The following is a 143,381-nucleotide window of genomic DNA, read 5'->3' on the forward strand; positions in this document are numbered from 1 at the left end:
GAGACCAGCCTAGGCAACATAGGGAGACCCTGTCTCTACAAAAAATTTAAAAATTTACCAGGTGTAGGCCGGGCACAGTGGCTCACGCCTGGAATCCCAGCACTTTGGGAGGCCAAGGTGGATGGATCACCTGAGGTCAGGAGTTCAAGACCAGCCTGACCAACACGGAGAAACCCCATCTCTATTAAAAATACAAAATTAGCTGGGCATGGTGGTGCATGCCTGTAATCCCCGCTACTCAGGAGGCTGAGGCAGGAGAATTGCTTTAACCCGGGAGACGAACGTTGCAGTGAGCCGAGATTGCGCCATTGCACTCCAGCCTGGGCAACAAGAGTGAAACTCTGTCTCAAAAAAAAAAAAAAAAAAAAAAAATTAGCCAGGTGTGGTGGCACCTGTAGTCCCAGCTACTCCGAGGCTGAGCAGGAAAGGATCACTCGAGGCTGGGGAGGTGAACGCTACAGTGAGCTATGATTGCAACACTGCACTCCAGCCTGGGCAACAAAGCAAGACCCTGTCTCCAATAAATAAATAAATAAATAAATAAATAAATAAATAATATATTGTGTTATTTCATTTCACTTCATTCTCAGAGGACTAATGATGTCCCTGAGAGTCCCCCATTTGCCAAAGGGCAAATTGTGACCTTGGAACCAGGGGACTGTCAGAACTCAGCCTCCAGGAGCCTCGTGGAGAATATAGATGAACATCCTTCCTCAGGTCTCGGGAGCAAAAAGAAGGAAATGCTGTAGATATGATGTGAACGCTTGTGTGTTGGGCAAGAGAGTGACGGTTTAAAAAAAAAATTTTAACTCCTTTGACATCCCTCGGAGCTGACTGTGTTGACACAGATGAGTGGGGAAAGTGAGAGTCCCGTGAGTCAGGACCACATTTCTGAATTTTTTTCTGGTTCCTTATTTCTCTGTGAAAGACCCAGTTCTCTAGTGCTGAGCCAGAGCATCCTGGAGCATCCAGATAGTATTTCTCCTCTCGGGCCACAGAAATAGGGTCTGTCTCCATGACAATGGTGTCTAGAAGTCCCCCCATGAGATTAAGTCTGACAGGAGCTGTCCACTTAGCAAATACCAGGTCTCCATCCAGACTGAATCAGCGTCATGAGCCGTGTGTCCTGCTCCCAGCTTGACCAATGACTTCCTTGGGTCTATAGGGAAACTTGTAAACTCGCTGGCATATCACCATTGCCCCCCACGTGCCACACAAGGAGGCCATAAAACATTTGTCTCCCCCCCATCACAACTAGGATATAGAATGTGCTAGCTGAGAGGACTTGGCCTCTTGGCCTTGCTGTCTTTAAAGGGCTCTGGGACACGTGGTCCCAGGGGTTTGTGTTTGGCTTGGCAGTGAGCATCAGCTGGGAGCAGCGTATCAGGTTAGCTGTTCTCTGGTCACTGTCAGCATGACCCACACGTGTGTCGCCCTGATGGGTGTTCCAGTCATTATGGGCCCTCCTTGCCTGACATTTGGATCAAAACTCCCCCATTGATCCCCTCTTCCTCCTCGTCCCCACCCATGCTTCAACCCTGAGGACCAGGGCCCTAACGTCCCTGGAGCAGGTGCCAGGACCTCCTTGACACAGCCCTTGGTCTCTGGAACCCTGACTATTAGGATGAGCCTTCCCAGCAGCAGATCCCCAGACACAGACATTGGAAAGGCCACTCCAAGACCGTCTCAGCCAGGGCCCTAACTACAAGCTCTGCTTCTGGAGACGTTTGCCAGGTGCCAAAAACATCTCTGGTGCTCCGTCCAGGAGCAGCCAATAGAGAGGGCAGCCCGGCCCCCTCCTCCTCTCCTCCAGTGGCATCCCAGCCTCCTGCCTCTCCCTCTCTCTTCCCTCCCCCCTCCTCCCTCTCACCTGGGCTGCCTGCCTCAGAAGTGAGGACCTGGGAGGGTGCAGGACGCCTGGTCTGCCCTGTGGGTCCTGGACGGAGTCCCCACCTCTGCAAAGATGACTTGGAGACAGGCCCTCCTGCTGTCTTGCTTCTCCGCCGTGGTGCTCCTGTCTAGTGAGTACGGGAGGGTCAAGGCAGAGGGTGTTAGTTACATGGTAAGGGAGACTTGCCAGGCACAGGTAAGGCTGCTCAGGAGATGCAGGTAAAAAGGGGTATGCTTATTGTTAAGCGGTGTGTGTGTGTGTGGGTGTATGTGTTTGTGTGTGTGTGTGTAGAACACAATGTAATACAGAAAAAAAAAAAAAGTAAAGAAAGAAACAAAATAGAAAGAAAACTCAAGCTAACTTGCTTGGTGGGTTCCTGGGGAGACTGGCTCTGCAGCTGGTATGTGAGACACCACGGGCCCCCTGCCAGGGCCTGACAGGACGCTTAGCCTGGAAAGCAGGATGGGGGCTCAGCTCAGGGTCCGGGCTCCCCTCTGATGCTGCAGCCTCACTCTGTGCCCTTTTCCTGCAGTGCTGAGAGAGGGAACCGGTGCATCTGTGGGCACCACACAGGCGGCAAAAGAAGAGGCGAGTGAAGGTGAGTGCAGGGGCCACCCACGGGGCAGGGCAGGTGCAGCCAGTGAAGCAGCAGCCAGGGCATCCCCATGCTGCTGGTAACAGGCCTCTCCTGGGTTTCAGATGCAAAACAGAAGATTTTCATGCAGGAATCAGATGCCTCGAATTTCCTCAAGAGGCGCGGCAAGCGGTCCCCCAAGTCCCGAGATGAGGTCAATGGTAAGGATGCTGGAGGGATCCCCCCCATCACCACCTCTGCTTGCACGTCCCGGCTCCTCCTCTCCCACAGTCAGCCAGGCGGTAGGATGCAACCAGACACCAAGGGCTCACCCCAGGTCCTTGGGTTTCAAAGGGACTGCAGCTCTGAATGAGAAATTACACCCTATTTCCTGACTGTAGGTCGTACATTGGATTGAATACTTTGTCAGGGTAAGGAGGCCCCACCTCTGCAAAGATACTTGGAGACAGGTCCTTTTGTCCCGCTTCTTGGCTATGTTAGATTACTACCTTAAATGCACCTAACAGGGATAAAATGCATTCTATTTCAGAAAGGTGTAGGGAGGGAAATCTATGTTCCGGTCTGGAGGAGCTCCACACATCAGTGTGGGCTTTGCGAGTACTGGCACAGCACACCTTCCGTGTAAAAGCAACAGCTTCACACAACGGGAAGGCACAGGACACTGGGTGCTGAGAAATGTGGGTTTGGGGACAGCTGTGCTGCTAAGTGGCCTTGGCTACTTCCTCCCTCTGGTCCTAATTTCCTTATTTACAAGCCTCTGAAAGAGCTGTGTTCAACCGGCAGAGTTTTTTTTAAGTTTTCATTTTCAGTGCACTGGGGTGAGCCTGTCTGCACAGCCTGCTGTAGGGCCTGTGGAGTCCCGGCTTCAGGGTCCTCATGCCTTTGACCTGTCAACCCCTGAGGGCATTTGAGTTTCTCCTCCTGAATCTGCTTCTTCCAAGACGCTGAGCTCAGACCCTACCGCCCAAGTCTCTGGCTTAAGTCTTTCCTCCTCGTGCCCGTGCGTGAATGAACTCTTTGTATTCAGGGCACTCAGCAAGGTGATTTGCTTGGTAAAAACAACAGGACTGTTTTCAAATGATGGGAAGAACAGAGATAGAAATGCTTGGAGATGAAATTTCTTAAAAAAAAAAAAAATTCTGATAAGCATAACAATGCTAGGAAAACCTCCAGGCCTCATACAACTTGATATTTAAAAGTTGGTCAATGTCAAGAAGCACTGAAAGGTTGGGAGGGAAGCTGGACTGTTCTTGATCAAAATTGAAAAAGCAATCTTCTGACAGACTTCCAGGAGAAATGCATGATTTTAGGCCAGGCAAATAGCTTCTGTCCTCTTTTTTTTTTTTTTTTTTCTGAGCTGGAGTCTCACTGTCACCCAGGCCGGAGTGCAATGGCAGGATCTTGGCTCATTGCAACCTCCACCTCCCAGGTTCGGGTAATACTCCTGCCTCAGCCTCCCATGTAGCTGGGATTACAGGCGCTTGCCACCATGCCTGGCTAATTTTGGTCTAGAACTCCTGACCTCAGGTGACCCACCTGCTTCGGCCTCCTAAAGTGCTGAGATTACAGGCATGAGCCACCGCGCACATCCTCTTCTGTCCCCTTAAGCCAACTCCAAACAATGAGTACACCATTTAACCTGAAGCTCCTCACCTGGGACAGAAGCTCGGTGTGTCTATTAGTCGTGGGAGGTGCAGGACAGCCTGGTGAACACCCAGATGTGTGAACGCATCTGTTGTCACCCGGTCAACTCCTGTGGATGGCAGGAGGGCAGTGCCCAGCGATCCCTCAGGTTGGATAAAGGGCAGGTGACAGACACTTCAATCAACTTGAGTTTGGAACCAGGAGACAGGCATCTGACGTCTCTACGCCTCTGGGATAAAGGGTGAAAAGAGAGTGTGATGAATGCATGTTCTTGAAAAGGAACGTACACAATGCACAGAATGATGCATAGTATAAAATTACTATCTTGTCCTGAGGATTAAATTGTTACTATTCATAACCTCAAAGCTCCAGTTTGTGGCACCTCTGAAAAGGCCATTTGGGAATATTATTTCCTGTCCTGAGTACACAGGGGACAGAGAATGTTTCTTTAGGAATTGGCAGTGACTTACTAAGTACCCGCTTCCTAAACCCTAAGCCCCCGCACCTCCCACCACGGCTTTCTGGCACTTGGAGCAACATCAGGACCCACAGTGGGTGGGAAGAGGGAAGCTGAGCTGGCAGTGGCGTGTGGGAGCCTGGTGTCCTAGCTCTCCCCCAACCTGCTGTGTGACCTCTGTTAGGTCATGCATGTCTCTGAGCCTGAATCTCCTCTGAGAAATGTGTGGATGCTGAGTGAGAGGTGGGGCATGGGTATGGATGGGATAACCAACCCCTCCTGACAGACTCAAGTTTCTTGCAACTAAGTAGGTAACGGCAGACATTTGGGAAGAAACATTCCAGACGTCTGGAATCTGCACTAAGCCCAGTTCACAGTTAACTTGATTTTTAATCTGAGTTAACTTAAATAATAAAAAAGTAACAGAAATAACTAGTATTTATATAATTCATTAACGTAAGCGTCTTACTTCCAAGAAGGATTTGAGATGGTTTCTGTTTGCTTATTTATTTATTTTGAGACAGAGTCTTGCTCTGTCGCCCAGGCTGGAGTGCAGTGGCACGATCTCAACCTCCACTTTCCCGGTTCAAGCAATTCTCCTGCCTCAGCCTCCCAAGTAGCTGGGATTATAGGCGCCCGCCACCACACCCGGCTAATTTTTGTATTTTTAGTAGAGACGGGGTTTCGCCATGTTGGCCAGGCTGGCCTTGAACTCCTGACCTCAAGCGATCCGCCTGCCTTGGCCTGTCAAAGTGCTGTGATTACAGGCATGAGCCACCGCGCCTGGCCTGAGATGGCTTCCAATATTATCATTTTGCAAAGACTTTTCGTTGCTTCTCCCAGCACCTCTGTAATGTGGGTTGGGGGATAGGGAACCATGACTTTCCCCTTTCTCTGCTTCCTTCATCATCCCCCAGCCTCCTCTTGCACATCAGAGTTGATGGGGCAAAAAACCAGTACCTCCGTCTCCCTCATTTGGTGTGAGGGGAATCCCACTGTGAGACTGTGAGGCGTGCTGAGGGACCGGTTCTTCTTGCCCTGGACGTGGCCTCCCTGGCTTCTTGGGTTTCTCCAGTTGAAGCTCGTGTTGGGGGAAATACCTTGAAAGGAGAGACCTTTACATCGTTTCCTCCAGACAACCGGGAATTTTTATTCCAACAGCTGTAATGCTTGGTAGAACTTGTCTTATATCTTTCTCCTTAGTGAACTATAGGTCTCTTAAGCAGAGGGAAGGATTTTATTTATTTATTTTTTGAGGCAGGGTCTCGCTCTGTTGCCTAGGGTGGAGTGCAGCAGCGCAATCATAGCTCACTGCGGCCTTGAACTCCTGGCCTCCAGCAACCCTCCTGCTTTAGCCTCCTGCTTTAGCCTCCCAAGTAGCTAAGCTCATAGGCGTGAGCCACCATACTTGGCTGGAGGGATGGAATCTTTGTTACTTGGCTTTTTAATTCCAGTGCTTAGCCTACATCCTGGCTGTGATAAGTGTTTGAAAATGTTGCATGGCTGTGAGATGAAGTTGGATTATTCCTTTACGGAATTCATTTCTCAGCATGGGATTTCTGGTTTCCTAGTGGCCTGGTATACTTGGATACACCACCAACTTTATCAGCAGAGCTAAACCATTTTACTCTTTGGGGCCTCTGTCTTCTCACCTGCAAATGAGGCAGCTGGATCCGGCAATCACCTTCAAATTTTAAAGTCTATGTCAGGAGTAAATAATTTCAGGGAAGTCTCCAACCACAATCTCCCACAAACCACTCACCCCTCAACCAGATGTGACTTCTCAGACGAGCTGTGTTTCCCTAAGTGTGTGCCCCTAAATGTCCTCATTCCTGGGGGGCAACTCTTGCTTCTTTTCCTTTCACAGCGGAAAACAGGCAGAAGCTTCGGGCCGACGAGCTGCGGAGAGAATATTACGAGGAACAAAGGAATGAATTTGAGAACTTTGTGGAGGAACAAAATGATGGTAAGAGCTCTTCAGTCAGTGTCTTCAGGGAGGTGGAGCTTTGGGGAGAAATCACATGGTTTGTTTTCTCTTCTTCTACCTAACTGTGTGTGTGTGCGTGTGTGTGTGTTTTTGAGACGGAGTCTTGTTCTGTTGCCCAGATTGGAATGCAGTGGTGCGATCTCAGCTCACTGCAACCTCCACCTCCCAAGTTCAAGCAATTCTCCTGCCTCAGCCTCCAGAGTAGCTGAGATTACAGACGCCCCCAGCTAATTTTTGTATATTTAGTAAAGACACGGTTTCTCCATGTTGGCCAGGCTGGTATTGAACTTTTCATTGGAGGAGGGAGGAAAGGGAAGGTCTACTTTCAATTCATATCCACGAGAGCCTTGAAAAAAAGGGAGGGCCAGGCGCAGTGGCTCGTGCCTGTTATCCCAGCACTTTGGGAGACCGAGGCGGGTGGATCACCTGAGGTCAGGAGTTCGAGACCAGCCTGGCCAACATGGCGAAACCCCATCTCTACTAAAAATACAAAAATTAGCTGGGCGTGGTGGCGCGCACCTGTAATCCCAGCTACTCCACAGACTGAGGCAGGAGAATCACTTGAAATCGGGGGCAGAGGTTGCAGTGAGCCAAGATTGCGCCACTTCACTCCAGCCTGGGCAACAAGAACGAAACTTCATCTCAAAAAAAAAAAAAAAAAAAAAAGAAGGGAGAAAAATGGCTACACAGAACTTGAGAAGGTGTGGAAGGGGACAGAATACCCTTATTCCCATTGGCCTGGGGACTGTGGGGATGGGGCAACTGTTTGCTGACTGCGTGGATATAAAACTCCTTTCCCTCCCTCCTCCTACTTGGGCATCACCGTGCCGGTCTGTGTTCTCCGTCTAAGCACGAGAACTTAGGCTTAAGTTCCTTGGTAGGATCATATTGGGCAGATTCCAAACTCACTCACAGGTGCCTTATATCCACGTCAATGTCCTGGCTCCAGGTCCTTCTCCATCCTGGAAAATCAAGACCTTCATTGACCTATTCAATGTACTCAGCCCCTTTACTTCCTGGCAGAGCAAACCAGGAAAACTGAACTCAGAAAACACCTTGCCTTCTACCCTCTCACCCCCACCCCCAGCATCAACATCTACAGCCCATCTTCAGCCTCCAACTCATCCAAAAACATCAGATCCCCTGAAAATTTCTGTATGGTTTTCTTGTGGCTTTATGCTTCTCCTATTTGTATCCTCTTCACTAAGCCTTGGTCTTTTGTTTACTAGCAAAAAATAAAGAGTAGGAAAGGCCCAGGGAGGCCAAGAGTTTTCGGGGGCTGAGGCGGGCGGATCACTAGGTCAGGAGTTTGAGACTACCCTGGCCAACATGGTGAAACCCCGTCTCTACTAAAAATACAAAAAAATTAGCCAGGCGTGGTGGTGCACACCTGTAGTCTGAGCTACTCGGGAGGCTGAGGCAGGCGAATTGCTTGAAACTTGGAGGCGGAGGTTGCAGTAAGCCGAGATCACACCACGGCACTCCAGCCTGGGCAACAGAGCCAGACTCTGTCTCAAAGAAAAAAGGGCCCAGAGAGACCAGTATCTTTGGCCAGGCAATCTGCACACTTCATTCCTGCCCTCAACCCCTCAGTAGACAGGGTTCCTCTCTGCTCTCAGAAAGTGCTGGCTGCACCAGGGCTCCGTGGAGGATGGTGCAGCTGGGGACACGGGTAGAGGATGCCCTGCCTTTGAGCCACAGCCTCCCACGGGGTGGAATTTAATTTTGCTGTCTATGAAGTACCCTCAAGGGTCACCCACACCAAACATCCTTAAGACCATTTAATGGGGATCAGACCAGTATACTAGAGAATATGTGTGTGTGTATTTCTTTTCCTTTTTTTTTTTTTTGGGGGGGGGGCACGGAGTCTTGTTCTGTCGCCCAGGCTGGAGTACAGTGGCATGATCTCAGCTCACCACAAACTTCACTTCCGAGTTCAAGAGATTCTCCTGTCTCAGCCTCCCGAGTAGCTGGGATTACAGGTGTGCACCATTACGCCCAGCTAATTTTTTGTATTTTGGGTAGAGACAGGGATTTACCATGTTGGCCAGGCTGGTCACGAACTCCTGACCTCAAGTAATCTGCCCATGTCAGTCTCCCAAAGTGCTGGGACTATAGGCGTGGGCCACTGCACCTAGCCCTGTTTATTTATTTATTTATTTATTTGTTTGTTTGGTCTTTCTCCAAATTTCACGATTGTGATACTCCTGAGGAAAATCACCTGGTACTTCCTGGGTGCACGTGAACTTGGCCGTGAGGCCCCAGTTTAGGTCGCCTTTGTTGGAGAGAGTCAGCTCTTTCAGTTCTCCTGGCCGTTGGCTCTGATGGACTGGGGAGGCAGCACCCTCGGAAGGCATCTCCTAGTGAAAAGGAAATCACCCCAGGTCAAGTGCTACAGGCTGTGCCCATTGCCCTGCAGGTGGCACCTGGCTGAGCCTTGCAAACAGGTGTTGGGCTTGGATCCTGGCAAATCAAACTTCCTTAGGAACGTACTGGGAAAACTTCAGGCTGTGACAGCTTGGAAGCACACGCTTCTGCTAGAGATGTGTTTATCTTGGTGGGCAGCTGGGGGAGAAGCATTTAAAAGTTGAGAATGTGGCCTTCAAAATTCCTTCAGTGTGATTTGGACTCATACTATTAAAATAGTATTCTATTTTGAGCAGTTTTAAATGTTTTAGGTCCAAAACTCTAGCATGGAGATGGAAAAACATTCACTGTTTTCCCTTTCGTGATGAATTCGGGATGCAGGGTTGGGCGCCTGCAGGTCCTCTTACAGGAGGGGGAGACAGGAGGCCCTAGGTCTTGCCCACACCGATGGAGAAAACACAGGCCTTTGGGGAATGCAGTTCCAGAAGCTGTTGTCCTGGAGCCCTTGCTCTGCCGGGCACTGTAAGGGGCCACCTAATCCTCACAATCTGCCTCTGAGACAGGTCTTATAATTTCCAGCTCATGGTTTCAAAAACTGAGGCTCAGGCTGGGCACCGTGGCTCACACCTGTAATCCCAGCACTTTGGGAGGCTAAAGTGGGAGCATCACTTGAAGCCAGGAGTTCAAGATCAGCTTGGGCAACTAAGCGAGGCCCTGTCTCCACAAAAGAAAAAAAAAAATTCAATTAAAAAACATAAGCTGGGCATGGCGGCATGTGCCTGTAGGCCCAGCTACTCTGGAGGCTGAGGCAGGAGGATGGCTTTAACCCAGGAGTTCGAGACCAGCCTGAGCAACATAGAGAGACACCATCTTACCAAAAATGAGAAAATTAGCTGGGCTGCTGGCATCTGCCTGTAGTCCCAGCTACTTGGGTGGTTGAGAGAGGATCGCTTGATCCTGGGGAGTTCAAGGTTAGAGTAACTATGATCATGCCATTGCACTCCAGCCTGGGCAACACAGCAAGACCCTGTCTCAAAAACAAACAAACAAACAAACAAACAAACAAAAAACTCACATCAAAAATAAAAAACTGAGGCTTAGAAAGGATACGTGAATACCCAAGGAGACGTAGGCAGTAGATAGCCCTAGCATTAGAACCCCAAGGCTTATTTGCCAGCAAAGCTCCTGTTCTTGTAAATCAAGGATGACCAAATGCACAGAGGTCTTGGAGAGCTTCTTTGATCCACGAATTGGCCCCTGGATGGAGTGAGTGAGAAAAATAAAGCAGACTAGCCCTCAGGGGGTCTCCCCAGAGCTCCATCAAGGCAGGGGTCACAAGGTGGAGCAGGCCTGGCCTCCTGAGGATGAGTTTTGGAAAAGGTGGAAATCATATCAATCTTGTTTCCTCTCCCTTGCCTTTGGCTCACAATGTTGCACAGGGTCTTGCTTGCCTGAAACCATCCCTGGGGCTCAAGGTGTCTGACTTCTAAGCCCTCCCCTGAGGCCCCTGACATACCTGTCAGTCAGGACCCTGGTTTCAGCTAGCTGTCTTATCTAACCAAGTTACCTACTCTTTTTTTTTCTTTTTCTTTTTGACGGAATCTCACTCTGTCGCCCAGGGTGGAGTGCAGTGGTGCGGTCTCAGCTCACTGCAACCTCCACCTCCCAGGTTCAAGTGATTCTCCTGACTCAGCCTCCTGGGTAGCTGGGATTACAGGCCACCACGCCCTGCTAATTTTTGTATTTTTAGTAGAGACGGGGTTTCACCATGTTGGCCAGGCTGATCTTGAACTCCCGACTTGAGGTGATCCGCCCGCCTTGGCCTCCCACAGTGCTGAGATTATAGGCGTGAGCCCCTGAGCCCGCTCCCGAGTCACCTAAGGGTTACTGATAGCAGTTGGATATTCGACATCTCCCCAAAGTACTTAACTTCATAAAAGGATGCCCACCAGGTACCACGTCTCAAGCCTGTAGTCCCAGGACTTTGGGAGGCCAAGGTGTTTAGCCCTGGCAACATAACGAGACCCTGTCTCTGTTAAAAATTAGCCGGGCATGGTGGTGCATGCGTATAGTCCCAGCAACTTGGGAGGCTGAGGCTGAAGAATCACTGGAACCCAGGAGGCTGCCGTGAGCTATGATTGCACCACTGCACCTCTGCTTGGGCAATAGAATGAGAACTTGTCTCAGAAACAAAAACAACAACAAAAGGGATGCTGAATCAACTTCCACGTCAAAACCGCACTCTCAGGGTTGGCAAAGAGTAGCTGGTCTACTGGGCTTGAGAAATGTCCAAAAGAGCTGAAGATGAACACACAAAGCTCTGGCCTGGGCCTGGCTCTGTGAGCTCCAGGCATCCCCTGGGCTATCAAGTACCTAATGGGATTTTCAGCACCAAGGGGAGCACCAGCTCTGTGCCCACATAGGAAGGAAACACTCCTGGCAGCTGTGGTGCCTCAACATGCCCTGGTCACTGGGCCCTGCACCCAACTGGGCCAAGGTGAGACTAGGCCTGAGCACGCGGCTCTCACGGGTGCTAAGGACCAAAGCAACGTTCTCATTCCTCATACCCTGACGCCACCAGGCGGTCCTGTTGGTCATTGCCACAGAGGATGCCAGTTTCACTTTCTATAGTACCAAAATCAGGTTCCTGGGCTTCTTGGCGAGGTCCACGTTTGAGGAAACAGAGGTGAGAAAGGCATCTTGGTTCTTTAATTCTTGACATCATCTTCTGTTAGGACTTCCCATCCTTCCAACATCTTTGACAAATGCATTTTAAAAATGGGGTAAAACACACATAACATAAAAACTTGCCATTTAAACTCTTTCTCTTTCTTTCTTTCCTTTCTTTCTTTCTTTCTTTCTTTCTTTCTTTCTTTCTTTCTTTCTTTTCTTTTCTTTTCTTTCTTTTCTTTCTTTCTTCTTTCTTTCCTTCCTTTCTTCTTTCTCTTTCTTTCTCTCTCTCTCTCTCTTTTCTTTCCTCTCTCTTTCTTTCCCTTCCTTCCTTCCTCCCTCTTTCTCTCCCTCCCTTCCTTCCTTTCTTTTTTAGATGGGTTTTGCTCTTCTGCCCACGTTGGACTGCAGTGGCGTGATCATAGCTCACTGCAGCCTCAACCTCCTGGGCTCAAGTGATCCTCTCACATTAGCCTTAGCCTCCCAAGTAGCTGGGACTATAGGCATGCGCCATCACACCTGGCTAATTTTTTTTAATTTTTTTGTAGAGACAATGTCTTGCTACACTGCTCAGGCTGGTCTCAAACTCCTGGCTTCAAGCGGTCCTACCAGCTTGGCCTCCCAAAGTGCTGGGATTACAGGTGTGAGCCACCACGCTGAGCATAAACTATTTTTAAGCATACGATTCAGCAGCATTTAGTACATTCACCGTGCAACAATCACTGCTATTTCCAAACCTTTGCATGGCCTCAAACAGAAACTCTGCATCCATTAAGCAATAACTTGCCATTCCTCCCTCCCGGCAGCCTCTGGTAACCTCTCTCTCTCTCTCTCTCTCTCTCTCTCTCTCTCTCTCTCTTTTTTTCCTGTTTCTGTAAATTTGCCCAATCTAGGCCAGGTGCAGTGGCTTATGCCTGTAATCCCAGCACTTTAGGAGGCCAACGCAGGTAGATCACTTGAGGTCAGGAGTTCGAGACCAGCCTGGCCATCAGGGTGAAACCCTGGCTCTACTAAAAATACAAAAATTAGCCGGGCATGGTGGCATGTGTCTGTAATCCCAGCTACTCAAGGTGGAGGCAGGAGAATCGCTTGGAACCTAGGAGGCAGAGGTTGCAGTGAGCCGAGATCCTGCCACTGCACTCCAGCCTGGGCGACAGAGCTAGAGTCAAAACAAAAACAAAAACAAAAACTTGCCCATTCTAGACATGTCATCTAAGTGGAATCACAATATTCATCTGTTTGCATCTGGGCTTATTTCACTTAACTGAATTTTTTTTTTTTTTTTTGAGACAGAGTCTCACTCTGTCACCCAGGCTGGAGTGCAGTGGCCAGATCTCGGCTCACTGCAAGCTCCGCCTCCCGGGTTCACGCCCTTCTTCTGCCTCAGCCTCCAGAGTAGCTGGGACTACAGGCACCCACCACCACCCCCGGCTAGTTTTTTGTATTTTTTTAGTAGAGACGGGGTTTCACCGTGTTAGCCAGGATGGTCTCGATCTCTTGACCTCGTGATCCGCCCGTCTCGGCCTGCCAAAGTGCTGGGATTACAGGCTTGAGCCACCGCGCCCGGCCAACAGAATATTTTTAAGGTTTGTCCATGTTGTAGCATGTGCCAGAACTTCATTCCTTTTTATGGTGAAATTTTACACACATTTTGTTTATTCATTTCTTTGTTGATGGACACGGGTTGTTTCGATCTCTTGGCTATTGCGAGTAGTGCTGCTGCGAACATTCACGTGCAAGCATCCGTTTGTGCCCCTGTTTTCAATTCTTTTGGGCATATTCTTTTTTCTTTCTTTTCTTTCTTTTCCTTCCTTCCTTCCTTCCTTCCTTCCTTCCTTCCTTCCTTCCTTCCTTCCTTCCTTCCTTCCTTCCTTCCTTCCTTCCTTCCTTCCTTCCTGCCTTCCTTCCTTCCTCCCTCCTTCCTTCCTTCCTTACTCCTTCACTTCCTTCCTTCCTTCCTTCTTCACTTCCCTCCTTCCTTCCTTCCTTCCTTCCATCCTTCCTTCCCTCTTCTCTTCCCTTCCCTTCCTTCTTTTTCTTTCTTTTTCTTTTTTTGAAACAGGATTTCACTCTGTCACCCAGGTTGGAGTGCAGTGGCATGATCTCAGCTCACTGCATCCTCCACCTCCCAGGTTCAAGTGATTCTCATACTTCAGCCTCCCGAGTAGCTGGGATTACAGGTGTGTGTCACCACACCTGGCTAATTTTTGTGTTTTTTAGTAGAGACGGGGTTTCACCATGTTGGCCAGGTTAGTCTCGAATTCCCGACCTCAGCTTATCCGCCGGCCTCGGCCTTGCAAAGTGCTGGGGTTACAGGCATGAGCCACCCCACCCAACCACTCCCAGCATTTTGGGAGGCTGAGGCAGGAGGGTTGCTTGAGACTAGGAGTTGGAGACCAGCCTGGACAACACAGTGAAATTCCATCTCTACAAAAAAATTAAAAAATTAGCCAGGCGTGGTGGCACAGGAGGCTGAAGTGGGAGGATCGCCTGAGCCCTGGGAGGTTGAGGCCGCGGTGAGTCATGATCATGCCACTGCACTCCAGCCTGGGTGACAGACTGAGACGCTGTCTCAAAACAAAACAAAACAAAACAAGAAAGAAAGAAAGAAAAAGAAAATTAATTCAGAACAGTGTGGAGGAAAAACCTCCAAGTCGACAATGATTTCCTTCATGTTTTCAAGGCATGTTTTGTAGTCCCTTATTTTTCTTACATGCCCTTCCAATAGTCCATTCCTGCTACTGTGCTGTTACTTTTTCATCCTGTGTCTTGGTTGTTATATCTTTGAAACAGGGTTGCATAAGCCTCTGCTCTCCTACACTGGCTGTGCAGGCAGAAGAGCCTGAGATGCCCAGCCCTGGTCTCCACCTGCCTGTGACCTTCGCCCATCTGGGCCTGACCTATATACGGGGCCTGCCAGCTCACATGCTCTGGATGCCCACCAGCCCTGGCCTTCTCTCACCAGGCTCACTAGCACTCTCAGTGCAGGTCACCACAGGGCAGGGGTTTGGCTAATGGCTGCTGGGCTCAGTGGCAGGTCAGAGTCCCCCTGTCCTAACAGGTGGCTTTGTCTTTCCGCCCCAGAGCAGGAAGAGAGGAGCCGGGAGGCTGTGGAGCAGTGGCGCCAGTGGCACTATGACAGCTTGTACCCATCCTATCTCTACAATCGCCACCACATCTGATCCCGTCGTGAAGCCAGCCAAGAAGATGAAGCTTGTAGCACACATTGGCATCCCCATGTTCCAGCAATCTTTCCCATGCAAACTGGCCCTTCAGAGGGTCTCGGCCTGGGGTCTGCAATGGCCAGCAGCCCTGGAAGACACATGCCTTTCCTTCCAGTGTATGAAAGTGCCCTGACTTTCACCTCTTTGCAGACCGTCTTCTGAGGTGAGCAACTGCCTGCAGGGCCTCCTAGCACCAAACCTACAGTGGCTTCCCCTGGCTTCGTTCCCAAGCAAAAGAATCACAGTCAAGAATTACATATTTGCTTATGGCTTACAAATAAAAACGCTGAATCAACCTTGTGTATTATCTTCTCAAATCTCCAGCCGAGGGGTGTCATGCTCTCTCCCCTGAGCGATGATGAGATTCTCGCTGAACTGGGTGTTTGAAAGCTTGAACTTGAGGAGCATTGCTCACTCTTCTCAGTATGTCTCGTATGCCACTCAATATGCTAGAGTTGACTCACCCAGTCCTCCATCAGTGTGATCGATTTCTGGACATGAAATGCTGGGTTATAATTTTTTTTTTTTTTGAGACAGGGTCTCACTCTGTCACCCAGGCTCCAGTGCAGTGGCAAGATCATGGCTCACTGCGGCCCCGACCTTCCAGGCTTAGGTGATCCTCCCACTTCATTCTCCCAAGTATCTGGGACTCCAGGCACGTACCACCATGCCCAGCTAGTTTTTGTATTTTCAGGAGAGACGGGGTCTTGCCATGTTGTCCAGGCTGATCTTAAACACTTGAGCTCAAGCAATTCACTCACCTCGGCCTTCCAAAGTGCTGGATTACAGGCGAGCCACTGCACCCAGCCGACTTCTACATACTTTAAACTGGCTAAATCGAATTTCTCTTTGAAGAGGTTCTGTGCTTCCTATTGCTGGGCATCTTTGCCGATCCTTTCTGAAAGCAAGTAAATTAAGACCAGAAAAGTCCTGGGTAGGGGACAGGGGTATTTGAAATATATACTATTCATGGTGTCTTTTCAGACAGCAAATCTCGCCTCCAGCTCCATTAAATGTAACCAAGTTAGACTTAACCAGGTGCCTAGTGCAGACCCTAGCTATGTGATCATGTACTTCTACCACCCATCCCAATGCCTTCAGGCTTGGCTAAACAGAAAGGCTGTTTAGGAACCCGCAGCTCTCCACAAACCTCCTTGAAAGTGTAGCTTTCAGTAAAGCAATGTTCTAGCAGTGGAAGAGACAGGTATAACAGAAAAACTTTAAGGCCAGGTGTGGTGGGTCATACCTGTAATCCCGGTGCTTTGGGAAGCTGAGGCAGGAGGATGGCTTGAGGCCAGGAGTTTGAGGGTGCAGTGAGCTATGACCAGGCCACTGCATTCCAGCTTGTCGGATAGTGAGACCTTATCTAAAAAAAAAAGAAAGAAAGAAAAAGAAAAAATGAAATTTGATAACAACATGTGTCCATCTCTAGATTAGTTAACAAGTGGATGGTGAGCCTGCCAACTGGGGTTGGCAGTTTGGCAGCAGTGCAAGCTTAACCATTGCTAGCTCAGATCCTGAGTCAGGTGTGCAGGCTGTTCAGCCAGCAATACCAGGGAGGTTGCACTGTATTGGTACATAACTGACCTTCTGGTTGGATGCCAAGTCGGGCCCTGTAGTAGGTAGCCTCTGCTTACAAGTTTATTTATTTTTTTTTTAATTAATGACTTAAAAAAAATACTCGGTGCACAACAGAAAAAAAGGCAAAGTGTTGCTCTGTCACTTCCATGGAGAAACAAGAGGGGCCCCAGTCTGGTTCATATTGGTCAGGATAACACACCCCAATGCTTTCTGGCAAGAGGGCAGTTCCCCTTTGCTGCATGGTAGTGATCAGATGGATGTCAACCGATAAACTGACTCACAGCCACACCATGCACCACCTGCCTGTCGTGTGTCCACAGGAAGGAATGCAGGGGTTTTCAGATGTCAAAAACCAAGAATGGCTTGCTTCAAAAAGCAAAACAGCCTGTCCTTGCCTTTTCCCTGGTCATGCTTAGCATGGTAGCTCTAGATACCGAACTCTGGCAGAAAGGAGCTGAATAAGAATTCCATCACCTTGTTCTACCCCCATCCTTAACAAGGGCTCCATTATACTTCAGAGTTTTCAAATTCGGTCCAGAATTCCTTCACCAAGTGCCAGCTGCGGTCACTTCCTTGGGCGGGAGAAGCGTAACAGTGGTAACACGACCTGGGATCTGGACAGCCACAGTTCACAGGAAATGAGGAACAGGGTGGTTTGCATTTCTGGAGACTGGCCTTGTCAAAAGTGTGGCCTTTGGGGCTTCTTTTGCTTGGGCTTCTCTGTTCTTTCATTACTTTCCCGTAGTTCTTAGTGGGTTCCAGGTAAGTGGTTGAAAACAAATTTGTCAAAGGATAAATCTGTCATTCATTTTTATTCACCAATTTTGCATATGTTGGAATTTCATTTTCCCGGTGCATGCTAAAGGTACAAGGAAAAAACAATGTTTTTGTGTGTTCCAGGAGAGATTTTACAATTTATTATAATGTGTCTTTGTTTATTTAGATTTTTTAGAAGGAGCTGGTAAGTTTTGTGAGCCACAGAATGATTAAAACTTTTTTTTAACTTATCATGTGGTTTTTATCAGTTACATTGAGTTGGGTTATTTTATTTCTAATTCATTTTCTGCCAATTATGTTCTAATTCTTTGGGAAGTTTTTCATAATTTAAAAGTTCAGGCTGGGCATGGTGAGTCACACCTGTAATCCCAGTACTTTGGGAGGCTAAGGTGGGAGTGTCGCTTGAGCCCAGGAGTTTGAGACCGGCCTGGGCAACGTAGTGAGATCTCATCTCTACAAAAAAAAATTAAAAATTAGTTGGGCATGGTGGCACATGCCTGTAGTTCCAGCTACTCGGGAGACTGAGGTGGGAGGATTGCTTGAGCCCAGTAGGTTGAGGGTATAGTGAGCTATATGACACCACTGCACTTCAGAATGGGCAAGAGAGTAAGACCCTGTCTCTAAAAAAATGTCTCTAGCCTTTAAGGGATTTCTCTAAAAACAAATTGGTTAAATATAAATGTTCTAGTCTACAATTGAGAATTCTGATATACTTTGTGATCTTGTAATGTTTAAAATTATAAATGTTTAAAAATGTTTTCTTCACTTTTCACATTATCTTGGCTTTTTAAAATTAAAAATAGTCTAACAGGTAATGCACACCCATGGTTGAACATTTTTAAAGAACAGAAAGGAATACAGTAGAAACGTAGTCCCTACTGGGTCTCCAGAAAGAAACCATTATCACCATTGTCTTGAGTTTTCTTCACATGATCCGTACACATCTATGTATATAAACTTTTTTCCATTTTTATTATTTATTTATTTATTTTTCTGCCAGGAACATTGTGCTGACCATTTTTATTTTTATTTATTTTTTATTATACTTTAAGTTCTAGGGTCCTTATTTTTGACCAGTGATGTTTTTGGGCAGGAGTACAAGCTCAGCCTGCTCCTAGCTCAGATCCTGAGTCAGCCCTGAAGGCTATTCAGCCAGTGACACCAGGGAGGTTGCACTGTATTCACACAAAACCAAAACTGTCCTGGTTGGATGCCATGCCTGGTTTAATGCCAGTTGGTTTCCCTATTTTTTTTTTTTTTTTTTGAGATGGAGTCTTGCTCTGTTGCCCAGGCTGGAGTGCAGTGGTGCAATCTCGGCTCACCGCAAGCTCCACCTCCCGGGTTCACACCATTCTCCTGCCTCAGCCTCCTGAGTAGCTGGGACTACAGACGTCCACCACCATGCCTGGCTAATTTTTTTGTATTTTTAGTAGAGATGAGGTTTCACCGTGTTAGCCAGGATGGTCTCCATCACCTGACCTTGTGATCCGCCTGCCTTGCCCTCCCAAAGTGCTGGGATTACACGCATGAGCCACCGCGCCTGGCCTGGTTTACCTATTAAACCAACTTTCTACCACGAATAAAAACCTGTATAGTTAATTTATAGTTAAGCAGTTTTTGTAAAGCTTTCCAAAAAAAAAAAAAAGGAAAAAAAAACCTTCCTACAGGAATGGCAATGGAAATGTTTGAAGGGGACATGTCTGAAAAGAACCCTGATTTCACACGCAAACAAAGGTGAACATTTTTCTAGATAATGTCTCATTAGTTTAGACACTAATAATACTTTCGAGTCTCAAATAACACACTAGTGAGTCTGGATCATTTAGTGTGTAAACCCCCAAGTTAAAGACTTGCAGAAATAAAAATGATAATCCCATCCCTCCGAGGCACTGAGGTCTGGAGTACTAGCTTATGATTTTATTAGCTCATGTTCTAAGTTGTAATTTTTCATGCACTCAGTACAGAATGGAAGGGCACTGAGGGACAAGATATTCTATATTTATATTTTGTATTGTATTCCTCTGTCCTTTAAACATTTTAAACCATGTGTATTCAAACTATTTTTAATTAGAAAAGTCAAGATAATATGGAAAGTGGCAAAACTTTTTTAAAAAGTGTTAATACATTGTAAGATCACAGAGTATATCAAAGTCATCAGTTGTAGACTAGAACATTCATATTTAACAAATTTCCTTATGGACAAATCCCTTAACTGCTAGAGACAGAACTTTTAAACTAAAGTGATTTACACAATTAGAATGGTATCCTGAAATCATTATTGGAAAAAATAGTACAGCATGTCCTTTAGAAAGTCACTGCAGATGTGGCCGGGGTGTGGTGGCTCACACCTGTAATCCCAACACTCTGGGAGGCCGAGGCAGGTGGATCACTTGAGGTCAGGAGTTCCAGACCAGTCTGGCTAACATGGTGAAACAGTCTCCCCTAAAAACACAAAAATTAGCCGGGAGTGTCGGTGGGTGTCTGTAATCCCAGCTACTCCGGAGGCTGAGGCAGGAGAATCACTTGAACCTGGGAGGCACAGGTTGCAGTGAGCCAAAATCACGCCACTGCACTCCAGCCTGGGTGACAGAGTAAGACTCCATCAAAAAGAAAAAGAAAAGAAAAAAATGAGTAATAAAATAAGACCTGAAAGTCGAAATGACTTCTCGATCCATGCGTTGCAGAATGGAGGCTGTGTTAGCAGGCATGAAAACATTAATCTCTTTGTACGTCTCTGTCAGAGCTCTTGGATGACCAGGTGTATTGTCAACAAGCTGTGATACTTTGAAAGGAATCTTTTTCTGAGCAAGAGGTCTCTACAGTGGGCTTAATGTATTCCATAAACCAGATGTGCTCCAATCTGGGCTTTACTTTTCCATTTATAGAGCACAGAGTAGATTTAGCATAAATCTTCTTACAGGTTCTAGGATTTGGGGAAGAGTAAATGAGTATTGACTTCGGGCCGGGCGCGGTGGCTCAAGCCTGTAATCCCAGCACTCTGGGAGGCCGAGACGGGCGGATCACGAGGTCAGGAGATCGAGACCATCCTGGTTAACATGGTGAAACCCATGGCCGGGCGCGGTGGCTCAAGCCTGTAATCCCAGCACTTTGGGAGGCCGAGACGGGCGGATCACGACGTCAGGAGATCGAGACCATCCTGGCTAACACGGTGAAACCCCGTCTCTACTAAAAATACAAAAAGAAATTAGCCGGGCGTGGTGGCGGGCGCCTGTAGTCCCAGCTACTCCGGAGGCTGAGGCAGGAGAATGGCGTGAACCCGGGAGGCGGAGCTTGCAGTGAGCCGAGATCGCGCCACTGCACTCCAGTCTGGGCGACAGAGCGAGACTCCGTCTCAAAAAAACAAAACAAAACAAAACAAACAAACAAACAAAAAAGACATGGTGAAACCCCGTCTCTACTAAAAAATACAAAAAAAAAAACAAAAAAAAAAACTAGCCGGGCGAGGTGGTGGGCGCCTATAGTCACAGCTAGTCGGGAGGCTGAGGCAGGAGAATGGCGTGAACCCGGGAGGCGGAGCTTGCAGTGAGCTGAGATCCGGCCACTGCACTCCAGCCTGGGTGACAGAGCGAGACTCCGTCTCAAAAAAAAAAAAAAAAAGAGTATTGACTTCAACTTGTAGTCACCAGTGGTCTTAGTCTCTAACAGGAGAGTCAGCCTGTCCTTTGAAAACAGGCATTGGCTTCTTTTTAGCTATCAAAGTCCTAGATGGCATCTTCTTCGAACAGAAGGCTGTTTTGTATACACTAAAAATCTGTTTAGTGGGCCGGGCGCGGTGGCTCACACCTGTAATCCGAGCACTGCGCGAGGCCGAGGCGGGCGGAACACCTGAGGTCAGGAGTTTGAGACCAGCCTGGCCAACATGGTGAAACTCTATCTCTACTAAAAACACAAAAGATTAGCTGGGCATGGTGGTGTGCACCTGTAGTCCCAGCCACTTGGGAGGCTGAGGCAGGAGAATCGCTTGAGCCTGGGAGGCAGGGGTTGCAGTGAGCTGAGATTGCACCACTCAGCATTCTAGCCTGGGTGACAGAACAAGACTCAGTCTCAAAAAAAAAAAGTTTACTTAGCCACCATGATCAATAATCTTAGATAGATCTTCTGAATAATTTGCTGCAGCTTCTATATTACACTTGCTGTTCACCTTGCACTTTTATATCATGGAGACAGCATCTTCATCAAATCTCATGAGCCAACCTCTGCTAGCTTCCAACTTTTCTTCTGCAGCTTCTTCACCTCTCTTAGCCTTCACAGAATTGAAGAAAGTTAGGGCCTTATCTTCCACTCAAATCACTAAAACTTTCTCCATATCATCAATAAGACTGTTTCACTTTCTGATCATTTGTGTGTTCACTAGAGTAGCACTTTTAATTTCCTTCAAGAACTCTTCCTTTGCATACACACCTTGGCTAACTGGTGCAAGAGGCGTGGCTTTAAGGCTATCTCAGCTTTCAACCTGCCTTCCTGACCAAGCCTAATCACTTTCAGATTTTGATTTAAAGTGAGAGATGCAAGACTCTTTCACTTGAACACCTAGAGGCCATTGTAGGGTTACTAATTGGACTAATTTCAATATTGTTGTATCTCAGGCAATAGGGAGACTTGAGGAGGGGAGAGAAATGGGGGAATGGTTGGTCGATGGAACAGTCAGCATACACATTTGTCGATTCAGTTTGCCACCTACATGTGCACAGTTCCTGGCACCCCAAAACAATTACAATAGTAACGTCAAAGATCATTGATCACAGATCACCATAACAGATATAATAATGATGAAAAAGTGTGAAACATTGTGAAAATTACTAATATGTGACAGCTACACAATGAGAGCACATGTTGCTGGGAAAATGGTGCCAATGGGCTTGCTTGATGCAGGTTAAAAATCGCAGTATCTGCACAGTCCAAGAAAAGGAGATATTCCTATTCCCAGAAGACAGAAAAACCTGTTAGTTTACCACAAAAGATATCAAATGGTCAATAGCACATGAAAAGATGCTTGATACTATTGGTCATTAGGGAAATGCAAATTAAAATCATGAGATTCTACTACACATCTATCTGTAGGAGATCAGTCAGAGTTGTGGCAGAAACTACAGGAAAAGAAACAGGCTTTCCAAAAGGGCAGAAGGCTCTGCAAAGCTTCAGGGGAGAATAGCTGAAGGCAACTGTTCTCTAACCCTGAGGCAGAGGGCAAGGAGTAGGTACAAGGGAGTGTAGGGGAATTTATCTTAAACAGGCTTGTTTACTTATGTTGACCACCTTTGATCAGGCACACAATGTTCCTTGAAAGTGAAACAGTAAATGTTAATTACCCGCAGACTGTGTTTGCTCCAGGCTTTCTGCATTATGTCTGCACTGAATAAAAGCAAACAGCTCCAGCTTCTCGCTGCTGCACTTTGGCCCCCAGAGCCTGGCAGCCCCCTAGCTGTTTTTATACTGCGTACCTGTGTCTCAGTACTCCTTTCATCCATCGCTCGGCCAGGGTCTGTGGGACAGACCCAGCATTTATCAGAATGACGAAAATGAAAAAGGTATTGGTGGGGAAGTTAGGTAAATGGAACTCTCGTATATTACTAGTTAGTGTGGAAAATGGTACAACCGTGTTGGAAAATAGTCTGGCAGTTTCTTACAAAGCTAAGATATACTTAACACATAACCTAGAAATTCCATTCCTAGATATTTAGCCAAGAGAAACAAAAACATATACTCAGAAAGACTTATACCTGAGTATTTATAGCAGCTTTATTCAGGACACCCCCAAACTGGAAATCCAACCCAAATACTAAGAGGTGAATAAATTCTGGGGCATATTCATACAATACAATAAACTATGGATCCATGCCACATGAATTGCAAATACTATGTCCAGTGAAAGAAGACAAAGTGTGTCCTGTATGACTCCGTGTATATGAAACTCTAGGAAAGACAAATCTACACGATAGTCATAGAAAATAGATGAGCGATTGGCTGGGGCTTGGGCTGGGAAGAGACAGAGACCTTTTGGAATGATGACAATGTCTTGTATCTTGTGGTGTGGCCATGCAGATGTACACATTTGTCTAAATGTAGCCAACTGCACGCCTAAGATATGTGCCTTTTACTGTATGAAATTTATACTTTGATACAGTCGATTTAAAAAATACCACTATACACGTCTGTAATCCCAGCTACTAGGGGGGATGAGGCAGGAGGACTGCTTGAACCTGGGAGGCAGAGGTTGCAGTGAACCAAGATTGTGCTACTGCACTCCAGCCTGGGTAACACAGCAAGACTCTGAAAAAAACAAAAAACAAAAAACAAAAACAAAACAAAACAAAAACCCACTATAGAAGTCTTGGTCAAGCAACGTTCCCACAGACTTGGTTCCAATTCTGTTTCAGATCTTATTTCCAAATCACTTAACCAACTTACAGGTGTGCACCACCATGCCCAGCTAATTTTTGTATGTTCAGTAGAGACGGGGTTTCACCACATTGGTCAGGCTGGTCTCCAATTCCTGACCTCAGGTGATCCACCTGCCTCGACCTCCTAAAATGCTGGATGACAGGCATGAGCCACCGTGCCCAGCCAGATTTCACCCATCGTTCTTGAGAGCTGTGATAGTTCCAGATCTCTAGCCATGGGATCAGAGAAATCTATTTTACACCTAATGGGTTGCTACTAGAGATATACTTATGCAAACAGATTTGTGCTCCAGATTTTCTAAAATGTCATTAGGTATAATTTCACCTGCTACAAACATCAAGCGTTACTTCTGTCTTTGTCAGCTTTTACACAGAAACTCAATCCATGCAATCTCTTCCTGTCAACTTTGTTACCCACCAGTCCCCTGAAGCTTTGAATGTTGAAGTTCCCTTTGGGGAAAATTCCACACCCATTATTCAGAAGTTCCTCATTTGCTATTCAGGATGGTTGGTATCTAAAATACTTCCGATTTCCTTTTGATGTTTGGAAAGGGAAAATTTATTTTTTGTTTGCCAGTTCAGATCACTGTGTACTTACCTGTTCCAGTGGCTTGTGATTACACATTTAATCCCTATGTTACCAATGACAGGTTAAGAAAAATAAAACACATGTTGGATTTGCATGAAAGCATTTCACAAAGGTTGATAAGGAAGATAGGATTAGACTGAGCACAGTGGCTCATGCCTATAATCCCAGCACTTTGGGAGACCGAGGCAGGTGGATGACTTGAGGCCAAGAGTTTAAGACCAGCCTGGGCAACATGGTGAAAACCCTTCTCTATTAAAAATACAAAGATTGGTCAGGCGCGGTGGCTCATACCTGTAATGCCAGCACTTTGGGAGACTGAGGCGGGCGGATCACTGAGGTCAGGAGTTCAAGACCAGCCTGACCAACATGGAGAAACCCCGTCTCTACTAAAAATACAAAGTTAGCTGGGGTGGTGGCGCATGCCTGTAATCCTAGCTACTAGGGAGGCTGAGGCAGGAGAATTGCTTGAACCCGGGAGGTGGAGGTGGAGGTCACGGTGAGCCAAGTTTGCACCACTGTACTCCAGCCTGGGCAAAAAGAGCAAAACTCCGTCTCAAAAAAGAAAAAAAAAAAAATTAGCCAGGCGTGGTGGCGCACGCCTGTGGTCCCATCTACTTGGGAGGCTGAAGTGGGAGGATTGCTTGAGCCCGTGAGGTGGAGGTTGCAGTGAGCCAAGATTGTGCCACTGCACTCCAGCCCGGGTGATAGAGCAAGACTCTGTCTCAAAAAAATAAGTAAAATAAAATAACAAGTTTCCCTACTCTACCCTACCAACCGCTTCTCATCCCCGAATATGTTAAGAAAGCACATGCACAGAGTACCTCAAAGCAAAGTCCCCCAAGATTGAGCAAAACTAAGAAGTGACAATTATGTTTTAAATTTATTTTAAAAGTTAAAATCAAATTGTAAAAAGGCATCCAGATACCGCTCACCCTCAGCCTTTACAAGCACATTATACAACTTATAAAACAACATACAAGTGAATACTGACTGCAATGATACCCTCTGTTCAAACAAGACCATAGTTTTTCCCAGAAGAACGGGATTGCTCAGACACCAACCTGGTGTTCAAGTTCTGTGTAGTTGTGACCTATTTCATACACGCCGCTGTTTTAAGTTAATGAGATAAATAAATCTACCCTAAATGAGTCATTAAAAACATCAGTTTCAAGTGCTTTCTGGTTCTTATTAATAAATACTTTATTCTTGGCCGGGCGCGGTGGCTCAAGCCTGTAATCCCAGCACTTTGGGAGGCCGAGACGGGCGGATCACTAGGTCAGGAGATCGAGACCATCCTGGCTAACACGGTGAAACCCCGTCTCTACTAAAAAATACAAAAAACTAGCCGGGCGAGGTGGCGGGCGCCTGTAGTCCCAGCTACTCGGGAGGCTGAGGCAGGAGAACGGGCGTGAACCCGGGAGGCGGAGCTTGCAGTAAGCTGAGATCCGGCCACTGCACTCCAGCCTGGGCGACAGAGCGGGACTCCGTCTCAAAAAAAAAAAAATAAAAATAAATAAATAAATACTTTATTCTTTTCTTTGTTAGAAAAAATTAAAAAGAAAAGCAACCTTCTATAAAGCAGAAGTATACTCCTAAAAGAACAGTTATTAGGACATACCCTTAGGAGGAATACGAGTTAGATACAGCACCTTCCACCCAATTAGAGCAAAGTTTTATGAAATCTAAGGCATGTAAATTTTATTTCTGGCTTTTGAAAACCTAAATCAACCATCTCCCACAACAACCTCCCAAAAGCGTTATGTCCCTAACATAATAACATCTTAGGGGAAACCTAAATTACTTTTAGCTAGAACTCAGGCTTCAATAAAATAATTCAACCAATTTACCCAATCTCTAGCTGGTATCAACATTCACTTAGGTCAAATGATATTTGGAAAAACAGGTTGCCCAGACCGAAGAATCTCCTGAATGAAACCTTTGCTGTGGTAATTTGCACAAGGTTTGACCTTTCATTCTTTTTTTTTTGAAACAGACGTGGGCAGATTGCTAGTGCTCAGGAGTTTGAGACCAGCCTGAGCAACATGGCAAAACTCCACCTCTACAAAAAATACAAAAATTAGCTGGGCTTAGTCACGCATGCCTGTACTCCTAGTTTTTGGGAGACTGAGGTGGGAGGATCACTTGAGCCCAGGGAAGCCGAGGCTGCAGTGAGCCGTGATCGCACTACCGCACTCCAGCCTGGGTGACAGAGCGAGACCCTGTCTTAAATAAAAAAATTAAAAAAAAAAAAATGAGATTTTACATATTTCTATCACAGGGCTCCACAATAACGCAAGAGCAGACAGCCTCCTTTCTCTCTCTGTATATAAATTGAAATGCAGAGCGGTTCAGTGACTTGATCAGTTTCAAGGAGTAAAACAGAGATAACAGAATGGAATGAAGAAATCTGGCTTTTAATATCTGTACATCAAGACTATAATAAAGGCAGTTATCACAATTATCTAGATGGGAAAAAGTTTTATTATTTGTAGAAATCCAGTGCTAAAAAATACATTTCAGGATCACTTAGTCCAATCTTCCTGATTTTACAGATGAGAAAACTGAAGCCCAGAAGTTAAGCAACTTACTTGGAGTAAGAGTTAAGCTAAATTAATTCTTTTGCCTCTGGGTGTTCGTATAAACACTAGAATTTTATTGTGACAAAGAAGTGAACACTCTATAATCAAAAGATACAGAAACATAGCTCTCTGTTTACCTTCCAGTTTTGGGGCATGAAGTAATGCAATCATCTACACTGAGCTTAGAAAAGACAATGATATCTTGGTTTTCCACTTAAATGTCAAAGTTAAATGTGGTGTCACACCAACCCAATGGCAGAAACTAAGTAGGCAAAGCTTACGGGCTTAACAAGCATTTGTTTTTGATGGCGTCAATCAGGAACCAATGGACGATACAGAGCCAATCCTTTGCTTTCCAGAGTCAGGAGGGCCAGGAAGGCTGTGGGAAAATGTCTGAAGTTCGGGTTATTTAAGGCTATTCAGAAATTTGGCATGTTCTTCTCCTCTTGGTAACAGAGTTTCTCCTCCTATCTTTGGACCAGTCTTTTCCTAGAAAAATGAAAATATTTTAATAGGAGATGGTTCAACATTATTAGCATGGGTCACTAAAAGGAGTCAAAAATTAGTAGGCAAATGGCATACCTTTAGCATTCCGTCCCGTTCCCATTTGTAGAGGCCACAGTTACTGAAACAGACAAGACGGATTGACTCAGCAGGGTGGTGTAGGCTCACACATGTAAAGACGACGATGCTCACTGCACCTGGGGAGATGGGCCCCCCCATTCAAGGAGAAGCTGTTCGAAGTGACATTTGTATTGTATGCCAAATCTGAGGTTATGCTCAAATGTGACTAAAACTAAACTTGCAATGACTTGGGAAGTAGTCTGTAGGTCCTTACAAAGCTAGAGCCTTCAGAGATGGAGTTTCAAATGATGGTACCACAGGGATCCATGTGCTGCAGGTAATGAACGCACCCTTGATTTTTACAACCGATGGTGGTTGAGATGAGACTCAGATTTATGGAGCTGGCCCTCTGGTGCAGGATAATCCATGTTGGGCCCCTTCCTCCTCTTTTTTTGAAGCAGAAAGGTTGAGCTAAGAAAGGAAAAGTCTTTCTAGTCTGGATCATCCTTCTCCCTTTCTCTTTATAACCCAAAAGCCTTTACTCACTTTCTTGTCTTTTTTTGGAGATGGGGTTTTGCCACGTTGCCCATGCTGGCCTCAAACTCCTGGGCACAAGTGATCTGCCTGTCTCAGCCTCCCAAAGTGCTGGGATTACAGGCGTGAGCCACCGTGCCCAGCCTCTTTACTTTCTTTTTATTCAAAGGGCCCAGGGACTGTTGTTTTGTTTTTATTGTTTTTAGAGACAGGGTTCACTCTGTGGCCCAGGCTGGAGTGCAGTAGTACGATCACAGCACACTGCAGCAGCCTTGATCTTCAGGGATCAAGTGATCCTCCTGCCTCAGCCTATTGAGTAGCTGGGACCAAAGGTGTGCACTACCATGCCCAGCTAATTTTTAAATTTCTGTAGAGATGGACAGTCTCACTATGTTGCCCAGGCTGGTCTTGAACTCCTGGGCTTAAGTGTTCCATCTGCCTCAGCCTCCCAAAGTGCTGGGATTACAGGCATGAGCCACCAAGTCCAGCCCTTCTTGCTCTTGTTTTTAACATGGTGGGTGACTTCCACCCTGAGAAGGGATGTGAACACTATGGTGAAAACTTATTTCCTACGAAGTTTACTCTGGGGAAAAGAGAGAAAGAGAGAAGACATATAATAAAGCCAAGGAAGTATGTCTGCCAGCTCCCTTGGATTTTAGAGGGTTGGGGTGGGGTGCGGATGCTCTGCCTGTCTCTCCTTCCCCTTATCTAGCTTAGAGTCTACTCGTATTAGTCTGTTCTCACGCTGCTAACAAAGACATACCCAAGACTGGGTAATTTATAAAGAAAAGAAGTTTAATGGACTCAGTTCCACGTGGCTGGGGAGGCCTCACAATCACGGTGGAAGATGAAGGACAAGCAAAGGCATGTCTTACATGGCAGCAGGCAAGACAGCGTGTGCAGGGGAACTCTCCTTTATAAAACCATCATCTCTCATGAGACTTATTTGTTATCATGAGAACAGCCCGGGAAAGACCTGCCCCATGATTCAATTACCTCCCACTGAGTCCCTCTCACAACTTGTGGGAATTATGGGAGCTACAATTCAAGATGAGATTTGGGGTGGGGACACAGCCAAACCGTATCACAATTCCTGCCCTGAAAGGTGGCATGCCAGTGGCCATAGCCCTTACAGCCTCCCAACCATCACCTTCCACCTCTAGAGACTGGTTCAGTATCAATGGAGAGAACTCTGGTAGCCTATCAGGAGATCAATGATAAAATTGTGAGAAAAAAAAAAAATCACTATTCTAGTCAGGAGTCAGCAAACTACAACCCCGGTCCAGCACATCGCTAGTTTTTATAAATAAAGTTTTATTTGAACACAGCCGTGCCCAGTTGCCCGTGTATTATCTATGGATGCTTTCAGGCTGCACCAGCAGAGCTGTGTGGCCCACAAAGCCTAATATAGTCACCACTGACATTTTATAGGCAATGTGTGCTGACTTCTGCTCTAGATAAAGAACTAGCCAAGCATGTGGCTCACACCTGTAATCCCAGCACTTTGGTCAGCTGAGCCCACCAGAGTCCAGGAGTTTGAAACCAGCCTGGACAACAGAGTGAGACACTGTCTCTATTAAAAAAAAGTAAATTAAAAAAATTAGCTGGGTGTGGTGGTGCACACCTGTAGTCCCAGCTACTCAGGAGTCAAAGGCAGGCGGATCGCTTGAGTCCATGAGTTCAAGGCTGCAATAGGCTATGATCATGGCACTGCACTCCAGCCTGCAGGACAGAGTGAGACCCTGTCTCAAAAAAAGAAGAAAAAAATTAAAAAAAAAAAAAAAAAAAGCAACTGACAAAAAGTCCAGAAAAAGCGTGGTTCTTACAATCACAGTGCCATCTGGAGGCTGAAAGGCATTGTGCCCTTCCATTTGTGCCCTGTACTTAATGAACAGAATTTTTTTGATTTTTCTAACGTTTTCCATAAGCTCTTACTATAATGACATTTTTAGTCATCTATTTTGGAAAGAAGTCAAGTATCAATATATAAATAACTACTTAAAAAATTATAATCTAGAGTGTGAAAAATTGGCAAGCCACCTCCTGGTAAAGTGACAAACTGGCCCGGGTTCCTGGCTCCCTCCCTAGGATCTCTGGATCGACCAGGGAGAACCTGAAGTGAGAGTGAAGTATGAACTCCAGGAAGTAAACAACAAATGAAAATAAGCAAGCACACAAAAAGGCAGTGATACCATCCCAGTGAGAGCTCTTGACAGGAATAGGAACCCACTGAGGTGAAAGCACTGAGGTGCCGAGGCAAGAGGACACGTGTGGGGAGGGCATAGGGTGCCCGCGGGTGAAATGTGACGGGTGTTGCCATGGGCACGGTCATCAGTTAGGAACAGCAGACGCGATGAACACAGACGCATCCTACAAACACAGAGCCGAGTGAGAAACGAAATCAAATGAGACATATAATTCTGTACCACGTACGCGAAATAAATATGGCTGCATAGCAAGCAGTACACGTTCACAAGAAAACTAACAAGAGGATCACAGCAACCATCTGAGAATGGTTGAGGATGGTGTGAAGGGATGGGATGGAGGGAGAAAGGGTAAGAAGAGAACATGAATGAGCCGGGGAGGGCACTGGATGAACCCGCGATGGCGGCGTGCTGCACCAGGGAGGGTTTCTTAACCCAGCTCCGGAGATGCCACCGTCATATTCTACGCGAATGATGTCCCTTGACTGTCAAACACGGCAGCTCTGCCTCTGTATCTGACGTTGTCCCAAAAAGTAAAAAGAGAAACAAAAGACCCTTACAACACACACAGTCAGCCCTCCACACCTGTGGGTTCAACCACCGCATCTGTGGGTCAAAAGTATTCGGAAAAACACTCATCCTCAGAGATACCATCTTACACCAGTCAGAATGGCTATTATTAAAAAGGCAAAAAATAACCAAATGCTGGCGTGGATGTGGTGAAAAGGGAGCGCTCACACTGGTGGGAATGCAAATTAGCACAACCTCGTACAGAAAACATATGAAGATTTCTCAAAGAACTAAAAATAAGACTACCATTCAATCCAGCAATCCACTACTGGGTATCTAACCAAAGAAAAAGAAATAGGTATACTGATTTCTGCTCACGTATGTTTATCGCAGCACTAGTCACAATAGCAAAGACATGGAATCAAACGAAATGCCCATCAAGAGATGACTGGATAAAGAAAATGTGGTACATATACGCCATGGAATACTGCTCAGCCATAACAAAGAATGAAGTCATGTTTTTTACAGCAACATGGATGCTGGAGCATGTTGGCAACATTTTTCACTTAAGATAATGGCAACATTATCCTAAGTGAAAAAACTCAGAAACAGAAAGTCAAATACTGCATGTACCCACTTACAAATGGGAGCTAACATGTGTATGCAAAGACACAGAAGGTGGAATAATAGACACTGAAGGGTGGGAGGGGGTGAGGGAGGAGAAATTACCTAACGGGTACAATGTACATTATTTCAGGTGATGGCTACACTAAAAGCCCCGACTTTACCACTACACAAACTATCCAGGTAACAAAATTGCACCTGTGCCCCTTAAATTTATACAAATTAAAAAACAAAACAAATATACATATATATGAAGCACAATAAAAAATAATAATAAAAAAATATAACAACTATTTGCAGCATTTACATTGTATTAGGTAATTTTTTTTTTTTTTGAGACAGAGTCTCGCTCTATTGCTCAGGCTGGAGTGCAGTGGAGGGATCTGTGCTCACTGCAAGCTCTGCCTCCCGGGTTCACGCCATTCTCCTGCCTCAGCCTCCAGAGTAGCTGCGACTACAGGTGCCTGCCACCGACCACAGGCGCCCACCACCAGGCCTGGCTAATTTTTTTTTTTGTATTTTTAGTAGAGATGGGGTTTCACCGTGTTAGCCAGGATAGTCTCAAGCTCCTGACCTCGTGAGTTGCCCACCTCAACCTCCCAAAGTGCTGGGATTACAGGCGTGAGCCACCGCACCTGGCTGTGTTAGGTATTATAAGTAATCTAGAGATGATTTAAAGTATATGGAAGGATATGTGCACATTATATGCAAATATGACACTATTTTATATCAGAGACTTGAGCATCCACAGATTTTCGTAGCCTGCGGGGAGAGTGCTGTCCTGGGACCAGTGCCCCTTGGATACTGAAGAACAGCAGCCCTCACAAGCTAAAGACATATAAAATGATCAAATAACTCTTTGGAGAGAGGAAAAAAATGTTATGTGCATCCTAGCCCCCAATAAACACATACATGTTGACCACCCCACCCTATGATTCTTCACTTATTTATTCAACAAACACTTCTGAGGACCCCCTATGGGCCAGGCACTACATTAGGTGTTGGGGACAGCAGTGAAAGGGCAGGGTCCCTTCCTTCCAGGGATTTCAGTTAACAACTTGAGTCCCAAGGGTAGCCTGGAGCTATAGGAAGGCATGGAATGATTATCCAATGTTCCAAGGGAACAGAATCACAGACTCTGGAAAAAGAGATGAAAATCTCCACGAGGGACAAAGAGCTCCAGGTGATTCTCATACCTGCAGTGCTTGTTCGGGAGTCTGTCCAAGGAGATGCTTCTGTTTCCACAGGGACACTTGAAAAACCTCTTCACGCTGTCATGCCAGTGGTATTTGTGCTGCTCATTGACGCAGGTCTCCAGCAGCTTGAAGTGGGTGTAGGCGCACTGCACAGAGCAACAAAAAACCCACACCGCCGGTGAAGAGCTTTTGAGGACAAATGCTCAGCTGCAGTCAGGGCAATCTGCTCCATGACCACCTGGTCTCTCATCACCACCTGGGCCCTTGCTAGGGGACTGGGCCACCTTCGCCTCTTGCTACAGGGACCCGTGTGATTACCTGACTCCCTCACACTGATACCACTGTTTCTCATGTTTGGCCCAATTTCTGGTCAGGCACAAAGTACACAATAACTTTCTGGTATTGTGTAACATGTTCCATGATGACAATAGCAAGGGCAGGAGAAGAAAAGTACTGTAAACCCCTAAATAGCTTCGGTCAGTCTGTGCTAGAGTCATTATGGCCCTTTGCTTAAATAGGATGCAGAGGCTTGGGATCTATTTAGAAAGACTAATCAGCAGCTCTTCCATTTTCTTCTATGATCTATAAAAAGGATATAGGCTTATTCTTACTCCCTATTTCATTAACAGCAAAGCCAAGACAGAGAGATTAAGGAATTCCCTTTTAATTTCGATCCTCAAAAGGACCGAAGAGAATGAGAAATGGTGAGTAAGCAGCAAAACATGTGCGGGAGAGAGCGATGTAACTTCTGGGAATTACACTGAGTTTGATCAATAACTCGAGACTTGGGCAAGCTCAGAAAGTGCAGAGCAGAGTGGTGAGCCCAAGGCTGGCATGACAATGGCCCCCTAAAGATATGCACAGCCTACTCCCCAAAACTGCCGAGTGTGTGCTGGTCCAGGGTGAAGGGGAAATCAAGGCTGCAGGTGAAATTCAGGTTGTTAATGGATAGAGAGATTGTCCTGGATGATCTGGGTGGGCCCAATGGAATCACAAGGACCCTTAAACGTGGAAGAGGTGCTCAGGGCTGGAATGTGAGAGCTCAATCCGCAGACGCTGGCTGTGTTGAGGAAGTGAGGACAGGCAAGGATGCAGCGACTCAGAAGCTGGGCAAGATGATTCTCCCTTACAGCAGCCCCGTCTGCAGGAAACCCGGCCCTGGCTACACCCTGATTTTATTTTATTTTATTTTATTTTATTTTATTTTATTTTATTTTATTTTATTTTATTTTATTTTTGAGACGGAGTCTCGCTGTGTCTCCCAGGCTGGAGTGCAGTGGCGTGATCTTGGCTCACTGCAAGCTCCGCCTCCCGGGTTCACGCCATTCTCCCGCCTCAGCCTCCCAAGTAGCTGAGACTACAGGCGCCCGCCACCACGCCCGGCTAGTTTTTTTTGTATTTTTAGTAGAGACGGCCTACACCCTGATTTTAGACCAGCAAGACCCACAGACTTCTGACCCACACAAGAGATAATAAATGTGCACTGTGAGGCCGGGCACGGTGGCTCATGCTTGTAATCCCAGCACTTTGGGAGGCCGAGGCAGGCAGATCATCTGAGGTCAGGAGTTCCAGACCAGCCTGTCCAACACTGTGAAACCCCATCTCTACTAAAAATACAAAAATTAGCCGGGCAGTGTGGTGTGTGCCCGTAATCCCAGCAACTCGGAAGGCTGAGACACGAGAATCGCTTGAATGAGAGGCAGAGGTTGCAGTGAGCCAAGATCGTGCCACTGCACTCCAAGCTGGGTGACAGAGTAAGACTGTCTCAAAATAAATAAATAAATAATAAAATAACAAAAAATGTGCACTGTGTTAGGCCACCTCATCTGTGATCATCTGTTACGGTGGCAACGGGAGACAACCTACCAGCTCCGCCGCAGGTCCACCGCTGCGTCGGAGTAAGAGCTGCCATCTGAGGTGAAATGCAATGGTGGGTGTGTGTTTCTTGTCTTCTCAAAACTATGTTTAAAAGAATCATCTTTACTTATGCTCCAAGATAGAAACTTTCTCAAGGAAGTCCTACTTTTGGTGGTAGCTGATTCGGAGCTGACCCTCAAATACACAGGAGAGCTAAACTGTTAAAAGGAGTAAGACAGAGAAAAGTGCACTTGGTAAGCTACGCCCCTCCCACGTCTTCTGCAGGTTTATTAAGTAGGCCGATGTGCCACAAAGGGATCGCGGGAACAAATGGTAATGGAAGGAACAGTGTTCACCAAGAGCTTTCTTCTTTCTTCTCTTTTTTCTTTTTGAGATAGAATCTCGCTCTGTTGCCCAGGCTAGGGTGCAGTGGTGTGATCACAGCTCACTGCAGCTTTGGATTCCTAGGCTCAAGTGATCTTCCTGCCTCAGCCTCCCAAATAGCTGGAGCCACAGGTGTGCACCACCACACCTGGCTAATTTATTTTTTGTTGAGATGGGGTCTCACAATGTTGCCCAGGTTGGTCTCAAACTCCTGGCCTCAAGTGATCCTCCTGCCTTGGCCTCCCAAAGTGCTGCGATTCCAGGCGTGAGCCATCGCACCCAACCCTTTCTTCCCATTTTTAATCAATGTTGAGGAATAGAGGACTTAGAATTTTCTAAGAGATTTATGATAAAAATTCTGCAAACACTGATGATGATATAATCCACACTCTGGCTTGAGACTCAACAGAGCAGGTTCAGCCAGGAGTAGGAAAGCAGTGGTGGATCATAACATGAGAGGCTAAGGGGTTCAACCATGGTCCCAAGGCCTGAGAATGCTGAGTGAGGATATGCCAGAACCTGAGAAAGAGTAGTCAGAACCACATGGACCCAGTGGTCCAGGGAAAGAGATGGGGGCTCTGGTCAAATGAGAGAAGAATCCCCTTTGCAGAGCACAGCAGTCAGGTCAGGCAGGAAGCCTGGTCCTGCGCCACCTGCACCCTTTGCTTTCCAGCCTAATTAACTGACACATCACGAGATAGGGCTCCAGATCACACAGGTTCTCCATGTGCTGCCGAGTCACAAAAGCACCATACAGGGCCCATGGGTTGCTGCAGCCCCCGCCTTCACCCACCGTCTTGCATGTCACGACACGGCATTTCACTTCTCTGATGTTTCTCATCTTTTCTTCCATTTGTTCTTTTTTCACCAGTGGCTCAAAGTAGCGCTCCTGCAGCTCAGCCTCGGCCTGGAATGACAGGGCATACGGAAGACCTGGCATTAAATCCAGTATGTGCTCAGGCAGCGCAGTAAGAGTAACTTCATGATTATTCAAATGACTCAGCTGATCATAATCAAAACAGAACAGAACCGAAGAGGCAGGCTAAGTGTGAGAGGGCTCTGGACAGTACCTCGATGAGCTGCAAAGCAAAAGATGACGATGCATAGAAATGACCTCATAACATGCAAAGGGACATGAAAGCATTTGGTGATTTTTATTTTTATTTTATTTTATTTTTGAGATGGAGTCTCGCTGTCACCTAGGCTAGAGTGCAGTGGTGCAACCTCTACCATACTGCAACCTCCACCTCCTGGGTTCAAGTGATTCTCTTGCACCAGCCTCCTGAGTAGCGGGGACTACAGGTGCCCGCCACGATGCCCAGCTAAATTTTTGGATTTTCAGTAGAGATGGGGTTTCGCCCTGTTGGCCAGGCTGGTTTCAAACTCCTGACCTCAGGTGATCCACCTGCCTTGGCCTGCCAAAGAGCTAGGATTACAGGCGTGAGCACCTGGCCCATTTGGTGATTTTTAAAGCACCAAATACAAATAAACACTCTAACGTGACAGTATTATTATGTCAAGTGTGTGCCCAAAGGCAGTTATTTCTACAGTTCTAATACAGACTCCACATACACAATGTACTCCAGGCCCCAAGTGGTGAGTTTCCTGGGTGCACGGAACATCAGCGAACAGCCCTGAGGGCAGAGATCCTTGTGGCAGAATGTGGGTGCAGTGATGGGGTTAGCGTTGCTCCACAGGCAGGAGGGCCCGGGGCCTCGGATGCCACAGAGGCGAGGAGCTCAACTCTGCAGGCTGCAGAGTCAGCTCTGGCATCTCTCCCGAGTTTCAAGTCCAGTGAAAAGATATGATGCAGAATTGTCTCGTTAGTTATGTGTTAACCGAAGGAAGAGCAGATCATTCGGAGTAGTGATACTGAATGGGGATATTTTGAAAATTGGTGGGAGTACTTTCTTTGTCATCGCAATGATTGCTACCTCTGCGGCGAGCAGGGACCAGGAGTGCTGCACTGTCTGCAATGCATGCAACAGTCACCGACACAACCAACGATTGCTTCTCCTCCTGCCTGGCTTCTGTGTGCTCTATGAGACATCTGTGTGGATGGGGAACCTGATTAAAACCCTAGAATGTAACAGCTTTCTACACAACCCTACAATATTTGTGCATGGTTTTAACCTCTGTCGACTACTCCAACAGTAAAACTAGACTCCTGTGTATACTGAGGGACAATGGTACTTTGGTTTCTCAGGATTATTTACTTACACACACACACACACACACACACACACACACACACACACCATCCAGCCTGGGCAACATAGATAAACCCTGTCTGTAAAAAAAAAAATTAATTAAAAAAAATTAGCCAGTTGGCCGGGCGTGGTGGCTCACGCCTGTAATCCCAACACTTTGGGAGGCCGAGGCGGGCAGATCACCAGGTCAAGAGATTGAGGCCATCCTGGCCAACATGGTGAAAACCCATCTCTATTAAAAATATAAAAATTAGCCAAGCGTGGTGGCGGGCGCCTGTAGTCCCAGCTACTCGGGAGGCTAAGGCGAGAGAATCGCCTGAGCCCGGAAGACTCAGTGAGCCGAAGATGTTGCAGTGAGCCGAGATCACGCCATTGCACTCCAGCCTGGCGACAGAGTGAGACACTGTCTCAAAAAAAAAAAAAAAAAAAAGCCAGTCATGGTGATGTACCTGTAGCCCCAGCTACTTGCGAGGCTAAGGCAGGAGCATCACTTGAGCCCAGGAGTTCGAGGCTGCAGTGAGCTCTGATCGCGCCACTGCACTCCAGCCTGGGGGACAGAACAAGACCTTGTCTCAAAAAAACAAAACCTCCCAACTCCCTGCCGAAAGTACATTATCTAGTCCTAGCTATTCAGGAGACCGAGGTATGAGAATTGCTTGAGCCCAGGAGTTCAAGACCAGATTGGAGAACATACAGAGACCCCTCCAACCCCTGAAGCAAAAATCCTACATTGTCAAAGAAATAGGTCCACGCTATTTACCAAGACACAAACCTATGTGAGTCTCCATTTCTGGCTCATTTATACTGGTAAGCCCAAGCCTCTGACGACTTTATTATTTCCCCTAAGCTAGTTCTGCCCCTGCATTTACGAATCCATAATGAAATCTGTATCTTTATCATAAAATTTTCATTTTTTCTTCTTTGCATTAGGATATTTATTGATTTTTCGAAATGACTAATATAGGTAATTCATATTATCTATGAATTTTATTTCAAGATAAGGAAGCAATACAAAATACTTGTTATTAAAAAGGGTCCTTGGGCATGACAGGGTTAACTATTGATTTAGAGTATTTGAAATGCCAATATAAAAATACTGGAATGGGAAAACTCTCTTTGCATATTGCAAGGCAGAAAATAGCAGCAGTGTAGAGCCATTTAAACATAATTTCACAGCCATAACCAAATGCAAACATTTTTATAATATTGATATCTATTTAAGTCATGTTAAATCAAATTATATTCTTCAGTAAAGAGACAAGGACAAAGCTAAAATCTATTAGAAATTCTCCTGTTCTTCAAACAAACTGATATATACCTACCTCTAGATTTATGTAAAAAACAAATTCTTGGCTGGGCACAGGCATGGTGGCTCACGCCTGTAATTCCAGCATTTTGGGAGGCCAAGGCAGGAGGATCGCTTGAGGTCAGGAGTTAGAGATCAGCCTGGCCAGCATGGTGAAACTCCGCCTCTACTAAAAATACAAAAATCTGCTTGGCGTGCTGGTGGATGCCTGTAATCCCAGCTACTCGGGAGGCTGAGGCAGGAGAATCGCTTGAACCTGGGAGGCAGAGGTTGCAGTGAGCCGAGATTGCACCACTGCACTCCAGCCTGGGCCACAGACTGAGACTCCATCTCAGAAAAACAAAACAAAACAAACAACAGATTCTTGGTCCTACAGCTAAGCACCTTGGCTTTGAAGGACATCGGACATCAACACGATCCTTGAGCTTTTGGGCTCTTACCTCTTTCAGGATGCCTGTGTGTTTTGATTTTGCTTTTAGGATTTTCTGAAATTCCTCAGATTCCAGGTAGGCAAGTTGTTCTCTCCTTTTTTTCCTGGCAGGCTCCAGTTCATCCTCAGCTAGGGCACGAGGAATAAACATCAGCAGTGACCAAGAAATTTCACAAAGCCAGTGTGCCTCATCGACTCCACCCCCTTCCACTCCCTCTTCCTCTGCCTACCAGCCCTTCAAACTTGATCTACCTCAGCTGGTCCCAGCAGGGAACAGCTCTCAGAGGTGTGCCAAGAAGCTAAGTAAGCCTAGAATGTGGGGTGGTGGCAGATTTGACCACTAAATTAGAATCTCTTTTTTACCTTCAAATAGGCAGCTGACTATGATAACAGATAACAACAACGTTAAATAATGTTGACAATTACCTTAAAATGATATTGCCAACTTCAGAGTTTTAAAGATACGGCAATTTAAACAAAGGAATTCTAGTCCTGTCAAAGCAAATCTTTATGCTAATATATATGTACAAAGATCCAATGAACAATCCTATTCCCAAGTATTCAAATTGTGCCCAATTTTATTCCAATTTAATGTGATTATAAAAAAATCAGTTCCAGCTCACGCACGTAATCCCAGCACTTTGGGAGGCCAAGGCGGGCGGATCACAAGGTCAAGAGATTGAGACCATCTTGGCCAACATGGTGAAACCCCATCAATACTAAAAATACAAAACATTAGCTGGGCATGGTGGCATGCGCTTATAGTCCCAGCTACTCGTGAGGCTGAGGCAGGAGGATCGCTTGAACCCAGGAGGCGGAGGCTGCAGTGAGCCGAGACTGCACCACTGCACTTCAGCCTGGCAACAGAGCAAGGTTCTGTCCCCCCACAAAAAAAAAATCAGTTCCACCTGTATAAATTCTATTTAGGTATTCTATACAGGAGGAAATGGAAGTAATTACTTGACACCTGAGTGCTGGTTTGGGTTTAGAACATATTTCCCTTAGAAACAGTTTCTCTTTCCCACTGTTAACTGTGAAACTGCAGCACCTTGAGAAGAAAACATGGTGTTTTTTTCTACACGTTCCTTCACCTCCAGGATGTCCTGAGGGTCCTTTTGCTTCTTCTTAATGTTGTTTGGGTTTGTTTTTGTAAGAATCTGGCCTTTTGCCCTTAATTTGGTGATAGCGGCTAACTAGAAAAAAAGAGACGAGAGAGAGGTAAAGATCTGAAAGATGACAGAGGCACTTATAGACCTGGACCCCTTTTTTGTTATTAACCAGTGAATTCTGGCTGTTCTCTGACAGAAATTGGCAGAACATATCTTAATTTTACTTAGTATTATTAACAGAATTACTAGAATATAATAGCATGGGAGACAGGTCTATATGTTGATGAATAAAGTCTTAGTTTATTTAAATATAACAAGTTTGACATCAGTGAGACTGCAGGTTTCCAGATCCATAAAGGAACCACATCACCATTTTGGAAGTTTTCGAATCAGAATTAAGAAGAATTCCATCCAGCTCTGCCATGGACTAGCTTGTAACCCAGTGAAAACTACTTAATTTTCATGTATAAAGTGGAAATGGGGCTTGGCATGGTGGCTTATTGTAAACCCAGCACTTTGGGAGGCTGAGGCAGGTGGATTTCTTGAGACCAGCCTGTGCAACATAGTGAGACTTCACCTCTACAAGAAATACAAAAATTAGGTGGGCATGGTAGTGCATGCCTGTAGTTCCAGATACTCAGGGGACTGAGGTGGGAGGATCACCTGAGCCTGGGGAGGTGGAGGTTTCAGTGAGCTGTGACTACACCACTGTACACCGGCCTGGGAAACACAGTGAGACCCTGTCTCAAAACAAACACACACAAAAAAGAGAAGGAAATGATGGTATAGCATTGACCTACCTTTGAAGGTCATAGCTGTATGGATGAAATAAGATAATATCTGCAAAGTATGAATCTTTACATAGTAAATACATTCCTGGCCAGGTGCAGTGGCTCATGCCTGTAATCCCAGCACTTTGGGAGACTGAGGCAGGTGGATCATTTGAGGTCAGGAGTTAAGCAGCCTGGCCAACATGGTGAAACTCTGTCTCTGCTAAAAATACAAAAATTAGTTGGGTGTGGTGTGGTGGTGGGTGCCTGTAATTCCAGCTATTCAGGAGGCTGAGGCAGGAGAATTGATTGAACCCAGGAGGTGGAGGCTGCAAGTAAGGCGAGACCGCACCACTGCACCCCAGCCTGGGTGACAGAGCAAGACTCCATCTCAAAAAAATAAATAAATAAATAAACAAATAAATAAACAAACATAGTAAATAAACGGCACATACATATCACAGGTACGGAGTAATATAGACATGTGCCACGGTTATTATAGGTATTACTGTTATTATAGGTAAGGTTTTGGCGTACAGCTAGCCTTTGCCCTTCATTTGGCTGCAGCTGCTAACTAGAGGGAAGAGAGAAGCTTGATCAGGGGACTCAGGAAACAGGCACTTGGGGCTCTGGGTGCCTTACCCCTACTTCAGCCACAGCAGCTCAGCTTTCACCTGTCACGGGACTGGACTTTTATGTAAGATTTGTTTTAAAGAAGGATTCCTGATGCCTGTAGTCCCAGCACTATGGGAAGCTGAGGTGGGATTGCTTGAGTCCAGGAGCGTAAGACCAGCCTGGGAAACAAAGGGAGGCCCCCATCTCTACAAAAAATACAAAAATTAGCCAAGGCTTGGTGGCATGTGCCTGCAGTCCCAGCTACTACTTGGGAGGCTGAGGCAGGTGGATCAATCAATTCTGGGAGGTTGAGGCTGCAGTGAACCATGATTGTTCCACTGCACTCCAGCCTGGGTGACAGGGGGAGACCGTGTCTCAAAAAAAATAAAATAAAATGGCCAGGCATGGTGGCTCACACCTATAATCCTACCACTTTGGGAGGTCAAGGCAAGCGGATCCTTTGAGGTCAGGAGTTCGAGACCAGCCTGGCCAACATGGTGAAACCATGTCTCTACTAAAAACACAAAAATTAGCCAGGTGTGGTCATAGGCGTCTGTAATACCAGCTACTCAGAAGGCTGAGGCAGGAGAATCACTTGAATCCAGGAGGTGGAGGTCAGTGAGCCGAAATCGTGCCACTGCACTCCAGCCTAGGCGATAGAATGAGACTCCATCCAATAAATAAATGGATAAATAAAACATAAAAAATGGATTCCTTAAACCACCATTTTACAGTCTCGCCTCAACAATTCCAAGAATTTTTTTCCTACTGTCAGTGCCTCTGGTTATAAAACACCATCTTCCTCTAGGTTACCTCTTGTAGCCTGACGAGAAAAAGTGTTGAGATAACAGATCTAACTTTCTTCTAATATTATATTGACACTACCATGTTTTCAAATTACACTGACTCTGATCATGATTAATAAACAGCTATTAGGTGTCCGTCTTCCTCTAGCTCTGCCCTACAGAATGCAAACTCAAGTGTTAAAGAGAAGAGATGCCAGTTACCTTTTTGGCTTCTGCTAAAGCATTCAGTTTTGGTCTTGGTGGTGGTGACTCATCATAAAAGAGGACATCATCTCCTTCCAAGATGCCTCGCCCCAGCTTGGGCGTCATTGTGGCCAGGGTTCCCTCCAGCCTGGGGAACTCGGATCCTGTCCGTGGAGGCTGAGCAGGGGGTTGTCTTGATGAGGATGGCACAGCTGGGCTCCTGACTTCACTTGAGCTCTGCAGAAATCTTTAAAGAACATACAGTCAAAATATGCAAACAGGGTTTATGAAAATAAAAACTCTAGAACTTAAGGTGGACTGGGAGGCGGCAGGCAGGCCACCAGCTGGGAGCTAGTTGTTAGCAAAATAATGTCCCCTTCTTGGCTGGTAATTCAAATTTGCACACAATAAGAACAATATTAGCTTTACTAACTCCGCCATTGAGTTTTCTTTGAATAAGCTGTAATTGTCCTAACACTTTAGAACTGATTAGTGTTTTTATCAATTGGTTGTCCAGTGGATGTCATCCGCAGTGCACATAGCTGAAGATGCGGTGTGAACTATATTCCCACCCCTACCGTCAGCTCTAGGGCCTGTAAGAACTCATTGCATCTCCTTGCATCTTCGTTTATGCTACTGGGAAGAGACAATACACGTGAGACATTTGGAAGTCATTAATGAAAAGCACTGTAACTTAGAGATTATTTTACAGCCCCCCTCTTTTTTTTTGAGACAGAGTCTCGCTCTGTTGCCCAGGCTGGAGTGCAGTGGCATGATCTCGGCTCACTGCAACCTCTGCCTCCCGAGTTCAAGTGATTCTCGTGCCTCAGCCTACCAAGTGTTGGGATTACAGGCATGAGCCATCACGCCTGGCAACAAATAGTTTTAAGAGCTATTTTACTTTTATTTTTGGAGACAGGGTCTTGCTCTATCATCCAGACTGGAGTGAACTGGCATGATTGCGGCTCGCTGCCCCTCTGCTTCCCCGGCTCAGGTGATCCTCCCACCTCAGCCTCCTGAGTATCTGGGACCACAGTGTGCACCACCCTACCCAGGTAATTTTTGTATTTTTTGTGGAGACAGGATTTCACCATGTTGCTCAGATTGGTCTTGAACTCCTGGGCTCAGGCAATCTGCCTGCCTCAGCCTCCCAAAGTGCTAGGATTATAGATATGAGCCACTGAGTCAGCCTGGTAAGAGATATTTAAAAACAAACAACAAACCTCAGAAATCATCCAGTCCAAACTTATCATCTGATCAATGAAGAAACTGAGGCCTAGGATCACATTACTCACAAGGGCCAGGCTCAAGATGAGAACCAGCCCGTCCCAGAGCAGTACTCTTCCCAACCCCACACACCCACTCTTGCAAGCTCCAGGCTGTGTTTGCAAACTGCCTATCAAATCCTGCGCAAAGATTAGGTTTCCTTGGCCAACAAAACTCTGAAAATTTTCATTATGCAATGCTTCAAACTGATGGGCACTCTCTATTTCCCACGAGGCCTCCAACTCTGTACAGATTTCTATGCCCACGTATATAATTTATGTCACCTATAGGCTCACAATGAATAGTTCTATAGATATGCCACCAGCACCTCCAACTAATCTGCCTGAGAACAAACCCAATCGCTTACTTTCCCAAAGAATTTCCTCTTGTCTTATCGTTGACTCCCTTTCGTGGATGTTGCCTTTCAGCAGCCCAGATTCGGGATGGCAAAAGGTTCAGCATCAGAGCACATGTGTGAGCCCAAAACTCGGCCCTAGCACAAACTAGCTCTCTGACCTCCAGGCACACTATTAGTCAAACAAGGCTGAGAAGCCCCCGGAGGCTCAGACGCTGTGTTTATGGAGTACGTATGAAGTGCCTGTGAACCGCAGCTCTCACCAGTATTCAGATGACCTGAGTTCAGGAATCATTCATTTGTCCACCTACCATACGCTTTTCCGCTTGATTTTTTTTATTATTGGCTGAAGCCAAGTAACACATTTCCACTTGCTTTTGCCTCTAAAATGACTCTCCATTTTTAGTGCTTCATTTCTATCATGTATCCAAAGAACTGTACTCTACTCACTGGCTCTGCCTGTCATAAAAAACGGAATTGTAGCAAAACCCAGAAATGGCAGCCAGGCAAATCACTTGCATCCAGGAGTTTGAGACCAGCCTGGGCAAAAGGGCAAAACTCAGTCTCTAGAAAAAAACACAAAAATTAGCCAGGCATAGTGGCACATGCCTGTAGCCCCAACTACTTGTGAGGCCAAGGCAGGAGGATCATTTGAGCCTGGGACATGGAGGTTGCAGTGAGCCGAGACTGCGGCATTGCACTTCAGCTGTGGTGACAGAGTGAAAACCTGTCTCAAAAAAAGAGAGAGAGAAAATGACAGCCAGCAGGTGAACCTACGCTCTCCCCCTTCACAAAAACCCTCTTTACATACATGTCACCCCTTTCCCTTCTCCATGGTGATAACGACTCTAACCTGTACCATTTGGTGTTGGGAGTCACCAGTGTAAGAAATAACACAGCCTTAAATGCTATTCAGGTTATGGGAAAACTATTTTACACTTTCAGAGTTAAAACGCAGCCAACCGAAACCTGAAGTCACATTCTAGAAATCGATGAGATGGATAACCCAAACAGGGAATGTTAAATCTGCTCCTCTTACCGCTTCTGTATTTCTTCTGATTTCCTTCTCCTCATCTCCAACATACGCTGCCTCTGTTGCTTCAAGAGTGCTGAGGCCGAGATGGACTGGATGGCAGGTTTCGGGATCCCCATGATCCCTGAAACAGAAGCCCACAGACTGAGGGGGTGCCCTGGGCGGCTGAGGGAACACAGGGACACACGTGCAGCCGCACAGCTGATGGTACCTGAAGTCATGGTTTTGGCTAAATGCTGTTTTAAGTTCCTGGCTCCACACGTCGGCAGGTCCATCAGTTCCTTGAACTCCTCAGAGCAAGACAGGCTCCTCTGGGGTATTCCTGTGCCAGGTCAACACCAGTTTTAGAGGATTCACATTCAGATAGTTTGAGGTCATATGACATACCACTTTCTAAACTCTGCACTCGTAATTTTAGTCATATGTAAACGAAGAAGACAGAATACCAAGAGGAAAGAAAAGAATCCTTAACCTCCATCATTGGACTCAGAGGATGGCAGGTATCCTCAGTATATTTTATTTCTAGTAATGATTAGAATACTAAGCCCTTAAATCTGGGGGTGATTCCACACCCTGTTTCTGGAATACGCACTAAGGATAAGGGTCCCTGACCACGGCTTATGACCATAAGCCCAGGGTGGGGGCTGCATTCTCTGATCAAGACTTGTTTTTATTTTTATTTTATTAAAAATTCTTTTGTTTTTATGACCAAGACCCATTTTAACAAAAGATAACCAATAAGTTTGGCCAGGAAGGTAATGCTGCTGATTCTAATGCCGGATGTAAAGAGGTGGACCCAGACACACCAAGAAATTGTAAAAAGCATACTAAGGTAAGACACAGCTAAAACCAATGTGCTATTTTTTTCCTTAAGGTCCTGCAAACCAGGCTTGATTGCTTTAGGTTAGACCACACAACTGACTGAGTACAGGTGATGAGTGGATTCTTCTTACTTAAGAGTATGAGCTGTATCCATTTTCAACCCGAAAGACTGCTTGCTCGCTTATTTATTTATTTATGTGCATGAATAAGTTCTTTGTGGTGATTTCTGAGATTTCGGTGCACCCATCATCGGAGCAGTGTACGTTGTACCCAATGTGTAGTCTTTTATCCCTAAGACTGCATCATTAAACTGGAGAAAGAAGTTTCTTATGGAAAAACAAAATTACCGAGTTTTTGCTGTGTTTCCTGGATGATCAGGTTTGTGCCCTTAACGACCAGGTTACTCAGAGTGGTTTGAATCTTCTTCTTAGGGGCCACAGCTGCTGCACTGAAATGACAAGTCACCCCAAAAGGAGAATCACTAAAGCCCTAACGCTCTGATGAGGTAAAGAAGGCATAGATATCATCGTTTATGACACACACTGTCAAAATTTCTCAAAACACCATCTAAGAAGACTTTCTTTTTTTTTTTTTCTTTTGAGATGGAGTCTCGCTCTGTCACCCAGGCTGGAGTGCAGTGGCTGGATCTCAGCTCACTGCAAGCTCCGCCTCCCGGGTTCACGCCATTCTCCTGCCTCAGCCTCCCGAGTAGCTGGGACTACAGGCGCCCGCCACCACACCTGGCTAATTTTTTGGTATTTTTTAGTAGAGACGGGGTTTCACCGTGTTAGCCAGGATGGTCTCGATCTCCTGACCTCGTGATCCGCCCGTCTCGGCCTCCCACAGTGCTGGGATTACAGGCGTGAGCCACCGCGCCCGGCCTAAGAAGGCTTTCTTAATGTCCTGGCCCAATAGCATAACTGGTTTATGCACTGTGTCACAGACAAAAAGCTAGAGGCCCTCTGCTTGAGGTCATTCTGGAAGGAAATTTGGCAAATTAAAAAAAACAAAAACAAAAACAAAAACAAAAAACAACCCAATGCTTTGATCTAGCAGTCTGGATATCTTTAAATAATTAAGGATTATGCAAAAATGTAGAATATGAACGACAGCTTTGTTTATAATGTGAAACACTGGAAACACCATTAGTGTTCCCCCATAGGGAACTGCTTAAATGAATTAAGGCAGAGTATGTAAAAGAATGCTATGTGGCCACTAAAAATACATAAGACAAGAAAAACATTAATTATTTTACACTGGAAAAAAAGTGGATACTAAGAATAGGGACAATATGATCTCATTTTATATTACTAAAAATTTATACATATGAAAAAACAAAACATAACACCTAGGAGTATATATACCAAGGAACTAACAGTTTGGGGTCTTTTTTGAGACAAGATCTCACTCTGTTGTCCAGCCTGGAGTGCAGTGGAGCAAGTCAATTTCATGACTCACTGCAGCCTCAACTTCCCCTGGCCCAAGCAATGCTCCCATCTCGGCCTCCCAAACAGCTGGGACTACAGGCGTGTGCCACCATGCCCAGCTAATTTTTTTGCATTTTGTGGAGATGGGGTTTTGTCATGTTGCTCAGGCTGGTCTCAAATTCCTGGGCTTAAGCAATCCTCCTGCCTTGGCCTCCCAGAGTGCTGGGATTATACATGTAAGCAACCGTGCCTGGCCTAGAACTAACCGTTTTTCAGGTGGTAGGATTATAGTTGGTTTCTATTTTCTCCATTGGTTGAATTGTATGTTCTTTTAAAAGACTAATATACATGTATTGCTTTTAGCAGATTGGAAAAATTCAGAAATCATTTTAAATCTCAAAAACATGCTTACTGTTAAAAAAGAAACAGGAAGTGAGTCCTCTGGCCCCATTCCTGTTGGATTGGGACCAAAAATCTATGTTTTATTCTTGGATCAACTGTAGCTGCCTCGTGCCAAGTCCTCAGATATACTTTATATAATGTGGTGACGAGGCCACTGATTACAAGCTTGTCCAAACCATAGCCCGCGGGCCACACGCAGCCCAGGATGGTTTTGAATGTGGGCCAACACAAATTCATAAACTTTCTTAAAACATTAAGAGACTTTTTTTTTTTTTTAGCTTATCAGCTATCATTAGTATATTTTATGTGTAGTCCAAGATAATTCTTCTTCTAAAGGGGCCCAGGGAACCCAAAAGATTGGACACCCTTGGATTACAGCATCAGGGACTCTAGTGACCCTGACTCCCCAGGCAAGGGGCCATGGATGCCTGCCCAGCATCGCCCCACTCCCCGTGTGGGGCTTCATAGTATATTCACTCACTGAATGAAATTTGGGTTCCACGAGGTCTGTAGCCTCACTCAAATAGTAGTAGGATAAATAATTAGAAGGGTGTTAACACTGTAATTAACACGTTTTTAATGGCCCTGACAAAGGTGCACTATTCACATTAGAAGACAAAGAGGGGCTGGGAGCAGTAGCTCATGTCTGTAATCCCACCACTTTGGGAGGCCAAGGCAGGCAGATCACCTGAGGTCAGGATTTCGAGACCAGCTTGGCCAACATGGTGAAACCCTGTCTGTACTAAAAATGCAAAAATTAGCTGGGCGTGGTGGCATGCGCCTGTAGTCCCAGTTACTCAGGAGGCTGAGGCAGAAGAATCACCTGAACCTGGGAGATGGAGGTTGCAGTGAGCTGAGACTGTGCCACTGCACTCCAGCCTGGGTGATAGAGTAAGATTCCACACCAAAAAAAAAAAAAAAAAAGTTGAAGAGAAGAGTGGGCTGTCTTAAAGTTCAACACAACATAAGTCAATCTGTCTGTCTCCTGAAAGTTTTTATCTCCACCTGGGAATAAAAGCAGTCTTTAACCAACTTGTTTCAGGCAATGAGTGATGAAAGATAAAACCTGTACAAGTATCCTATGACGGTTACAGGAAGGTACAACTAGTAGGTTTAGTCTTTGATAAGCAAAATCCTCTGCCCAAAAGAAGCCCCGAGAACATCTTACATTGAAGCTGCATATGAGGCAGAAGAAACTCCTCCGTAGTAAAAGCCATCTTGGCACAGTCGTTCTTTGAGGCTGGTGCCTCTGCGGGCAAACTTCTTTGGAATTCGTCCTCCAGAGAAGGTGGACTGCAAGTCAGCGCGCTTTGCACTGAGCTTCTTGTACTGAGCCTGGACATGGTACTGACAGTACTCGCAGTCACGCTGCAAAAGGCAGAGCAGTGGCATCAGGATGAGGGCGACAGGCCAGGAAACAGCAGTGAGCAGACACAGTTCCTTCTCCCCACTTCCCGGAACATGACGCAGGAAGAGTCCTCCCTGCCGACCTCCACGAACATTCCCAACGTGGAAGGGGTACTCAGTCCCCGAGGGGAAGAAGTTCTTCCCTTCGAGGCCCCTGAAAGCACTGTTCTGATGAAATTCCCCTTGCCCTCTTTCTACAAAGGAAATCAGCTTCTAGGATGAACCTCAAAAACAAGTTAGGTGAAAGAAGTCAGATACACAAGGTCCCATGTTGTAGAAGTCCTTTTACAGAAGAGGCAAATCCATAAGGACAGAAAGCAGATTAGACGTCACCAGGAGATGGAGGGAGTGGGGATGGCAGTGATGACTTTATGGTGCCAGTGTTTTCACAGGGTGATGGAATTCTGAAACCAGGGAGCTGGTGGTTACACAACTAAATACCATTGAATTATATACATTTTTAAAATGGTTAACTATTAATTTTGCCCCAGTAAAAAATAATTTAAAAACAAAATCAGCTCCCAGAGAGGTTTTTCTAGCTGTTTCTCTGGTTGATCCTTGGACAAGTGCTATCCTTTCAGTGACAGAAACAAAGAGAGATGGTGCAGCGTTGTTCTACCGAGTGAACAGTAGTTATGGTGTCAATGGATTTTTTTTTTTTTTTTTTTGAGACAGAGTCTCGCTCTGTCACCCAGACTGGAGTGCAGTGGCGTGATCTTGGCTCACTGCAACCTCTGCCTCCCGGGTTCAAGTGATTCTTGTGCCTCAGCCTCCCAAGTAGCTGGGATTACAGGCATGCACCACCACACCCAGCTAATTTTTGTATTTTTACTAGAGACGGGGTTTTACCATGTTGGCCAGGCTGGTCTTGAACTCCTGGCCTCAAGTGATCTGCCCACTTCGGCCACCCAAAGTGCCAGGATTACAGGCATGAGCCACCGCCCCTGTCCAGACAATGGATTTTTAAGAATCTAGTTCTCATGGGGAGATTCGTTAGGTACTTCACTCTGAAACCGCATTTTCCAATCGTCTCCCACCTTATTGTTTCCTGCCCACCAATTCATTTAATAGGAAGGAATAAGGGAATAAAAAAAGCTGAAACCAAAACCTGTCATTTAATCCTTTCAAAGAACTCTAAGAAGTACCTCTTCACATCTACTACAATGTCTATAACGAAAAAGAAATACAGTAACAGTTGCTGATGAGGACAGGGAGGAACTGGAAAGTTCATCCATTGCTGGTGGGAATGTAAAACCGTGGGGCCACTTGGGAAACCAGTCTGGCAGTTCCTCCAAAATCTAGACAGTTACCATACTGACCCAGCAATCCCACTCCCAGGTATATGCCCAAGGGAAAGGAAAACATACATCCACATAAAAACTTGTATGTGAGTGTGTTAGCAGCATTATTCATAATAGCTAAATGTGGCAACAACCCAAGTGTCTATCAACCAATGAAAGAATAAAACAACATGTGGTATATCCATACAATGGAATATTATTTACCCACAAAAAGGAATAAAGTGTTGATAAATGCTACGGCATAGATCAATTGTGAGAAAAATTATGCTAAGCAAAAGAAGCCAGACAGAAAAGGCCACATATTGTGATTCCATTATATGAAATGTCTAGAAGAGGCAAATCCATAGAGACAGTAAGGTTAGTGCTTACCAGGGGCTGGGAGAGAGGAGACTGGGAGTGATTGCTAGTGGGTACTGGGTTTCTTTCCGGGGCAATGAAAGGGTTCTGAATTTACACAGTGGTGATGGTTGCACAACTGTGTGAATGTATTAGAAATTACTGAATTGTTTATTTATATTCTTTTTTTGAGACAGAATCTCACTCTATCACCCAGGGCTGAAGTATAATGGTGCGATCTCGGCACACTGAAACCTCTGCCTCCTGGGTTCAAGTGATTCTCTTGCCTCAGCCTCCCAAGTAGCTGGGACTTCAGGCACCCATCACCAAGCCTGGCTAATTTTTGTATTTTTAGTAGAGGTGGGGTTTCACTATGTTGGCCAGGCTGGTCTCGAACTCCCGACCTCAGATGATCTGTCCACCTCTGCCTCCCAAAGTGCCGAGATTACAGGCCTGAGCCATCGCACCTGGCCTGAATTGCTTACTTTAAAAGGGTGAATTGTATGGTATGTGAATTATACCTAAATGAAGCTATTATTTTTTTTAAAAGCCCTAAGAAAAGGTATAATGGAGTTAAAATATAGGTTAAAATATAATTTTCATTGTATTTCATCATGTTTGCTCTGTGGAACTATAAGAATTGAAGGCAAACAAAAATTCTGTCTTAAACCTCTTGGTCAGATAAAAGATCACTTTCCTAAGAGGTTAAATCTCCCCACCCTTCCCCTGCTCTCACTTTTTTAAACTGGCAATTATTAACCACACATTAAATTTTTTCATTTTGACTCTTCCTTTAAGTGGGACACTCAATTCCAAACTGGTCATCACAGCTAAAGTACCTACAGTTTATTCCTAACTGTTCTTTTCTTTAGCAGAAACCATCCTAACAAGGCTGAAACCAACCAAATTCACAGTCTGCGTGCACGGCTCTCCGTTCTTCTTCTTGGCTTTACAGGTTCCCAAGTCAAGAGCTTCACCCATAATTAAGACCTTCTGAGGATGATCAATAGATAAACACACCTGTAAGAAAAAGGTGGGGCAGGAGTTAAAGACAGACAAAATTATGGCCTTTTATTAGCAGGAATAGAAAAAAGAATGGGTGGTGCTGATTTAAGAAGGTTACTGCCGGGCGCAGTGGCTCATGCCTACAATCCTAGCACTGTGGGAGGCCGAGGCGGGCGGATCGCTTGAGGCCAAGAGTTTGAGACTAGCCTAGGCAATGTGGCAAAACCCTGTCTCCACAAAAAAACACAAAAATTAGCCAGGCGTGGTGGTGCGTGCGTGTAGTCCCAGTTACTTGGGAGGCTGAAGTGGGAGGATCACTACAGCCTGGGAAGTTGAGGCTGCAGTGAGCTGTGATCGCACCATTGCACTCCAGCCTGGGTAACAGAGTGAGGCCCTGTCTCAAAAAGGAGAGAGGTTTTACTGGTTTAAAGGAATCTGAAGCCAGTGCTCTGTCAGTTTTAGAAACAAGGAGAGAGGTTTCACTGGTCTAAAGGAATCTGAAGCCAGTGCTCTATCACTGTTTTAGGAACAGAGGTGCAGAAGGCACCTTCAGTTCTCTTCCCATTTTCCATCCTTTCCTTCATCTTTGGGAATGGAATCCTGATTTTATCTGGGCTGGCCGAGTTCTCAGCCTTAGGTAATAGATCCTGTTTCCTGTTTTCCCAGCACTCCTTAGAGCTAGCATTAGTTATGTGATAAGTTCTAGATGCTCAGACGTAAACAGGAGTTGGTAGGGAAGCTTTTGCTTTCCTGATAAAATGAGTTAGGAGGCTGGTTCCCCCTTCCTCCTCACTTCTTGCCTTGAATGGAGATGACTGGAGGGAGACAAGTTCCTGAAAGGCCTCGCTGAACTCAGCTCTCTCCCTTCTTGTTTGCAATTCTCCTCGTGGAGAGACTGTACCAAGAGGGACTGTCCCAAATAGCTCGGTCTTTGTCCTCACCCCTCCTATGAGAAGATCTCCTACAACACTTGAGCTCAATAAGCCAAGTGGCCTCCAGGTTATAAAACTCGGATCAGGGTGCTTTCACAATCCCTTCACTGCAGGGTGAAGAGCGCCATGAGCAGACAGGACTCTGCCTGCCTGGAGTGCCTTTCCTAAGCTTTGGTGGACTGGCTCAACCTAGATCCTAGGCTTCTGTGGACTCTCGCTGCCTAAGGTGCTTCACTCAACTTGTATAAGTGTTTTGTCTCCTGGATGCATACTCCCGCAGGCGGGCTTGTGCAAAGCTGCGGGTAGCTTGGTTTGTGCTGAACCACTGGCAGCTGGGTTTGTACAAAGCTTCCAGCCAGACCTGGGAACCTACCAGATCTAGAAATAGTAGAAATTGGCAAGGTGTTTAGAGCTCTCCCACGGGATTGGTAAAGAGTGTACGGTGTTCCTCTCCAAGAAACTGGCACCCTTCCACGGTATGCCACTTCACAGTGATGGCTAGAGTTTCAAAGGCATCTTGTGACCAGGAGAGAAAGGCTGAGATTCACAGAGATGTCACTCTTAAATCGCTATAGTGTCTAAATCTGGATTTTTAAAAAATATATGTAAGAAAAAGAAGTCCCACTGTTTATTGTTGAAAAGAAACTGTACTTAAGTTTTTGTTATTTGCAGCCAAACACATTCCTAACCAATAGAGGAAGATTTGTTGCCATTCTCTGGTGAAAGCGAGGAATGAGATAACATTTTTCTCACTTCTCTTGAAAAGAATAATCTGACTACAATAGAGGAAAGCTCCGTGCTGGGTCAGAGTAGAGAACTGCCAGCTGCTATTCACACTGTGTCTAGATTTGCGATTTCCTAGAGAAGCAGTGGATAGTGCCAAAACTCTAGTATTTGAGAAGATGAAAATTCACTTTGATTTTAAACTGCAGCTATGGTTGTCATAGTCAATGAAGCAAAATTCCCTCAATTATAAAACACTGCTTTCTTGATGCCACCATAAAAATTTATATAAGGAATCATGCCAGGCACGGTGGCTCACACTTGTAATCCTAGCACTTTGGGAGGCTGAGGCAGGTGGATCACTTGAGTCCCGGGGTTCAAGACAAGCCTGGGCAACATAGTGACACCCTGTCCCTAAAAAAAACACAAAAATAGGCTGGGTGTGGTGGCTCATGGCTATAATCCCAGCACTTTGGGAGGCCAAGGTGGGTGGCTCATCTGAGGTCAGGAGTTTGAAACCAGCCTGGCCAACATGGTGAAACCTCGTCTCTACTAAAAATACAAAAAAAAATAGCTGGGCATGGTGGTGCATGCCTGTAATCCCAGCTACTTGGGAGGCTGAGGGAGAAGAATCACTTGAACCTGGGAGGCGGAGGTTGAAGTGAGCCAAGATCGTTCCATTGCACTCCAGCCTGGGCAACAAGAGTGAAACTCCATCACACACACACACACACACACACACACACGCAAACCCCACAAAAATTAGCAGAGCGTGGTGGTGCACACCTGTAGTTCCAGCTACTCAGGAGGCAGAGGTGGAAGTATCACTCGCACCCAGGAGATGGAGGTTGCAGTGAGTCAAGAATATATCACTGTACTCCAGCCTAGGCAACAGAGCAAGACTCACTCTCAAAAAAAAAAAAAAAAAAAAAGTATGAATCTAAGGAAATCTGAGTATAATAGTTAAAAAAAAAAACCTCCAAGAACTTTGTAACTAGTTTGAAAAGACAGAATAAAGGTAGTTGTTACAAACATTTTAGAATAGGTGGAAATTCAGAATACTGGTGGGTAATGAATAAATAAAACATGAAAAGCCAGATTCACAGAGACACAATCACATAAAAGCATGACTTATTTTCTGGAGGTAGACTAATACAAACTTTTTTCTTTTCTTTTTTTTTTGAGATGGGGACTTACTTTGTTACCTAGATTGGCATGCAGTGGCACAATCAGGGCTCACTAGAGCCTCAACATCCCACTGCAGCCTCCTGAATAGCTGGAACTACAGTTGTGCGCCCACTCACAGTGAATTTTTACATGTTTGTGGAGATGGGGGTCTCACTGTGTTGCCTAGGCTGGTTTTGAACTCCTGGGCTCAAGTGATCCTCCCGCTTTGGCCTCCCTAAGTGTTAGGATTACAGGTGTGAGCCACTGTGTGCAGCCTCAAACGTCTTTGATAAAACTCAGTTAACTTGTGAGGACAATCATCGCTCAAATCCCAGAAACAGGCTCTTACCTCCTCTGAACCATCCTTGGGCTTCATGGGGTTGGCATTGAGGATCCCTATGACAGTCCCCTGCTCCGTCTTCCAGAGCGCTTTGTGAACTTCTCCAAATAAGAACAAGGACACGCATTGTGTCAGGTCACGAAGATCATTCAGTTTCCAGATGCTGAAGGTTTTTCCCTGGAACAAAGAGTCATTTTAATTTTTTTTATAATTTTTGACTTGTAGGTTATGCTCATTTATCGTTCAAGAGTTTTACAATGGAAAACTATATGCATATAATCCATTAAATCCAAGTTTTGTTGTTACTCGAATATGTATCGTCAGCATGTGTGATAACTGTAAATTAACCCATTCTCTAGGCTTTTGCATTCTATTACCCTTCTCATGTTAGAGATGCAGCTGAAATAAAGCAAGCTGGTGGCAAACTTGTTAGCAGAGTCTCTAATTATCTTGGGTCTAAGCAGAGGGAGTGGGATAGTACTGCCTTTCTAATGATGCAGAGACACACGCGCACATCATTAAAAGGACAGTGGAAGGTATGACACTACCATTTAATAACTTACTGATATGAATCAATGTTAGGTAAATTGAGTAAATCTATTCTATATCATTGATTAATTATACGATGATTATTATTTTTAGAGACAGGGTCTTGCTCTGTCACCCAGGCTGGAAGGCAGTGGTGCAATCACATCCCGTTGCTCACTCCAACTCCTGGGCTCAGAGGGATCCTCCACCCTCAGCCTCCTCAGCAGCTGGGACTACAGGCATGTGCTACCAGCCCCAGCTAATTTTTTTTTTTTGTTTCTTTTCATAGAGATGAGGTCTCACCATGTTGCCCAGGCTTGTCATGAATTCCTGGGCTCAAGTAATCCTCCCACCCCATCCTCTCAAAGCATTGGGGTTACAGACGTGAGCCACCAAGCGTGGCCTAAGTCTGTTACTAATATAATAAAGAATTTTCCTCTCTAGGCTATTAAATCTTTGCTTAGCTTACCAGAAAAACAAAAGCATCATTTCACGAAAACTGGTTGACTTTAACCTTAACGTTTCGGAAGTATTACTAAGTATCTGAAGAAATACAGCTCAAAATGCTGACCGATTATAACGTGAAAAACCTCCACTTTTTTAGATGTTTTTAAAACCAGAATACTTTGAATAATCTTGACTTGCACTATCTCACAGAGGCATCTGGGCTGGGTATGGTTATGGGCTACAGTATGGAATCTCCTGCCCAGACTCTGAGCACTAGAATCCATCTTCCATGGATTTGTGCAATGCCTGTCTTGGAATAGTTCAGATAAATTCTCGTGTCTCAATAGCAAAGACTTGGAATCAACCCATATGTCCATCAGTGACAGACTGGATTAAGAAAATGCGGCACATATATACCATGGAATACTATGCAGCCATAAAAAAGGATGAGTTTGTGTCCTTTGTAGGGACATGGATGCAGCTGGACACCATCCTTCTCAGCAAACTATCGCAAAAACAGAAAATCAAACACCGCATGTTCTCACTCATAGGTGGGAACTGAACAATGAGACCAATTGGACTCGGGAAGGGGAACATCACACACTGGGGCCTATTGTGGGGAGAGGGGAGGGGGGATGGATTGCATTGGGAGTTATACCTGATGTAAATGATGAGTTGATGGGTGCAGCACATCAACATGGCACAAGTATATATATGTAACAAACCTGCATGTTATGCACATGTACCCTAGAACTTAAAGTATAATAATAAATAAATAAATAAATTCTTGTGTCTATTATTATCATGTAAATACAGCCACTTATGAAGTAACTAAGAATTTAATCAAAGGGAAACCAGACCTGTCCACATTTACCTTAATAGCAATAGGGCTAGTGTAGGACCGGGTAATCTTTAATTTTTTTAAATTTTTTTAAGTTCCAGGGTACATGTGCAGGATGTGCAGGTTTGTTACACAGGTAAACGTGTGTCATGGTGGTTTGCTGCACCTGTCAACCCACCACCGAGGTATGAAGCCCGGCGTGCATTAGCTCTTTTCCCTAATGCTCTCCCCTTCCCTGCCCTCCCCCAACAGGGGAGGACACATGGACTCCTTGTGTCCATGTGATCTCATTGTTCAGCTCCCACTTATAAATGAGAACATGCAATGTTCAGTTTTCTGTTCCTCCGTTAGTTTGCTGAGGATAATGGCTTAGGACCAGGTACTCTTAAAATTCAACTCGATGTCAGCTCTCACAAAAAACCAAAGATTGGCCAAGATCTAAATTAGAGAATAACATCATGATTGAGCATGAACAATCATAGTATTTTAGAGACAGGAGAGATTTTCAATCTAACCAAAGCCAATTCCTTCATTTTTATAGATAAGGAGATGGAAGCTGCTAAAGAAAGATTAATGGCCAACCTAAGGTAACGTCGCTAGTTAAGGGCACAGGCTTAGAAGCCAGGCTATCTGACTTGCCAGGTCACAGAATAACTTTCCCATTTATGACTCAGTCAAAAGTGATTTTGAAACTTGTTAGATCTTTGGTGATAACGATCAAATTAAATATATCATACAACACTGACACAGGCCAGCAATTTCAGCACTTCTGTGGTTGACGTCTTACATCTAAAGGGACCTCCAAAGAATCTGTGAACTCAGCCTCTCTAGTTACTTGTCCCTCTCCTCCATGGGAGAGATTACAGTGTCACAGGGACAACCACATGTGTCACCAAAAACAATGACAGGTGAAATGCAGTAAGAATGATTTGGACTACGGAAAGCCCAAGAAACCTGTACCACCAGGTCTTATTTAAATAGAGCATCCTTTGCATATACCCGCTGGATACCAACTCAATGATGTGTGGCGGTTCTGGAACTTACTATACTTATTTCTAAATGAAACACCAACAGGTTCCAGTTAACAAATTCAGGACATCAAGTTCCCACTGTTAGTTTGCAGTAAAACAGCTAAGAAATCAATACAATGGCTCACATTGTTTCCACTCTGTGGCGTAACCTTCTTTAATATAACCCCAAATGTCACCCAGTCTATTTCTTCCAGCTTCTCTCTGGCCATCTTTTCCTTGATCTGAGACAGTCTGATCAGTTTTCGGCCGGTCATTTTCTTGTTCATTTCTGTGGAGGATACTCGAGGTCGCCTGGGTTAAGAAACTAATGATTAGTAATTATGATTCTAATAAAAAAATTACCTGTCATCTTAGCAGGTGGTAAGGGAGTGTGATGGTCAGAAACCTCTACAGTACCTGTTCTTGGGAAGGTTAGTAATATAGTATGACCAAGGCATCCATTTTTTCAGCAAATAAATAAATATATATATATATATAGGCGCAATTTCGGCTGTGAAATTGCAGTGGTGCAATTTCAGCTCACTGCAGCCTCCACCTCCCGGGTTCAAGCGATTCTCCTGCCTTAGCCTCCTGAGTAGCTGGGACTACAGGCACCCGCCATCACACCTGGCTAATGTTTGTATTTTTAGTAGAGATGGGGTTTTGTCATGTTGGCCAGGCTGGTCTCAAACTCCTGGCCTCAAACGATCTGCTCGCCTTGGTCTCCCAAAGTGTGGGGATTACAGGTGTAAGCCACCACGCCTAGCCTCTAAGATAATTTTTAAAGCTAGGTTTGCCTTTCTTTGGATATAGATCTAGGGCTTATATAGAATACAAGAAAGATAACAAATCCTTTAAGCTCTTAAATTATGTAAATTTTAATATTCTTCTGAAATCAATCCTTTTTTACTTTATTACAAAACCATGAATTGATATTCATAAATAAGACATCTAAATTTCATCAATTATGCAAGAATTTCACAGGTTCTACTATTCTAACTGAATTTTTTTAAAAGACAACATTTTGACATATAGTAAAGGCTTTTGAACGTAGCTTCAATTAACATATTCTTGTTCCTAATGACTGGTCAAAAAACTTAGGGTTATTCCCATTTGTTTCATCTTTGATTGCATTACATATTTGCAGATGAGAAAAGACACTCAGAGAAAAACATGCTTCTTCACTATTTCATGAGTCTTCTGGAACAGAAAGTCCCAGAGCTAAGTTTGAACAATGAAGAATATTCAGGAAGCAAAACATTGACTTCAGTGGAAAAATTCTTTCCTTTGTCTGATTTCTGTGATTGTGGTGTGGTAAGTTCCCTGCTCACCCCAAGTTACTTAAGGGTGTATGTCAGCTGCCTGAACCCTGAAGGCCAGGTAGTGGGCCACAGCCGTGGTGCCCAGCCGAAAAGCAGATGTCCCTGAGAACCCAACCATTCTGGAGCATATCTGGGAACACACCAAGAAAAAAGTCTCATCACACATACACAGTAGGCAAACAGCTTAGAGGAGTCTTAACTAGAGCAATTAGATGAGAAAGGAATAAAGGGCGTCTGAATTAGAAAAGAAGTCAAATTATCCCTGTTTGCAGATGATAGGATCTTATATTTGGAAAAACCTAAAGACTCCACCAAAATACTATTAGCACTGATAAACAAATTCAATAAAGTTGCAGGATACAAAATCGATATTCAAAAATCAGTAGCATTTCTATATGCCAACAATCAACAATCTGAAAAAGAAATCAAGAAAGTAATCCCATTTACAACTGCTCCAAATGAAACACCTAGGAACACACTTAACCAAAGAAGTGAAAGATCTCTACAATAAAAACTAAAAAACATTGATTCAAGAAATTAAAGAAGATCCAAATATGGATCCAAATATGGAATATGGAATCCTTAAAGAGGATCCAAATACGGAAAAATAGCCCATGTTCATGGATTGAAACAATCAAGGTTGTTCAAATGTCCATACTATCCAAAGCAATCTAGAGCGTCAATGCAATCCCCATCAAAGGTCCAATGACAGTCTTCACATAAATAGAAAAAACAGTCCTAAAGGTATATGGAAGCACAAAAGACTCCAAATAGCCAAAGCAATCCTGAGCAAAAAGAACAAAACTGGAGGAATCACATTACCTGACTTCAAATTATACTAAAGCTATAGTAACCAAAGCAGCATGGTACTGGCACAGAGAACCCAGAAATGAATCCATAAATCTGCAATGAACTCATTTTCAACAAAGATGCAAAGAACATACACTGGGGAAAGGACAGTCTCTTCAATAAATGGTGCGGTGAAAACTGGATATCCATATGCAGGAGAATGAAACTAGACTTCTATCTCTTGCCATATACAAAAATCAAATCAAAATGTATTCAAGAGGCTGGGCACGGTGGCTCATGCCTGTAATCCCAGCACTTTGGGAGGCCGAGGCAGGTGGATCACCTGAGGTCAGGAGTTTGAGACCCAGGCTGGCTAGCATGGCAGTTTCTACTAAAAATCCAAAAATTAGCCAGGCATTGTGGTGTGTGCTTGTAGTCTGAGCTACTCAGGAGGCAGAGGTTGCAGTGAGCTGAGATCACGACACTGTACTCCAGCCAGGGCAACAGAGAGAGACTGCCTCAAAGAAAAAGATTAAAGACTTAAATCTAAGTCTTGAAACTATGAGATTACTAAAATAAAACATTGGGGAAACTCTCTAGGACATTGGTCTTGGCTAAGATTTGTTGAGTAGTAACTCATAAGCATAGGTAACCAAAGCAAAAATAGACAAACGAGCAGATCTCCCAAACAATCTTGCTGCCATCCAGGAGTGCCTTACATGTAAGTCTGAGTCATTCTTTCACTTTTGGATCCTTCCCAGTTTTGAGGAAACCTTTTTTTTTTTTTTTTTTTTTTTTTTTTTTGAGATAGGGTCTTGCTCTGTTGTCCAGGATGGAGTGCAGTAGCACAATCTTGGCCCACTGCAGCCTGGACCTCCCCACTCAGCCTCCCAAGCAGCTGGAACTAGAGGCGCATGTCACCACACCAGGCTAAATTTTGTTTCTGTAGAGATGGGGTTTTGCCCTGTTGCCCAGGCTGGTCTCAAGCTCCTGAGCTCAAGCAATCTACCCCCTTCAGCCTCCCAAAGTGCTGGGAATACAGATGTGAGTCACCATGCCCAGCTAGGGAAAGGTTCTTCCATACAGCCCAGGGTTTTTTCCATAACAGTGAGTTAATAGATTACAAAAACAAACAAACAAACAAACAAAAAGGCTCCAAAATCTAAAACTTTCTAAGCACAAACATGACACTCAAAGGAAACACGGTAGCATTTCGGATTTTGGATTTTAGATTTGGGATTCTTAACCAGCAATTCTATATAATGTAAATATTCCAGAATCCAAAATCCAAAACAGTTCTGGTCCCAAGCATTTTGGATAAGGGATCCTCAACCTGTGTCGGGGAATTTCTATGAATATGTCCTTTAGAGTATTTTTAGGGCCTGAGGTTCATGTATAACAATGACAAAGAGACTCAAACAATTCTGTAATCCCTTAAATTTAAAAGCCACTCAGAAGCTTTTGCTGAGTAGTTTAAGTCTCTTTTATCTCAATTTTGATTCACATGTGCAATAAACGCCCACCAGCAGCAACATGGTTCAGTACCCGTACGGCGCTTCAAGTGGGCCATGGCTGGGGCAGGCAGTAGCATCTCAGGGAGGGGCAATTCTCTACCTTGAGAAGGAACCCTGCTGCCCCGTCAATGAAAACCACAGCTTCTACTGCTGTATTCTATTTCTCAGACTGTGTCTCAGATGTAATTAAGACATAAATACATTCTTCAGTTTTGGAGAATACCAAGTCTTTATAAGACACTTCTTTTTTGTTTGTAGAAACAGGGTCTTGCTTTGTTGCCCAGGCTGGAGTGCAGTGGTATGATCATAGCTCACTGCAGTCTTGAACTCCTGGGCTCACGTGATCTTCCTGCCTCAGCACTCCCCCTACCCCACAAGTAGCTAGGACTACAGGTGCATGCCACTGCGTCCAGCTAATTTACTTCTTGTAGAGATAAAGTCTCACTGTGTTGCACCAGCTAGTCTCGAGCTTCTGACTTCAAGCAATCCTCCTGCCCTGGCCTCCCAAAGTGCTAGGATTGCAGGTGTCAGCTACCACACCCAGCCTTATAATACACGTTTATTGTATGTTGGCAACACTTGTTCTTCTCTGCCTAATAATATACACTTTAAGAGCTTAGCAGTTTTAGTTGTTGGCTGATGTTTAGACTGACAAAGTTTAAGAGTTTTAGAGGGTTTCACTTAGTTCCTCAAATGGACTGTGCGAAAAGCAATCCAGTCACACAGTAAAGATTACTGTTCTGCTCCGGGATTATCCAGCTGTAATGATGGAGATGCAATGGAGTAGTGACACGGAGTATAGATAATTAAAAAAATAAAAATAAAGTAAAAAGCCATAAAAGTCCAGGATTTGAATATAGTTTTTAATTGAACTGAGCTTGGAATATATTCCTATTTTAACAGGCTATCTTAAATTTCTCCCCATAACAGATGCAAAGAATATAAATTTGCCTTAAAAAGGCTATTAGAAAGAAAAACGGCAGCTGGGCATCACGCCTGTAATCCCAGCACTTTGGGAGGCCGAGGCAGGTGGATCACCCGAGGTCTGGAGTTCTAGACCAGCCTGGTCAACATGGTGAAACCCCATCTCAACTAAAAATACAAAAAAAAATTAGCCAGGCATGGTGGCAGGCACCTGTAATCCCAGTTACTTGGGGGGGCCAAGGCAGGAGAATTGCTTGAACCCGGGAGGCGGTGGTTGCAGTGAGCTGAGATCGCACCACTGCACTCCAGCCTGGGGGACAAGAGCGAGACTTTGTCTCAAAAAAAAAAAAAAAGTTAAAAAAGAAAAATGGCATAGCTATTTTTCTTAACATCAATTATAAGAATCAATAGAAACAGAAAAAATGATCCTAAAATTTATATGGAACCACAAAAGACCCAGAAGAGCCAAAGCAATCCAGTAATTGCTCAATTGCATAAATATCATCCTGGTTAAACTCTCTGTGTATTTAAAAATAGTCTAAATTATACCTCAAAAGAGATGGAGAAAAATTTTAAAAGTCTGTTTCCATCTGTCAATTTCTGATTAAATATACTACCATTTGTCCATTTCTTTTTATAGATACATATTCTTTGTTGATTATATACACAAGAAAAAGTCTTTCTTAAACATTTTATATGCAACTGTACTTAAACCCAGGGCTACTGCTAGTCTTACGGTGGTGTTTTGTATAGTCCAAAAGCTGCTGGGGTTTTGTGGATCCTGATGTACAAACACAGTACTTCTAAAAGACACCGAGAGGCACAAAAAGCTATGCAGTGGCACATATGAATAGATGGCATAGCTACTGACCTGAGCCGCAGGCCGGAGAAGGCTTCCACACAGATGGGTTGAGCCGCTTCCCCAGAGCTTCCTGGGGTCCCCACCATTTGACCTCTAGTTATCCCACTAGGTTTGTTCTGAGAAATAGTCTGGAGTGGTTGGGAGGGTGCACTTGTCATCCTCGAAGATGAGCTTTTGGGCTCTAGAAAATTAACACAATTAATGAAAAGGCAACCACACAGATAATCACAAAATTTATTTTTATAGATTTGTTCCTTTGAGACAGGCACTCACTGTGTCACCTAGGCAGGAGTGCAGTGGCGTGATCTGGGATCACTGCAACCTCCATCTCCTGGGTTTAAGCGATTTCTGAGTAGATGGGACCACAGGTATGTACCACCATGTCCGGCTAGTTTTTGTATTTTTTGTAGAGACGGGTTTTACCATGTTGCCCAGGCTGGTCTTGAACTCCTGAGCCCAAGCAATCTACCTAGGCCTCCCAAAGTGCCGGGATTATAAGCGTGAGCCACTGCACATGAGCACAGGCTGAATTGTTCTTTTTTTTTGAGATGGAGTTTCACTCTTGTTGCCCAGGCTGGAATGCAGTGGCACGATCTCGGCTCACCACAACCTCCGCCTCCCGGGTTTAAGCGATTCTCCTGCCTCAGCCTCCCAAGTAGCTGGGATTACAGGCATGCGCCACCATGCCCAGCTAATTCTGCATTTTTAGTAGCAACAGGGTTTCTCCTTGTTGGTCATGCTGGTCTCGAATTCCCGACCTCAGGTGATCCGCCCGCCTTGGCCTCACAAAGTGCTGGGATTACAGGCGTGAGCCACCGCACCTGGCCAGGATTGTTCCTTTTTTAAAGCAACACATGCGATAATCAAATCCTGAGAGCAAAGCATGCCTACAATACCATTTCTTGGCCTTACAGTCAACAGCACTTTCTCTGATAACAACGTTCTACATTGGTGCTGTCCAATACAGTGGTAGCTACCAGACACAGGTGGCCATCAGTCACTTAAATGTGACCCCATGCTTTTAAGGAAATACATTTCTAATTACATTTAATCTAATTTAAACTTAAATGTCTACATGTGGCTAGTGGCTGCTGTCCTAGACAGTGGCACTCTAAAATACTGTTTCTCTATGCAATGATGTTTACTGCGTATTCATCAAAATACAGAGCACTGGGGCAGATTCTCAAAGGGAGGAAAAGACCTCCTTCTGAATGAGTTATTAGTGGAGATCTGTGTACAGTTCAAATTGTGCTTTAAGAAAATCCAGGCCAGACGTGGTGGCTCACACCTGTAATCCCCGCACTTTGGGAAGCTAAGCAGGGCAGATCACTTCAGGTCAAGAGTTCAAGACCAGCCTGGCCATCATGATGAAACCCTGTCTCTACTAAAAATACAAAATTAGCTGGCTGTGGTGGCATGTGCTACTCGGGAGGCTGAGGCAGGAGAATTGCTTGAATCCAGGAGGCGGAGGTTGTAGTGAGCCCAGATCATGCCACTGCACTCCAACCTGGGTGACACAGTGAGATTCTGTCTCAAAAATTAAAAATAAATAAATAATAAAAATTCCAAATCTAGCTCCCCTTTTCTTCTTTCTTGTTTCATTTCATTCCATTCCATTTTATTTCTGGGGCCAAGGAGAGTTAGGGGTCTGGTATTCTATTCACTATTGCTTCATTAAATATCCCTGATGGAGTTACTTTTCATATTTCAGAAGTGTTTGATAATTCTCCGGAAGGTCAGACACTGGGGTATTTTTCTTAATATCACTCTTTCGTAAGATTGTTGTTTGCTCTCAAAGGGACTTTGGATCCCTGCTCTCCCACTAGGGGCCAGGGTGACCCTAGAACTTTAGAACCTAGAGGCCAGGCCCATTCCCCACCCTCAAAACCAAACTTCGGACATTACGTAATGCAACACCTTAGTAATGCCAAAGGTCCTGAGGGGATGGATGCTACTCCTGAATGGATATGTGAATATATAACTTGCTGTCAGATTAATATGAACACTCAGGCTAAAGTAGTTCTCTACTACTGTGGCACAGACCCATGCTACTCAAAGGGGCCTTTCCAAACACATGTAGCCAATGAAACGCTGTGTCCTCCAACCCATGTTCTATCAGGACCACCTTGTCTTATGTCTCCTGGCAATACAAGAAAACCAATACGGCCGGGCGCGGTGGCTCAAGCCTGTAATCCCAGCACTTTGGGAGGCCGAGACGGGCGGATCACGAGGTCAGGAGATCAAGACCATCCTGGCTAACACGGTGAAACCCCGTCTCTACTAAAAATACAAAATATTAGCCGGTCGAGGTGGCGGGCGCCTGTAGTCCCAGCTACACGGGAGGCTGAGGCAGGAGAATGGCGTAAACCCGGGAGGCGGAGCTTGCAGTGAGCTGAGATCCGGCCACTGCACTCCAGCCCGGGCGACAGAGCGAGACTCCGTCTCAACAAAAAAAAAAAAAAAAAAAAAAAAAAAAAAAAAAAAAAGAAAACCAATACATAGTGCAGAAATCCTTTTCATTGTTGCTTTGTGCATATACATGTGTGTGCTGAAATAGGACTGTATTTGAACACCATCCTATACTCCTGGCAAAGAAGTCATTTCTAAAGAACAGCCCTTTTGGTTTAATACAACCTGGCTTCAAATAAAACTTGACCATTTTCTAAGGAAATAACTTCACAAGCCTAAAGAATGAGAACCTGACCAGTGGCTTTCCTTATGACAATCCTGGTAAAACTATGAGACTACAGAAATAACAAAAAAATTCAACCTGTTAAGTACTTTGTAAATAGCTACTCTGTACCTAAGGATTTTCTTTTTTTCACACAGGGTCTTACTCTGTGGAAGAGGATGGAGTGCAGTGGCGTGATGACAGCTCACTCTAGCCTCAACCTCCTGAGCTCAAATGATCCTCCCACCTCAGCCTCTCAGGTAGCTGAGACTACAGGCAAGCACCACACCTGGCTAATTTGTTTACATTTACTGTAGAGATAGGGTCTTGCTATACAACCCAGGCTGGTCTCAGGCTCCTAGGATCAAGCAATCCTCCCGCCCCGTGCGTTGGCCCTAAGGATTTTCTAGGCACTTTGAGATCTAGAGGAAGAACACAAAACAGATCACGTGGCTCCCATTCCCAAGAAACTGACTTTCTTTCTCAATGGGGAGATAAGACAGACCAAAAGACACAGACACCCACACACACACGAACACAAACAACAGTGCCAAGATATTGAGGCCTCAAGTACCACACCTGGAGGTGAAGCCTTTGGTGTCCGAGCCACCCGCTTGGTTCTTGGTAGCGCAGGGACATCAAGCTCCGCAGAAAAGCATGGTGACTCCTGAATTCCCTGAACTCTCTTCTCCTTAAGAGGCGGCCGTGGAGACTTCTCTACTTCATTAAAAGTAAAATAAGTGAGTAAAAACCCATTCAGAAAGAGGTTCAAAGGGCTGTTTGAACAGGAGTTGGATGTAGAAATAATGTGATAATTTCTTAATGACAGAAATGCACACGATTGCCAGAATGACAGTCTTCTTACCAGGGGATTTTTGCAGACGGGCTGGGCTTGCTGTCTGTTTAATTGTTGTTAGTTTTAGCTGTTCTTGTAAGGACTTCATTTGCTCTTGCAAATTCCTTAATTCCTCTAGGAAATGAAAATATGTTAAGAACCAGGCAGGAGGAAACATTCTACATGACAAAAATGCTGGCAATATTTTTGTTATCCACTCCCTGTCCCAACACCTTGAGACCCACGATAAAATCACATACCCAAAGCTCATGGTTAACTTTTGTACTTCAAAGAGGTCCCTTAGAGAAACACATATTTTATTTAAAGTAATGAAGCACCAATAGTCAAGCTAGTTATAAATCTGTACTATTAAGAGATATCAGATACAAATCCACAGTTAACAAGTTTTTAGGACTTGAGAAATAATTATAGGCCAGGCATGGTGGCTCGTGCCTGTAAGCACAGCATTTTGGGAGGCTGAGGCAGGAGGATTGCATGAGCCCAGGAGTTCGAGACCAGCATGGGCAACATAGGGAGATCCTGTACCTACAAAAACTGAAAAACAAACAAACAAACAAACAAACAAAAATTAGCTGGGCATGGTGGTGCACGCCTATGGTCCCAGTTACTAGGGAGGCTGTGGCAGGAAGATCACTGGAGCCTGGGAGGTGGAGGCTACAGTGAGCCAAGATTGCACCACTGCACTCCAGCCTGGGTAACAGAGCAAGATTCTGTCCAAAAAAAAAAAAAATTATATTTATTTCATAAATTGGATATCATAATTAATATGATAAATGCTGGCTTCTGTATTAGAAGAAACAGCCAACCACTGAATTTTATTATAGCTTAAAGATGTATGAGATGCCAGGAATAAGAAAAGAACATGTGTCAAAGCTTCTGCTCAGGAATGCTCAAATAGATACGTGGCAGCTTTGCAGCCCTGTCTCTAGCTCCACATTCCACATAAATACCAAAGTACTACTATTCCATAAGAAACATGAAAAGTTTCAGAGGCATTCCGTACAGGATCCATTGCAGCTGGCTAACACTGGCAGAGTCTGTAGTTTGTGCTGAAATGCTGGCCTTAAACATTTCATCTATCAACTGGTATAATTTTCTTTCTTTTTTTCTTTTTTGACAAAGTCATTTCTCTCTACCCTGGAATCAGCAGCTATTTTGATGACAACTATCAGACTGGTGGTCTTCATCCAACTTATCTGAAAGAAATAAGGAAGGCAAGTAGTTAGGGCACCTTGCAATTCTTCATTTGTTTTCTCTCGACCGGGGGCAGGAGCAGGGAGGACCCTATGTTCAGCTGACTGTGATGCAGGAACTTCTTCTTCATCTGTGAAGTCCTCCATGTCTCCAAAGAGAGTGGCCAAATTTTCCTTTTCATCTTTGGTCTTTCCTGTTTCTCCATCATCAGCTTCTTCTGTATAAGATTCACCATCGCCGTCAGCATCAAAGAGCTCATCAAATGCATCGGGCTCACCATTTTCCTGGGTCAAGAAGTTACTTTCTTCTGAATTACAATCCAAGGCTGACTCATTTTCTTCTAGCAATGCGGTCAGCAGAGACAGATTGTCTTCCTCCTCTAGGGAAAAAGAAGAGAAAGGACAGAGAATAAGCACAGCTGATTCCAAACATTCAATTTTAACAAGGCAATTTAAATAATCCCACAGGAGGTAAGAGAAACTACCTAATGGGTACAATGCTCATTACCTGGGTGATGGGTTCAATCATACTCAGACCTCAGCATCACACTATACACCTCTGTAACAAACCTGAATCTAAAATGAAAGCTGAAACTGGAAAAAACAAACAAACAAAACAACAACAACAACAAACCCTACAGATGCACCATTTTGCCTGGTCTTTGTTCTTGTCTCTATCTTTCCTGTCCCCAGGTGCTTCTTAGGGGACACTGGGCTAAGAAGGAGCCAATACTGCTGAGTAGAGTGGGCCAGCCACAGAGCTAAATGTCCTTACGCATTCTACTCCAATCAATGACACAACTTCCCGCACACCAACTTCCATGAAATTCAACCAACAAGGGAATAATTTTAAAACACCAAACATCGATTTAGGCTTTAGATATATATAATTCCTGACCTTTAAGTTATTTGAGATTTAAAAAAAAACAGATACAAACTATATAAAAAATACTAAGATCCCATCACTCAGAATTAGCCATCATTAACATTTTGTTGTTTACTTCTTGCCTTTAACATTAAATAACACCTTCTAGATGAAGTCTGTCAAGCCAAATCTTATCCCAATTCCTGACCACTGCCCCCAATTCCCATTGTAATCACTTTCATAATTTCGAGGCATCATTCCAGTCCATTTTTATGCTTTTACATAAATATATAGGCAGTCACAGTCAATATATATTACATGGTTTAAAAAATATTTACATAAATATTCCACACTGCATTACTCTGCATTCTGAGTTCATTCAACATTGCTTGTAAGATTAACCCAAATCAAAACATATAGTTCTAGCCAGGCGCGGTGGCTCATGCCTGTAATCCCAGCACTTTGGGAGGCCAAGGCGGGAGGATCACCTGAGATCAGGAGCTCAAGACCAGCCTGGCCAAGAAAGTGAAACCCCGTCTCTACTAATAATACAAAAATTAGTCGGGCTTGGTGGCCCATGCCTGTAATTCGAGCTATTCAGGAGGCTGAGGCAGGAGAACTGATGGAACCTGGGAGGTGGAGGTTGCAGTGAGCCGAGATCGTGCCACTGCACTCCAGCCTGGGTATAGGGCGAGCCCATCTGAAAAACAAACAAAAACCCCCATATAGTTCTAGTTTATTTCTTTTCGTTGCTATATTGTATCCTATAGTAAGACTGTGTTACACCTTATTCCATTTTCCAAAAAAGGACAATATGGGCTATTTCTAATTTTCCCCCACTACTAAATACGCTGTAATCGTGTATCTGTCTTCTCGCACATGCGTTTCTTGGGAATATCTATCAGAAATGGAATTGCTGCATTGCTGGGTATCCACGTTTTCCAATTTTGCTAGATGCTGCCAAATTGTTTTCAAAGTGGATGCACTCTTGAAATGTCATCATTCATCTGGGGTAATACCCGAGGTTCGTTGCCTCACGCAGAGGAAATCATGGACGCTGACACCCAAGAAGTGAGGTTAAGTGCAGAGGTTTAATGGGCAAAAGAAAGAGAAGAGCTCTCAGCAGCAGAGAGGAGTCCCAGAAAGACTGGTTGCTGCTTCCATGGCGAAATGCATGGGGTTTCATAGATGAGCTTGAGGACGCAGTGTCTGATTTACATAGGACATGAAACATTGGCTGGACTAGGTATGCACAGGGTGGAAAACCCGGCTACCCCACCCTAATCTTTTATTATGCAGGTGGTTCTCTACCTGGCCAGCACCATGTTGCCTGTTTCTTTACTGTCCACGTGGTTGACAAAGGGGCCGCCATGTTGAACATGCCTGGCCCCCAGGGAGCCTTTTCCTATTGGCACAGCTGCACGTATTCACCCGTGCAAATTACTAGCTTGCTTTTCTATGTCTGCAGTTTGATTTTTCAGGCTGGCGTTTGTTAGACATTACTTGGGGGCTGCTTTTTGTAAAAGGGAAATTCTGCTGAGGACTCTGGTTGCCCTTACTATCTCCCTAAATAATTGCTATCTCCGGTATCACTCTCACTGGTGCTGCACACAAGGGCCACTTCTCCCCACCACCTCATCAATATCTGATGTGTCCATCGTCTGATGGACGATGTAAAAAGGCATCTCACTGTTTTGATTTGCATTTCTTGGATTACTGGTGAGGTTAAGAATTGCTTACGTTTATTTGCCAATCAGATTTCTTCTTTCTTGATTTGTCTATTTTCTTTGATCTTTCCCCGCCATTTGGGCACTATCTGTTTAGAAAATCAGAGGTATTTAATGAAAAAATATTAAGGGTATCTGACCTACTCTCCTTGTCTGAAATTCAGGGGCTAGAGTCTGAGAGGGTGAGGGCTTGTTCAGGATCACATGGAGAAATAGATCAGTGCAGGAGCTGGGTCAATAAGGAATCTCTAGATCAACAAACCAATGTCCTTTCCACCACTCTACAATCCCTTACCGGAAGGAAAGAGCCAGTAGCCGAACTTCAGGCCTAGAATCTGATGACGGGGCCTGATGCTCAGAGTAAGAGGTTGTATAAGGATTAGCTTGAGTTGCTTAGTCCACAAAGACTCCAAAACTGCACAGTGCAAGAGAGAAGAGACCAGGCAGCGCCCTGTGCTCTAGGTGAGAACGCCACATGCCTCCAAGGAAGCAGAGAGGCCCCCATCATCTCTTGTTCCCATCTGCCAAAGAGGGCACACCTCGAGAAGAGGCTCTGGCTCACCCCACTGGGGGGCACAGGTGGAAAATGCTGCCTGGGGACCCCATACCATTCACTTCGAACCCATCTTCTTTCACAAGAGAACCAGGGCTAATCCCATGATGACTCACAACCCCGTTTACCTGTCACCATCAAAAATCATGTCTTCTCTGTATTACGCTGACTCAATCTCCCAGCCTCTTTGTTCTCAAACCCCTGGGACGTGAAATCTACTACCAGCACGTTTCCCGGATCCCCAGTGGCTCTTACAACAGAAATCTGGCTACCCCTGAAACCCTCTTGAATGGAAAGCGTTTAATAGTTCACACCTCACATGGCAATGTCTGGAAAAGTGTTCGGCACGTATTAGGCATGCAGTCATTATTTGTTGATCAACTTCAGGGTCCTGATGTCTTCTTTATCACTGTCACTTTGGAACGATTCACTCTTCTTCCAGATCACAGCTCTCTGAAGTTCATGACACCAGATTCTGGCCTCAAGAACCCCTCATGGCACTGTCATGCGCTGATCATCGTGTGTGTATCATGCAACGCCCCCCGGTCCTCCCTCCATCTCTACTGCTCTCCCCATCCTGGGGCACTTCAACCCCCACAAGGATGATCCAGCCCACATCTTGGTCGCTGGGTTTCTCATCCACCGCCCATCTTAGCTACCCACTCCCATAATGACTCCAACTCATCACAGCAAAGCACAACTGACCTCTGAGCGTCCCTCTGCGATCCCACTTCCCATCCTTTCAGCCTGCTCACTCTAGTATTCACACCCAGCAGCTCTTCAGCTTCATCCACATGTCTAATCCATCAGCCTACCTACAATGTGCTTCCTGTCCATCACCCCCTGCCCCTAATGCCCTCCCTGTGGATCCATGTTCAACACCATCATCACTGCCTTCTAGAGACTCAGTTCCCTGTCTGGTGAATGGTCCTGGAGAAAGACTCGCTACCAGGCTGACTGGTCTTTTTTGTTTATTTATTATTTTTTCAAGACAAGGTCACCCAGGCTGGAGTGCAGTGTCGTGATCTTAGCTCACTGTAGCCTCAAACTCCTGGGCTCAAGCGATCCTATTGCCTTAGCCTCCCAAGCAGCAGGGACTAGAGGTGCACACCACCATGCCCAGCTTATTAAATTTTTTTTTGTAGAGATGGGGTTTTGCCATGTTGCCCAGGCTGGTCTTGAACTCCTGGCCTCAAGTGATGCTCCTGCCTCCGCCTCCTAAAGTGCTGGGACTACAGGCATGATCAACAAGACCCTTAGCTAACTTTAAATTTTTGCACACCCATAACAAACAGGCATTCAGCACTGCTTAAAGATTCCCACACTTCCCCAATCCATTCGCTTTCCCAGGCTCTGACCACTTCACACTGTCTCTCCTCAAACCTCCTATGCCCACTCCCCACTCTTTACTCTTAGCTGCTGATCTTGTTCAGAGTAGATCATCAAATAATCTTTTTATTTTTAATTTTTTTTGAGACCGAGTTTCGCTCCTGTTGCCCAGGCTGGAGTGCAATGGCGTGATCTCGGCTCACTGCAATCTCCACTTCCGGGGTTCAAGTGATTCTCCTGCCTCAGCCTCCCGAGTAGCTGGGATTACAGGCATGCGCCAACATGCCTGGCTAATTTTGTATTTTTAGTAAAGACAGAGGTTTCTCCATGTTAATCAGGCCGGTCTCAAACTCCCGACCTCAGGCGATCCACCTGCCTTGGCCTCTCAAAGTGCTGGGATTATAGGCGTGAGCCACAGCGCCCAGCCCTTGGCTTCTATTTTACAGAAAAAATAGATGCAATCAGACTTCCTCATCCTTCACTCCCAACTGTGAACGTATCTTCTCTGCTTTCCCTCCTAGGACTAAGTATCTCGTGCTATTCAGCCAATTCTTCCACTTCCACTCTTACACTGGGTCCCACTCCTCAGCTTCTCAAGACTTCATTCTACAATTACCACCTCTCTGGCTCCTGCATCCCCAATTTTTCCCTCTCCTCGGAAGCACTCCTGTCAGCATACAAATACATTGCAGTGTCTCCCATCTACTAACTACCCATTTATTGTTTTGTTATCTTGCTTCCTCCACTAAAATATAAGCAGGAACATTGATCAACAGTATATCCTAAGTACCATATACTTTCCAATTTCCTCTACACCGGCCAAATTGTGAACCCATGCCAATCAAATGAGATTTTCTTACTAAACATTACGATTTCTTTTTCCTCTTTTTTTTTTTTTGGAGACGGGGTCTCGCTCTGTCATCCAGGCTGGAGGTGCAGTGGTAGGATCTCGACTCAATGCAACCTCCGCCTCCCAGATTCAAGCGATCCTCCAGCCTCAGCCTCCTGAGTAGCAGGGATTACAGGCATATGCCACCACACCAGGTTAATTTTTGTAGTTTTAGTAGAAATGGGGTTTCACCATGCTAGCCAGGCTGGTCTCGAACTCCTGACCTCAGGTGATCCACTCACCTTGGCCTCCCAAAGTGCTGGGATTACAGGCATGAGCCACCACTCCTGGCCTAAACATTATGATTTTTTTTTTCTTGACCTATACTGTTTCCAGATAGATACTATGATTTCTTAGAGAACATGTATCCATTCACTTCCTATTTTCATGTCAATCTCATAGCAAAAAGTGATGCTATGTATTATATAACCTGCTCTGTAGGCAATTTGCCAATTTTAAGAAACAGGAAACTACCATGATACCATCGGGCAATGAGTTTCACATAAGGAATAACTTCTTATCTGAGGGTTTATTTTCTGTGGTTTTGATTTTCCATGGTCACTGTGGTTGAGGACAGTATAATGGATATTTTGAGAGTGCAATAGATACTTTAGAGAGAGACCACATTCACATAACTTTTATTACAGTATATTGTCATAATTGTTCCATTTTATTATGTTGTCCATTTTATTATTGTTATTGTTATGGCCTAATTCATAAATTATACTTTATCACAGGTATGTATGTACAGGAAAAAACGCAGCATGCCTAGGGTTTCGTACCATCCTCGGTTTCAGGCATCGGCTGGGAGTGTTGAAACGCATCTCTCAGGGGCAACAGAGGGCCACTGTGCATCACAGTGTGAGGAATTTCAAGTTTTTTTTTAAAGGGCAAAGTGTAATACGTTTGAATTTTTAAAAAAAATCCAGTTTCAGATTATGAGTTCAATTATGCAACTAGATCTCTTCACAACCAGCACAATCATTTTAATTTTTTAAAAATAGAAATGAGGTCTCACTCTATTGCCCAGGCTGGTCTTGAACTCCTGGGCTCAAGCAATCCTACCACCCCGGCCTCCCAAAGTGCTGAGATTATAGGTGTGAGCCACTGCACCCGGCCCAGTACAATCATTTTAGATGATTGCTAATTAGTGCAACATCTCTTTTCTAGGTAAACATTTTGTATACACCCCTTGCAAAATGAACAAAATTAGAAAGGATTATATTAATAAGAATTTAAGTCAGTGCTACACTAAAATCGCTTCAACAGATTTCATTATCAAATGTAAATTCTGAAGTCAGACTGCCTGGTTTAAAGCCCTGCTCTGCCAGCTTGAACTGTGACAAGTTACTAAACATCCCTGTTTTCCTGCCTATAAAATATGTTTGCCCGAGGACTGAATCAGTTAATTTCCATAAGAATCTTGGAGCAGTGCCTGGCCTACTGTACACCTACCAGCTATTGTAATTATGAAAGACAATCACTGTTGCCAGAAGAAATCTCATCTGATAAAAGCAAGTAACATTCAGTGACCTCTGTGAGATGTGAGATTGCTTCAGAACCTCTAAGACAATACCTGAGGGCTGGGGAGCATTTTCACCATTTCACAAGTGGAATAAATAACAAGTCCATGGACAAAAGGGTAGTTTTCCTTGAAACAGAGAAACAGAAAATTGCCAGGCCTTACCATCCATGCCGTCAAGAGGACAGTTGTGACAGGAAACTTCAAAGGAGGCTCAGGTGCCCAGGAGATGAGCAATGTAGAATCTTGTCTGTGTGAAATCAGTATTAGAAACGTCACTTTCAATTCTTCTCTTTCACTCACAACACACACCTCCAACAAACCCAGAATCCTACCACTCCTCTGGGCTCTAACCTCAGAATTCATCCAGAATCTGACCACGTCTCGCCTCCTCTCTCCACACCACCAATGCCATCTCCCTCCCTGGATGTAACCAGCTCACTTTTACTTGTCTTTAAACTGAGGTTACAGAAATTCATTGAGATGCAGAGCAGTTTGTATCGCACTAGATTACATGGATGAGATAAATTATGAGGAAGAACTATTGGGGTTGGCTGGGCACGGTGGCTCAACGCCTGTAATACCAGCACTTTGGGAAGCTAAGATGGGCACATCACTTGAGGCCAGAAGTTTGAGACCTGCCTGGTCACATAGCAAGACCTGGTCTCTTTTTAAAAAATGACACACACACACGAATTATTGGGGTCGATCTAAATTAGGCTATTCTCTCATTTTATTCACTGTAACACACCTGACATCTGCATTATCCACGGCAGCTTACTGTGTGATTCTGCTTAGTCGCAGCCTTAGTGACAATCATGATTTTGATTCAATACTGTCAGCAAAGCACAGAGAAACAGCACAGCTAATTAAGACAAAGTTGTATCACTCTGTGCACTTCTCTTTTCATTTAAGAAGATTTTTTAAACTGCAAGAAAAAAAGGATAAATTTTTCTAGGCTCTTATTTAACTTACATGTGCTCTTTGGCAAGTTCAATGTCAAAGAACTAATTACAGTGATTACGGTGCTTTCTTTTCTTTTTTTAGACAGGATCTTGCTCTGTCGCTGGGGCTGGAGTGCAATGGTGCCATCGGCTCACTACAACCTCCGCCTCCCAGGCTCCAGCGATTCTCCTGCCTCAGCCTTCCAAGTTGCTGGGATTACAAGTGTGCGCTACCACACCCGGCTAATTTTTGAGTTTTTTGTAGAGACAGAGTTTTGCCATGTTGCCCAGGCTGGTCTTGAATTCCTGACGTCAAGTGATTCGACTGCCTTGACCTCCCAAAGGCGCTTTTTTTTTTTTGAGACAGAGTCTCTGTCACCCAGGCTGGAGGGCAATGGCGCAATCTCGGCTCACTGCAAACTCCGCCTCCCGGGTTCACGCCATTCTCCTGCCTCAGCCTCCCGAGTAGCCGGGACTACAGGCACCTGCCACCAGGCCGGGCTCATTTTTTCTATTTTTAGTAGAGACGGGGTTTCACCTTTTAAGCCAGGATGATCTCGATCTCCTGACCTTATGATCCGCCCGCCTCGACCTCCCAAAGTGTTAGGATAACAGGCGTGAGCGACCGCGCGCGCGTGCGCGCGCGCGGGCTTTTTTTTTTTTTTTTTGAGATGTAGTCTCACGCTGTCGCCCAGGCTGGAGTGCAGTGGCGCGATCTCGGCTCACTGCAAGCTCCGCCTCCCGAGTTCAAGTGATTCTCCTGCCTCAGCCTCCCAGGTAGCTGGGATTACAGGCGCCTGCCAGTACACCCAGCTAATTTTTTGTATTTTTAGTAGAGACAGGGTTTCACCGTCTTGGCCAGGCTGGTCTCTGTGATTCGCCCACCTGGGCCTCCCAAAGTGCTGGGATTACAGGCGTGAGTCACCACGGCTGGTCATTTTTTAAAAATTCATTCAACAAACATTTCCACGGCCCCCTCATGTGCCACACACTGGGCTATCTACTGGGGAATCTATTGGACAGTAAGCTTCCTGAGGGTTAGGAGCAAACTGTCTTGTTCAAGTCTATAACCTGCCTCGCCTTCCCCCAAAATGAAACTGTGCACCCTCCCTCGCCCTCAAATCCAGGGCCACTGACAAGTACTGTGGTTCCATCTCCAAAACACTGTTCAAATCTACCACTTCTCTCCAACTTCACTGCCAGAACCCTAGGCCAAGCCACCATCAACCTTTCACCCGATGACTGTGTTAGCTTTCTATGCTGGTCTCTTTGTCCCCCTGCAATCTATTCTCCATACAACAGCCACAGCAACCTTCCCTTTCCTTAGTAACCTTTTAGGAACATAAATCAGATCATGGGGGTCCCTTCGTTGAAATTCTTTAATGATTTTTCATTGCCCTTAGAACAAAATCTGCAAAGCCTGCGAGGCAATGATACATATTCTCTCTCCCTTTCCAAGCTTTCTACTCCCTTACCTTTTCCACAATCCACCACGTCCAATTCTACCCACCCAGACACCCAAAACAATGCTCCAGCCGGGCCAGCCCGTTTCCACTTTCTGGAACACACTAAGTTGCTTTGAGGTCTCAGGCTCTGTCGGAAGAAAGCTCCCCCCAGGTCCTTATCGCCCTTCAGTCTCCACTTATTCATCTTTCTGAGACTTTCTGGACGACCCTGAGTCGTCCACTGTCGTGCATTTGTTTATTGCCTGCTCGTCCCTTTAAACTGTAAGCGCCGTGAAGGCAGCGTAAATGTGATCCCAGCCCTGCACACCATCTGCGTTCAATAATCATTAGCAAATCATGACTACAAGAAATCAATGAATGAATCAATGAATAAAAGCAAGCCCAGGCGGCAGGCACTTGGCAAGCACTTAAAAGGCTGCTTTTAAAAAGAAGAACCCGGTTCCTTAGTAGACGGCCGGCGACTCCCAGCCCCCGGCCCGGCCATGCCAGCCCCGCGCGGTCCCGAGCTGCCGCCAAATCCAGATCGCGCCCACCCGAGCTCCCAAGACCCCGCGCCTCTCGCCCTCAGATCCCTTGCACCCCGCGCACAGACATGCGAGGCGGCCCCGGCCCCGCCGCCCGAGGATCACCCGCATGCCTGGGGTCAGCGCTCCTCACCCGGTGCCGGGACGCCTTCTTGGTCCACAGACTAACCCGCCAAAATTCCAACCGGATTCCGCCCCTGCCTTGACGTCACACGCACGCGGCTGTGGGACCACACTGATTGGCTACGTCAGCGAAGCCCAGGCCCTCGCGCAGAGCAATCGGATTGGTTTACGTCATTGGGCGCCCTCTTTGTTGAGGGCAAGGGCACTTCCTGTCGGTAGCAGCCAGTCTCCTTTAGGTAAAATAGAGTGTCTGGCGCCCTCTGGTGCCTGGAAGTTTAAGTAGTCCCACCCAGTATTTTTCCTGTGGTCAAGTCCCACTCCTGACGCTCTGGGACCGACTGTTCCTTTGTCAGCCTTGTGTCCATTCGAAATGTTTGGGCTCAGGACCAAACAGATACGGTCCACTTTTACCCTGTCTGGCCTTGGGGAAGTGACTTATCTCTCTCAGTTTCCACTTCACCATCTGTGCAGTGAGGGAAAGGGTAGATGACATCTTTTACACTGAAACCACCATTTCCCGAGTAATTCCTGGTCCATAGATTTTTGGGACTTCTAAGGGGCGTCAAGGCTGAAGAGAACTTATCAGCAGACCATATCTTTCACAGAATTTTTTGCAGTAAAATGCAGACCTCTTTATGTATTTACATTCTTAAAAATAGTGTTTGTACATAATAATAATAACATAGTTTCTAAATGCAGAATAACATTTAGCTTTTACATAATTTCAAGGGATTGATAGCAGAAGAGACTTTGACGGACCAAATGACCACTTTGAGTCTTCCCACCCCCCCTTTTCCTCCTTGCAGACACTATTCAGGTACTGCAGTTCCCCCACTAATAATCCTTTTGGTATAAGATCGTATCTCTATCCACTATCTACTTTCATTGTCAGAACAATTAAAATCGACTTTAGGAAGACTGAAGATAAACAGTCCTGATGCCATCTACGTTGACTTTTTTCCTGTGTCCTAATGGAGTATTACTGCTCCATTTATGAGCTCAGCCCTATTATTTACGCCTATATTATTTAAATCTATATTGGCTCAGGAATAGGAATAAAACCATTTCTGAGAGCTGCTAGTGTGAAAAATTCATAGTAATAGAGGAACTGTAGCAATCAAGTTGCAAAAGTGTGTTTAAATGCATCACTACATCTAGTTATTTTAAAAAAGCTTCATCATAGATTTATTCTTAGCCATTATGCAGAAATTCCTTGACCAGTTCTGATCAGTACTCCGAAGTTCTTTTCTTCACCTTGACTGTCCAGGTCCTCTTTGCATCCAGTTCCATGCAAGGAGTCAGAAACAGAACCAATCTAAACCCGCAAACCTTCCTTAAATGAGGAATCAAGCACTTCTTATTGGAATTAGTATAGTGGTGACGTTGAGAAAAGAAGTGGAGGTGAGTTTGAGAAACAATTAGGCAAAGAGATTTTTTTTTTTTTTTTTTTTTTTTTTTTGAGACGGAGTCTGGCTGTGTCTCCCAGGCTGGAGTGCAGTGGCATGATCTCGGCTCACTGCAAGCTCCGCCTCCCGGGTTCACGCCATTCTCCCGCCTCAGCCTCCCAAGTAGCTGAGACTACAGGCGCCCACCACCACGCCCGGCTAGTTTTTTGTATTTTTAGTAGAGACGGGGTTTCACCATGTTAGCCAGGATGGTCTCGATCTCCTGACCTCGTGATCCACCCGCCTCGGCCTCCCAAAGTGCTGGGATTACAGGCTTGAGCCACCGCGCCCGGCCTCAAAGAGATTTTTTTAAATCCATTGAATGTGGCTTTTCCAGGCCGATAGCGCTCACACAAACATTATGAACGTTCCTAAAACCCACCGGACTTTCTATAAGAAGTGTGGCAAGCACCAACCCCACAAAGTGACACAGTTCACGAAGGACAAGGATTCTGTGTATGCCCAGGGAAAGCGGTGTTATGACAGGAAGCAGAGTGGCCATGGTGGGCTAACTAAGCCGATTTTCCGGGAAAAGGCTAAAACTACAGAAGACTGTGCTAAGGCTTGAGTGCGTTGAGTCCAGCTGCAGCTCTAAGAGAATGTTGGCTATTAAAAGATGCAAAGCATTTTGAACTGGGAGGAGATAAGAAGAGAAATGGCCAAGTGATCCAGTTCTATCATGTTTTCTTTTATTATGAAGACAATAAAATCTTGAGTTTATATTTTAAAAACATCCATTGAATGTGGAGATATTAGCGAGAAGGGAGCAGAGAGGGAATGGGGAGAGAGGTTTAAGATGACTGTTTCTGATTTACACAAAAGGGTACTTTTTGAGGTTGCGCACTGAAGTAGGAGACACAGGAAGAACGGAACAGGTTTAGGGGAGAAGATAGATTTAGTTTTCTATTTCAGAATGAGAAAGGCACGGTAGCCAACCCCCAGCTTGATCTCCAGATCTGGGGTTCTAAGGAGTGGTCTGTACTCTCCTTAGAATACAAACGAAGGCCAAAAAAGAACAGCTCTGACAGTCATCAACATCCATCTAAAATGAAATCTAAAGCAAAGAGCCCATATTGCAGTGGTCCTTAACCTTTTTTTTGGGCGGTGGAGGGTGTTTATCACAGAGCCCTTTAATATCATAAAAGTGGGCCGGGCACGGTGGCTCATGTCTGTAATCCCAGAACTTTGGGAGGCCGAAGCGGGCAGATCACTTGAGGTCAGGAGTTCGAGACCAGCCTGGCCAACATGGTGAAACCCCATCTCTACTAAAAAATACAAAAATGAGCCAGACTAGTGGCGCATGCCTGTTATCCCAGCTACTCGGGAGGCTGAGGCAGAAGAATCGCTTGAACCCGGGGGTCGGAGGTTGCAGTGAGCCGAGATTGGCCATTGCACTCCAGCCTAGGCAACAAAAGCAAAACTGTCTCAAAAAACAAAAAAAACAAACAAAAGAAAGAGGCCGAGTCCCTCCTGCTCCCTCTAGGAATCAAAATAGCGGCGAGGGAAACCTGAAGCCATCCCGGAGCCTGAGCTACTGACAGGAGAGGAGAGGGCAGCGGCGGCGGTAGGAGGAGGATGGGGCGGGGTGCTGACCCCGGTGCCCACGGCGGTGCTGGTGGCGGAGGCGGGGGAGGCGACGGCAGCGGTCCCTGCGGCAGCAGCAGCAGCGGCGGGAGGAGCCTCCGGGTTGGTTGAACTGTGGTTGCGGAACCCATGGAACACGAAGGGCAGACTGTATAATAAACCCTTTAGGATCCTTGCTGTGTAGTTCTTACAGAATGTACAGTCCGTGTCTCTGGCTGCCCACAGTCTTTCACACTTCCAGTGGTATGCACTGAAGTAAAAGTCTAATGGCCCTGTTCTCATAGAAATGAATGAAAAGAGGCACCTGGATCCAGGGTTGAAGCTTCCTAACGGCCTCTGGGATTATACTCTGGAGAACCTGCAGATGGAATGCCTGAGTGACTGAGGAAAATGGGTGCTAATGCATCTCATTATCTTCATTCATGTTCCCCGAGGGTAGGGGGAAATTCACAGGCCCAGTAGACTTTGATAGGAACGTCATCCTATTCTCAGCAAGGCTGAGAATTTCGGTTGCAAACCGAAATTGTATATAGCCTTGACCATGGCCATAAGAAACCACAAGACAAAAAAAAAAAAAAAAAAAAAAAAGGAGGACTTCTGGCCCTGCCACCTTAATTAAGCGTCGAAAATCTGATAGGTCTGCCGATCATGCCAAGCAGCTGCGAGAACTCCTCTCTGGGTGGGATGTTAGAGACGTCAATGCTTTAGTGGAGGAATATGAGGGAACGCCAGCATTAAAGGAGCTTTCTCTACAAGCCAGTTTGGCTAGGCCGGAAACCCGGACATTGCAGAAAGATACGAATGATCTTTATGAGTACAAGTATCGTACTGATGTAGATTTCATATTTCAAGAAACTTGTTATTCTGTTCATTGTGCCATTTTGGCAGCAAGGTGTCCATTTTTTAAAACGCTGCTTTCTTCCTCACCTGAGTATGGGGCAGAGATAATAATGGACATCAATACAGCTGGTATTTTTTTTTTTTTTTTTTTTTTTGAGACGGAGTCTCGCTGTGTCGCCCAGGCTGGAGTGCAATGGCCGGATCTCAGCTCACTGCAAGCTCCGCCTCCCGGGTTCACGCCATTCTCCTGCCTCAGCCTCCCGAGTAGCTGGGACTACAGGCGCCCGCCACCTCGCCCGGCTAGTTTTTTGTATTTTTTTAAGTAGAGACGAGGTTTCACCGGGTTAGCCAGGATGGTCTCGATCTCCTGACCTCGTGATCCACCCGTCTCGGCCTCCCAAAGTGCTGGGATTACAGGCTTGAGCCACCGCGCCCAGCCAATACAGCTGGTATTGATATGCCCATGTTTTCTGCTTTTTTTTTTTTTTTTTTTTTTTTGAGACGGAGTCTCGCTCTGTGGCCCAGGCTGGAGTGCAGTGGCCGGATCTCAGCTCACTGCAAGCTCCGCCTCCCGGGTTTACGCCATTCTCCTGCCTCAGCCTCCCGAGTAGCTGGGACTACAGGCGCCCGCCACCTCGCCCGGCTAGGTTTTTGTATTTTTTAGTAAAGACGGGGTTTCACCGTGTTAGCCAGGATGGTCTCGATCTCCTGACCTCGTGATCCGCCCGTCTCGGCCTCCCAAAGTGCTGGGATTACAGGCTTGAGCCACCGCGCCCGGCCTCTGCTTTCTTATACTACCTTTATACAGGAGAGTTTGGAATGCAGGACTCAGGGTTTCAAAATGTGGATATCCTTGTTCAGCTTAGTGAAGAATTCCCTTGATGTAGATATGCGTGGACTCTTTGATTACATGTGTTATTATGATGTCGTCCTTAGTTTTTTTCAGACTCTGAACTGGTTGAAGCTTTTGGTGGAAATCAGAACTGTTTAGATGAAGAGCTCAAAGCCCACAAGGCTGTTATTTCTGCACAGTCCCCATTTTTTCAAAATTTATTACAAAGGAGGATACGAACTGGTGAAGAAATCACAGACCGAACTTTGAGGACTCCCACAAGAATTATATTAGATGAGTCCATTATACCAAAAAAATATGCAAAAGTGATATTACACTGTATGTATACCGACATGGTGGACCTCTCTGTTTTGCACTGTAGCCCCTCTGTGGGGAGTCTCAGTGAAGTTCAGGCTCTTGTTGCAGAGAAGTCCAACATGACCAGGGCAGAAGCAGCCATGGAACTTTACCACATAGCACCGTTCTTGGAATTTAACATGCTTGCACAAGGTATGAAGTTCTGGTTTTTAATTTTGATTTCTAGAATTACGTATTTATCTTCCAAACTGAAAACACAACTAGAATAGTCTATGATTTCAGTGTTTGGGATGTTACAGGGTCAGTTTTTTTGAACCTTCAGTTATGACATCTGAGACAGATTGAGCATCATTATCAATGCGGTTCTTTATTTACTATTAAAATCATGCATTCGATACTACAAAAAAATACATATATATAAAATGAAGTGATGGGGGTTTTTTCCTCCCAGAAAAATGCACACTCATACACTCAAGTTTGTGTACGCCCTTTCAAGGGATACGGGTGTTCTCCTGAAGCCCATCTACAGACACCTCTCCAAATTAAGAACTTCTGGTGCAAAACGTCAGAACCCTGGGGAGCACAAACATTTGAGGGTTAAGCAGCTGAAGCAAAGAAGAGAAGCCAAAGACAGGAACCAAGTGGGAGCAGTCAGGGTAGATCAGAAAGCAGAACCGGCCCTAGCCTGAGGCAAGAGGGCACCCTGGCCTGGGCCTGCCCTTTGCAGGGCCCAGCTCTCCTCCTCTTCCAGCTGCACCCCTCCCTCAGGATGACCAGTCCCAGGGCCAAGGGGATGTATCCATCTGGATCCTGGGCAGCTCCATGTGGTCAAAGCTCTAGGTCCTAGGACCCTGGGATGTTTCACCCAGACAGCCCTGAGCCTGCTTCAGAGACCTGTGTGGGCCCCTGTCTCTGGTTGTCATTCCAAGGAGTGGCCATTCTGTGTGGGTGGAGGGTTGAGTGAGGGAAGGGAGCTTGGACAGCAGTCTGGGGTATCCCTACAATTGGGAGAGAGGCCAGCAAAGGCTGCATAGAACTCAGTCCTGGTGTTACAGGAAAGGGGTCCCGATCCAGACCCCAAGAGATGGTTCTTGGATCTCACACAAGAAAAAATTCAGGGTGAGTCCTCAGAGTAAAGTGAAAGCAAGTTTATTAAGAAAACAAAGGAATAGGCAGGGCGCCATGGCTCACGCCTGTAATCCCAGCACTTTGGGAGTCCAAGGCGGGTGGATCACGAGGTTAGAAGTTCCAGACCAGCCTTGCCAAGGTGGTGAAACCCCATCTCTACTAAAAATACAAAAATTAGCCAGGCGCGGTGGCGGGTGCCTATAATCCCAGCTACTCAGGAGGCTGAGGCAGGAGAATCGCTTGAACCCGGTAGGCAGAGGTTCCAGTGAGCCAAGATCGCGCCACTGCACTCTAGCCAGGGCAACAGAGCAAGACTCCATCTCAAAAATGAAAAGAATGGATATTCCATAGACAGAGCAGCCCTGAAGGCTGCTGATTGCCAATTTTTATGATTATTTACTGATGATATGCTAAACAAGGACTGGATAATTCATGTCTCCTCTTTTTAGACCATATAGGGTAATTTCCTGATGTTGCCATGGCATTTGTAAACTGTCCTGGTGCTGGCGGTACTGTAGCAATGAGGACGACCAGAGATCACTCTCGTTGCCATCTTGGTTTTGGCCGGCTTCTTTACTGCAACCTGTTTTATCAGTAAGGTCTTTATGACCTGTATCTTGTGCCAACCTCCCATCTCACCCTGTGACTTAGAATGCCTTAACCATCTGGGAATGCAGCCCACTAGGTCTCAGCCTTATTGTACCCAGCTCCCATTCAAGATGGAGTTGCTCTGTTTCACACGCCTTTGACACTGGTAGGAAGAGAAGAAGCGTTTGCAGGACTCGGGCCCACTTCTCCTTAAGCTGTTATGTTACAGTGTGAAACTCCAAGGAGATTTGTTAGTTTTACCTATAAACTTACAAATTTTACACATAGAAGATGTGGGCCTATGTCTGTATTCTTGCCCCGGGGCTTTTCCGATGTAAAGGGGTGGGCCTGTGGGAAAATGATGGTACAGGACACCGGGGAAGGAGAGTTTTAGGAAGGACATGGCAAACGTCACTGCAGCAGGACAGTGGTGCATCCTGGAGCCTGGTCTCTGGGTCAGCAGCAGCAGTGTCACCCGGGAACCTGTTAGAACTCGCATGCTGGGCCTCATTCCAGAGCCTCAGAAGCACGGACTCTGGGGTGGGACCCAGCATTGCATGTTCTGCCTTTGGAAGGTTTCGTCGCTGTATATATAGCGGTGGTTCATACTTCAGAGGACATCAGAATCACCAGGAGGGCCTTGGAAACATGGTGCAGAGCAAGACAGTGAAACAGGCAGGAGAGGGGAGAAGGTGAGTTGGCCTCAGGCCTCCTTCCCCCAAATGCCTCTGGCTTATATTGCTAAGCCCCTCTCCTTGTCACTTCTGCCAATATGGGGAAATTCCTCATCCCTGCATCCAATTATCCTGCCTCTTAGACTGTGTCTCTTTCCTCTGGAACCCATCTACTCATCTACATCCTTGCTATGGCAAAACCCCGTTTCTACTAAAAATACAAAAATTAGCCAGGCATGGTGGCGGGTGCCTGTGGTCCCAGCTACTCGGGAGGCTGTTTTGTTTTGTTTTGCAAAACAAAACAAAACAAAAGCTGGGTGTGGTGGTGCATGCCTGTAATCCCAGCTACTCAGGAGGCTGAGGCAAGAGAATCACTTGAACCCGGAAGGTGGAGGTTGCAGTGAACCGAGATCACACCACTGCACTCCGGCCTGGGAGACAGAGAGAGACTCCGTCTCAAAAAATAATAAAAAAAAAGAAAAATGCCGGGCGCGGTGGCTCACGCCTGTAATCCCAGCACTTTGGGAGGCTGAGACGGGCGGATTACGAGGTCAGGAGATCGAGACCATCCTGGCTAACACAGTGAAACCCCGTCTCTACTAAAAAATACAAAAAACTAGCCGGGTGAGGTGGCGGGCGCCTGTAGTCCCAGCTACTCGGGAGGCTAAAGCAGGAGAATGGTGTAAACCTGGGAGGCGGAGCTTGCAGTGAGCTGAGATGCGGCCACTGCACTCCAGCCTGGGCGACAGAGTGAGACTCCGTCTCAAAAAAAAAAAAAAAAAAAAAGAAAAATTAGCTGGGTGTGGTGGCAGATGCCTGTAATCCCAGCTACTCGGGAGGCTGAGGCAGGAGAGTTGCTTGAACTTGGGAGGCGGAGGATGCAGTAAGCCAAGATCATGCCATTGCACTCCAGCCTGGGCAACAGAGAAAGACTCTGTCTCAAAAAATAAATAAATAAATAAAAATAAAAATAAATAAATAAATAAATAAATAAAAGCTGCAACTAGGTGTCATATCCATTTTCCCCCACTGAATTAATGATGGCATAATACATTTACTATTTCCTTAAAAATAATCCAAGTTAGCCCTTTCCTTATGGGTCACATGGAAGTGTTAACCAATCTTTACAACAACCTTGATTTTCTGATGCAAACATAAATTTTAGGTGTGTTCATATTAAATAATCTTATAGTTCAAAGTTTTTTTCATTAAAAAAAAAAATAGACTTAATTTTTTTTTAGAGCAGCTTCAGGATTACAGAGAAATCAGCAGGAAGTTCCCGAATAGCCCCTTCCACACACACACAGTTTCCCTTCTTACTAACATCTTGCATTAATGTGGGACATTTGTTACAACTGATAAATCAATATCAATACATTATTATTAATGACAGTCCACAGTTCATTAGGGTTCACTCTTTATGCTGTACAGTTCTATGGGTTTTGACAATGGCATCCACCATTACAGTCTCCTACAGTGTGGTTTCACTGCCCTAGAAGTCTCCCTCCCCACAATTCTTGGCGATCACTGCCATCTCCATAGGTTTGCTTTTTGCATTGTCAGATGGTTGGAATCATACAGAAATCATACTTTTTCAGAATGGCTTCTTTCACTTAGCAATCTGCATTTTAAAAAGTGCAAGGAGGCCGGGCGCGGTGGCTCAAGCCTGTAATCCCAGCACTTTGGGAGGCCGAGACGGGCGGATCATGAGGTCAGGAGATCGAGACCATCCTGGCTAACACGGTGAAACCCCGTCTCTACTAAAAATACAGAAAACTAGCCGGGCGAGGTGGCGGGCGCCTGTAGTCCCAGCTACTCGGGAGGCTGAGGCAGGAGAATGGCGTGAACCCGGGGGAGCGGAGCTTGCAGTGAGCCGAGATCGCGCCACTGCACTCCAGCCTGGGGCACAGAGCAAGACTCCGCGTCAAAAAAAAAAAAAAAAAAAAAAAAAAGTGCAAGGAATTCCACCCCAAAATATGACTCCTTGGCATAATGAGCATTTTGAATTAAAAGCCCTTACAGATTGATAGGACTTGGAAGAGACTTTCCTCCTAACCACACGAAGACCTGACAGATCCACCAAGAAGAACAAGGGTTTTTTTCTCCCATGTTATTTCATTGTCTATTGCAGGAATGATAATCAAGAATGTAACCAGACTTGGACTAACCTTTTTACAAAATGTCTCTCAGGCTCATTCATTTTCCAGAGAGAAACATTTACAAGTCAGTCTCTGTCCCCCACTAAGTATCCATTCATCCTCCCTAGTAATCAATTACTACCCCTCAACAGAATTACCCATATTCCCCATCCCCACCTCCCTTCTGGCATGAGGTTATGTAAGTATTTGGGCCCCACTGGGATACTGGGTAATCACTCTGTGATTCTCTCCACATACATGGCTAAATAAATTCGTATGCTTTTCCTATTTATTTATTTATTTATTTATTTATTTTATTCTATTTTTGTGAGACGGAGTATCGCTCTTATTGCCCAGGTTGGAGTACAATGGCGCGATTTTGGCTCACCGCAACCTCCACCTCCCAGATTCAAGCAATTCTCCTGCCTCAGCCTCCCAAGTAGCTGGGATTACAGGCATGCCCCACCATGCCCGGCTAATTTTGAATTTTTAGTAGAGACGGGGTTTCTTCATGTTGGTCAGGCTGGTCTCGAACTCCTGACCTCAGGTGATCCGCCCACCTTGGCCTCCCAAAGTGCTGGGATTACAGGCGTGAACCACTGCACCCGGCTTACCTTTTACTAATCTGCCTTTCATTTCATCAGTTTTGTAGTTTTCCTCATACAGATCTTAAATGAACACTCTGGAATACCAAAGTATTCCATTTTTGGGTACTAATGCAAGTAGTACTATGTTTTATATCTCAAGGGGCAATGATTCATTGTTGGTATACTGGTATTGGTAATTCGTATCTTGTCTCTTTTTCTTAGTTAACCTGGCTAGAAGTTCATCAATTTTATTGATTATTTCAAACCACCGGCCTCTGTTTTCTCTGTTGATTTCCTGGTTTGTTTCATTAATTTATGCTCTAATTTTTACTATTTTTTTTCTTCTGCTTATTTTGTACTTTGCTTTTCTTTCCTAGTTTTCTAGGCGGCAGCTTCTATTACTGATTTTAATCTTTTTTCTTTTCTACATATATATTCAATGCTACAAATTTCCCTCAAAACACTGTTTTCTCTGAATCCCACAAATTTTAATAGGTTATATTTCATTTAGCTTAAAATATTGCTTGAGACTTCTTCCTTAAACTATGTATTGCTTGTAGGTGTTTTTTGTTGTTGTTGTTGTTGTTGTTGTTGTTTTGAGACGGAGTCTCACTCTGTTGCCCAGGCTGGAGTGCAGTGGTGCAATCTTGGCTCATTGCAACTTCTGCCTCCCAGGTTCAAGCAATTCTCCTGCCTCAGTCTCCCAAGTAGCTGGGACTATAGGAGCACACCGCCACACCCAGCTAATTTTTTTGTATTTTAGTAGAGACGGGGTTTTACTATGTTGTCCAGGCTGGTCTCAAACTCCTGAATTCAGGCAATCTGCCTGCTCGGCTTCCCAAAGTGCTAAGGATTACAGGCATGAGCCACCATGCCCGGCCTGTAGGTGTATTGTTTAATCTCCATGCATTTTTGGAGTTTCCAGCTCTCTTTCTGTTATTGATTTCTCATTTAATTACATTTTGATGTGACAGCATACTTTGATTTCCATTGTTTTAAATTTGTTAAGCTGCATTTTATGGACCAGAATGTGGCCTATCTTGGTGAATATTCTGTATGAGCATGAGAAGAATGTAAATTCTGCTATATGCAGAGTATGAAGTATTCTGTAGGTGTCAATTAGATCTAGTAGACTGATAGTGTTTAATATAGTTTGGATACCTGTCCCCTCTAAATTTCATGTTGAAGTTTGATCCCTAGTTTGGAGGTGGGGCCTAGTGGGGGTGTCTGAGTTATGGGGGTGGATCCCTCATTAATGGCTTGGTGCCATCCTCATGGTAATGAGTTCTGACTCTAATAGTTTCTGGGAAAACCGATTGTTAAAAAGAGCCTGGCACCTACCTCCCTTCTCTCTCTTCCTTCCTCTCGCTATGCAATGCCTGCTTCCCTTTGCCTTCTGCCATGAGTGGAAGCAGCCTGAGGTCCTCATAGAAGCAGATGCTAGCCGGGTGCAGTGGCTCACGTCTGTAATCCCAGCCCTTTAGGAGGCTGAGGCAGGTGGATCACCTGAGATCAGGAGTTTGGGACCACCCATGGCGAAACCCCATCTCTACTAAAAACATAAAAATTAGCCAGGCGTGGTGGCATGTGCCTGTAATCCCAGCTACTTGGTAGGCTGAGGCAGGAGAATTGCTTGAACCCAGGAGGTGGAGGTTTCAGTGAGCCAAGATCACACCACTGCACTCCAGCCTTGGCGAGCAAGACTGCTTGTCAAAAAAAAAAAAAAAAAAAAAAAAAAAAAAAAAGCAGATGCTAATGCCATGCTTCTACAGTCTGCAGAAATGTGAGCCAAATAAACCTCTTTTCTTTATAAATTACCCAACCCCACACATTCCTTTATAGAAACACAAACTATGGCCAGGCGCGGTGGCTCAAGCTTGTAATCCCAGCACTTTGGGAGGCCGAGATGGGCGGATCACTAGGTCAGGAGATCGAGACCATCCTGGCTAACACGGTGAAACCCTGTCTCTACTAAAAAATACAAAAAACTAGCCGGGCGAGGTGGCGGGCGCCTGTAGTCCCAGCTACTCAGGAGGCTGAGACAGGAGAATGGCCTGAACCCGGGAGGCGGAGCTTGCAGTGAGCTGAGATCCGGCCACTGCACTCCAGCCTGGGCGACAGAGCGAGACTCCGTCTCAAAAAAAAAAAAAAAAAAAAAAAAGAAACACAAACTATGACAGTGTTGTTCAGTTCAACTCTGTCCTTACTAGTTTTCCATCTCTTGTATCTGTGAATTACAGAGGGTTTTTAAAGCCTCTGACTGTCAGTCTTCTCAAACTGCCATAACAAAATACCATAGTCTGGGTGGTTCAAACAACAGGAATTTATTTTTCACATCTCTGGAGACTAGATGTCAGGGGTCAGGGTGTGGGCAGGGTCAGAGTCTGATGAGGGCTCTTTCCTTGGGTTGCAGATAGTTGTTTCTTGCTGTGTCCTCACATGGCTTTTCCTTGGTGCATGCACACAGAGAGGCAGGAAGGGAGGGCTCCGTGGTGTGTCTTCCTGTAAAGGCACTAATTCCATTATCAAGGCCCCACCCTCATGACCTTATCTAAACAGAATTAACTCTTAAATGTCTCATCTCCAAATATCATCACACTGGGGGTTAGGGCTTCAACATATTAATTCTGGGGGACATATTTCAGTCCACAATAGCAACTATACTAATGAATTCATCTGTTTTTCCTTACAGTTCTATCAGTTTTTGCCTCATATGTCTTGACATTCCATTGTTAGGTGCAAACACATTCAGGATCGTTGTGTCTTCTTGGAGAATTGACCTCTTTATCATTATGTAATGTCCCTCTTTATCCTTGGTAATTTTCTTTGCTCTGAGGTTTCTTTGTCTGAAATTGATGTATCTACTCCAGGTTTGTTTTGATTAATGTTAGTATAATGTATCTTTCTCCATCTTTTTAATCTACATATGTCTTTATATTAAAAGTGAGTTTCTTGTCAATGACTTACAATTGGGTCTTGTTTTTTTTTTTTTTTTTTTTTTTTGAGATAGAGTCCCACTCTGTTGCCCACGCTGGAGTACAGTGGCATGATCTTAGCTCACCACAACCTCTGCCTCCCAAGTTCAAGTGATTCTCCTGCCTCAGCCTCCCCAGTAGCTGAGACTGCAGGTGTGCACCACCATGCCTGGCTAATTTTTGTATTTTTAGTAGAGACAGGGTTTCACTATGTTGGCCAGGCTGGTCTTGAACTCCAGACCTCGTGATCCACCTGTCTCGGCCTCCCAAAGTGTTGGGATTACAGGTGTGAGCCCCCGTGCCCGGCCTAGTCTTTTTTTTTTTTTTTTTTTTTAATCCACTCTAACAGTCTCTTTTAAAATTGATATCTTTAGACTACTGATGTTTAAAGTTACTATTGATATAACTGGAATAATGTCTACCATATTTATTATTTTCTATTTGTTGCCTTTAATCTTTTTTTATTGTTTTCCACTGTATTTCTGCCTTTTATGGTTTCAACTGAGCATTTTATATAATTTTCTCTCCTCTCTTAGCATATAAATTATACTAATATGTATCAGTTTCCTTCACCCTGAAGAACTTCTTTTAACATTTCTTGGAAGGGAAGAACTAATGGCACCAAATCCTCTTAATTACTGTTTGAAGAAGTCTATTTCTCCATCACTTTTGAAGGATAATGTCCATATGTAGAGAATTCTAAATTGGTGGTTGTTCTCGCTCAACATTTATTTCACTTTATTCTCTTCTTGCTTGCACGGTTTCTGGACAGAGGTCTGATGGTTCTTATTCTCGCTCCTCTCTACAGGTAAGGCTTTTCCCCTTTCTGGCTTCTTTCAAGATTTTCTCTGTCTTTGCTTTTCTATAGTTTGAATATGATATGCCTAGGTATAGATTTGGTTTTGTATTTATCATGCTTGGTATTTTCTGAGCTTCCTGGATCTGTGGATTGGTGTCTGTCATTAATTTTCGAAAATTCTCAGCCATTATTACTTCAAATACTTCGTTTTCTTCTCCTTCTGGTATTTCCATTATATGCATAACTTTTATAATTAACCCACGGTTCCTGAATATTCTGTTCTTTTCATTTATTCTTCTCTGTGCATTTCAGTTTTAGAAGTTTCTATTGACATTTCTTCAAGCTCACTGATTCTTTCCTTGGCCACGTCCAGTCTATTGATGAGTGCATCAGAAGCACTCTTCATTTCCATCAATGTTTTGATTTCTAGTATTTCTTTTTTATCCTTTCTTAAAATTTCCATCTCTGCCTTACATTACGCATCTTTCCTTGCATTTTAAACACTTTTCCTATTCGAACCCTTAGAGGATAAATCATAGTTATTTTAAATACCCAGTCTCATAGCTGTCATAACTGAGTCTGGTTCTGATGTTTGGTCTGTCTTTTCAAGTGGTGTGGGGTGTTTTCGTCTTTATGATGCCTTACAATATTTGTTGAAAGCCTGGCAAGATACACTGGTTAAAAGGAATGTGAGCAAACAGGCCTTTAGTGTGAAGTTTTACATTTATTTGACCAGGAGTTAGGATGTGTTTACTATTTGCTTTTTCCACAAGTATCAGAGGCTAAAATTTCCTCTGAAGTTACTGTTTTTGTCTTCCTTGTTGCTTTGGGTTTCCATACAGATATCCTCTTAAATAAGATGAGAGACACACAGTTTTTTCATTTGTAACCCTCTGTTATTATACAGGAGCCCTACTGATGTGGTGGTAATGCAGAGGGGAGGAGAAACATTCTACAATCCTATGATAAGAAGGTCTCAGTCTTTCAGTGAGCCTGTGCCTCTAGGCTGTGACCTTCAACAGTACATCTTAGGTTTCTCCCCACTCCCTCTTAGGTGACAGGAGGAAGCCTATGCAGGGCTGGGTTGGATATTTCCCTTCCTCCAGGTCAACAGGGTTTGATAAAACAATTTCTTCTAACACTAGGCCTTTTTAAGAGGAACAGAATGCTCTGCCATATTTCCAAATGGCTACTCCCACCCAGAGGCATGAGGGAATTTTTCTCCAGTCTTCACTTGAGAATCTGGCAAGACTCCTGGAGGTGAAAATCACAAAAGTATAAGAGTTCTGAGACTTGGCCCTCCAGGGGTTTCCAACTCTCAAGCTTGTCCACACGGAACTTCCAGCCATTCACCAATTAAGCTAGCTTACGTTTTTCTACCGTGGCACTGGCTCCAGTGGGGGTTTCTGCTTCTGAGCTTCGGATCTGGTAATCCTGCAACTCTCTGTATTATCCTGTCTTTCCAGTTTTGGGGATAGTGGTTTGCCCTGCAAGCTCAATTCACTGACAGACTTAAAAAGAGTTGTTGATATGCAATTTGTTCAGCCTTTTTCTTGCTGTGAGAACAGGAATGATGACTTCTCAGCTCCTCACTCAGACTGAGTCAAAGTTATTTTCTTTAAGACAGGGCTTTGTCTTTTTTTTTTTTTTTTTTTTTTTGAGACGGAGTCTTGCTCTGTCTCCCAGGCTGCAGTGTAGTGGCCAGATCTTGGCTCACTGCAAGCTCCGCCTCCCAGGTTTACGCCATTCTCCTGCCTCAGCCTCCCAAGTAGCTGGGACTACAGGCGCCCGCCACCACGCCTGGCTAGTTTTTTTGTATTTTTTAGTAGAGACGGGGTTTCACCGTGTTAGCCAGGATGGTCTCGATCTCCTGACATTGCGATCCACCCATCTCGGCCTCCCAGAGTGCTGGGATTACAGGCTTGAGCCACCACGCCCGGCCAAAGTTATTTTCAAATATAAAAGTTTAAGATAATATTTTAAAATAATTGTGTTAAATTTTTTTTTGCTTTTTTTTTTTTTGAGACAGTCTCACTCTGTCACCCAGGCTGGAATGCAGTGATGCAATCTTGGCTCTCAGCTCACTGAAACCTCCACCTCCTGGGTTCAAGTGATCCTCCCACCTCAGCCTCTCACATAGCTGGGATTACAAGTGTGCACAAGCATACCTGGCTAATTTTTGTATTTTTAGTAGAGACAGGGTTTCACCATGTTGGCCAGGCTCAACTCAAACACCTGACTTCAAGTGATCCACCTGTCTCCACCTCCCAAAGTGCTGGGATTACAGGCATAAGCCACTGTGCCTGGCTGTAACTCAGTTAAATTTTCATTGGCTCATTCATATTTCCTAGTTCCCAATCTTTCTATTGCTCCCATTTAATAAGACTTCAAGAATACAGCATGGACAGGGGTAGGGAAGGAAGATGGTGGCACCCAACAGCCAGTGAGGACAGAGGGACATGGGGATCTGAGGAGTGGCCAGTCTCTTGTGTTATGGCTATATCCCTTCACATGCTCTCCTCACGCCTCCTGACAGGTTAGGTAGGAGGATGTGTCTGGTATCTTGCAAGAAGAGCCATGCAGGAATCCCCTCACAGGTTCAGGCATGTTTTTAGGAATGCCAATAAGAAGTGGATTACATTTCAGCACTTTCGCTTCCTCAAATGCAGATATGTCACACAGCTGAACAGAAGCCTCAACCAGCAAGTAGAACCAAAGCCAGAACCAGTGGCATCTCCTTGCCTTGCAAAAACATCTTCGGGTCAAGCGAAACCAGAAATGTATTAGATAAAGACTTCTTCCAGCTCCTAACCTGTCTTCTTCCAGCTCCTATCTTCATCCAGAAAGCCAAATGAAAAGGAATTGACAGAACTAGAGTGTGCCTCAGTAATTACAGTTTCTTTTTCTTTTTCTTTTTTTTTTTGAGACAGAGTTTTGCTCTGTCACCCAAGATGGAGTGCAGTGGCACGATCTCGGCTCTTTGCACCTCCATCTCCTAAGTTCAAGCGATTCACCTGCCTCGGCCAGCCTCCCAAATAGCTGGGATTACAGGTGCATGCCACCACACTCGGCTAATTTTCGCATTTTTAGTCGAGATGGGGTTTCACCACGTTGGCCAGGCTGGTCTCGAACCCCTGACCTCAGGTGATCCACCCACCTCTGCCTTCCAAAGTGCTGGGATTACAGGCATGAGCCACTGCACCTGGCCTACAGTTTCAGTAGATGCAGGAAGAGAGACAAAAGAGAAGTAGTGGAAAGAGATGAAGATGCATGTGGATGATTTGCAAGGAAGCTTGGCTTGACTACCCAAAATCAAACACAGGTACTCTGTTTTTCTGATATAGTTAGATAGTTGAAATCTTACTTTTAGTTAAAAAGCTAATTTGATTGACTGCCCTGAAAGGAAAAATTTGGAACTGCAGTTCCTTCCCGTAATTTTCCTCTCTTTAACTGGGATTTGAAATCGAAGTTTCTGAAATCTATTTATACAGAATTGCAAATAATATTGCATTATAAGTATCAGACTAAAAGTCATCTCCTTTTCTTTTCCAGTTAAAGTTGAACATTTATCCTGCTAAAAAAAAAAAAAAAAAAAAAAAAGAGAGAGAGAGAGAGAAAGGAAGGAAGGAAGGAAGGAAGGAAGGAAGGAAGGAAGGAAGGAAGGAAAATCGGCAGCATTTACAAAAGAGAGATGGCAGAAGAGGAAGCCCCAGGCCCTCCTTCCCCGCCGGGAAGACACTGGTTCAACAATACATGGATGAATTCCCTTTGTGAGAAATCAAGAAAATAGTTAACAGGCTCCTCCACTCCAGATGAGCATGAAACCAGCTATGTAGGAGAACTCGTGACACCCCCTTGCCATAGCACCTCCTATGGCTCAGTGTGGCACAATCAGGAGAAAGCTCCCAGCTCCTGAGCTCTTCCTGGGGAGGCAAAGAGAAGACTAATGCCTATGCCCAATGTGCAGACTTTTCAGGGGGCTGTCTGAGGGATTCGTTTCTATCTTGCCTAAATTCAGGAACTGACTGAAAAAGGCACCAGTCTAGGGACCACTCAGAACAAAAGAGGAGACTGGGACTGGCATGTACTCTGTCACCATCCCCATTGCCCCAGCTCAGTGTGAAACAAGTGGGAGAAAACACCTGACTCTTGGCTTTCCCTGGGGAGGGAGAGTTGGAGCCTGAATCCAATTTCCAGTTTTTCAGGGGGTTTCCCAGGGGACTGTTTCTCTTGTCCTGAGCACTGAAAGGCTTGATAAACCATAGACGCCTGGAGACTACTGAGAATAACAGCGTGGCAGCTTGCTGCTGCTGTAGAGGATCTGCAGTCCAACAGAGGCCAATACATCTTGGCGGCCTCTCCTATATAGTGGAAAAGAGAAGAGCAAAGTGTGTCCAACATTCTGCCCTTTTGGGAGGCTGTCTGAGGGACTCGTTTCTATTTTGTCTTGGAGTGCTGATAGAACACAGCATACTGTAGATGCCTGGGTGGGGGGGCACTAGGAAAGAGAGAGAGCTGGGTGACCTGACCTGCTACTGCTCCAGGACTCATGGTATAGCATACAGAGGTTGATACAGCTCAGCCAGTCTGTATCAAGAGGCTCAGCCAGCCTCTCCCTTGTGGAGGGAACGAGACTAGTGGAGCGTGTGTCCGATGTTCTGGCTTTTAAGGGGCTTATCAGGGAACTGGTTCTATCTTGCCCAACTTAGAGTTTTGACAGAACCTGGAATGCTCTAGAGAGAGATCTGGAGGCTGCTGAGAATAAGATAAGGAGTGCTGGATGGCTTGTGGCAGCTCCAGAAAATACGCAGTGCTGCCGGCAGACACCAGAAGGAACAAGAGGCTACAGATTCTGAAAAAAGAGACCAGCAAATCTACTTGAACATTGGCATGCACAGGTCTGGAGGGATGGATCTATGGAAGAGGTCGGGGAGATCCCAGAATCTCTAGCCAAGATGATCAGTAAAGATCTTTCCCTGTATGAAGTCAGTCCCTAAAGACTGGAAGACACAGTTATTTTTCAAATACATGGATCCCAACACAAAATCACAAGACACATGAAGAAACATGTGAGAATATGGCCCAAAGAGGCAAATGAAATCTCTAGAGACTGATCCCAAGAACTAATGGTCTATGAATAATAACCTGAAAAAAATTCAAAAGATGTTCAGTGAGCTCAGGAAAATGATGTATGAACAAAATGAGAGTATCCATAAAGAGAGTATAAAAAAGAACCAAACAGAAATGTTGGCAGTGAAGAGTAAATTGAAAAATTTATTAGAGGGGTTCAACAGCAGATTTGACAAAGCAGAAGAAAGAGTAAACTCAGAGACAGGTTATCTGAAATGATCCAGTCAGTGGATCAAAAAGGAAAAATAATTTAAAAATGATAAAAGTCTAAGGAACTTCTGGGACACCAGTAACTGGACCAATATAAACACTATGGGAATTTAAGAAGAAATAGAAAAAGGGACAGAAAGCTTCTTTAAAAAAATAATGGCTCGGCCGGGCGCGGTGGCTCAAGCCTGTAATCCCAGCACTTTGGGAGGCCGAGACGGGCGGATCACGAGGTCAGGAGATCGAGATCATCCTGGCTAACACGGTGAAACCACGTCTCTACTAAAAAATACAAAAAAACTAGCCGGGCGTGGTGGCGGGCGCCTGTAGTCCCAGCTACTCGGGAGGCTGAGGCAGGAGAATGGCGTGAACCCGGGAGGCGAAGCTTGCAGTGAGCCGAGATCGTGCCACTGCACTCCAGCCTGGGAGACAGAGCGAGACGCCTTCTCAAAAAAAAAAAAAAAAAATAATAATAATAATAATAATAATGGCTCAAAATTTCCCAAATCTGGGGGAGAACACAGACATCCAGATTTGAGAATTCCAAAGGACTCCAACTAGAATGAACCCAAAGATATCCACACTGAGTCATTTCAAAATCAAAAAGCAACTTGTCACGAACAAGGGATCCTTCATAAAACAGTGGATTTCATAGCAGAAACCTTGCCAGATGGCCAGAAGGGAGTGAGATAATATATTCAGTGCAGAAGGAGACAAACTGCCAAGTAAGACATACTATGTCCAGTCAAACTGTCCTTCAAAAATGAAAGAGAAATAGACTTTCCTAGGCAAATAAAGCTTAGGGACTTCATCACCGCTTGATTTATCTTCAAGGGGAGAAAGGGATTCCTCTCACACCAATAATCCTAGCACTTTGGGAGGCTGAGGCGGGAGGACTGCTTGAGCCTAGAAATTTGAGACCAGCCTGAGAAGCATTGTGAGACCCCATTTCTACAAAAAAATTCTTTTAAAAAATAGCCTGTGGTACCCGCTACTCAGAAGGCTGACGGTTTACAAGAAATCTATTATTGTGTAGCAAATAGCCCGGCCATTGGGCTAGGGGCACCCACGTTGCCTCTCTGTGATGTGGATTGGGTTAATGAAGAGGCTTGCTTTCAAATACCTTATACCACCCTCGAGCAGAGTCCCCATGGCTCTTCTACCTTATGTTTCCCAGGATAACACGAGAGTGTCGGCAAATGGAACGGTGCTCAGCAGGTGGAGGCACGGGACCAGGGGCCTGGGGGGAGGGTAGTAAGGGGAAAATGAGTGGCAAAGGCCTGATTTTCCAGGTGCTTTTGCCTGAAACCTTCATCCAGGAAGTTATGCTTTGAGTGAGGGAGCTATGTTAAATGAAATAAGTCAGTTACAGAAGGAAAAATACTATGTAATTCCACTTATGGGAGGTATGTAAATTAGTGAAACTCATAGAAGCAGAAAGGAGAGTGGTGGTTGCCAGGGACTGGGGAGGGGAGAATGGGGGCTCAGTTCAATGGGTGGAGAGTTTCATTCATGCAGGATGAAAAAGTTCTAGAGATCTGCTGAACAACAATGTACACACAGTTAACAATACCATCCAGGATAGACACAAACTTGTTAAGAGTGTAATCTTCAACTATGTGTTTTTACCACACACAGACACAAAATTCCTAGGAGGTATAGTTAACTGGTCACATGGAACAGAGACTTTGAAGGGATATCAGACTAAATAAATGAGGTAAGATGTGCACAGAGTTTATAAGCTATTTTCCAAGCTGGAAACAACAGCCTTAATTTAAACTGACTACATGAAATTGCCTTCATTTGTAATTCTTCCAACTATTAAACAAACGATTTGGTCACAAGCTTAATAAGTCCATTCATGTTATTATTTCAGAGCTGGATTGGCTGGATATTTCAACTTGAACAAAGTAAAAGAATTATGTCCAACAACTTTAAATGTGAAACCATTTGGTTTCCTTCTCTATTTAGGAGACTATAGAAATATATTTCCTCCAGTGTAAGATGATAAGGGAAAAAATTTACATTAGAAACCATAACAAAGAAAAGTAAAAATGTCAGAGTTACTTTAGAAATGTCTTTAACAAATATTCTCCCTGAGGTGTGATAGGGGACTTGTTTAATCGAAATTGCTGTTGAATTTGTATCATGTGTTCTCTCGGCATGAAGATATAATGAACTATTTTGATTCTTATTGAAGTGTGTGTGTATAGTCAAGTTTGTCTAGGAGAGATTCTTAGGACAAATTTAAACAAAAGAGATCTTTTAATTTTCTCTTAAATGCTTTAGTATCTCAATGCATAAATACACTGTTTACTTTTACACCTGGTCCAGTGTTATTCACTCCTGGCAAATTGTAGACTTACAAAACAAGGCAAATCCCTACCTATTCACCTTCTCAGCAAGGATGACTTCTAATTCAAACAGCACATAATGGGCTCTAGTAAAGGGATTTGCTCATATTCATAGAACTAATGAAAGATATATGACTAAGTATTCAGCTTAAAGGAAGCCAAATGAGTTTAATACAGAAAATATACACATGATGATATTAATCATATATAAACAATGTAAAAGATTCATAAGCAAAATTTTATTTTGCAATCACTAATTCTTGTGATTATGAAGATATAACCTAACCTAGGAAGAAAATAGGCAGCTGTTCTTTTTAGAAATTAATTATCTACTCTACAAGCCCATAGGCCTGCAGGTACAATGAAAGAATGAAGGTAACTTCTTTACACTGTGAATGGGTAAAGAGATCCAGTGAGGTCAATGTTATCTATTTCATCGATGCCAATATTTTTTCACTTGTGGTGACATTAAGTAAAGCCTCACAGTGCCTCTGTGAAAACTTCGGTACAATTATTGTGGCTGCAAATAAAACTACAACATACACACATAACCTCCAATAGATCCATTTTAAATGAAGAAACATAACAATATAGTTCATTTTTTAAAATGCTTCAAAAACATTTTTCTTGATTAAATCTGTGGCCACTTCATTGTTCCTGCATCCCTAAAAGGTTCTTAAAATTAATCAGTGAGGTTTCTTCCATCTAACTACATGAACTTTGTTGCATGATGTCACATGCTAGCTAACTGCATGAGCAGTGCAGCTGCTGGCATCAACCAAACATAAAAAATACTAAAGTTATCATCAGAAGAGTGGTAGGTAAGGATTTTACTTTGCGAGTTGATAGAACTCCACCAAAGGTGTTCTACGTAGAACAGGTACGTTTTCTTTTCTTTTCTTTTTTTTTTTTTTTTTTGAGGCGGAGTTGCGCTCTGTCACCCAGGCTGGCGTGCAGTGGTGTCGTCTGGGCTCACTGCAACCTCCACTTCCCAGGTTCAAGCGATTCTCCTGCCTCAACCTCCCAAGTAGCTGGGACTACAGGCGTCCACCACCATGCTCGGCTAATTTTTGTAATTTTGGTAGAGACAGAGTTTTACCATGTTGGCCAGGCTGGTCTCAAACTCCTGACCCCAAGTGATCCACCCACCTCGGTCTCCCAAAGTGCTGGGATTACAGGCATGAGCCAGCGCACCCGGACTGTTTTCTTTCTTTTAAAACAATAATAATGAGGTAAAATATTTGAGTGAAAAACAAATAACACAGAAGGACAACTCTTGGAGGAAAAAATCTGACATTTACCAACAGTTTTGGGGAGGTGACACATCAACACCTAAATGATGCAGTCCATCACGTGAATCTGTAGCGTGTCGATGTCAGGCAGAACCTCTCCACACTTGGGGCAGGAATGAATCGGAATATTCCGCTGTTGCTGCCAGTCCCTGTCCTCAGTTCCTGTGAGTAAGTAGGAAATTAAGTATCATTCCATTAGTTCCATTTTGCAGGCAGTGTTGTTTGTTTCACTTGAAGAACAGACGGTGAATTTTAACATCAGTTCAACTTTGTATTCAATATGTAGTGGGACATGAGCCCAGGTGTTTGGTCTTTAACTAAAGTCATCATGATGCATATAAAGAAAAATCTCTCCAAATGATACCTGCTTCCCTATTATTTTAGGATTTTTTTTTTTTTCTTCGAGACAGAGTCTCGCTGTCATCCAGGCTGGAGTGCAGTGGCACGATCTTGGCTCACTGCAACCTCCGCCTCCCGGCTTCAAGTGATCCTCCTGCCTTGGCCTCCTGAGTAGCCGGGATTACAGGTGTGCACCACCACGCCCAGCTAATTTTTGTATTTTTAGTAGAGATGGAGTTTTGCCATGTTGGCCAGACTGGTCTTGAACTCCTGACCTCATGATCCGCCCACCTCAGCCTCCCAAAGTGCTGGGATTACTGGCGTGAGCCACCGTGCCTGGCCTGCTTTAGGATTTTTTTTCTTTTCTTTTCTTTTTTTTTTCTTGACAGATGGAGTCTCACTCTGTCTCCCAGGCTAGAGTGCAGTGGCACAATTGTAGCTCACTGCAACCTCTAACTCCTGGGATCCAGTGACCCTCCTGCCTCAGCTTCCTGAATAGCTGGGACTATAGGCACATGCCACCACAGCAGGCTAGTTTTTAAAATTTTTGTAGGGATGGGATCTCACTATGTTGCCCAGGCTGGTTCTGAACTCCTGGCCTCAACTGATCCTCCCATCTCAATCTCCCATGTACCGGGATTACAGGTGTATTGGTGCATTCTTTTAGGATTTAAACTGTATTCCAGTTTCAAGGTATGTGAAAATACATGGTTTCAGTTCTAGGTACAGGACAATGCATGTTCTAATAAATACTAGGATATCTGAGAGAAGAAAAGGGATAAATGAGGATATAAGCAAAAGAGGGAGGGAATGTGGAGAAAGAAATCCACAGAGCCCAGGAGAGGTCTCCTAGAACAGAGTGTACCTTCCCAGAAGCAGAGGCAATCATCTCATTTGTTCAGCAGACACTTTTGAGTCCTCTGGGATGTATAGAGACACTGCCATGTGCTGGGAGACAGACGTGGTGGAGAAGCCAGGCAGGAGATGTGGCAGCAGTGGCGTGGCAAGGTGTTAGGCACGAGTGTTAGCCAGGTTAGGTGCAAGGGCGTCCATGGGAGAAAGGGAAGGGCCCCTAGTTTAGATCTCGGTGCAGGAAGTCCTCCTAGATGAGACCGATTAACTTGAGAGGGGCCTTGAGAATGAACAGGAGTTATCTACGTAAATTTAACAAGGAGGAATGACGGAACAACGCACCCTGTCATTTCCCCAAGTTTTGGAGTAGTACTGAGGTTCAAGCCTCAATCACAACATGTCTGAAATAAGCCCTGACTCTAGCTAAGTCCTGGATCCATACAAACTGCAGGAAATTATTTCTGGTTCCCAGGCATCTCTCTGTTCTGATCTTTCTGGACCAACGCAAACCATCTTGGTTTTTTGGTCTCAGCATAGACTTTGGTTTGGCCCTCAAAATGTTTGTTTTTGGAGACAACCTTTATTTGCTTCTAAGTACATTACTTGGATGTAGTAACATGTATGAATATTTGAGATTGTGTTCAGCAGCCTTAAGAAGCATTTCTGAAGTTATATGTATTAATCATAAAGCATGATTTCTAAAGCAGGGAGCTTTCTAATCACCTCACTGCCAGAGAAGAGGGGTCAGGATCTGGGGCTGCCTCTGCTGTCTGACTCCCAGCATAAGCAGAGCGTCTTGCACATCCTGAAGGACTCAAAAGTATCTGCTGAATAAATGAAACCATTGCCTCTGCTTCTGAGAAGGTACATTCTGTTCTGGGAGACCTCTCTGGGGTGGGTGGATCACCTAAGGTCAGGAGTTCAAGACCAGCCTGGCCAACATGGCAAAACTCTGTCTCAACTGAAAATACAAAATTAGTCAGGCGTGGTGGCGTGCACCTGTAATCCCAGCTACTTGGGAGGCTGAGGCAGGAGAATCGCTAGAACCCCAGAGGTGGAGGTTGCAGTGAGCCACGGCCATGCCACTGCACTCCAGCCTGGGCAAGAGAGTAGGACCCTGTCTCAAAATAAAAACAGAAATAAAAATAAAGTACTTAAATATCTACCTAGAACACAAAAACACCTGTAAAACAGCAGATCGATACCAACATAGAGGAATAAAGTACTTTGGAAGTTCAAAATGGAAACAGTTCATGGAGATGGAGTTTGAAATAGATTTTAAAGATGGGGTCAGAGGTCACCAGAAAGAGACTGGAGGAAGACAGGAATATGCATAAGAAAAGGGCGTCTATGTGAAGGGCACAAATACAAGCAAATACAGGCTCTTAGGACAAGTTCAAGGGGATGATTTAGTCTGGCTAATATCTGTAAGAGAACAGAGGGAGACACGGTTTAAAAGTGTGGCTGTAGGCCGGGCACAGTGGCTCGCGCCTGTAATCCTGGTGCTTTGGGAGGCCGAGGCAGGCAGATCAGTTGAGGTCAGGAGTTCAAGACCAGCCTGGCCAACACGGTGAAACCCCATCTCTATTAAAAATACAAAAATTAGCAGGGTGTGGCAACGCACACCTGTAATTCCAGCTACTCAGGAGGCTGAGGAAGAAGAATCGCTGGAACCCAGGAAGCAGAGGTTTCAGTGAGCCGAGATCTCGCCATTGCACTCCAGCCTGGACAACAGAGCGAGATTCTGTCTCAAAAAAAAAAAAAAAAGAAAAAGTGTGGCTGTGCCAGGCACCCTCTGGCAGGGTGAAGGGTCTGGTCGGGATTTGGTGGGTAATGGAGGGAGATAGGAGAGCTGTGGAAATGAGACTGACGGGTGCTGTATTTTTGGTGCCTTGATTTGGAATCCATTGTAGAGAATGAAGTGGAAGTTTTCTTCAAGCATCTTTTTCATAGGATAGCTATTCCCTGGAAAGCCAGGATCACACAGGACTTACCTCTTTGAACAAGGTAAGCCTGCTGGTCGGGGTCACTTGTTCTCGCCCCATGACGACTCTGCATCTCCATCAAGGACTGCCTGCCGGGATGAAAAGCAACACGACGTGTGATGTTCTACAACCCCGAAACATGACAACGGTGAACAGACAGTCAACAGAAGTGGGGAAAAAAGACTCAGCCTACACTGCCAAGGTTCATAAAAACCAGACTAATTCTAGTGTTAAATACTATTGGCACTAGGAGACTACGTTGTGAAAGTAAATAATTACGGTTAAAAATATCAGGAAATAGGCCGGGCGCGGTGGCTCAAGACTGTAATCCCAGCACTTTGGGAGGCCGAGACGGGCGGATCACGAGGTCAGGAAATCGAGACCATCCTGGCGAACACAGTGAAACCCCGTCTCTACTAAAAAATACAAAAAACTAGCCGGGCGTGGTGGCGGGCGCCTGTAGTCCCAGCTACTCGGGAGGCTGAGGCAGGAGAATGGCGTGAACCCGGGAGGCGGAGTTTGCAGTGAGCCGAGATCGCGCCACTGCACTCCAGCCTGGGCGACAGAGCGAGACTCTGTCTCAAAAAATAAATAAATAAATAAATAAATCAGGAAATAACCCAACTGTCATCAACAGGAAACTGATTAGAAAGAAGTGGCATACTTATGAATCAAAATACTCACAGCAATGAAGTATAATAAATTACATCTGCACATATCAACAGAGAGCTCAAAATCACAATATTATGTAAAGTAGGTTGGAGAACAATACCTATAGTGATCATTTGGTAACTTAAACACAGAGAAATCAATATTAGCTGGTTTTGAGATGAGATTTAGGGGTGTGTGTATGTGATATGTAAAAGTATAAAACAGATGGGGAAGCTACCCACGAAATTCCTAACAGCACAAGGTAAAGGAAGAAAGGAATATAATGATGGATGGGGAACAAAGGAGACTTCAACTCTATCTACAATTCCCTTTTTCCTTTAGTAAAAAAATACTTGGAGCAAATACAAGCCGCTGTCAATGCAGGATGGGGTACATAGTAGAGTCTGTTATTTTATTCTCTGTATTTTGCTGTGTTTTATAACTTTCTCAAAATAAATTTCTAAAAGTCAGAAGTAATTTTTGGCAGTATTTTTAAAAGTATATTCAGGAATTTAAAGTGCTATGAATATTTCATCCATGACAATGGCAAGATAAGCTCATTGGGACACGTGACATTATTGTTAGAAGTGCATGATGGCACGCACTTGCAGTTCCAGCTACTCGGGAGGCTGAGGCACGAGGATCACCTGAGCCCAGGAAGCTGAGGATGCAGTGAACCATGATCATGCCACTGCACTCCAGCCTGGGTGACAGGAGTGAGACCCTGCCTCAAAAAACAAAACAAAACAACACATTTTAAAAATCAAAATCCTTGCTTATCAAAAAGCAAGGAGCTTGATCAAGCTCCCACAAGTCTCTGTCAAGCTTTCCTGTAAGACAAACTAAGTGTTGGGAACATGGTCACATGAAGCGTAAGTGAAGCAATTATTATTTATTTTTCAGACAGGGGACTCGCTCTGTCACCCAGGCTGGAGTGCAGTGGCGCAAACACAGCTCATTGCAGCCTCAACTTACGCAGAGCTATTCTTATAGTTCAAATCAGGAGCGTCTTTGGACAGGCACCCCTTCTCCAGCCATGTTGATGTGAGCTCTGGGTCCTCCTCTCTTTTCCTTACCTGCCTCCATCTTCGAAAGCATCATTCTCTTTCAGCAAAACTGCCAGCTGCAATGCCAGTTGCTCCTTTTCCTCATGAATTTTCTCTCTTGCTGCTCTTTCAGCATGAAAATCAGAACAGTAAACTTCCATCTGTTAGAGGAAAAAAAGATACAGAAGTTAGTACCCAGATGAATGCAGATTCTCTACAGTGTTTATGCCATGAAGCGGTAGTGCTGTATCCTTATTGAACAGTAGCGCTTGTGAATCACAGATGCATCATCCTGTGAGAAAACAGTATATGACCATGACTTTCCAGGTACATTCCAATAGCAGATACAAGCTGTGTTTGTGTGTGTGCTTTAAACAACACAAATCCCACAACTGCACTGATATAGGTAGTTTAAATACTGTAGGTACCATTAATTCAGCAAAATTATCTGGACTTTTAGATAATAAACAATTCAGGATCAACTTAATACAGTAAATGGTTTGTTCATTCTGCCAAGTGTATTTATGAAGGCTGGTCTTAAGCTAAATTTAAAAGAATCATCATCACAAATAGACGCTATTTATTAAATTCCAAACATGTGTGGGGTCCTATGTTGGGTGCTTTACATTTACTATCTTACTTTACCTTATGAAAAAATCCTGAGAATATAGACTTGCTATCCTCATTTTACAAACTTAATGGCTCTTCATCTTGGGAAAATTTGTTAAGCGGCCAAATCAGCATTTGAACCTGACAGAAGACCATTTCCCATGGACTTTTCCATATTCAATCCACGTCCCCTGTGTGGTCACCAGCCTCCTAAGATGGCTCCAGTGATCCTTGCCTCTTGGTATTCATCACCTTGTATGTTTCCCTCTCACAGTGAATAAAGCCAATCTGTGTAACCTCTAGGATACTACAGAAGTGATGGTGTACGGCTTCTGAGACTAGGTCACAAAAGACACTGTCACTCCTTGCTCTCTGGTGGATCACTTGCTTTGGGGGAAGCTAGCTGTCACGACATGAGGGCACCCAAGCATCCCTCTGGAGGGGACCACATGGCGAGGAAGTGAGGCCTCCTGCTGACAGCCTGGGCAACATAGCAAAACTTCAACTCTACTAAAAATACAAAAAATTAGCTGGGCATGATGGCATGCACTTGTAGTTCCAGCTACTCGGGAGGTTGAGGCACGAGGATCCCCTGAGCCCAGGAAATTCAGGCTGCAGTGAAGCACGATCATGTGACTGCACGCCAGCCTGGGTGACAGGAGTGCGACCCTGCCTCAAAACAAAACAACACATTTTAAAAATCAAATAATTGTTTTAAAATTATAAATAACAAAACACTTAATAGTGTTTTAATATTTAATGATGTCAGCTGAGTGAACTGTTCCATTGGTATTGGAATTTAATACTAATTTTTAACTTTCTATGTTTAAAATTTGCTTTTCAAATTTGCTGGTTCTGAGATATAAATTATTATCCATTATTTTAAAAGTAAAAGTAATAAAAATCTAAATATTCTATCAAAACTATCGTTACTTAAAAGTGTGTAATAAAGAGATCATTTTAAGGGATTTCCTGTCAATTGTGAGTGCTTCAGCATCTCACAGTGTCAGTGATGGATCATGGGTGTTTTGGAGTATGACTTAAATTCGATTTAGTCTCACTTCTATCACTTACTAGCTTTGAGCCAGTAAGAATAGAGTCTTTGTTTTGTCCATTCCTATATCCCTGGCAGTAAAAACAGTGTTTGACATATTATAAGTGCTCAAAAAAGGAGTTATTGGGCCGGGCGCGGTGGCTCACGCCTGTAATCCCAGCACTTTGGGAGGCCGAGGCGGGCGGATCACGAGGTCAGGAGATCGAGACCATCCTGGCTAATATGGTGAAACCCCATCTCTACTAAAAAAAGTACAAAAAATTAGCCGGGCGTGGTGGCAGGCACCTATAGTCCCAGCTACTTGGGAGGCTGAGGCAGGAGAATGGCGTGAATCCAGGAGGCGGAGTTTGCAGTGAGCCGAGATCACACCACTGCACTCCAGCCTGGGCAACTGAGCAAGACTGTCTCAAAAAAAAAAAAAAAAAAAAAAGGAGTTATTGAATGAATGAGCAAGAGTATCCATCAAGATAAAACAAATATCTATGTTTAAAATGGGCGAAAATACATGACCGCAGCAGAGTGGAAGAACCCCATAACATGAGTTACCCAAGCAAGGAAATGCTCTGAAGAGCTAAGAATGCAGGCTGAGGCTCTATTAAAGCTGTAAGTACCAGTCAACTGCCTGCATTTCACAGGGGTCAGCTACTCTGGGTATTTGGTGATAATGAGTCTATACGTAGGGAATAACAAACTGCTGACATTAGTATATTAAAAAATAACATGTTTACCTTCATCAGATTGGCCAAGGTTTTTAAAATAATACAAGAATATGAGGACATAGGAGTGCTTATCTTTTGGTGAGAGTATAATTTTGGTTAGGCATTTTTGGAAGACAGCTTGGTATATTTATTTAACTGGAAAATGGACCTAACTTATGATCCAGCCATTCAATTTGATGCTGGCAGGGCACAGTGGTTCACGCTTGTAATCCCAGCACTTTGGGAGGCTGAGGCGGGCGGATCATGAGGTCAAGTGTTTGAGACCATTCCGGCCAACGTGGTGAAACCCCATCTCTACTAAAAATACAAAAATTAGCTGGGCGTGGTGGCGCACGCCTGTAGTCCCAGCTACTCGGGAGGCTGAGGCAGGAGAATGGCTTGAACCTGGGAGGTGGAGGTTAGAGTGAGCCGAGATCGCACCACTGCACTCCAGCCTGGTGACAAAGCTAGACTCCTCTCAAAAAAAAAAAAAAAGTTTGATGCTTTATAATAAGACAGCATGGTACCAGAGCAAAGATATATGAGTAGATCAATAAAATAGAACACAATCCAGAAACAGACTCATGTACATGTTGACACAAGTTGTGATGAAGAGGGCAGCAGAGCACTTAAGAAAAGATGGCTTAAATGGTACCAAGTCAACTGGATATTCATATAGGAAAAAAATAAATATTTACCATTACCTCACTTTCTATACACAAGAGCCAATTTCAAATGGTTTGTACATCTTCATGTAAAAGGTAAAACAACAAATTTTTTAGAAGACAACAGAGGGAGTATCTTCCTGGCCTTGGAGTAATAAAAGTTTCTTACAACAGGACACAAAAAGACTAATCATAAATGAGAAGGCTGATATACTGGACTACCTTAAAACTAAGAACTTTTGTTCCTCAAATAACACCTTTAGGAGAGTGAAAAGGCAAAAATAACTGACAAGGGCTTATATGTGCAGTATATACAGAAGTCATTACTTTTTTTAAAAAAGCCAGGCCAGGCGCAGTGGCTCATGCCTGTAATCCTAGCACTCTGGGAGGTGGAAGTGGGCGGATCACCTGAGGTCAGGAGTTTGAGACCAGCCTAGCCAATGTGGTGAAACCCCATCTCTATTAAAAATACAAAAATTAGCCGGCAATGTTGGCACGTGCCTGTAGTCCCAGCTACATGGGAGGCTGAGGCAGGAGAATCACCTGAACCCAGGAGGCAGAGGTTGCAGTGAGCCGAGATCACACCACTGCACTTCAACCTGGGCGACAGAGCAAGACTCTGTCTCAAAAACTGAACCAAAAAAAAAAAAAAAATAGGCAGGCTTGATCAGGCACTTCACAAAGAGGATACCTCAAAGGCCAAAAACACTTGAAAAAGGACTCATTCCCATTAGTCATCAGGGAAATGCAAATTAAATGAGATACCACTACATACCCCCTAGAGTGGTTAAAGGAAAACGACTGATAATAGAAGTGTTGGTAAGATGCAGAGCCATGAAAACTCTGTTGATGGGAGTGAAAACTGGCCCAGTCACTTTGGGAAATGGTTTGGCATCACCTGTTGAAAGTGAATAACATGCAGAGTCTATGATCCAGCGACTCCACTCCTAGGCGTGTAGCCAACAGAAATATAAAACATCCGGCCGGGCGCGGTGGCTCAAGCCTGTAATCCCAGCACTTTGGGAGGCCGAGACGGGCGGATCACGAGGTCAGGAGATCGAGACCATCCTGGTTAACACGGTGAAACCCCGTCTCTACTAAAAAAAATACAAAAAACTAGCCGGCCGAGGTGGCGGACGCCTGTAGTCCCAGCTACTCGGGAGGCGGAGGCAGGAGAATGGCGTGAACCCGGGAGGCGGAGCTTGCAGTGAGCTGAGATCCGGCCACTGAACTCCAGCCTGGGCGACAGAGCGAGACTCCGTCTCAAAAAAAAAAAAAAAAAAAAAAAAAAAAAAGAAATATAAAACATCCACATGTGAACAGAGCAACATGCACAGGACTGTCTTAGCAACATTAATCGTAATGCCACAGACCGGAAAGAATCCAACTACCTACCTATCAAATGCAGAATGGATAAGATCCACTGAACACTTTCCAAATGTTTCCATTTTAAAGTTTTCATACATTCATGGGTGAAAAAAATAAACAACAGAAAATCATAAACATTCTAAACACCATCGCTTTCCCATGCGAGAATACAGTCAGGGCTGGCCTCGCTCAGCTGGGGTTTCAGAAAGAAGGTGCCTCACCTGAGCCCTGAGGACGGTCATGGTTTCCAGGTCCTCCTCCTGCTTGGCAATAGTTTGCTTCATCTCATCCATTTGCAGCTGTTTGGAAGCCAGAGCCTTCTCTGCCAGTTCCAGTTTTTCACTCAGTTCCTTTAGCACTGCCCTGTCCACTTTTTCTGACTGAAAAAGAAACATTGATTCTAGGAATGGTTTCGAAATAATTCTGCCTATTTCAGTAAAATATTAGAAAAAGGTTGATTTTTTAAATTATCAGCTCTGGCCGGGTGTGGTGGCTTATGCCTGGAATTGAGAGGCTGGAGTGGAAGGATCTTTGAGCCCAGGAGTGTGAGACAAGTCTGGGCAACATAGTAAGATCCGTCTCTACCGGAGGAAAAAAAAAAAATGTATCAGCTCTAACCAGTCTGTTAATCAGCAATGCTAACTTATTCAGAAAGTTGTATTTAAGTTGTGGCTTGCAAATAATGAGTTCCTGAAACAAGAAGGTAACACTAAAATCAGGGATACAATAACAAACTCCACTCTTGATAAGGCTGTGACTTGTTGATACTGTTATTTTTCCACTTGTTACTCTTTCTGCCTGAAGTCAGTGGAAAAGAAGAAACATGTTTTAAATTTAAAATTATTAGGTCAAAGAGAGGAACACTACTCTATTAAATAAATAAGTGACAAACTGCTGGGCACGATGGCTCACACCTGTAATTCCAGCACTTTGGGAGGCTGAGGCACGTGGATTGCCTAAGCTCAGGAGTTCAAAACCATTCTGGGCAACATGGCAAAACTCCCTCTCTAAAATAAAATAAATGAAAAACAAAGAGTACATTTACAAGGCTAAAAATTCAGAGATTCCTTCTAATTCACAAGCTTCTGTGATCTCTAAACTATCACACCATGCTGGCATTATTACTAATTTATTTATTTAATTTTTTTCTTTTTTTAGAGACAGGTTCTCACTCTGTGCCAAAGGCTGGAGTGCAGTTGCGTGATCACAGCTCACTGCAGCCTTGACCTCCTAGGCTCAAGTAATCCTCCTGCCTCAGCCTCCCAAGGAGCTGGGACCACAGGCACGAACATCACACTTGGTTAACTCTTTATTTTTTGTAGAGATAGGGCCTCCCTGTTGCCCAGGCTGGTCTCAGACTCCTGGGTTCAAATGATCCCCCAGCCTTGGCCTCCCAAAGTGCCGGGATTACAGGCATGAGCTACCACACCTGGCCCACTATTATGAATTTAAACTGCTGGCTGATGATTCCAGGGTCCCAAATTTACTGACAGCAGGCACGCTGGCCTTGCAGAGTTCCACAAAATGGATGGCCCTTCCTACCCAGAGGAGCCCATGCTCTTAGCTCACCTGCAAACCTACCCTTAGAAACACTAAGTGCTTAATCCCTGACCACAGGACATTAACACTGTCTTCGTATGCAATAAAGCACATTACACATAAGTGGAACATCAGAAGGTATAAACCCTAGATGCAAGAAATAATGGTACACTGGAAAACAACCTTTGAAACCAGACTTAGTGAAGGATTCATGCAACTATTTTATATACAAAATCTTCAACAGTTTCTGTTCATTACTAGGCTATGGAAGTAATTTTTTGCAGTGAATACCTCTTTTCTTGTTAGCTCCTCAATCGTTTTCAATGCATGATTATGTTCCTGAAGAAGCTTGTTGTGTGTCAACTGTAACATGGCTAATTTGGACCTATTAAAAAAGATATAAAACAATGGAATCCTGGGGAAAATGTCATAGAAACTTATAGTTTTGCCTCCCAACCTTCTGAACACTCAAGTAGAACAATCTCGCCTACCTTTATCATCCCACCACCTACTAGCATTTCTCACTCTCAAAAAAAAAATTTTCTGAAAGATCAAGACAGAGTGCAAACCATCAGCATCATTTTATTATGACAACACTTTTAAGCTTTATCCCCTCTGAGAAGTCTCCTAGGACTCCTTCAGATAAGTGAAAAAGAAATTTTTAAAAACTGATTCTCAAAACCGAATTCCAATCCATATAAAAAGGCGTCTCCCTCCTCTGCCCCGTCGCCGCCCTTCTGACTCGGCATACTCACTTTTCATCCTCCGTTTTAGCCTGTTCCATTTTGATTTCCGAGAGCATGCTTTCCACTTGTAGCTCTAACTTTTTGTTAGTATAAACAAGCTCTTGCTTTTCATTCAACTCTGATGGAGTTGCAGAATTTTTCCTTTCAAGGGCCTGACACCTAAGAAAGGTCAAGATTTCATGAGGATAAACAATGCTCCCTTCTGACTCAGTGGCTTTTAAACAAATCCCAAGGTTATGTACAATACAAGAATTTTAGGGCTGTAGGGTTTATGAATGCAAAATAAAATACATAATCCTCCTTGCTTCTTTACTAGACCTGACCATATTTCTGAACCCTTACGCCTAAACATCAAAAAGTACAGATCTAAGCTCACACGCAGTACTGTCCTCTTTGAATAATTGTTTTAACTAGTCATACAGATACATCTTTAGTATTTAAACACAGACCAGAGTAGTAATTAGCTAAAGGTCCTTCTCATGTAGTGATGCATAGATATCTTTTATATTAAAAAAAAAGTTACAGGTTCTGTCCATTGTAAAGACTTTAGTTTCTGACAAAGATTCAATAAGGGAAAAAGCAAGTTCCCCTAAGTCTTCTTAAAGATCGGAAAGAGAATTTCAATATAACACAAATAAATGACAGCTATGCACAAAGCATTAATGCCCAGTGCATTAGACATACCATTTAACACAATGTATATAGAAGAAACTAGAACACACAATTTCCAAATGACAAGACAGGCTCAGAGAAGTGAAATAAATACCTTGCCCAACACAAATAAGTTGTAGACCCACATGTCAAATCTAGGTCTGTTTGTCCAAAGTCCTTAGTTGTAGCTGCCACGTTACCATAATACTACAGAGTGTTGGGAATTATAACCTCAAGAAAACACACACACCTCCATATTGGGCTAGAAAACATGTTTGCCAATGAATCCAATCGAACAACACCAACATAGGTTTGCTAAGTTTTGGGTAACTTCTTACATCAAGAGAAACAAGCAAATGCTAAACTCTCAATCTACATGTTAGCCTGAAATAATTAACTGATTGAAATGATGAATTGAATTTGACCTTTTTCCAAATAAATAAATGTCACTCAAGATCTTTATGCTCTTTTCATCTTTCTTTATGCTTATTCACGTCACTGTCCTCGGCTTAAGTCAAAAACAGGAAAATTTGCTCACAGCTTTGTAGAGATCTCACACAGGCTCCTACATTTAACAAATACCCCTAAGAGGTAGAATTAAAGTTCTCCAGTCCCCATCCCCTCATATTACAAGTATTTCATGTTCACACATTAACTGGAACATTAGTATTTTCTGAATTCATATTTTAATTAGGTGTCTGTTTTTCTTTTATATAACATAGTAAAAAAACCTACGTTTTTATATAGTAGTATACTTTGTAAAAATTTCAAAGGAGGATAAAATTGCTCTCGCATTCTTACTTTTCTTGAAGTCTCTTCTTCATTAGCTCGGCTTCACTGAGTTTTGTATGAGCCTCTTGAAGCTCCTTAAACAGAGATGTCACCTGAAGGTTCAATGCTTCCACTTCGCTTCCAACCTATCACACGAGAAATCCCAAATATATATAGACAATTATCATCAGAGATTAAACAAACCTCTTTGGGAGAAAACAGTCTGAGCCATTAGCAGCCAATTAAGCCCGGCTGGTGAACTGATTCAACTTTGACAATACCCCAAACATCGTGTAGGAAAAGAATGTTTTGGATACTTGGTACTTAGTTTGCTAAGCTTTGGGTAACTTCTGTTTCCTAACAAAGCATGAACTAATCAATTTGGATGCACTGTGATAATGACTTTACCGCTATTAAAATGAACCCTGGCCAGGCACGGTGGCTCACGCCTGTAATCCCAGCACTTTGGGAGGCCGAGGCGGGTGGATCACAAGGTCAGGAGATTGAGACCATCCCGGCTAATATGGTGAAACCCCGTCTCTACTAAAAATACAAAAAATTAGCCGGGTGTGGTGGTGGGCACCTGTAGTCCCAGCTACTCAGGAGGCTGAGGCAGGAGAATGGTGTGAACCTGGAAGGCGGAGCTTGCAGTGAGCTGAGATCGCGCCACGGCACTCCAGCCTGGGCAACAGAGCGAGACTCCGTTTCCAAAAAAACCCCCTATTCCAGGTTCAGAGATCACAGACCACAGAGGTGTCAAAGCACAGTCCTATGTATCCAGCTAACAACTTGCCCCCATACTCCCTTCCCAGTGTATGTTTCTAGTTTACTCAACTATTTTTGTTGTGCGGCTTTTTTCCTGGAAGCTCTATAATTTTTGTAAATGAGTTTCTGATGCCTTGAAAGACCATACTTCCCTGCTATTGGCTGCTGAATTAGTTTTAGTCAAACAGAGAACTATTATTCACTGGTGGTCTCTTCATCTGCTTTCTAAATGTTCTCTCTCCTTTCAACAGTAAGGTCTCAATCTCCTGGCATATGGTAGGCATTCAACGTACATATTTGTTGAATAAATTAATTACCTAAAGTGAGTATTTTATGTAAATGCCTTTCACGTGCGCCACTATGGCCATCAACCTTCACGGCTTCATTAACTTCCCTAAGCTGAAGACTCTGCAGACTCAAAGGCACCTGTCAATTACCAGACAATACTGAATAAGACAATACTGAACAAGACAGCACTGCAAACCTTTCTCTTTCGAACTACTTTATTCAAACCAGTAAAGGGATAGAACCCAAATCGTTCAATTCTCCCTCACATTTCTGAGTCATATCCTCAAATTATCTCGTTACAAAGTGGACAAAATTCCTTTTTCATACAGTAGGCTTCTTCATTGAAGGGCTGAGGAGAAGAAATCAGTCAAGAAGAGACATAGGAAATGGTTTTGTAGAATACGGATAGAAATACATCTCGCAGTCAGGCGCGGTGGCTCACGTCTGTAATCCCAGCACTCTGGGAGGCTGAGGTGGGAGGATCACGAGGTCAAGAGATCGAGACCGTCCTGGCCAACATGGTGAAACCCTGTCTCTATTAAAAATACAAAAATTAGCCGGGCATGGTGGCAGGTGCCTGTAATCCCAGCTAGTTGGGAGGATGAGGCAGGAGAACTGCTTGAACCACTGCACTCCAGCCTGGCGACAGAGTGAGACTGTCTCAAAAAAAAAAAAAAGAAATACATCTTGCTACAATTGACACAGACCAGGACAAGGGAATATAAAAGGAATAAACAGATAATATTCAACATCAACATGATTTCTACATTTCTAAAGCAAATAACACATCACGAGATTCGAATTCAGTGGCTGGACTACTATCGTGTGTGTGGGTGTGACAGTGGCCGTGGAATCTTAGGACTCACAGTCTCTGGACCTTTCTCTTCCTCGTTCTCTTTCTCTGTGCTCCCCTCTGTCTGGGTTTCAATCTCAGAGCGATTACTTGCTTTCTTTTCAAAATCTGAAACTCTGGAAAATCACAGAAGGTAGAAAAGTTACTTTCTCCTTGGCTTTAAGAGAAATAGCAATTACAGAAGCACTAAAAAGAACATTGTTTACAACTGGGATAAAGGATCAGGGGTTTTCAAAATCTCTACACATTCACTATATTAGCATTAGTTTTATTTTTCATCCTAAAATTGGCTAGAATTGATTCACAGATGAATACACATAGAGGTAAAAGGCAATTGTAACTCATCTTGAACACCATCTGTTTTCATGGAACTGTACTATACAGCAATGTTTTTGAAATTGTTTTTGTGTGTGTTTACACACGTGGATGCATGTGTTTTCCATGAACATGGTATCTCATTTATAAGAATTCAGTAGAGAAGGAAAGACTTTTCCTTTTAGGACATAGCTAAGTTTAAAAGTCACCGAATAAACAACAACAAAAAAAGTAACACCATTCTTAACACCAAATCATAACCACAGGAAGCCATCCCAATCCAAATGAAACAAGAGAGACTGTGGTTAAAGATAATGGGTTGAATGTATGCATATAATTTTTTTCCCAGCCCAAACTCTACTAAAAGGACTTTCAAAAAGCCATGTGCCTACAGGACCAAAGAAAAAGTGAGAGGCAATAATAGTAGGAAAATATGGAATGGAAAGTAGGAATAGGTCTGAGTGGGGCCTTACCAGCCCAAGAAGGCCAACCTTTGAGCCAACAGTAGGGAAAGCCAAGAAGCAACCAGATTCACAATGTGGGAACTCCAGGACACTCAAGCATGAGTGACACCAGGAACCTCTGAAAGTGATGACAAAGGTGGGGCCTTAGCTTTCCCCCTAAGATTAGGAACAAGACAAGGATGCCTGCTCTCTACATTTCTATTTAACACTTTTTTTTTGTTTGTTTTGACAGGATAATCAGGTAAGAAAAAGAAGTAAAAGGCATTCATACTGGAAAAGAAGAAACAAGTCTATCTCTGCAGATGACATAATCCTGAAGATGGCAATTCTCCCCAAATGATTTGGGGATACAATGCAATCCCTAGTAAAACCCCAGCTGGCTTTTTTCACAAATTAACAAGCTGATCCTAAAATTCTTATGGAACAGCAAAGAACCCAGAAGAGCCAACAGTCTTTAAAAAGAAAAACAAAGTTGGAAGGCACACACTTCCTCATATGGTTAGGCTGTGTGTCCCCACCCAGATCTCATCTTGAATTGTAATCCCCATAATCCCCATGTGTCAAGGGAGAGACCAGGAGGAGGTAACTGAATCATAGGGGCAGGGTCCCCCATGCTGTTCTTGTGATAGTGAGTGAGTTCTCACAAGATCTGATGGTTTTATAAATGTGTGGTAGGGCCTCCTGTGTTCCTTCTCCTTCCTGCCGCCTTGTGAAGCAGGTGCTTGCTTCCCCTTCGCCTTCTGCCAGGATTGTAAGTTTCCGAAGGCCTCCCTAGCCATGCTGAACTGTGAGTCAGTTAAACCTCTTTCTTTTATAAATTACCCAGTCTCAGGCGGTTCTTTATAGCAGTATGAAAACGGGCTAATACACTTCCTGATTTCAAAACTTACTACAAAGCTATGGTACTCAAGACATTGTGGTGCTGGCATAAGGACAGACATATAGATCAATGAAACGGAACTGAGAGTCTAATGAAGTTGGACTCCTATATCACAACATACATGGAAACAAACTCAAAATGGACCACAGGCTTAAATGTCAGAGATAAAACTACAAAATTCTTTTTTTTTTTTTTTTTGAGACGGAGTCTAGCTCTGTCTCCCAGGCTGAAGTGCAGTGGCGCGATCTCCGCCCACTGCAAGTTCCACCTCCCGGGTTCACGCCATTCTCCTGCCTCAGCCTCCCGAGTACCTGGGACTACAGGCGCCCGCCACCTCGCCCGGCTAGTTTTTTGTATTTTTTTATTAGAGACGGGGTTTCACCGTGTTAGACAGGATGGCCTTGATCTCCTGACCTTGTGATCCGCCCGCTTGGCCTCCCAGAGTGCTGGGATTACAGGCGTGAGCCACCACGCCTGGCCAAAACTACAAAATTCTTAAGAGAAAATATAGGAGTAAATCTTCGTGACCTTGGGTTAGGCAACAGTTTCTCAGATGGGACATCAAAAGCACAGGTGACAAAAGAAAAAGGAGATAAATTGTATTACATCAAAATAAAAACAAATGTGCTGCAAATGATAACATCAAGTGAAAAGATGATCCATGGAATGGGAGAAAATAGTTGCAGATCGTATATTTAATAAGGGACTTGTATCCAGCATGTAAAATGAACTCTTATAATTCCACATAAAAAGACAAATAACCGAATTTTTTTAAATGGGCAAAGGCTCTGAAGAGACTTTTCTCCAAAGCAAACAAACAGTCAACATGAAAAGATGCTCAACATCACTGTCACTAGGGAAATACAAATCAGAACTATGAGATACCAATTCACGTCCACTAGGATGGCTGAAGTCAACGTGAAAGACAGTGAGAAACAAGCGTTGGTACGGACGTGGAGAAAGTGAATGCTCATACACTGCCGGTGGGAATGCGAAATGGCACAGCTGCTTTGGAAAATGATTTGCTGGTTCCTTAGAATATGAAATAGAGGTTCCACATGACCCAGCAATTCCACCCGTAATGATATACCCCAGAGAATTAAAAACACATGTCCAAGCAAAAACCTGTACATAATGTTCACAGCAGCATTATTCATAATAGGTAAAAAGTAGCAACAACCCTAATGTTTATCAACTGATGAATGAATGAACAAAATGTTGTATACATGGACAATGGAAGGTTATTCAGCAAGGAAAAGGAAGTACTGATACATGCTATATTGTAGATGAACCTCAAAAACATTATGTTAAGTGAAAGAAGCCAGTCACAACAGACCACAGACTGTATAATTCCATTTATATGAAATGTCCAGAATGGCCAAGTCTATAGAGACAGAAAGCACGTTGCTTGGAGGAGCAAACAGTAAGTGCCATTTGGGGGAGAAAATGTTCTAAAATTATATTGTAGTAACAGTGGTTGCACAATCCTGGGAATATTCTAAAACACACTGAAATGTATACTTTAAATGGGTGAACTGTATGGTATCTTAATTATACTTCAGTAAAGCCGTTTTTAAAAAAAACACATATTTCAAGTTAACCGATTTCATACCTTTCTTTGGCCTCCTTGAGTGCAATTTCAAGTCTCTCCACCTTCTGATTCCCTTCTCTTAGGCACAGCAGGAGCTGGCTCACAGTTAACTCCTCATGTTCCAAGTAATTCTTGGCCCCCTCTGCAGATCTGCTCCTATATTTAGACAATGCCATGGTCAGTATAAAGGTTAAAAGGTTTTCATCAGAAAAATACCAAAGCCTAAGAAGAGAGTAACCCAATATAACTGGGACCAGCTTAAAGGAACTGCTTTCCAGAACATTCTCCAACTAATTCTCAACTAGTGAACAAGCACAGCTGGTCCTGGGACCCCCAGTGCCAAGCTCCTCCATGCTTCCTAGGGAAGGTGTGGAGACTCAGTGAGGCTTCGGAGAGGCCAGCCTTACACTGCACACACCCACTTCCTCCAAACAGTCACTGTATACCTGACACCAGACCACAAAACCCACGGAACAGTTCAGCAGAAGCAGCCGTGGCTGAAGGTGGCAAGCCTTCCAGAGATCTGGTCTCAAAGGGGACTGCAGTCAGACAAAAGATAAAGGCACATTGTACAGACCACTGGCCTTTCTCCAAGTTAACAGAGACCATCACAGCTTAAGTCAAGGGGAGAAAACCTTTTTCACTTGTGGTTTCAAATGAGAGCAGAGAAATGGAGGCGCTATGATATGTCAAGTATTTTTCTCAATTTCAGTATCTGACTAAATCAAGAGACATATCAGTGACAAACAAAATCATGATCACTGTTACAAAACATGAGGGATGACTATGATGATGCTAACGGCAGCTACTCTGAGTCACCAACTCGGGTTCACATAGCTAATAAACAGCCAGAATTAAATCCCAGTTTCCAGGACTCTGAAGCTCCAACTCCAAACCTGGAAATCAATCTCAGAGTAATTACGATACTCACAAATGGTAAAGAGCTGTTATTTTTAAAATAGCCATGTGGCTTAAAGAGGAAGTGGTCTTTGCATCTGGATATGAATGATGAGGAAGTGGCTTTGAAATTTCAACCAGGACTTTTTTATTTGCCACTACTTCCAGGAACGTCTTTGAATATTAAAAAAGCAATTTGGGGGAAACGTGAAGAATTTTTAACCAAAAAAGGGAATTACTTTCGTTTATGCCAATTACTCTGATGAAAGAATATTATCTAATACTTACTTTCTTCCTCATACAAGGGCTTAGAAACATAATAGAAGACAATTTTTTTCACATTTTGGAAGTCATTCTACATGCACATTCATCAAGTTACATAAAGAAGGTTTTAAAAATCTATCAGATGGCCAGGCGCAGTGGCTCACGCCTATAAATGCAGTACTTTGGGAGGTTGAGACAGGCGGATCACTTGAGGTCAGGAGTTCAAGACCTGCCTGGTCAACACGGTGAAACCCTGTCTCTATTAAAAACACAAAAAGTTAGCTGGGTGTGGTAGCAGGCACCTGGAGTCCCAGCTACTCGGAAGGCTGAGGCAGAAGAATCGCTTGTACCTGGGAGGCGGACGTTGCAGTGAGTTAAGATTGCACCACTGCACTCCAGCCTAGGTGGCAGAGTGAAACTCCATCTCAAAAAACAAAACAAAACAAAACAAACAAAAAAAAACTATGAGATAAGAGATCCTCGGCCGGGCGCGGTGGCTCAAGCCTGTAATCCCAGCACTTTGGGAGGCCGAGACGGGCGGATCACAAGGTCAGGAGATCGAGACCATCCTGGCTAACACGGTGAAACCCCGTCTCTACTAAAAAATACAAAAACTAGCCGGGCGAGGTGGCGGGCGCCTGTAGTCCCAGCTACTCAGGAGGCTGAGGCAGGAGAATGGCGTGAACCCGGGAGGCGGAGCTTGCAGTGAGCTGAGATCCGGCCACTGCACTCCAGTCTGGGCGACAAAGCGACACTCTGTCTCAACAACAACAACAACAACAAAAAAAGAGATCCTCAGAGATCTTTTCAGACAATCGTCTCTTGAATAGATGATCACAGGGGTAAGCGGCTTGCAGATGGCAAGCTAGCAGTCTCCTTGGTGAGCACTGCTTGTAAGAGTCAAGAGGTTCAGGCACTCAGTTCTAGGTCTGCCTCCCTCCCCAAGGCCCTGCCACTATTTAAGACATCTGTTTCCTCACATCTACATGGGACAGGTACACTTGAGACTCCACAGATAAGAAATCTGGGTCCTTTCAGGCGACATCCACGTTGACTGAGAGTGCTATCGGTCATTGTTACAAAAGATGTTCCAGTATTGGTCATGCCAGCTTATAACTGGGGAGTAGCAGGGAAAAGAAAATGAAAATATTTCACTTATGGAAGCTGGGCAGGCTGGTCTGGGTCAAACAGCACTGGGGAACCAATGAGCAAACATGTCTCATTGGTTTGACTGAGAACCAGTTTGCTTTCACTTTTCGTCTGCTGGTGAGACACCACTAGAACAGAACAGTCAGTGTGGGCCAAATGGGAATCAAACAGTTTTTAATCTCTACCAGCTTGAGCTGCAACATTAAATAGCATTCAAACCAAATATTCTTGAAAGGTCCTGATATAAATCATAAAGAAGTTACTTCCTCAAGTCACTACATTTGACCTCCAGTGACAAGCACCCAGTGATAAGCTCCCAGTGACAAGCCTGCCCAGCCGGTCTGCCTGGCAGCCCGAGTCTTCCTTCACATACGTGCCAATGGAGACTGTTCTTGTGGGCCCAGGACTATGCTTGATTTCTTTTACTGACCCTTCTGCTTCTCCTTCCTGTAAAAACAGAAACGCAAGGGATTTAACACAATACGTCTGGGAGACAAATTGTTTGTCAAAAGAAAAAAAAAGACAAAAGATGAATTTTTGTGACATGCAACCCAAGGACCCCTCCAGACATTCAGATTAAACCGGGTGGCTCCAATGGAATGGAAACGTACCCTCCCCTCACCCGGCGCACCCTGTTGGGATTATAAATATCCCGGCTACGGCGTGAAGGTCAGTTTCCTCTCGCCATACACATTCTACCCGACTCCGTAAACATGAAAGCTTATCTGCTCCTCCCTTTCCTTGGCAGTTCCCTCTTTCTCAAGGTTAAGGTCATGCAGAGCTGGTGACAACTCCACATATCCTTCTCAGACGGTCCTTTAAAACGCAAAATGCTAGAACTCACTGAGGTAAAGTTAAAAAAGAGGCAGTTTCTGTGAATGAGATTCACAAAGCGCCATCTTGGCCAAGTTGGTTCCCGTTAGAAATTTGTATGCACTGCAGGTCACTTAGGGAACAAGAAGTCCAAGACCCACAGGATTTGAAAGACATTTATATTCCATTAGGTTCCCAGGGAAAATCTTCAAAAATGCACAAAGATGGTTCCCTATATATATGCATATAAATATATATATTTAGATACATATTTAGATATAAAAATATAGATTATATATTATATAAATATATGTTAAATATGTAATTATATAATTATGTATTAATTATATAATTAATATATATTATATTACATATAATCCATTCATTATATAATATAAATATAATAGATACATCTATTATAAAAAATACAGACACATATATTTTTTCCTCTGCTTGGGCCCATGGGGGTTCTGGATATTTTTGGTATTTCTTCCTAAATCTTGGGCAGTGCTTTACAGTTCACAGAAGAAAAGCAAGCACAACATGTTTACACTAAAAATAACTTGTCACTCATCTGACAGGGAGAATGAGATGCTAACGATTCACCCTGAAGGAAAAAGCTTCATTTGGAAACTTCTCATATGCTGTTGGGTTTCCTGCAGTTTATCGGTTATTGACAGAAGCGTAAGGTTCTTTGGTTAAACTTCTGTCTCGGTAATCTTCGATCACTTGCAGAAAGGGTACCCTGACAAAATACGCTTTTCAATTGACATTTTAATTCTCTTGATTTTGGCCACTAAAATGTATGAGGGGGCATGGATGGCAAGGTTATTCAGAGCTGTTTCCTAACTCTAGTGCAGCAAATAAATCAGAAAACAAAGATAGTCACACACCCATATGTCAGATATAACCAGTAGGTGAGTTTTTTTGCAAGTTGCTCCCCACTCCTCCTGACTTATATACAATGTACATTTTTCTCTTCCAGGGACACAATTTTTTTCTTTTCTTTTTTTTTTAAATTTAAAGACAGAGTCTTGCTCTGTCACCCAGCCTGGAGTGCAGCAGCACAATCATGGCACACTGCAGCCTCTCAAACTCCCGGGTTCAAGTGATCCTCCTGCCTCAGCCTCCTGAGTAGCTGGGAGTACAGGCGCATGCCAATGTGCCTAGCTAACATTTAGTAGTTTTTTTTGTACACACAGGGTTTCGCCAGGTTGCCCAGGCTGGTCTTGAACTCCTGGGCTCAAGTGATCCTGCCTCAGCCTCCCAAAGTGTTGGGATTACAGGCGTGAGCCACTACATCCGGCCAGCCCCTTTTCCTGTATCAGATATGTACTCTGACTCAGTGAAAGTGAGTACTACACTGTATTGCAGATGATTTGATCCTTGTTTATCTTTCTCCCTATCTAATCTTTGTTAACACAGTGAAGGAGAGGCCCCCACCTGGTGCATCGACCTGCTCTGCTCTTTAATAGGGCTGTCCCTGCAGCCAGGCACAGTTGTAACAGATGCTTCTCAAGAGCTTAGGGCCTCCTCACTTAGCCCACTTCATTTTGGGTTGCAGAGACATTTGATTTTGATAGCAATGGCTTCAAACTCAGTTCTCAGAGGCTCCTGAGAAGCTGTTGTGGAAAGGGAAGGAAAAGCCAGGACACTCCCTCAACCTACAACCAGAGCAGTTCTGCTCTTTCTTTTCTCCTCTTCTTCTTTTTAATACACCAGCATTCCTTGTACCACTTCGTTTGAAAAGAGGGTTCCGTTGGCCAGGCGCGGTGGCTCACGCCTGTCATCCCAGCACTTTGGGAGGCCGAGGCGGGTGGATCACTTGAGGCCGGGAGTTTGAGACCAGTCTGGCCAACATGGCAAAACCCTGTCTTTTTTATTAAAAATACAAAAAATTAGCCAGGTGTGCTGGCATGTGCCTGTAGTCTCAGCTACTTGGGAGGGTGAAACACCAGAATCTTTTGAACCCCAGAGGCAGAGGCTGCAGTGAGCTGAGATCACATCACTGCACTCCAGCCTGGGGGACAGAGTGAAACTCCATCTCAAAACAAAAAAGAGGGTTCTGTTGTTAAAAACATGTTTGCAGCTCCCTTAGTGAACTGCGGAATACAGCTTTGAAATCTAGTTTGAAAAATGACAGAAAGTTCATGCTTGTGTGGGTTTTTTCCTTTTCAGGTCAGTCACAAAAATGTTCAATTTGCCAGGACATGATGAAAAGAAAAGACTACATCTTTCATCATAAAAGGTAATTAATATTTTTCCATTTTAGCTATCGCAACCCTTATATGCATTATGCTATACTTAAAAAATGAGAGCCAATTTATCTTTGCTACACTGGAATTTCCTCAATCCTTGGCTTGTGTTGACAAGATAAAGTGGTATTTGTTTCATCTTTCCAGGTGAGGCTTTATAGTTTGCTCAAAACAAAAATAAAACCAAAAACTTACAGCCATCCTAATTTCAACAAAGGAGTCTTCCGAGGAGCCGCTGGAGTTCAGTTTGAGCTGCAGTTCAGACACAATGCCCAACAGGTCTGCCTTCTCTGCTTGTAGCCTCGTCACCTGGGTCCTGAGCTGGTCCTTTTCCTGCTCCGCTTCTGCCCTGGGAAGCCTGGAGTCATCAGTGGGGTCCTGGAGATGACAAGGAGTAAAGTGAATGAACAGATCAAACTAAGGACCAGCACCATGGGCTCATGCCTGTAATCCCAGAGTTTTGGGAGGCTGAGGCTGAAGTTTTGGGAGGATCCCTTGAGGCCAGGAGTTTGAGACCAGCCTGGGCAACATAGCAAGACCTCCATCTTTACAAAAAATTTAATAATTAGCCAGGTGTGGTGGCGCACACCTGTAGTCCCCATTACTTGGGAGGCTGAGGCAGGGAGACTGCCTGAGCCCAGGAGTTCAAGACTGCCAAGACCCTGTCTCAAAAAAAAAAAAAAAAAAAAAAGCCAGGCGGGGCACGGTGGCTCATGCCTGTAATCCCAGCACTTTGGGAGGCCAAGGCAGGCAGATCATGAAGGTCAGGAGATCAAGACTATCCTGGCTAACATGGTGAAACCCCATCTCTACTAAAAACACAAAAATATTAGCTGGGCGAGGTGGCGGGCGCCTGTAGTCCCAGCTACTCAGGCAGCTGAGGCAGGAGAATGGCATGAACTCGGGAGGCAGAGCTTGCAGTGAGCTGAGATTACGCCACTGCACTCCAGCCTGGGCGACAGAGCAAGATTCCACCTCAAAAAAAAAAAAAAAGCCAAAAAACAAATACAAATCAAACTAAGGACCTGGCCATGCGACTCAATTGCCCCCACACCTACTGACAAGGAAGTTTCTCAACACCTTTATGCCCTGTGCTTTAATGTAGAAAATTCCAGCTTTTACCTGACAATTTTTTTTTTTCCCCATACAGAGTCTCGCTCTGTCGCCCAGGTTGGAATACAATGGCGCGATCTCAGCTCACTGCATCCTCCGCCTCTCAGGTTCAAGCTATTCTCCTACCTCAGCCTCCTAAATAGCTGGGACTACAGGCACGCACCACCACGCCCGGCTAATTTTTGTATTTTTAGTAGAGACGGGGTTTCACACGTTGGCCAGGCTGGTCTCGAATTCCTGAGCTCAGGTGATCCACCCACCTTAGCCTCCCAAAGTGCTGGGATTACAAGTGTGAGCAACTGCACCTAGCCGACACTTTATTTTGATATAACATTTAAAGTGGAAATTTTTACATTATTTTATTGTATTCAAATAATCAAAATTTAAAGTGACTTTATGACAAGAAAGAAAGCCTTCCTTGCCATGCTGGAATAATCTGATACTATAGAAATAATCAACCACAGTTTGGCAATAGTGGACTCATAAACTGTTGTCTAAAATTCCAGAAAGGAAGGAAAAAGAGCTCTCACCACCCAACCTCCTGCCCTTTTCCTCCCATCAATACCCACACACGCCCCTTCTCCCCACACCTGGCATGGACAGCAGAGGCCTCCTTAACAAATCACGCCCCGTGGGGACTTCAAACGTGTTCTGGGTTGTGTCATTACTAACGCCTTTGACATCCACTCCCAGGTATGAGCACGTTTTTCCAGGTCCTTTGGGTCCAGAAAAATGTGTCTCTTTCTCTTTTCATCTGTGGCAACGCGATAGCCTCTTACCACAACAGGACATTTTCCAAAACATTTTTAAAAAGGAAAATGTAAAGTGGATAATCTCCATTTTAGACTGACAGACAAGGTCAACAAGTAAAAATTCTGAGTAATGAATTTTTTAAACACTTTTTTTTTTGTCTTTTTTTTTTTTTTTTTTTTACCTTTTTGTGGAGAACAGGGTCTCGCTATATTACCCAGGCAGGTCTCGAACTCCTGGGCTCAAGCTATCCTCCCGCCTCTGCCTCCCTGAGAGCTGGGATTACAGGCGTGAGCCACCGCGCCCGGCTAAACACATTTTTAATATCAAAGACAGAAACTAAAAACAATGGATGGTTCTAGGTAGAGGCCCATCTGAACCATCTACAATGAATACAATACGATGATTTATAACCTTCCTGTTCTTTTGCCTACAGTCAATATGGTCAAAGCTTTACAACTTTCTTTCCCCTAAAAGAGATTATCCATGACCCTTAATAAGGCAACCAATCTTTTGAGCAAAAGCACTTCTTCCAAGACCAGGCAAAACACCAATCCAGACTGAACCATGACAGGTTTTGATCTAGGGGTCTAGACACATAAGATTCTACTGCAAATGTTATGGAAAAAAAAAAAAATCACAATGGATCAGTCTGCTCACCTCAGATGACCTTTCTGATTTCCCTTTCAGTTTTCCAAGCTCTTCCTTCAATTTCTCATTCTCGTGACTCAAGGCCATGAGACGCTCTTTGGCTTCTTTGCTCTGTGTCTCAAAAAACTGGCGTTCTTCCTTCTGTTTCTCTGTCCAGGCCGAAAGCTCCTCAAACCGCCCTTTCATGGCTTGGTTATTTAGCTTCATGGCTTCTGCAGGAGGTTCAGAATGATGGGGTCACACATTAGGAAAGTGGACTTGATTTGATGAACCAAATCTCCCTCTAGTCCGCTTGACCACATGGCTCTGAATCGGAAGATGCCATGCTTAGCCTCGGTCCAAAGGTCAGCAGCAAAATGATGAAGTGGTTTTTGCTTACAGAAAAGACTAGTGGGATGAACATCATTTCTAGTCCTTAAAAGTCCCAAGAGGATAAAGTTGATTTGGGTACTGCCACTACAGCACAAGTATCTAAATATCTATGGTTACCAGGAACTAAGTAAGTTCTTACTACTCCTAGGTTCAAACACTGGTCCTGCCCAAAGCCATGGCCTGAGATACCAGGAGGCTTTCTCTTAATAAGGTAATATTTAGGACTAACTCTGGAACCATAGCAGCCTTTCTTCCTTTTTCCCTTTTTTTTTTTTGAGTCAGGGTCTCTCTCTGTCATTCAGGCTGAAGTACAGTGGCACGATCATGGCTCACTGCAGCTCCAACTTCCCGGGCTCAAGGAGTCCTCCAACCTCAGCCTCCCCAGTAGCTAGGACCAGAGGCATGCACCACCACGACCAGCTTTTTTTTTTTTTTTGGTAGGGATGAGGTCTTGCCATCTTGCCCAGGTTAGTCTTGAACTCCTGGACTCAATCAATGCTTCTGCCTCAGCCTCCCAAAGTGCTGGAATTACAGGCATGAGCCACCACACCCAGCCTCTTTTCCTTTTGAATGGGTTAAATTTCATTATGTTAGTTCCTTGAGCTACACACAATTTTTATTTTTACCTGTATCCAAAAGTAAATATCAGAATAGATTTAGCCTTGCCAAAAGCTAAATCCTGTGCTTCCCCACCTGCTACCACCTACGGAAACAGGGAGAAGGGAGCTCACCACCAAGCCTTAGTGCAAAGGGACGGCATTTCTTGTAGGCCCGGGATGAACGGGGCATGCATGGGCCAGCCCTGCTTACCTTTCAGCTGGTGGTTCTCGGTCAGGAGCTCTTTCATCTGCTGCAGCAGTTCCTCTGGGGTGAATGTGTCCAGGTTTGGGTGGGCCAGATGGGGGGGTCCATTTCCTGTGCTTTCACTGGGGCTGTCCCCCTTTTCAGTGAGGCAGCTGAGAGGTTGATGGGACATTGCAGAAGTTCCTGAGGAAAAGTCACCTGTTGAAAACAGAGCTGTCCCCCGCCCCACCAGGGACCCCCGGGAGTCCCACAAACCCATTGGCGATTGCTAATATTTACTCTCAAAGTTGCCCACTTTCTCTCCAGTTACATTTTGAACATTTTTAATTCTTCCTTTTAAACAAAAAAAAGTATAGCTTCAGAAAAGTGTGTGTGTGTGTGTGTGTGTGTGTGTGTGTGTGTATGGGTGTATAAAAGGGTACAATGAGGATTTGGGAAATGGGGGAGGGAGACGAGGGTATGACATCATGATGACCAGGATATATGTAGACATGGGCAAAGTATCCTGAAAAAAATTTCCCATGCAAATCTTCAAATTCAAATCTCCTTATTTTGAGTGAATTGCATGGTAAGCGAACTATATCTCAAAAAACTGTTTTTAAAACTACATTTTGTTTCTTATATTTTTGGTTAAGAAGAAAGGGAGAATTAACATTCTTCAAATGCTTACTATGTGCGGACTCGGCACACCAGGCCTGTCACTGACTAATCTTCATTAACGCTGAACCAGGCAGCTGTTTATAGGTGAGGAAGCTGGGTTTACAGAGGCGTACAGCTCATCCAAGACCAGGAAGTGGCACCACCAGGTGTCAAAGCCACACCTTGTAAAACAACATAGTTATTATACTACTGAGTAGTTAGGCCTTCATATTCTATTTTTCAATGCATACTGAAAAGACTAAGATATCTTTACTTATTGCATGGTCTGAAATTTTTTTACACATATCACTTTGTTTTGTAGAGGGGTCCATGTGGACAGAGAAATGCAAGACAAATGAGTGAATCTCCACCATGCTTCTGTGTTACCTACCACCCGGGTAAACATCTTCAGCACAAATTTCCACCTTCACACTTGGTGAAAATGATGTATTTTCTTCAAGAGTTGATGGGGATAGATCATAAAGCAATACATAGCAAAGGCAACTCCTCCCCGCTAACACTGTATACACGTGGCCTACACACCCATTCCACAAAGATCAAGAGTGGCCAAAGTCCAGAGAGATGCCTGAAAAAGCATATTATTACTTCCAGGATGTTTACTGTTAGAAGATTGTTTCTGTTTTTTTTGAGAGATTCTCTCTCTGTTGCCCAGGCTGGAGTGCAGTGGAGCGATCTCAGCTCACTGCAACCTCCACCTCCCAGGTTCAAGTGATTCTCCTGTCTCAGCCTCCCAAGTAGCTGGGACTACAGGGGTGAGCCACCATGCCTGGCCCATTTTTGTATTTTTAGTAGAGACGGGATTTCACCATGTTAGCCAGGGTGGTCTCGAACTCCTGACTTCAGGTGATCTGCTGGCCTCGGCCTTCAAAAGTGCTGAGATTACAGGCATAAGCCACTGTGTCTGGCCATTAGAAAATAATTTTAAACCCATCTATCCAACAAATAGGTATCAAGCAACAATGCACACTGTACAACTGTGATCAGGCAGAAAGCCACAGATGCACAAAAGGGGTGAAGAGAGAACCTGGAAGCGAGCATCCCATTTCTAACTGGGGAAAGGCATTGGTCTCTGTGAGATCCATCAGCCACTCATGACGATGGAGCCTGTGTGACCCCCGAGTTGTGGAGAATCCATTACACAAGATTTCAGTCCCTGGAAGATAGAGGTAAGAGAACTGCCTGTTTCTGACATGTAACTGCGTCATAATATCTATGTGTGCATTTAATAGCCATCAATTAAAATAAAACCAAATGTACCAATGTGGTGTTGCATCCTTGGCCACAGGAGGCAATACCTTGGGCTTTCTGTAGATCTTCTGGAAGCAATACCTGATAACCTCCTTTTGGTGCGAGGAACTTGTAGGTAATCAGAGACAGAGCTACCTACCACACCCTGTGACAGGGCAGCCTGTGCCACTTCTTCCTACAAGAGCTAGCACCAAGAGGGTCATTCTCATGTAGTCATGTAACGAGGGTGATGGCAATTTCATGAAGCAAAAAACACGGATAAACCATAGGATTCATTTTTGAACCTTTTATATCTATGTTGCACACACCCACATTCATTTAGAAAACAGGTATAATACAGAAGTGTTCCTTAGCTTAGCATTAGGTGACTAGAACAGACTGTTTTTCTTCTCCCCAAAATAATCTGAATAGACTATCAGTTTCTAATTTTCTGTAAAATTCATTTTTTTGGTACCGAGAATCATCTCATTAAAATGGGGTTTTACTGAGTAAGTGTTCCTACCTATTTTGCAGAGGAATACTAAAATTCTGGGTAATAGACCTAAAAGAGAAAATCCTTGTCATATGTATCATTTACTTGCCAACATTTAATTTTTCTTAGGTATTCAGTGATTATACTATATTTTGCAAAGGCCATGAAAATATTTAACAGATTTTTTTTTAAAAAAAGAATCTAAGTAGATTTTTAGAAATGTGTTTGGTTGCATCTTATTATATGCACAAATTTCTCCTTTATGTTTTTTCTGAAAAGGAAAGGAAAGGAAGGGGAGGGGAGACGAAGAGAGGGGGAGAAAAGAGACATTTCTTTGAAAATTGTTAAGATGTTTATCCTCCATGAACTTTTTTTTGTTTTTCAGACAGAGTCTTACTTCATCGCCCAGACTGGAGAGCAGTGGTGTAATCTCAGCTCGCTGCAACCTCTGCCTTTCAGATTCAAGTGATTTTCCTGCCTTAGCCTCCCAAGTAGTTGGGATCACAGGCATGTGCCACCACACCCGGCTAATTTTGTATTTTTAGTAGAGATAGGGTTTTGCCACATTGGCCAGACCAGACTGGTCTTGAACTCATGACCTCAGGTGATCCACCCATCTCGGCCTCCCAAAGTGCTGGAATTACAGGCTTGAGCCACTGTGCCGGCCCCTCCATGACCTTTTATACCTCCACCAAGTCTATAGACACCACCATAATAAAGTTAAAACTGGTTCTAGTTGTTACATCAGTGTTTCTGACTTCTCACGTTGCCCGGATTTTATAAGGATATGGGGAAAAAAGCAGGGTCGTGCTAAGGGAGGCCACAGAAAAAAGCATTTGTACCATTAGCCAGATGTGAGGCCTTAGGAAGTCATATGACCTCTAGTGATATTTATTGATTCATCCAGCAAATGGTAATCTTTATGTTGTTGCTTTCAGCTCAACAACACTACGAAAAATATTCTTTAGTTTCTAGAAAGACCACAGTCTAAACCCCACCCTTCAATGCATGTACACCAAGTATCACCGGCAGGCCAGTCACTCTCACGAATAGCTATACCTGTCCTAATGACAGCAAATTCTGTGATATCCAGTATTGTTAGAAAAAATATTTTGTAATTCAAATGTCATCAAACATAAGAAGTTAGCATATATGGTAAATATAAGCATGTAAACACTTAATACCAAAATTTTACTAAAAGTAATTTAATTGATACCAGGTGCAGTGGCTTATCCCCAGCACTTTGGGAAGCCACGGTGGGCAGATCACTTGAGGCCAGGAGTTTGAGATTAGCCTGGCCAATATGGTGAAACCCCATCCCTACTAAAAATACAAAAATTAGCGGCAAAGCTCGCGCATCGGCATGGTTAATGCCAGCAGCCACTGCACCTCCTTCTGGCTGACTCGCCTCCCGGCCCTGCGGTCGGGCCCCTGGTCACCCCGCACTCTCCCTCCTTCGTTTCTTGAAGATCTCGAATGTCACCTTTTGTTGAACATCTCGAATAGCATCATGTTCTAGACAGATGGCTAGAGCGGACTTATGGACAAGAAGTTATCACTGAAATTAAATGGTAGCAGACATGTCCAAGGAATATTGTGGGGATTTGATCCCTTTATGAATCTTGCGATAGATGAATGTATGGAGATAGTGACCAGTGGGCAACAGAACAATATTGGAATGGTGGTAATATAAGGAAATAGTATCATCATGTCAGAAGCCCTGGAATGGGTATAAAAAATGGCTGTTCAGCAAAGAAACCCATGTCCTCTCTCCACAGGGCCTGTTTTACTATGATGTAAAAGTTAGGTCATGTACATTTTCATATTAGACTTTTTGTTAAATAAACTTTTGTAATAGTCAAAAAAAAAAAAAATAGCTGAGTGTAGTGGTACACGCCTGTAGTCCCAGCTACTTGGGAGCTGAGACATGAGAATTGCTTGAACCTGGGAGGCAGAGGTTGCAGTGAGCTGAGATCATGCTACGGCACTCCAGCCTGGGTGACAGAGTGAGACTCTGTCTCAAAAAAAAAAAAAAAAAAGTAATTTCATTTTGGATGACTCAACGGGCACTTCATAATTCTTAGGTTATCTTAGGGCATCACTATGAGCTATCACTGTGCAGTGCACATATGAAATATCTATCGGTGGAATGCCAGTTACAGAAAGCTTCATTCTCTGTTTTTAACATCACCTTGAGCTATGTTCAACTGATGAAAGACAATATCCTTGCACATGTCTTCGAAGGTTACAGAAACTGGAACTAAGCCATTTATTCTAAGATTCTATCTAATAACAGAGTTTCCCATAATCAACTGACCTAGATGTGAAGTATGTTCTTTCTAAGCAAAAGTGATATTTAATGATGGAAGGATGAATTAATTGAGCACAGGATTTGTCAAGATTCCACCAATGAGGGAGACTGAGGACTGCCTAGTAAATGGATGGTCAAAAGCAAGTCCCCTAGATTTTATTCGCATATCTGCTATCTCAATTCCTGACTCTGTGTGTGTGTGTGTGTGCATGTGTGTGTATATACATTTAAATTCCAGAGATCAAGTAATTATAGTCAAGACTTGACCTTGTAAACACCAGCATAAATCTGATTCCTGAGTGGGCCTTAGAGATGATCCAGACCAACATATTCAATGCAAGAATGTCTCGTCTGGTTTCGATGGCACATGATCCTATAGAGCAGGCTTGAGTGTTTCAATGAACACAGCACAAGTGCAGTGACCTTAGCAGGCACTGTCTATTCCACTGTGGGATGGCTCTAGTGGTCAGAAAGTCATTATGTATCAAATGGTACCTGCTTTACACTGACTTCTCCACAGTGGACATTGGACGAGGTACAAGGTTAGGCCCTTGCCCTGGTATGGCCAAGTCTTCAAATTTGTTAATGAAGTATTCATAGGTTCAATCCCTACATGGGATAAATGAGTTTTAAACAGTGAAAACTTGATTTTTGACCAGAGACAAGAGTTGGCTACTGGCAAATTCTATGAAGACTCTGGGTTCACAAGGGGGGGCGAGATTCTAATATTGCGTCAACTAAATCCTTCATCACCCTGGAAAAAGAACTTAGAGTATGCATCCTACTAATTGGGTAAAAATAGCTTCATCATTACACACTAGAAGGGATATTGTGACTTTGTATTTTAGTAATATACAGAAAATGGCAGCAGCTTTAACCTAGCTGCCCAAGGGAATGAGGCTTCATTCTTCCCAGTCCCCTTTTCCCCAAGTCTAATGGGTCACCAAATGCCATCACCTCTACCTCCTAAATAATTCTTTTTTTTTTTTTTTTAATTAAGACTCAGTCTCACTCTGTCGCCTAGGCTAGACTACCGTGGCACAATCTCAGCTCACTGCAACCTCCGCCTCCCTAGTTCAAGCGATTCTCCCACCTCAGCCTCCCAAGTAGCTGGGATTACAGGCGCATGCCACCATGCCCGGCTAATTTTTGTATCTTTAGTAGAGACGGGGTTTCACCACTTTGGCCAGGCTGGTCTTGAACTCCTGATCTCAAGTGATTCACCCGCCTCGGCCTCCCAAAGTGCTGGGATTACAGGCATGAGCCACCACGCCTGGCCCTCCTAAGTGTTTCTAAAATCCACTGCCTCCTCTCCATCCCCACAGGCTTAGTTCAGGCCCTTATCTTGTCTCTACCACAGCCACATTGACCTCCACAAAGGACAGGGGTTCTGCCTATTTTGTCCACTGCTGTATCCCCAGGACTGAGAACATTACTTGCCACATAGAAGGGAGGGCTCAGTAAATATCTGTTGAATATATTTTAACAGCCTCCTAAATGACTGACTTTCAGCCCTGTCAATTTCAGTCCTTTTGCCCTCATGGTTTCTTTTGCAATATGAGGTCAGTCCCCTGAGTCCATCCTTCCCGTACAAGGCAGACTTTCAGCTTCTTAGCAAGATAAATGTGGCCTTTCAGGGCCCAGGCCCAAATGACCCAGCAGAGTCACCTCCTGCCACCAAAACACTCATACCCAAGGCACGTTAAAGAGCTCGCGGTTCTCTGCATTCTTCTGTTTCTGCGTCCTTGCCTCTCTTCTGCCCTCTGCCCGAAATGTCTGGCTCCCCTTGTGTCCTGGCAAACTTCCACTGGACAGATCAATGTTCAGCTTAAATATGATGTCCTGTGTCATATGAACTGTTCCCTACCCGAGCACCCAAGAACACTCTGCATTTCCACCTCCTCCGCCCACTCTGAAATTACTGCTATCGTTTGCCCGTGTACTTTCTCTCCATGTTATTCTTACTAGAGACTGGCACATAGCAGGTTTGCAGTAAATGTCGAAATCAATTGAAAATATAGCATAATGAGGTATTTTTAAGTGTAATACCTGTAAAATGCTTTCTGCTGTGTAGGTGACAAACTCAGCATGCTAGTGTTGTTAGGAGTTTCTCCACAGTTCCACGGCATTCACATCCAGATTCTCGAAATCCACTTTTCTAACTTATTTGAAAAATTACAAGTGCTTTTTTTCTGTCACTGCAAAGTCATCTGGGTATCACTTCGTAACACAGATGCTAATAATCCTCATACACATGTCAAAGTGGTAACAACCAAAGCTTTTAAAATAATTTTCTTTCTAAATGAAATATTTTTTTTAAAGAATTTAATATTTTTCCTTTTCCTTTGGGTTTTCTATTTCATAAATTCCAAAGAACATATATCAAATATGCCAAATCTCTAAAAAACAGAAGGTGTATTTCATGGCCAGAATACTTACACGCGTCTACCTAAGGGCGGGAGTTCAGCAGGACATAATACAGTGTCCAGTTGCCTTCCAGAATAAAGTTTGGTTTTCCGGAGATGGGAGGCGGGGGAGGTTAGGTTAGTTATATTCCTAGCATAATATGCAACCTAAAGGTTAATTTATAAAAAAGAAGCTGCTACTTTTACAGTGTTGTACATAATATATAAAGAACACCCAAAATTGGCCCAGTGGAAAAACAGATCAGTTATGCCAGGACTTAAATCAATGATCGTCCTCTCTCTAAAGGTCACATTTAAACTTGCCTTGTCCACTCCAGGGCAATCCCTGGCCTTGGCGTCTGCCCTGGGACCTCTCCAGCCCCTGCCCTAAAACTGCACCTGTCCTGGGAGGCAGCCTGGCCCCGCTAATTCTTCTCTCCCTGGGTCAAAAGAGCAAGGTGGGTTCTTCTGTTCACACTGCCTGCACCTTGCTAACCAGCTCCAAAGGCTTCTGAGGTTCTCACATTGCCTTACTTTTCTATGCTTTCATTTTCCATTTCATCCTTACAAACAGTTCCATGGTGTACATTTCCATACAAGAGTTTTCCTGGTGGTGGAGGCCAGGCCGGAACCTGGGTTTCATTTTCTTTGAGCGATGTTTACTGCCTGTAGCTTATACATTTCGATGGCAAAAACAATTCCTTTGGGGTTCTCGGCCTCATCAAATATTCTCTCTATATAGAGTGTACAGACTCTCCTAGACACAGTAGTCTATGTGGATTCCGACCCCCTTAGAAAGGGGTCACTCTGTGGTACGGACCCTGGGCACCTCATTCAGCTCAAGTAGTGGTCCCACGTCTCCCACAGGTGTGTCTGTAACCACCTCCCCCTTATGGCCAGGAACTGGCTGCGGAATCCTTCCCAGCCTGCGGGAGGACGTCACCTCCAAGCCTCCGGGTGATCTGCAGAGGGGTTACCTGTGGCCGCCAGGCCGGCCCTGGACGCTTCTTGGACCCACTCTCTGTTCACTACCCACCCTTTCCCACCAGGTCAGGACCCGCCGGGGCCTGGGGATCCTCCCAGGGCAGCAGTCTCGCGGGAGGGCCGCCCCACCCCTCGCCACCCTCACCCCGACAGGCTCCGGGCCGCGGGGCAGGGCGGCGGGAACCGTTTTCAGGCTGGAGAAGAGCCCGTCGGGAAGGAGCCGCCGCCCCCTCGCCCACCTCTGCAGCCTCCTGCCCTGGCTCACCTGCCGCCCGGCTTGGCTTCGCTCAGGGTCACTGCTTCCTTGGCATCGTGCCGCCTGGAGAGAGCTGCCGACCGGGATGGGACGTTGACCAGGGAACCTGCCGGGGGACGGCGGCGCCGGCGGCGGCGGCTGGGGCACCAGGGCTTGGGGAGCCTCGGGCTGATGCGCGGCCTCGCGACCCCGCCCAGCGCCGCTCAGCTGACCGCCAGCAGCTCCCTGCCCGCGCCGGGGAATTTCCCGGGCCCCGCCCCCAGGCCCCGCCCACCCCAGGCCCCGCCCCGCCCCTTTCCTGCGTCCTTCCCCAGCTACCCACCCTCGCGGTCCGTGCGGGGTTGAGGCTGGGACCCGGGTGAACAGGGACTACGCCAAGGCGTCACTGTGACGGCGTTAATCAAAATAAATCATTAATCAAATCCAGTGTGCGGAGTTGGTCTTCCCTGTGTCTTCCCCGCAGATCCCTTAGTGGAGGCTAGAGCCGCAGGGGGGTCGCTGCCGCCCACAGAAAGGAGAATCCCAGGCATCCTCGGAGGGAGGCCTCCATCTGTGTTTTTTAAAAAAACGCTTACATCTAGACATAGTTAACTGAGCATACATAGCTTTCCACCCGTTTTCGCTTTAAAATACACTCAAAAAGCAGAAAGCCTGCAGGATGCTTCTTGGGCTCTTGTTACCGAAAACAGGCTCCGCTAACCTCCGGGTGCTCCAGGTGTCCGGCGCCGGGATTCACGGGTGCGCGGGGATTGCATCTGGGAAGCAGCCTCTCTGGTGTGGAGGAGGGAAGCTGTCCCCGGATTAGACAGTAGGATGACAAGGTAGGAGGGAGAGCCGCCCTGTGTGCATCCCGAGCACCCGGGCAGCGCCTCAGGGACGCGGTCACCCACACGCGCGGCGTCCGATCGCGAGGTCGACGCCTGGGCCAGGCGGTGCTGCCGGCCCCGGGACCCTCGTGCAGGAGGAATAAACAGAAATGAGGACGGGGACCCAGGTGGCCTGGGAGAAGCCTGGGGGCAAGTTCGTGCCTAAACCCAAGAAGGGCGTGAAATCCGGGAAGAACTAGATTTACAAATGGAGGCGCTGGCACCGCCCAAATCAGTGAGAATAAGAGCACGTGGTTGCGCATCCACGCTGCTCACTGGCAGGAAGGAAACGCAAAGGAGAGAGAGAGAGAAAAACAAAAGCAAAAAAACTCTAATCTGAAATAGAAAAAGGCAGATGCGCCCTCTACTGGTATCTCCGAAGGATTCCGCTTCACTGTCTGGACCTCCCGCTGCCTGACCAAGCCTGACCCTCAACCCTGCTCCTGAGGCTAACCGCAAGAGCAAGGCAGGGAAGCAAGCAAGTCAGGGACTGCCCCAGACCCAATTCCGGGCCCTCGAGTTGGTGTGGTGTAGGAGGGGCAGATGAGGCTAGAGGCTGCTTTATAAGGAGTGAGCCTGGGGGTGGGAGTGGGGAGAAAGAGAATTTAAAAAAAAAATTTTTTTTTTAAATCAGTGGAGGAGGGCCAGGCGCGGTGGCTCACCTGTAATCCCAGCACTTTGGGAGACCGAGGCAGGCAGATCACGAGGTCAGGAGTTTGAGACCAGCCTGGCCAATATGGTGAAAGCCTGTCTCTACTAAAAATACAAAAATTAGCCAGGCATGATGGTGCTCTCCTGTAGTCCCAGCTACTCGGGAGGCTGAGGCAGAAGAATCGCTTGCCGGGGAGGCAGAGCTTGCAGTAAGCCGAGATAGTGCCACTGCACTCCAGCCTGGGTGACAGAGTGAGACTCTGTCTCAAAAAAAAAAAAAAAAATTCAGTGCAGGAAATAACTGATCATTCGTGAAAAGGGTTTGGAAAAATATATACAGAGAGAAATGGAATGACGTTCTCTAATTTTTGTTTAACTACTGGGATAATCCAGGCAGAAAAGATGGCGTCACAGCTGTACCCTGGGATCGGCGGAAGAGAGTCCCTCCGGGGCCTGTAAGGGGTTCCTGGGGGTAAGTCGTACTTCACTAGGCTCCTTTTACTATTTAAAACCCTATAGGTGGGCCACAGTGGCTCACACCTGTAATCCCAGCACTTTGGGGGGTCAAGGCAGGAGGATTGCTTGGGCCCAGGAGGGAGAGGCTGCAATGAGCTGTGATTGTACCACTGCACTCCAGTTTGGGCGAGAGGGAGACTTTGTCTCGAACAAAAACAAAACGAGAACAAAACAACCCTATGAAAGTGAATTAAAATGAGCATCAGTGAAACTATGAGCCAAGGGAAGGAGGTCACCCGCAAGCTGCCCATGACTTTGGTGTGGGAGGCTCAAGGTGAGTTTCTGGTAGAGAAAGCAGTCAAAGTTGTTTCCTCCTGAACCCTTGCTCCCAGTGGTGGGGTGCGGGGATGGGGGGTGCCCTGAGGCACTACACACACCCATGCACACACACTTCCCCCCCAGCCACTTCTTAGCTATAGGACCTTGACCAAGTTACTTCATCTTACCCTTCCTCATTCCCTTTATCTGTAAAATGGGGAGTATAGTACGCTCCCAAATCCAGAAAGTTCTAAGGACCAAACCTTTTTTCCTGACCTGACCCAACTGATGGAAAACTATTTACAGTCTTTATTTAGATCCCTTGATGTGATTTTTAAATTTGTTTTGTGAAGGAAAATCGATTAGTCAATAGGAGAACTGCGTCAGACCCTGTCAGGGTGTTATGTGATATAAATCCCATGCATTGAATAGCCTTTTGAAAATCCCCAAAATTCTGGACTCTAAAGCAGGGCTTGACCCAAAGGTTTTATTTTATTTTTTGAGGTAGAGTTTTGCTGTGTTGCCCAGGCTGGAGTCAAGTGGCATAATTTCAGCTCACTGCAACCTCCACCTCCTGGTTTCGAGCGATTCTCCTGCCTCAGCCTCCAGAGTGGCTGGGATTACAGGCATGTGCCACCACACCCAGCTAATTTTTGCATTTTTAGTATTGATGAGGTTTCGCCATATTGACCAGCCTGGTCTTGAACTCCTGACCTCAGGTGATCCACCCGCCTTGGCCTCCCAAAATGCTGGGATTACAGGTGTGAGCCACAGTGTGCAGCCACCCCAAATTTTTAAATAAGGCATTTGGACCCACAGCCCTCACCTAAGGATGCTGAGAGGATTAAAGAGGAAATATGTATTCAACACCTAGAAAAATGCCTGGCACATGGTGTTTGTTGCTGTTGCTTGTGTTAGAGCTGGTGCTGTTTCTTAGCCTGGATCGTCCCGTTTGGTGACTCCATCCTCCTGCACACTTCCATGGGTAGATGGAATCTAAATGCAGTGAAAACACTGAAATAATAGCATGCTCTTAGCTGATTTGCTGATGTGGTTTTGTGGTGGGTAAATGTAGAGCAGTGTGGGAGGGTGTTTAGTGAGATCCTAATCCGTGTTTGATGTTCCTTGTGTTCCTTTCCACCCCAATCTCCTCTGTTTGGAGTTAGCAACGAGTCCCTTCGGGCTTCCTACCTTCAGGAGTGTTGGCTGGACTCCTGGCAACAGCTCTTAGAAGTACAGCCTTTCTTCTTGTCTTTTGAGAAAGCCTGATCTCAATATATCCATGATCTACCCCAGATGTCCCGGAGGAAGAGGAGCCAGAGCTGGGTGGGGTGGAGGCTTTCACAGCAGTTGGAGGGAGGAATGACTCCCCCGCCACCAGATTGGGAGGAGGAGTGGGATGGTGGTCTTATGAGCCTCAAGGACTCAAGCCTTAGTCCCTGCAGCACCCAAACAGACAGCAAGCTCTTGGGTTGCACCTACTGGACCTCGGGAACCTTCTGCAGATTCTGCTGCCCAGGCTTGTCATTGGCAACAGCAGAACCTGTTCCCTAGAAGAACCATTTGATAATGAGGGTATCAGTGGCAAGGTTGCTGGGATGAAAAATAAATGGCCCTTACTTCAATGGGTACCAAAAGCCTTCCTGGAGTTTTGCGTGGCCTTAGAGAAGGAGACCTCCCCTCTCCAGACCCCAGTGGTGCCTGAAAATAGGTTTCCCTACACCCCTGTAGAACTGGGTTTAAAGAAAGTAAAGAGGCCTGGGGCGGTGGCTCACACCTGTAATCCCAGCACTTTGGGAGGATCATCTGAGGTCAGGAGTTCAAGACCAGCCTGGGTAACATGGTGAAACCCCATCTGTACTAAAAATATAAAAATTAGCCAGGCAGTAGTGGTGCGCGCCTATAATCTCAGCTACTCAGGAGGCTGAGGCAGGAGAATCGCTTGAGCCTGGGAGGCAGAGGTTGCGATGAGCCAAGATGGTGCTACTGCACTCCAGCCTGGGCCACGGAGTGAGACTCTGTCCAAAAAGAAAGAAAGAAAAAGAGAGGGAAGGAAGGAAGGAAGGAAGGAAGGAAGGAAGGAAGGAAGGAAGGAGGGAGGGAGGGAGGGAGGGAGGGAGGGAGGGAGGGAGGGAGGGAAGGAAGGAGAGAGAGAGAGAAAGAAAGAAGAAAGGAGAAAGGAAAAAGAAAGGAGAAAGAAAAAAGAAAAGATATGTAATATTTTTATATGCATCTGAGCTGGTAGACTAATATTCATACTTGCTACCCCAGATGCCAAAGACTACATATGCTGTGACTCCATATGCATTAAATGTCCAGAAAAGGAAAATAGAAAAAGACAGAAATCAGACCAGTAGTTGCCTGAAATTGGGGATGGCTTTGACTGCAAAGGAACTCGAGGGGATTTTGGGGGGATGATGGAAATATAAGAAATCTGAATTGTAATGATGGTTTTACAACTTTTTAAGTATAATTGACAGCCATGAATCATACACTTACAAATGGGGTGAATTTTATGGCATGTGGATTATACCTCAATAGAGCTGTACAAACAACACCAAAAAGAACACGACCTAATAATTATGTCCAATAAAGCAGGGGTCCCCAACCCCTGGGTGGTGAACCAGTACTGGTCTGTGGCCTGTTAGGAACTGGACTGAACAGCAGGAGGTATGCGATGGGTGGATGAGCATTATGGCCTGAGCTCCGCCTCTTGTCAGATCAGCAGCTGCATTAGATTTTCATAGGAGTAGGAACCCTATTGTGAACTACACATGTGAGGGATCTAGGTTGTGTGCTCCTTATGAGAATCTAATGCCTGATGATCTGAGGTGGAAGCATTTTATCACAAAACCACCCCCGCACCCACCACCATCCATGGAAAAATTGTCTTCCATGAAACCAGTTCCTGGTGTCAAAAAAGTTGGGGACTGCTGCAATAAAGGGTGTGCCCCGCTCCTGTGAGGCCACTGGTGTGGCTGCTGCATGAATCATCTGCCCTGTGGTCGACCTGGGTCTGGGCTTTGTTTTCAGCTTTAGTTTGATTCAGTTCATCAACAGTTCCAAATACTCCGAGGATGAGTTCCTTGGAAAGTTCAACAGAGAGTTACAATATGACCCAGCAATTTCACTTCTGGGTGTACACTCCAAAGAACTGAAAATGGAGATGCAAACAGGTGCATCTCTATGCCTCTAATAGATTGCTTTCCTTTCCCTGAAATCCAGCATGAAAGCAACTCCCTGTATGTTGTATGGCTGAAGGTGTGTGGCTGAAGCCTCCATCAGAATGAGGCTCTGGGATTAGGGTCCAACCTGCAGCCTCAGCCAAGTACCTAGAGCCCCAGGGACAATGGCTCTGCTTTGAGACAAGCCAGTTCACGGTGTGTGTGCTGTGCTCCGCTCCTCCTTCCTCTCCTTCATTCCATGTTTTTTGTTTGTTTGCTTTTTGAGATAGCATCTTACTCTGTCACCCAGACTGGAGTGCAGTGGCATAGTTGTGGCTCACTGCAACCTCGAACTCCTGGGCTCAAGCAATTCTCCCACCTGAGCCTGCCAAGTAGCTGGGACTATAGGCATGCACCACCACGCTGGACTAATTTTTATATTTTTTGTAGAGATAGGGTTTTACCATGTTGCCCAGGCTGGTCTTGAACTCCTGACCTCAAGTGATCCTTCCACCTCGGCCTCCTAAAGTGCTGGAATTACAGACATAAGTCTCTGTGCCCGGCCTGCCCCATGTTTAAAAATCTTGAAATAGGCTGGGCGCAGTGGCTCACACCTGTAATCCAGCACTTTGGGTGGCTGAGGTGGGCAGATCACGAGGTCAGGAGATTGAGACCCTCCTGGTAAACATGGTGAAACCCCATAGCTGGGCATGGTGGCACACGCCTATAGTCCTAGCTACTAGAGGCTGAGGGAGGAGAATTGCTTGAACCCGGGAGGTGGAGGTTGCAGTGAGACGAGATCGCGCCATTGCACTCCAGCCTGGGTGAGTATAATAATAATAGTAATAATAATCTTGAAAAGTAAACTCATTGGTAAAGAGCCAGGTATTTACCCCTTAGGTTATGGTTGGCCCTCTGTAAATAATAGATAACAATGCTGCTTATTAATTACTTCCTATGCCTTTCCCATTAGAACCTGTCTAATCCCTGCCGCCTTTTGTACCAAATCAAAGTAGAGCACAGATGAAATGTTAAGTCTTTCCTTCCTCGTTTTGCTATAAAACTGTTATAAGTTCCTGCAGCAAGATTTTCTGTTTAAGTATTAATTAGCCAGAGCTGGTGATTTGGGAAAATAATCACTGTAATGCACCACAAGTCCTTGTCATGATCTGAAAAATACTATCATTATCTTCTTTGCATGCCTGAGGAGTGAAAAATGGCCTGGCTGTCTAAGTTTAGACATAGTTTTAACTTCTTCTTTGGAATAAATAATTGATCAGTAGTAGGAAAGTACAAGTGATTTGTCTTTTTTCCATCTCACTTATTTATTTATTTTTTTCCAAACAAAGGTGTCTCACTTCTCTGAAAAAGTGCATGGTGGCGTAAGGGAGGACACAAAGACCTGGGTTTCAGTCTACCTGGGCCCTACCTGAGAACTCAGTTAGGGGCAGCATCCCCTAGGCCATGGCCTCTTCATCATTGAGGGAAGTCAGGGGCTAAGACAGGTGACCTCTTAGCTTCTTTCCAGCTTGAAAAAAAATTAGAATTTGTTTTTCATTTCTTATATTTGGTATCCGATTTTAGTAGATGCCAAATTAATTTGAATTTAAGCCTCTTCCTTCTGTAGAGGCTGACTTAGTGCTTGGCTGGTGATATGGTTTGGCTGTGTGCCCACCCAAATCTCATCTTGAATTGTAGCTTCCATAATTCCCGTGTGCTGTGGGAGGGACCTAGTGGGAGATAATTGAATCATGGGGGTGTTTTCCTCCATACTGTTCTCATGGTAGTGAATAAGTCGCACGAGATGTGATGGTTTTATAAGGGGAAACCCCTTTCACTTGGTTCTCATTCTCTCTCTTGCCTGCCACCATGTAAGATGTGCCTTTTGCCTTCCACTATGATTGTGAGGCCTCCCCAGCCACGTGGAACTGTGAGTCCATTAAACCTCTTTTTCTTTATAAATCACCCAGTATCAGGTATATCTTTATCAGCAGCATGAAA

General features: G+C 44.7%; 3 protein-coding genes and 2 pseudogenes across 10 annotated transcripts; 3 read left to right on the plus strand and 2 right to left on the minus strand.

Moving 5' to 3' along the window:
* The first annotated feature begins 1,938 nt into the window (after positions 1-1,938).
* On the plus strand, positions 1,939-15,131 carry LOC105490621 (upper zone of growth plate and cartilage matrix associated). Its single transcript, XM_011756432.2, has 5 exons — positions 1,939-2,021; positions 2,424-2,489; positions 2,591-2,686; positions 6,455-6,553; positions 14,696-15,131. Exons 1-5 carry the CDS (start codon positions 1,964-1,966, stop codon positions 14,791-14,793), a joined length of 417 nt encoding a protein of 138 aa, XP_011754734.2. The 5' UTR covers positions 1,939-1,963; the 3' UTR covers positions 14,794-15,131.
* An 11,466-nt stretch (positions 15,132-26,597) lies between these two features.
* LOC105490620 (minichromosome maintenance 10 replication initiation factor) lies at positions 26,598-77,573 on the minus strand. Of its 3 annotated transcripts, none has more exons than XM_011756430.3 (20): positions 77,511-77,573; positions 74,609-74,693; positions 67,597-67,938; positions 66,375-66,479; positions 66,089-66,226; positions 62,848-63,019; positions 57,574-57,739; positions 54,611-54,778; positions 51,338-51,454; positions 48,559-48,758; positions 45,909-46,009; positions 44,951-45,061; positions 44,746-44,863; positions 42,104-42,332; positions 39,651-39,795; positions 38,613-38,731; positions 35,450-35,563; positions 32,416-32,561; positions 27,366-27,408; positions 26,598-27,272 (listed from the first exon to the last, which is right to left on the minus strand). In XM_011756430.3, the coding sequence occupies exons 2-20, from the start codon at positions 74,613-74,615 to the stop codon at positions 27,189-27,191; spliced, it is 2,625 nt and encodes an 874-aa protein (XP_011754732.2). In that variant the 5' UTR covers positions 74,616-74,693; positions 77,511-77,573; the 3' UTR covers positions 26,598-27,188. The 3 variants fall into 3 exon arrangements, with proteins under 3 accessions (XP_011754732.2, XP_011754730.2, XP_070926581.1); XM_011756428.3 differs by having other exon boundaries at positions 66,089-66,229; XM_071070480.1 differs by lacking the exons at positions 74,609-74,693; positions 77,511-77,573 and adding an exon at positions 67,369-67,561 and having other exon boundaries at positions 66,089-66,229; positions 67,837-67,907.
* A 3,346-nt stretch (positions 77,574-80,919) lies between these two features.
* LOC105490619 (BTB/POZ domain-containing protein 7 pseudogene) lies at positions 80,920-83,359 on the plus strand (annotated as a pseudogene).
* Positions 83,360-89,939: 6,580 nt separating this feature from the next.
* On the minus strand, positions 89,940-136,965 carry LOC105490617 (optineurin). Of its 6 annotated transcripts, XM_011756424.3 has the most exons (16): positions 135,935-136,122; positions 134,330-134,442; positions 128,260-128,410; positions 127,596-127,772; positions 126,423-126,625; positions 124,095-124,277; positions 121,205-121,278; positions 118,543-118,677; positions 115,285-115,387; positions 113,396-113,511; positions 111,953-112,102; positions 111,489-111,582; positions 109,880-110,038; positions 105,295-105,425; positions 103,577-103,656; positions 100,376-100,553 (listed from the first exon to the last, which is right to left on the minus strand). In XM_011756424.3, exons 4-16 carry the CDS (start codon positions 127,759-127,761, stop codon positions 100,432-100,434), a joined length of 1,716 nt encoding a protein of 571 aa, XP_011754726.1. In that variant the 5' UTR covers positions 127,762-127,772; positions 128,260-128,410; positions 134,330-134,442; positions 135,935-136,122; the 3' UTR covers positions 100,376-100,431. The 6 variants fall into 6 exon arrangements, with proteins under 6 accessions (XP_011754722.2, XP_011754726.1, XP_011754728.1 ...); XM_011756426.3 differs by lacking the exons at positions 134,330-134,442; positions 135,935-136,122 and adding an exon at positions 136,626-136,964; XM_011756422.3 differs by lacking the exon at positions 134,330-134,442.
* LOC112428172 (small nuclear ribonucleoprotein G pseudogene) lies at positions 131,510-131,704 on the plus strand (annotated as a pseudogene).
* Positions 136,966-143,381: the final 6,416 nt, after the last annotated feature.

Source organism: Macaca nemestrina, chromosome 9 (genome assembly GCF_043159975.1).
Source record: "Macaca nemestrina isolate mMacNem1 chromosome 9, mMacNem.hap1, whole genome shotgun sequence".
Taxonomy (NCBI): domain Eukaryota; kingdom Metazoa; phylum Chordata; class Mammalia; order Primates; family Cercopithecidae; genus Macaca; species Macaca nemestrina.

What these genes read in the sequence shown, in the direction of transcription:
- LOC105490621 (XM_011756432.2), top strand. Translation starts at nt 1,964, where the DNA reads ATGACTTGGAGACAGGCCCTCCTGCTGTCTTGCTTCTCCGCCGTGGTG. An exon ending in GTCCCGAGATGAGGTCAATG is followed by an intron (nt 2,687 to 6,454) that starts GTAAGGATGCTG and finishes TTCCTTTCACAG; the next exon opens with CGGAAAACAGGCAGAAGCTT. An exon ending in TGTGGAGGAACAAAATGATG is followed by an intron (nt 6,554 to 14,695) that starts GTAAGAGCTCTT and finishes TTTCCGCCCCAG; the next exon opens with AGCAGGAAGAGAGGAGCCGG.
- LOC105490620 (XM_011756428.3), bottom strand. An exon ending in AACAAATGAAGAATTGCAAG is followed by an intron (nt 66,480 to 67,596) that starts GTGCCCTAACTA and finishes TTCATTTCCTAG; the next exon opens with AGGAATTAAGGAATTTGCAA. An exon ending in GCCTCATATGCAGCTTCAAT is followed by an intron (nt 46,010 to 48,558) that starts GTAAGATGTTCT and finishes TTGTCATTTCAG; the next exon opens with TGCAGCAGCTGTGGCCCCTA.
- LOC105490617 (XM_011756419.3), bottom strand. Translation starts at nt 136,680, where the DNA reads ATGCAATCCCCGCGCACCCGTGAATCCCGGCGCCGGACACCTGGAGCA. An exon ending in AAGAAGAGACTTCAAGAAAA is followed by an intron (nt 112,103 to 113,395) that starts GTAAGAATGCGA and finishes GACCTTTCTTAG; the next exon opens with GTGTCAGGCCCTTGAAAGGA. An exon ending in GCTAAAACGGAGGATGAAAA is followed by an intron (nt 111,583 to 111,952) that starts GTGAGTATGCCG and finishes CTTTTTTAATAG; the next exon opens with GTCCAAATTAGCCATGTTAC.